The sequence below is a fragment of the Rhinoderma darwinii genome, chromosome 3, assembly GCF_050947455.1.
Source record: "Rhinoderma darwinii isolate aRhiDar2 chromosome 3, aRhiDar2.hap1, whole genome shotgun sequence".
NCBI lineage: Eukaryota > Metazoa > Chordata > Amphibia > Anura > Rhinodermatidae > Rhinoderma > Rhinoderma darwinii.
This window is the reverse complement of record NC_134689.1, coordinates 378,446,768-378,590,946: the sequence shown is the minus strand read 5'-3', so window position 1 is coordinate 378,590,946 and position 144,179 is coordinate 378,446,768. Positions and strand designations below refer to the sequence as shown.

The window sequence follows — 144,179 nt, the reverse complement described above, 5'->3', positions numbered from 1 at the left end:
GCTTTATCTCGGCCCCGGTGCTGGTTCAGCCCAACCAAATTGAGCCATTTATCGTGGAGGTTGGCGCATCCGAGGTGGGAGTGGGGGCTGTCTTGTCCCAGGGTACCAGGTCCCTCACCCATCTCCGTCCCTGTGCCTACTTCTCCAGGAAGTTTTCGCCCACTGAGAGTAAATATGATATTGGCAAACGCTAACTCTTAGCCATTAAATGGCCATTTGAAGAGTGGTGCCACTTCCTGGAGGGGGCTATGCACCAGGTAACGGTCCTTACCGACCACAAGAATCTGGTTTTCCTAGAATCTGCCCGGAGGCTAAATCCGAGACAAGCTCGATGGGCGTTATTTTTTACCAGATTCAACTTTTTGGTTACCTATAGGGCTGGGTCTAAAAATATTAAGGCTGATGCACTGTCGCGTAGCTTCATGGCCAGCCCTCCTTCGGAGGAAGATCCTGCTTGCATTTTGCCTCCAGGTATAATCATTTCCTCTATTGATTCTGATTTAGTCTCTGAAATTGCGGCTGATCAAGGTTCAGCTCCCGGGAACCTTCCTGAGAACAAGCTGTTTGTTCCCCTGCAATTCCGGCTAAGGGTACTTAGGGAAAATCATGACTCCGCACTATCTGGTCATCCAGGCATCCTGGGTACCAAGCACCTCATTGCCAGAAACTATTGGTGGCCTGGGTTGCCTAAAGACGTTAAGGCCTACGTCGCCGCTTGTGAGGTTTGTGCTAGGTCCAAGACTCCCAGGTCCCGACCAGCGGGCTTACTACGTTCTTTGCCCATTCCCCAGAGACCTTGGACCCATATCTCCATAGATTTTATCACCGATTTGCCTCCATCTCAAGGCAAGTCGGTGGTGTGGGTTGTAGTAGACTGCTTCAGTTTGATGTGCCACTTTGTGCCCCTCAAGAAACTACCCAATGCTAAGACGTTAGCTACCTTGTTTGTCAAACACATCCTGCGTCTCCATGGGGTCCCTGTCAATATTGTTTCGGACAGAGGGGTACAATTTGTTTCATTGTTTTGGAGAGCCTTCTGTAAAAAGTTGGAGATTGATCTGTCCTTCTCCTCTGCCTTCCATCCTGAAACTAATGGCCAAACTGAGAGGACTAATCAGTCTCTAGAACAATATTTAAGGTGTTTTATCTCTGACTGTCAATATGATTGGGTCTCATTCATTCCCCTCGCCGAATTTTCCCTTAATAACCGGGTCAGTAACTCGTCAGGGGTCTCCCCCTTTTTCTGTAATTTTGGGTTTAATCCACGGTTCTCCTCCGTTTCACCTGGTAGTTCCAACAATCCCAAGGTAGAGGTCGTTCATCGGGAACTGTGCACAGTCTGGGCCCAGGTTCAGAAGAACCTAGAGGCGTCCCAGAGCATACAAAAAACTCAGGCAGATAGAAGACGTTCTGCTAACCCCTTGTTTATGGTCGGGATCTGGTGTGGCCATCGTCAAAGTTGCGCCTTAAAGTCCCGTCTAAGAAGTTTGCTCCCCGGTTTATAGGGCCATACAAGGTCATTGAAGTCCTCAATCCTGTCTCCTTCCGACTGGAGTTGCCCCCATCTTTTCGAGTACACGACGTGTTTCATGCCTCCCTCCTTAAACGCTGTTCCCCGTTCTTGGCTCCCTCGAGGAAACCTCCTGTCCCCGTTCTCTCCCCTGAGGGGGTGGAATTCGAGGTGGCCAAGATTGTGGACCGCAAGATGGTCCAAGGCTCCCTCCAGTACCTGGTCCATTGGAGAGGATACGGGCCTGAGGAGAGGACTTGGGTACCTGCCCGGGATGTTCACGCTGGGGTATTGGTCAGGAGGTTCCACCTTTGTTTCCCCAATAAACCAGGTCCACCTAGAAAGGGTCCGTTGGCCCCTCATAAAAGGGGGGGGGGGTACTGTAAAGGATCTGCCAGGCAAAGCTTCTGTGTCAACGCCCATAGGTAATCAGTCTGCACCTGCTTCTATGTCTGTGAGACTGACTCCATCTTCCACCACTCAGGATGGCAGGCTTAGGAGTGGGAGAGCCTATCACAGCCTGGCCAGACGGAGCTAGCTCCCGCCCTCTGTCTATTTATACCTGCCTTTCCTGTTCCTCCTTGCTTGTGATTCTTCTCGTTTGGTTTCCTGGCCCTGCTGCAGCTTCTGAACTATTTGACCCTGCTTCATACTAACCCTGGCTTACTGACTACTCTCCTGCTCTGCGTTTGGTACCTCGTACACTCCTGGTTTGACTCGGCTTGTTCACTACTCTCCTGCTCTGCGTTTGGTACCTCGTACACTCCTGGTTACTCGGCTCGTTCACCACTCTTGTTGCTCACGGTGTTGCCGTGGGCAACTGCCCCATTTTCCTTAGCTTTGTGTACCCTTGTCTGTTTGTCTGTCGTGCACTTACTGAGCGTAGGGACCGTCGCCCAGTTGTACCCCGTCTCCTAGGGCGGGTCGTTGCAAGTAGGCAGGGACTGAGTGGCGGGTAGATTAGGGCTCACTTGTCTGTTTCCCTACCCCCATCATTACATAATCACAAGCCCATATACCTAGTCTACCCTGGTCCCTCACACTACTATGGACCCCCTTGAGACCCTGGCTCAGCAAATGCAGGGTCTCTCCCTACAGGTCCAGGTCCTGGCTCAGAGGGTCAACCAGCCTGACGCTACCATGGTAGTGCCCCTCACCTCTTGAACCCCACCTCAAGTTGCCTGACCGGTTCTCAGGGGACCAGAAGACTTTTCTCTCCTTTCGGGAGAGTTGTAGGCTCTATTTTCGCTTAAAGCCTCACTCCTCAGGTTCTGAGAGCCAGCGGGTGGGTATAATTATGTCCCGGCTCCAGGCCTTCTCCTTGGCTCCTGACGCCCCTGAACTTTCCTCCGTTGATCTTTTCTTTTCTGCTCTCGGACTCATTTATGACGAGACTGACAGGACTGCCTTTGCCGAGAGTCAGCTGGTGACCTTACGTCAGGGTAAGAGACCTGTTGAGGAGTATTGTTCTGACTTTAGGAAGTGGTGCGTAGCTTCTCGGTGGAATGACCCTGCCTTAAGGTGCCAGTTTAGGTTGGGTCTGTCGAACGCCCTGAAAGACCTGCTAGTTAGCTATCCCTCTTCTGACTCCCTAGACCAGGTTATGGCTTTAGCGGTACGACTTGACCGACGTCTCAGGGAACGACAACTTGAACGTTTTTGTGTTTTCCCCTCTGACTCCCCCATGATGCCTCCCGAGGTCCCGTTGCTTCGCTCTTCCACGGAAGACTCGGAGGTACCTATGCAACTCGGGGCCTCCGTATCCCCCCGACAACGTAGAGAGTTCCGCAGGAAGAATGGTCTCTGCTTCTATTGTGGGGATGACAAGCATCAAGTGAACACCTGTCCTAGGCGTAAGAATAAGCAGCCAGAAAACTTCCGCGCCTAAGTGATCATCGGGGAGGTCACTTGGGCGCACAGGTATTTCCCGTAAATATGAAACGTAATAAAATCTTGCTTCCCTTTCAGGTCTCTTTTGGTGGTAGGTCTGCTACCAGCAGTGCCTTCGTGTATTCAGGGTCTTCTGCCAATAACATGTCTCTGGAATTTGCTATGTCTCTAGCTATGCCTTTGATTGATTTGCCTAAACCTGTCCCGGTAGTGGGTATTGACTCCACTCCTCTTGCTAATGGTTATTTTACACAGCATACCCCTGTTTTTAAACTCCTTGTTGGCTCCATGCATTTGGAGCAGTGCTCTGTACTGTTGATGCAGGGATTATCGTCCGATTTGGTTTTAGGCCTTCCCTGGTTGCAGTTGCATAATCCCACGTTTGACTGGAATACTGGGGAGGTTACCAAATGGGGTAATGAATGCTTGACGTTATGTTTTTCTGTTAATTCTATTTCTCCCCCTGAGGAAGTGAACACGCTACCTGAGTTTGTTCAGGACTTCGCAGATGTTTTCTCTAAGGAGGCCTCCGAAGTGTTACCTCCTCATAGAGAATACGATTGCGCTATCGATTTGGTAACAGGAGCTAACCTCCCTAAGGGTAGGATATTTAATCTCTCTTGTCCCGAACGTGAAGCCATGAGAGAGTATATCCAGGAATGCCTGGCCAAGGGTTACATTCGCCCCTCTACTTCTCCGGTAGGTGCTGGCTTCTTCTTCGTAGGGAAGAAGGATGGTGGTCTTAGGCCATGCATTGACTACCGTAACTTGAATAAGGTCACTGTAAGGAACCAGTATCCCCTTCCTTTGATTCCTGATCTCTTTAATCAGGTTCAGGGGGCCCAATGGTTCTCTAAGTTTGATCTACGGGGGGCGTATAACCTTATCCGCATCAAAGAGGGGGATGAGTGGAAGACTGCGTTTAACACGCCCAAAGGTCATTTCGAATACCTCGTCATGCCCTTTGGGTTGTGTAATGCTCCCGCGGTCTTCCAGAATTTCATAAATGAGATTTTAAGAGATTGCCTGGGGGTATTTCTTGTAGTGTACCTTGATGACATGCTTGTGTTTTCCAAGGACTGGTCCTCCCACATTGAGCATGTCAGGAAGGTGCTCCAGGTCCTTCGGGAAAACAAACTGTTTGTGAAGACCGAAAAATGTGTGTTTGGGGTGCAGGAGATACCATTTTTGGGTCAAATCCTCACTCCTCATGAATTCCGCATGGACCCCGCCAAGGTCCAGGCTGTGGCGGAATGGGTCCAACCTGCCTCCCTGAAGGCGTTACAGTGTTTCTTGGGGTTCGCTAATTATTACAGGAGATTTATTGCTAACTTCTCGGTCATCGCTAAGCCTCTTATGGAACTCACTCGCAAAGGTGCTGATCTCCTCCACTGGCCTCCTGAGGCTGTCCAGGCTTTTGAGGTCCTTAAGAAGTGCTTTATCTCGGCCCCGGTGCTGGTTCAGCCCAACCAAATTGAGCCATTTATCGTGGAGGTTGGCGCATCCGAGGTGGGAGTGGGGGCTGTCTTGTCCCAGGGTACCAGGTCCCTCACCCATCTCCGTCCCTGTGCCTACTTCTCCAGGAAGTTTTCGCCCACTGAGAGTAAATATGATATTGGCAAACGCTAACTCTTAGCCATTAAATGGCCATTTGAAGAGTGGTGCCACTTCCTGGAGGGGGCTAGGCACCAGGTAACGGTCCTTACCGACCACAAGAATCTGGTTTTCCTAGAATCTGCCCGGAGGCTAAATCCGAGACAAGCTCGATGGGCGTTATTTTTTACCAGATTCAACTTTTTGGTTACCTATAGGGCTGGGTCTAAAAATATTAAGGCTGATGCACTGTCGCGTAGCTTCATGGCCAGCCCTCCTTCGGAGGAAGATCCTGCTTGCATTTTGCCTCCAGGTATAATCATTTCCTCTATTGATTCTGATTTAGTCTCTGAAATTGCGGCTGATCAAGGTTCAGCTCCCGGGAACCTTCCTGAGAACAAGCTGTTTGTTCCCCTGCAATTCCGGCTAAGGGTACTTAGGGAAAATCATGACTCCGCACTATCTGGTCATCCAGGCATCCTGGGTACCAAGCACCTCATTGCCAGAAACTATTGGTGGCCTGGGTTGCCTAAAGACGTTAAGGCCTACGTCGCCGCTTGTGAGGTTTGTGCTAGGTCCAAGACTCCCAGGTCCCGACCAGCGGGCTTACTACGTTCTTTGCCCATTCCCCAGAGACCTTGGACCCATATCTCCATAGATTTTATCACCGATTTGCCTCCATCTCAAGGCAAGTCGGTGGTGTGGGTTGTAGTAGACTGCTTCAGTTTGATGTGCCACTTTGTGCCCCTCAAGAAACTACCCAATGCTAAGACGTTAGCTACCTTGTTTGTCAAACACATCCTGCGTCTCCATGGGGTCCCTGTCAATATTGTTTCGGACAGAGGGGTACAATTTGTTTCATTGTTTTGGAGAGCCTTCTGTAAAAAGTTGGAGATTGATCTGTCCTTCTCCTCTGCCTTCCATCCTGAAACTAATGGCCAAACTGAGAGGACTAATCAGTCTCTAGAACAATATTTAAGGTGTTTTATCTCTGACTGTCAATATGATTGGGTCTCATTCATTCCCCTCGCCGAATTTTCCCTTAATAACCGGGTCAGTAACTCGTCAGGGGTCTCCCCCTTTTTCTGTAATTTTGGGTTTAATCCACGGTTCTCCTCCGTTTCACCTGGTAGTTCCAACAATCCCAAGGTAGAGGTCGTTCATCGGGAACTGTGCACAGTCTGGGCCCAGGTTCAGAAGAACCTAGAGGCGTCCCAGAGCATACAAAAAACTCAGGCAGATAGAAGACGTTCTGCTAACCCCTTGTTTATGGTCGGGATCTGGTGTGGCCATCGTCAAAGTTGCGCCTTAAAGTCCCGTCTAAGAAGTTTGCTCCCCGGTTTATAGGGCCATACAAGGTCATTGAAGTCCTCAATCCTGTCTCCTTCCGACTGGAGTTGCCCCCATCTTTTTGAGTACACGACGTGTTTCATGCCTCCCTCCTTAAACGCTGTTCCCCGTTCTTGGCTCCCTCGAGGAAACCTCCTGTCCCCGTTCTCACCCCTGAGGGGGTGGAATTCGAGGTGGCCAAGATTGTGGACAGCAAGATGGTCCAAGGCTCCCTCCAGTACCTGGTCCATTGGAGAGGATACGGGCCTGAGGAGAGGACTTGGGTACCTGCCCGGGATGTTCACGCTGGGGTATTGGTCAGGAGGTTCCACCTTCGTTTCCCCAATAAACCAGGTCCACCTAGAAAGGGTCCGTTGGCCCCTCATAAAAGGGGGGGGGGGTACTGTAAAGGATCTGCCAGGCAAAGCTTCTGTGTCAACGCCCATAGGTAATCAGTCTGCACCTGCTTCTATGTCTGTGAGACTGACTCCATCTTCCACCACTCAGGATGGCAGGCTTAGGAGTGGGAGAGCCTATCACAGCCTGGCCAGACGGAGCTAGCTCCCGCCCTCTGTCTATTTATACCTGCCTTTCCTGTTCCTCCTTGCTTGTGATTCTTCTCGTTTGGTTTCCTGGCCCTGCTGCAGCTTCTGAACTATTTGACCCTGCTTCATACTAACCCTGGCTTACTGACTACTCTCCTGCTCTGCGTTTGGTACCTCGTACACTCCTGGTTTGACTCGGCTTGTTCACTACTCTCCTGCTCTGCGTTTGGTACCTCGTACACTCCTGGTTACTCGGCTCGTTCACCACTCTTGTTGCTCACGGTGTTGCCGTGGGCAACTGCCCCATTTTCCTTAGCTTTGTGTACCCTTGTCTGTTTGTCTGTCGTGCACTTACTGAGCGTAGGGACCGTCGCCCAGTTGTACCCCGTCTCCTAGGGCGGGTCGTTGCAAGTAGGCAGGGACTGAGTGGCGGGTAGATTAGGGCTCACTTGTCTGTTTCCCTACCCCCATCATTACATAATCACAAGCCCATATACCTAGTCTACCCTGGGTCCCTCACACTACTATGGACCCCCTTGAGACCCTGGCTCAGCAAATGCAGGGTCTCTCCCTACAGGTCCAGGTCCTGGCTCAGAGGGTCAACCAGCCTGACGCTACCATGGTAGTGCCCCTCACCTCTTGAACCCCACCTCAAGTTGCCTGACCGGTTCTCAGGGGACCAGAAGACTTTTCTCTCCTTTCGGGAGAGTTGTAGGCTCTATTTTCGCTTAAAGCCTCACTCCTCAGGTTCTGAGAGCCAGCGGGTGGGTATAATTATGTCCCGGCTCCAGGCCTTCTCCTTGGCTCCTGACGCCCCTGAACTTTCCTCCGTTGATCTTTTCTTTTCTGCTCTCGGACTCATTTATGACGAGACTGACAGGACTGCCTTTGCCGAGAGTCAGCTGGTGACCTTACGTCAGGGTAAGAGACCTGTTGAGGAGTATTGTTCTGACTTTAGGAAGTGGTGCGTAGCTTCTCGGTGGAATGACCCTGCCTTAAGGTGCCAGTTTAGGTTGGGTCTGTCGAACGCCCTGAAAGACCTGCTAGTTAGCTATCCCTCTTCTGACTCCCTAGACCAGGTTATGGCTTTAGCGGTACGACTTGACCGACGTCTCAGGGAACGACAACTTGAACGTTTTTGTGTTTTCCCCTCTGACTCCCCCATGATGCCTCCCGAGGTCCCGTTGCTTCGCTCTTCCACGGAAGACTCGGAGGTACCTATGCAACTCGGGGCCTCCGTATCCCCCCGACAACGTAGAGAGTTCCGCAGGAAGAATGGTCTCTGCTTCTATTGTGGGGATGACAAGCATCAAGTGAACACCTGTCCTAGGCGTAAGAATAAGCAGCCGGAAAACTTCCGCGCCTAAGTGATCATCGGGGAGGTCACTTGGGCGCACAGGTATTTCCCGTAAATATGAAACGTAATAAAATCTTGCTTCCCTTTCAGGTCTCTTTTGGTGGTAGGTCTGCTACCAGCAGTGCCTTCGTGTATTCAGGGTCTTCTGCCAATAACATGTCTCTGGAATTTGCTATGTCTCTAGCTATGCCTTTGATTGATTTGCCTAAACCTGTCCCGGTAGTGGGTATTGACTCCACTCCTCTTGCTAATGGTTATTTTACACAGCATACCCCTGTTTTTAAACTCCTTGTTGGCTCCATGCATTTGGAGCAGTGCTCTGTACTGTTGATGCAGGGATTATCGTCCGATTTGGTTTTAGGCCTTCCCTGGTTGCAGTTGCATAATCCCACGTTTGACTGGAATACTGGGGAGGTTACCAAATGGGGTAATGAATGCTTGACGTTATGTTTTTCTGTTAATTCTATTTCTCCCCCTGAGGAAGTGAACACGCTACCTGAGTTTGTTCAGGACTTCGCAGATGTTTTCTCTAAGGAGGCCTCTGAAGTGTTACCTCCTCATAGAGAATACGATTGCGCTATCGATTTGGTAACAGGAGCTAACCTCCCTAAGGGTAGGATATTTAATCTCTCTTGTCCCGAACGTGAAGCCATGAGAGAGTATATCCAGGAATGCCTGGCCAAGGGTTACATTCGCCCCTCTACTTCTCCGGTAGGTGCTGGCTTCTTCTTCGTAGGGAAGAAGGATGGTGGTCTTAGGCCATGCATTGACTACCGTAACTTGAATAAGGTCACTGTAAGGAACCAGTATCCCCTTCCTTTGATTCCTGATCTCTTTAATCAGGTTCAGGGGGCCCAATGGTTCTCTAAGTTTGATCTACGGGGGGCGTATAACCTTATCCGCATCAAAGAGGGGGATGAGTGGAAGACTGCGTTTAACACGCCCAAAGGTCATTTCGAATACCTCGTCATGCCCTTTGGGTTGTGTAATGCTCCCGCGGTCTTCCAGAATTTCATAAATGAGATTTTAAGAGATTGCCTGGGGGTATTTCTTGTAGTGTACCTTGATGACATGCTTGTGTTTTCCAAGGACTGGTCCTCCCACATTGAGCATGTCAGGAAGGTGCTCCAGGTCCTTCGGGAAAACAAACTGTTTGTGAAGACCGAAAAATGTGTGTTTGGGGTGCAGGAGATACCATTTTTGGGTCAAATCCTCACTCCTCATGAATTCCGCATGGACCCCGCCAAGGTCCAGGCTGTGGCGGAATGGGTCCAACCTGCCTCCCTGAAGGCGTTACAGTGTTTCTTGGGGTTCGCTAATTATTACAGGAGATTTATTGCTAACTTCTCGGTCATCGCTAAGCCTCTTATGGAACTCACTCGCAAAGGTGCTGATCTCCTCCACTGGCCTCCTGAGGCTGTCCAGGCTTTTGAGGTCCTTAAGAAGTGCTTTATCTCGGCCCCGGTGCTGGTTCAGCCCAACCAAATTGAGCCATTTATCGTGGAGGTTGGCGCATCCGAGGTGGGAGTGGGGGCTGTCTTGTCCCAGGGTACCAGGTCCCTCACCCATCTCCGTCCCTGTGCCTACTTCTCCAGGAAGTTTTCGCCCACTGAGAGTAAATATGATATTGGCAAACGCTAACTCTTAGCCATTAAATGGCCATTTGAAGAGTGGTGCCACTTCCTGGAGGGGGCTAGGCACCAGGTAACGGTCCTTACCGACCACAAGAATCTGGTTTTCCTAGAATCTGCCCGGAGGCTAAATCCGAGACAAGCTCGATGGGCGTTATTTTTTACCAGATTCAACTTTTTGGTTACCTATAGGGCTGGGTCTAAAAATATTAAGGCTGATGCACTGTCGCGTAGCTTCATGGCCAGCCCTCCTTCGGAGGAAGATCCTGCTTGCATTTTGCCTCCAGGTATAATCATTTCCTCTATTGATTCTGATTTAGTCTCTGAAATTGCGGCTGATCAAGGTTCAGCTCCCGGGAACCTTCCTGAGAACAAGCTGTTTGTTCCCCTGCAATTCCGGCTAAGGGTACTTAGGGAAAATCATGACTCCGCACTATCTGGTCATCCAGGCATCCTGGGTACCAAGCACCTCATTGCCAGAAACTATTGGTGGCCTGGGTTGCCTAAAGACGTTAAGGCCTACGTCGCCGCTTGTGAGGTTTGTGCTAGGTCCAAGACTCCCAGGTCCCGACCAGCGGGCTTACTACGTTCTTTGCCCATTCCCCAGAGACCTTGGACCCATATCTCCATAGATTTTATCACCGATTTGCCTCCATCTCAAGGCAAGTCGGTGGTGTGGGTTGTAGTAGACTGCTTCAGTTTGATGTGCCACTTTGTGCCCCTCAAGAAACTACCCAATGCTAAGACGTTAGCTACCTTGTTTGTCAAACACATCCTGCGTCTCCATGGGGTCCCTGTCAATATTGTTTCGGACAGAGGGGTACAATTTGTTTCATTGTTTTGGAGAGCCTTCTGTAAAAAGTTGGAGATTGATCTGTCCTTCTCCTCTGCCTTCCATCCTGAAACTAATGGCCAAACTGAGAGGACTAATCAGTCTCTAGAACAATATTTAAGGTGTTTTATCTCTGACTGTCAATATGATTGGGTCTCATTCATTCCCCTCGCCGAATTTTCCCTTAATAACCGGGTCAGTAACTCGTCAGGGGTCTCCCCCTTTTTCTGTAATTTTGGGTTTAATCCACGGTTCTCCTCCATTTCACCTGGTAGTTCCAACAATCCCAAGGTAGAGGTCGTTCATCGGGAACTGTGCACAGTCTGGGCCCAGGTTCAGAAGAACCTAGAGGCGTCCCAGAGCATACAAAAAACTCAGGCAGATAGAAGACGTTCTGCTAACCCCTTGTTTATGGTCGGGATCTGGTGTGGCCATCGTCAAAGTTGCGCCTTAAAGTCCCGTCTAAGAAGTTTGCTCCCCGGTTTATAGGGCCATACAAGGTCATTGAAGTCCTCAATCCTGTCTCCTTCCGACTGGAGTTGCCCCCATCTTTTCGAGTACACGACGTGTTTCATGCCTCCCTCCTTAAACGCTGTTCCCCGTTCTTGGCTCCCTCGAGGAAACCTCCTGTCCCCGTTCTCACCCCTGAGGGGGTGGAATTCGAGGTGGCCAAGATTGTGGACAGCAAGATGGTCCAAGGCTCCCTCCAGTACCTGGTCCATTGGAGAGGATACGGGCCTGAGGAGAGGACTTGGGTACCTGCCCGGGATGTTCACGCTGGGGTATTGGTCAGGAGGTTCCACCTTCGTTTCCCCAATAAACCAGGTCCACCTAGAAAGGGTCCGTTGGCCCCTCATAAAAGGGGGGGGGGTACTGTAAAGGATCTGCCAGGCAAAGCTTCTGTGTCAACGCCCATAGGTAATCAGTCTGCACCTGCTTCTATGTCTGTGAGACTGACTCCATCTTCCACCACTCAGGATGGCAGGCTTAGGAGTGGGAGAGCCTATCACAGCCTGGCCAGACGGAGCTAGCTCCCGCCCTCTGTCTATTTATACCTGCCTTTCCTGTTCCTCCTTGCTTGTGATTCTTCTCGTTTGGTTTCCTGGCCCTGCTGCAGCTTCTGAACTATTTGACCCTGCTTCATACTAACCCTGGCTTACTGACTACTCTCCTGCTCTGCGTTTGGTACCTCGTACACTCCTGGTTTGACTCGGCTTGTTCACTACTCTCCTGCTCTGCGTTTGGTACCTCGTACACTCCTGGTTACTCGGCTCGTTCACCACTCTTGTTGCTCACGGTGTTGCCGTGGGCAACTGCCCCATTTTCCTTAGCTTTGTGTACCCTTGTCTGTTTGTCTGTCGTGCACTTACTGAGCGTAGGGACCGTCGCCCAGTTGTACCCCGTCTCCTAGGGCGGGTCGTTGCAAGTAGGCAGGGACTGAGTGGCGGGTAGATTAGGGCTCACTTGTCTGTTTCCCTACCCCCATCATTACATCCTGGTTTTGTACTCTGCTTGCTGATTTCCCCCTCTGGCTTGTCTGGTTACCCGTTCTGGTATTGCCTGCATTCCACCTCCTGTCCAACACCATATTCTGTAAAAGCATCCTGGGTTCTATGCAGCCAAATACAACCTGCCTTGTGGTAGGCTCTGGTGAAGACCATGGAGTAGCCTTAGACTCTGCTGACCAGCGTGGTGACGGACTTGAGGTAGCTGATTTACTTGCACGGTTGATCCAGACGGTCTCCAGCTGTCTTTGGGGAATTGTTCGTATAGCAATTCCATAAACTTGCACTCTGGGTAATTGCTCAAGTAGTGATTCCTTGACAATAATCTTCACAGATCAACCATGAATGACAAGACCTTCAGAAGACAAACATCTGAAATTTCTAGTATACAGTCAGCTTTAGGCATGAGCCAGATTTACAGAGGTATTGATGGAATCATTGAAACCTACAGTTTACAATCAGAGGTTGGTGGAGAAAGTTAAGAGCGAGCAGAATTGTCAAATATGGTTCTGGACGTAAGGTCCCTATCACTGAGTGGTAACTACAGATGTAGCAGAGCTGAATTTAACTTATGGTGCAACTCATCATGATACTACAGTATATTATTTTTGGTGTCCCATAGAACTGTACCACTTTGTATCACATACAGCTTTGTATGTCTCACATAGTCAGCCATACATCATGTCACCTTGTAGGTGTAATTCATTTCATACAGATATAGTCCCCGTTCCTTGCCGGTTTATATACGAAAAAAATCTGTACCTTGAAGATAGCTGTAACATCCTTACTCCCATGTATTTCTTTCTCAAAATAGACTTTCCTGTAGATAGTAAATTTGGATGAGTGGTTATATTAAGACAACCTCACCTACATTTCATGCAAAATCTCAATCAATTCCCATAGTTTTCATGTATAGAAAAAAAACACTGCCTATGCCTCTTCATTTAAATAATTATCACTGCTTGGCTTGGCACAACTGTGCCCACTAAAAGGCTTCCCAACGTGCTGATGTACGGTAAGAAAATAGTATGTCAGACTGCCACATTTATTTTTTTATTTTTTTTTTTATTTTTTTTAAGCACCATAAGATGTATTATATGATCATATCTAGTAGTTAGACCATGTTGGGAGGTGTAGTGTTCTATGTATAGAGTATAATAGAATTATACTATGATCATATCCAGTGGTCGGATCATGTTGGGAGGTGTAGTGATCTATGTATAGAGTATAATACAATTGTATTATGATCATGTCCAGTGGTTAGGTCATGTTGGGTGGTGTAGTGTTCTATGTATAGAGTATAATAGAATTGTATTATGGTCATGTCCAGTGGTCAGGTCATGTTGGGAGGTGTAGTGTTCTATGTATAGAGTATAATAGAATTGTATTATGATCATGTCCAGTGGTCGGGTCATGTTGGGAGGTGTAGTGTTCTATATAGAGTATAATAGAATTGTATTATAGAAATGTCCAGTGGTCGGGTCATGTTGGGAGTTGTAGTCTTCTATATATAGAGTATAATAGAATTGTATTATGATCATGTCCAGTGGTCGGGTCATGTTGGGAGGTGTAGTGTTCTATATAGAGTATAATATAATTGTATTATAGAAATGTCCAGTGGTCAGGTCATGTTGGGAGGTGTAGTCTTCTATATATAGAGTATAATAGAATTGTATTATGATCATGTCAAGTGGTCGGGTCATTTTGGGAGGTTTAGTGATCTTTGTATAGAGTATAATAAAATTGTATTATAATCATGTGCAGTGGTCGGGTCATGTTGGGAGGTGTAGTGATCTTTGTATAGAGTATAATAGAATTGTATTATAGTCATGTCCAGTGGATGGCTCATGTTGAGAGGTGTAGTTTTCTATGTATAGAGTATAATAGAATTTTATTATAATCATGTCCAGTGGTCGGGCCATGTTGGGAGGTGTAGTGTTATATGTATACAGTATAATATAATTGTATTCTGATCATGTCCAGTGATCGGATCATGTTGGGTGGTGTAGTGTTCTATGTATAGAGTATAATATAATTGTATTATGATCATGTCCAGTGGTCGGGTCATGTTGGGAGTTGTAGTGATCTATGTATACAGTATAATAGAATTGTATTATGGTCATGTCCAGTGGTCAGGTCATGTTGGGAGATGTAGTGTTATATGTATAGAGTATAATAGAATTGTATTATGGTAATGTCCAGTGATCGGGCCATGTTGGAAGGTGTAGTGTTCTATGTATAGAGTATAATAGAATTGTATTATGATCATGTCCAGTGGTCGGGTCATGTTGGGAGGTGTAGTGTTCTATGTATAGAGTATAATAGAATTGTATTATGGTCATGTCCAGTGGTCGGGTCATGTTGGGAGGAGTAGTGTTATATGTATACAGTATAATAGAATTGTATTATGATCATGTCCAGTGGTCGGGTCATGTTGGGAGGTGTAGTGTTCTATGTATAGAGTATAATAGAATTGTATTATGACCATGTCCAGTGGTCGGGTCATGTTGGGAGGTGTAGTGTTATATGTATATAGTATAATAGAATTGTATGTTGGTCAGGTCCAGTGGTCTGGTCATGTTGGGAGGTGTAGTGTTCGATGTATACAGTATAATAGAATTGTATTATGGTCATGTCCAGTGGTCGGGTCATGTTGAGAGGTGTAGTGTTCTATGTATACAGTATAATAGAATTGTATTATGATCATGTCCAGTGGTCGGGTCATGTTGGGTGGTGTAGTGTTCTATGTATAGAGTATAATAGAATTGTATTATAATCATGTCCAGTGGTCGAGTCATGTTGGGAGGTGTAGTGTTCTATATATAGAGTATAATAGAATTGTATTATGACCATGTCCAGTGGTCGGGTCATGTTGGGAGGAGTAGTGTTATATGTATACAGTATAATAGAATTGTATTATGATCATGTCCAGTGGTCGGGTCATGTTGGGAGGTGTAGTGTTCTATGTATAGAGTATAATAGAATTGTATTATGACCATGTCCAGTGGTCGGGTCATGTTGGGAGGTGTAGTGTTATATGTATATAGTATAATAGAATTGTATGTTGGTCAGGTCCAGTGGTCGGGTCATGTTGGGAGGTGTAGTGTTCGATGTATACAGTATAATAGAATTGTATTATGGTCATGTCCAGTGGTCGGGTCATGTTGAGAGGTGTAGAGTTCTATGTATACAGTATAATAGAATTGTATTATGATCATGTCCAGTGGTCGGGTCATGTTGGGTGGTGTAGTGTTCTATGTATAGAGTATAATAGAATTGTATTATAATCATGTCCAGTGGTCGGGTCATGTTGGGAGGTGTAGTGCTCTATGTATAGAGTATAATAGAATTGTATTATGATCATGTCCAGTGGTCGGATCATGTTGGGGGGTGTAGTGTTCTATGTATACAGTATAATAGAATTGTATTATGGTCATATCCAGTGGTCGGGTCATGTTAGGAGGTGTAGTGTTCTATATATACAGTATAATAGAATTGTATTATAATCATGTTCAGTAGTCGGGTCATGTTGGGTGGTGTAGTGTTCTATGTATAGAGTATAATAGAATTGTATGTTGGTCAGGTCCAGTGGTCTGGTCATGTTGGGAGGTGTAGTGTTCGATGTATACAGTATAATAGAATTGTATTATGGTCATGTCCAGTGGTCGGGTCATGTTGAGAGGTGTAGTGTTCTATGTATACAGTATAATAGAATTGTATTATGATCATGTCCAGTGGTCGGGTCATGTTGGGTGGTGTAGTGTTCTATGTATAGAGTATAATAGAATTGTATTATAATCATGTCCAGTGGTCGAGTCATGTTGGGAGGTGTAGTGTTCTATATATAGAGTATAATAGAATTGTATTATGACCATGTCCAGTGGTCGGGTCATGTTGGGAGGAGTAGTGTTATATGTATACAGTATAATAGAATTGTATTATGATCATGTCCAGTGGTCGGGTCATGTTGGGAGGTGTAGTGTTCTATGTATAGAGTATAATAGAATTGTATTATGACCATGTCCAGTGGTCGGGTCATGTTGGGAGGTGTAGTGTTATATGTATATAGTATAATAGAATTGTATGTTGGTCAGGTCCAGTGGTCGGGTCATGTTGGGAGGTGTAGTGTTCGATGTATACAGTATAATAGAATTGTATTATGGTCATGTCCAGTGGTCGGGTCATGTTGAGAGGTGTAGAGTTCTATGTATACAGTATAATAGAATTGTATTATGATCATGTCCAGTGGTCGGGTCATGTTGGGTGGTGTAGTGTTCTATGTATAGAGTATAATAGAATTGTATTATAATCATGTCCAGTGGTCGGGTCATGTTGGGAGGTGTAGTGCTCTATGTATAGAGTATAATAGAATTGTATTATGATCATGTCCGTGGTCGGATCATGTTGGGGGGTGTAGTGTTCTATGTATACAGTATAATAGAATTGTATTATGGTCATATCCAGTGGTCGGGTCATGTTAGGAGGTGTAGTGTTCTATATATACAGTATAATAGAATTGTATTATAATCATGTTCAGTAGTCGGGTCATGTTGGGTGGTGTAGTGTTCTATGTATAGAGTATAATAGAATTGTATTATGGTCATGTCCAGTGGTCGAGTCATGTTGGGAGGTGTAGTGTTCTATATATAGAGTATAATAGAATTGTATTATGACCATGTCGAGTGGTCGAGTCTTGTTGGGAGGTGTAGTGTTCTATATAGAGTATAATAGAATTGTATAATGATCATGTCCAGTTGTCGGGTTATGTTGAGAGGTGTAGTATTCTATGTATAGAGTATAATAGAATTGTATTATAATCATGTGCAGTGGTCGGGTCATGTTGAGAGGTGTAGTGTTCTATGTATAGAGTATAATAGAATTGTATTATGGTCATGTCCAGTGGTCGGGTCATGTTGGGAGGTGTAGTGTTCGATGTATACAGTATAATAGAATTGTATTATGGTCATGTCCAGTGGTCGGGTCATGTTGGGAGGTGTAGTGTTCGATGTATACAGTATAATAGAATTGTATTATAGTCATGTCCAGTGATCAGGTCTAGTGGTCGGGTCATGTTGGGAGGTGTAGTGTTATATATAGAGTATAATAGAATTGTATTATAATCATGTGCAGTGGTCGGGTCATGTTGGGAGGAGTAGTGTTCTATGTATCATATTCTAGTTCACTTGACTAAATAGAATACATTTTTGGGAAACAAAACCCTTACCTTTTAGCTGACGGTCATGTGAATCAGCCAGAAACTGCCTAATTCTGTCAGATGGAATAGCAAAAGATATCCCTGCTGTCACTTTCAAAGTGTTTATGCCTATGACCTCACCGTCCTATAAGAACAGAGAAAGTCAGGAAATATAAGCAGTGTTCTGTAAGCCACAACTACAATCAATATTCTGTAAATATCATCCAAAAATAAAGTTGTGTGGTAGAGAGCAAAACATCTATATTTATCTGTGTTCAGATCAAGACCAAGACTATAGATAAAGAAACTATTCAAACTCTCCCTAAACACCCGTGATAGTCCATTACAGAGATGAAGTCTCCAAACCATGTTGGTTCATGGCCCCACAAAAATAATAAATGCTTGCAATTTAATATTGGATTAAAACTACTTTGGAACCAGGTCTAGATAAAGACTACTTGTTTCAAGAGACTGCACAGTAGTTGAGAACCATGTCCTCAAGGAAGACTAAAGATGATTTTTAAGGCTGTTTGTTTAACGACTCTTATAAAACAGTGAAACCTGGACTACGTATGTGGACAAAATAATACAAGTGTACTACGCTCTATACATAGCTGGCATGCTACACCTCCCTATATACACTATTAATTATTTCCGGGACGACCATTGTATGTTGTAACCATAACCATATGGAAAACTGGTAATTGGTTCCGAAGCCCCCAACATGTCCACCCGAAACAATAAAAAAGGTGGATTGAAGACAAAAATACAAATAAAACATGTACAGATGTCCCTCAAGTTACAATATTAATTGGTTCCGGGTCGACAATTGTAAGTTGGAAATATTGTAACTTGAGACCGTAACTCTATGGAAAACCAGGAATTGGTTCCAAAGCCCGCAAAATGTCAACCACAGATAAGAAAAAATGATGATTTAGCAGATAACTAATACAGATAATGCAAGTTTTCACATATAAAAGTCAGAAATACTTTAGCTGCTGGATTCTGTAAATCGCTCTCTACGATGAGGAGAACCAGAAATATAACATGGAGCCGTCCTCACCTGGTGTCCAAAGGAGCAACTCATCCTGGCGCCGATAAAGAGCAGTACAGGACATGTAGTACTGTACCGTAGAGAGGCGCTACCAGACAGCCAATCAGGACATGCACTGCATTACAACAGGTGTTTTAGCAGTAAAATGCCCATGCTGATTGCTGGATCTTCCAGCCAATCACACGCAGCCATGATCCAGACTTTTTTGTGGCATTGCATGTTGAATGTGTTTTCAAGTTACAATGGCCCAGGAAAGACCATTGTATGGTGAAAATACTGTAATCTCACGCCATTGTAACTTGAGGGACCACTGTATAATTCTATTATACTTTACATAGAACACTTCCTTTCCCATGACCTGACTAGTGGACAAGACCACAACACAATTCTGTTATACTCTATACATAGAACACTACTCCTACTAATAGGACCAGACTGCGCATCTGGCAATTCTGGCAAATGCCAGATGGGCCAGTGTACACTGTGGGCCGCTGCCCTGAGCGGCGTACTGGCCGCTACACTAAGCAAACAGCCTGCTGCCATGGCTAACTGTCATAATATTTTTCTTTTTCATGGCAGGGTCCCGGCCCAGCCTCCTCATTTCCAGCCCCACCTCCTAAGTCCATGATCCCACCTTCTCAATCTCTGGCCCAGTCTTCTCAGTCCCCGGTCCCTTCTCCTCAATCCCCAGCCCTGCCTCCTCATCCCCCAGCCCCCTCCTCAGTCCCTGATCCCACCTTCTCAATCTCTGGCCCAGTCTTCTCAGTCCCCAGTCCCTTCTCCTCAATTACCGGCCCCGTCTGCTCAATCCCCAGCCCCGTCTCCTCAGTCCTCGGCCTTTATCATGTTGCAGCATCTTGCTTCTCTGTGTGAGCACATATTCTCAGCCGCTAGTCCACTCTGTTACAGCGCGGTGAAGTGTTCACTGCTCATATTCAGACTCAGAGAGTCTAGTAGCTGCTCAGAGAAAGAGACTTCATAGAAAAGTGTGTCCCCAGTCTATCCAGTCTCCACAAAGTAAATAAAAAATATATATATGCAAAGAAATTACTGTGTGAAATCCCCTTCCCCTCTATTGGGGAACTATAACTCCTAGCATGCCCTGACACCTGTAGACCTTCACGACCTGCTAGGAGTTTTAGTTTTCCCCCACAGTTCGCATTGTGTTACCTTATCAAAGGGGTGATCTTATTCACAGTATATGCCATAAATACCACCTATAGAATCCTGACTTATCAGGAGAACAGGGGTCCACTGGCCCCCGACCGCCTTTTCTTACCAGCCGCATTTTCCATATACTCCGGTAGAGATGTGGCCGTACACAAGCACAGCCACTTTTTCATTGCAGAGTATGGAGAATGCAGCGGCTAGGAATTGGCAGACGGGGGTCAGTGGACCCCTGTTCTCCTGATAAGTGAGAATCCAATAGGTGAGACCTGCACTTATCAGCCTAACATGGGAATATTAATCACTTCCTGGCCAGAAGCTTTACCCCACTTCCTGACCAGGCAAATTTTCACGTTTTAGACATGTGTCAATCCAAAAGTAAACTGTTGTTCTGTAAGGGTAAGTTCACACATTGCGTAAATACTGCGGATTTTCCGCAACGGAATTCATTGCGGAAAATCCACAGCAAGTACAGTAGCAGCAAAGTGGATGAGGTAAAATAAATCTCATCCACGCTGCGGAAATACTGAGCGTATAAGTTGACCTGCGCTGCGGAAATTCATTCCGCAGCATGTGAATTGTCTTTACGTAAACACTGCTTATATGTTGCAGGATTTCCCCATTGAATTCAATGGAGATGTAAATCTCGCATCAAATTACAGTTGTTCAGCTTTTTCGCAGCGATCCCGCCACAAAAAACGGATCTCAGAAAAAAAAAAATGTAACTTATATAAGGAGTCTGTGTTTCATCCTTCTGGGATGACGCTTCATCTCATGTGAGCCTTTCTTGATTCCATTGTATGTGGAATTAAACAGGATCACTTTTTCATCTATTTGGTTGTGCTGCCTCACTTTCCTTTTTTTTTTTATATTGAAGGGTCATTGGACTGTGACCCAAGAGGCGTGCACCCACCCAATTTGTTTTTCAGTGCTGCTGATCTGTATCTATCCCTATGACCATTAGAGATGTGAAGGACTATAAAACCCTCAAAATGACTCTTTTTAGGACATTAGATCCCCCCAAGGTGTTTATTTAACAGCATATAAAAAATGTGAAAATCTGCAGCGTAAAATATCTGCAGCATGTGGATGAGATATGTAAAATCTCATGTACTTGCCATGTACTGTAATCCGCTGCGGACTTTACCTGTGCACAGGTAAAATCTTCTGGAAATGTGCCACATGTAAAATAGCGCTTAGACCTTATTTAGACGGCCGTGTTCGGTCCATGATATACGGAGTCTATGATGCTATTTGTCCCTGCCTCTGCGCGGGAAGGCTACCAGGTCACTACCTCTTGAGGTGGTCCCCAGCGAAATAGCTGCTGGCCACACAGACTAGAAACAGGCACTGGCAGATGGTATCTTGAAGGATGAAAAAAATGATAGTAGATTACTGGTCACAGGTGTATAGCGGGTAGCTGGACACCGGCGGGTAGTGGGTAGCTGGACACCGGCAGGTAGCGGGGTAGCTGGACACCGGCAGTTAGCGGGTAGCTGGACACCAGCAGGTAGCTAGACACAGGCTGGCCACAGATAGCAACAGCGGACCGGATACAGGCTGGTAACGGAAAACTGGATACAGGCTGATAACTGATAGCAATAGCGCACTGGAATCAGATGCATACAGAAAACTTCGCTGGATAACACTAGGTTATTGTAATATTGCTCAGGCACCTGGCGGATAGTTAATGTGCCTTATATAGTCCTGTGGTCAACAGGGTTTGGTGAGTCACTTTTGAATTTCGCGTGCACTCTGGCGGTCTGGAGGAGGGACAGGCTGCCGGAAAATGTACGATCGAGACCACGGGCAGCCAGACCCGCCGCTGCCTTTACAACGAACTGCTGTATGAAGATGCCTTCATTGTTTACCAGGCACAGCTCTGTAGTTTTAGTAGAGTGGCGGCTGTACCTGGTATTACATCTCAGAGTAGCTCAATCCCAGTGAAGTGAAGGGGACTAAGCTATAATTCCATGCACAGCAGTGACTATATGTTATATAATCATACTGCACTCACCTTTTCATACCCTACAAGCAGACAAACATATTTCACATTCACCACATAACAAGTGGGCCTGTGTTCTATCAAATGCCAGGGCTGCACTTCAGTCCCAGTCCAGCCCTGCCTACTAACATGACCCGACTACTGGACATGACCACAACACAATTCTATTATACTCTATACATACGAGGTGCATCCCAAAAGTAATGAGGATTATTTCCCCAAAAAATTTTTTATTAAAAAAACATACAATTAGGTTCAATTACCTTCATAGTAAGTCCCTTGGGACTGAATACAACGATTCCAGCGACACTGCCGTTCTTCGTAGCAGTGCTGGAAGTCTTCATGTGAGAGGTTGTTCAGAGCCCTCGTCGCGTCTGACTAAATGTTTTCAACGGTACCAAAATGGTGTCCTTTCAGGTGAGTTTTTTACTTTGGGGAACAAAAAAAATTCACACTGTGCCAAGTCAGAGCTATAGGGTGGGTGAGAAAGGGTAGGGATTTTTTTTTGTGCCAAAAACTCCCCCACGGATGTGAGACTCTTCGCATTGTCATGGTGGAGGATCCACGTTTTGGCAATGTCAGAGCGCACTCTCAAAACTTCGGTCCCGATCCAAAGCAACCTCGATAACGGCCACATTTTCATCGGTTCTTGACGTTAAAGGGTGTTCTGAGCGCTGTTCATCCTCAACAGTTTTCCATCCTTGAAGGCCTAGTGTCATCTGAAAACTTGGGCTGACGACAAAGCACCCAAAACTTGATTGTGTAACGTTGCTCAATGCTCCTCTGCATTTTCGTCTGTGACGAGAGAGAAAAACAAAGGTGCACTTTTGTAACGTACCGATGCTTCAAAAGGCTCAAGCTCAGCTGAGGATGGTCCGGCCATATACTTGACGTGGGGAGCATGAAAAATCATTCTCACTACTTTTGGGAGGCACCTTGTAGAACACTACACCTCCCAACATGACCTGACCACTGGACATGATCATTATACAAATCTATTATACTCTATACAAAGAACACTACACCTCCCAACATGACCCAACCACTGGACATGACTATAAAACAATTCTATTATACTGTATACATAGAACACTACACTGGACATAATCATAATATAATTATATTATAATCTAATCTATAAATAGAATACTACACCTCCCAACATGACCTGACCACTGGACATGTTCATAATACAATTGTTTTATACTGTATATATAACACTACACCTCCCATGACCCGACCACTGGACATGACTATAATACAATTCTATTATACACTATATATAGATCACTACACCTCCCAACATGACCCTACCACTGGACATGACTATAATATAATTCTATTATACTCTATACATAAAACACTACACTTCCCAACATGACCTGACCACTTGACTTGATGCCCTCTGTGGATGCTGCCACAGTGCCCTCTGTGGATGCTGCCACAGTGCCCTCTGTAGATGCTGCCACAGTGCCCTCTGTAGATGCTGCCACAGAGTCCTCTGTAGATGCTGCCACAGTGCCATCTGCAGATAATGCCACACACACCCCAAGTAGATAGATCCATTGGGGCTCCCTCTAGGAGTGGAATCCCCAGTCAGAGCGTTGCCGAAGCTCTGGCTGGGGATTCCTCTACTGTTAGAGCCCCTGACGTCACTGTCCATACACAGTGACGTCAGGGGATCCTACTGGACCGGAATGTGATATCAGGGGCAACCCCAGAGCCGGAGTCCAAGAGCAGAGCACTAGTATAGGCTCTGCGCCGGAACTCTGGGGAAGCTATTAACATCAGTGTCCATATATGGACAGTGATGTCAGGGGCTTGCCCAGAGCTAGAGTCCCAGAGCAGAGCCGCTTCTAGCACTCTGACTGGTATTCCAGCTCTGCTCCTGACATCACTGTCCATATATGGACATGGATGTCAGGGGAAACCCCAGAGCTGGAGTCCTGGGCAGAGCGCTAGTAGTCTCTTCCTGGGACTCTAGCTGTGCTCCTGACATCACTGGGACTCCTGCCCTGGGGAAGCCCCTGACATCACTGTCGATGTATGGACAGCGTTGTCAAAGGCTTCCCCAGATTCCTGCAGCAGAGCCTATAATAGCGCTCTGCCCGGGTCTCTGCTCTGGGGAAGACCCTGACAACCCTGTCCATATATGGACAGCGATGTCAGGGAAATCCACAGAGACCCAGAGCAGAGCCTATACTAGCGCTCTGCACGGGACTCCGGCTCTGGGGAAGCCCCAGACATCGCTGTCCATATGTGGACCGCGATGTCAGGGAATTGCAGAGTCCCGGAGCAGAGTCTTTACTAGCGGCTCTTTGTCCCACGGGCCGCAGTTAACAGCCCCAGGGGCCGCATGCGGCCCGCGAGCCGCGTGCTTGAGACCCCTGCTCTATACATAGAACACTACACCTCCCAACATGACCCGACCACTGGACATGATCATAATACATTTCTATTATACTCTATATATAACACTACACCTCCCAACATGACCCAACCACTGGACATCGCCATAATACAATTCTATTATACTCTATAGATAGAACACTATACCTCCCAACATGACCTGACCACTGGACATGATCATAATACAATTCTATTATACTCTATACATAGAACACTACACCTTCCAACATGACCCGACCACCGGACATGATCATAATATAATTCTATTATACACTATACATAGAACACTACACCTCTCAACATGACCCGACCACTGGACATGACTATAATACAATTCTATTATACTGTATACATAGAACACTACACCTCCCAACATGACCTGACCACTGGACATGATCATAATTACAATTCTATTATACTGTATATATAGAACACTACACCTCCCAACATGACCCGACCACTGGACATGATCATAATACATTTCTATTATACTCTATATATAACACTACACCTCCCAACATGACCCAACCACTGGACATGTCTATAATACAATTCTATTATGCTCTATACATAGATCACTACACCTCCCAACATGACCCGACCACTGGACATGACTATAATACAATTTTATTATACTCTATACATAGAACACTACACCACCCAACATGACCCGACCACTAGACATGACCATAATACAATTCTATTATACTGTATACATAGAACACTACACCTCCCAACAGGATCTGCTCTCAAGATAACCATAATATCTTTATGTGCTAGTATATTCTATATAGACAAGTAGAAGTAAAGTTTCCCAGCTTTACCAAGAATAATGTAATATCATTCAGTAGGGTATATGCTATTTGAACATTACTGAAATTGTGGACATCTAAGGTGTCAACAAAACAAATTCTTCCTGCCCTTGTGTGGTTATATGAAGTTTGATGTGGAAAAGCTGGTTTAACAAGTTACTTTAATATCTATCTATCTGACATGGAACAAACACCTGGAATGAAATGTGCAAGAAGAAACATGTGGTCTAGCAGCAATCTATCATGGGAATTGCTTGACAGGATAAGTGCAGTCACTATCGAAGAAATATACTATTAAGGTAGTGGATAATGATAAATAGTGAAACCTCTTTGAGGCGACCACCCAAAATTGCATAGAAAAATGGCTTTTATGGGGATGGTCCTCTTAAAGAAAACAATACACAGAATGCAGGTAAAAGTGTCTTGATGTAGTCAGAAAACTTGTATAGCACCTAAATAAACTCAAATAATGATGAAAGAGACCCAAATCATGTATTTTGTCATGTGTATAATGATAAGTTCTACAACATACAAGTTCTCAGACACCGTAACCTGTTGTGGACAAGTGTAGGTATTGAGGGTATTGATAGCAGCAGCATATCACACCAGGCCCAGACTAGGACTAATAAAACGGTTGTGGTACTATACACAATTTGCTCCAGCCTACATACATAATAATAGATAGCCCCTCTCTTTCTCAGTCTCCATGGTGACCCCTCCCTTTCCAAGTTCAAGATGGCCGCATCATTATTGGTCCTCAGCATGGCACCCCTCTAAATCTTGTAGCCCAGCATGGTTCCCCACTTGGGCTTCAGCATGGCTTTCCTCTTATTCCTGGTCCCCAGCATGGCTCCTCCTCTTATTCCTAGTCGCCAGCATTGCTCCCTTATTCCTAGTTTTCAGCTTAGCTCCCCTCTCATTTCTAGTACCCAACATGGCTACCCTCTTATAGCTAAGCCCCAGCATAGCTCCCCTCTCATTTCAAATCCTCAGCATGGTACCTCTCTAAATCTTACAGCCCAGCATGATTTCCCTCTTGGTCCCCAGCATGGTTCCCCTCTCATTCCTGGTCTACCAACATAGCTCCCCCTCTCATTCCTAGCCCCAAGCATGGCTCCCCCTCTCATCCCAAGGCCCCATCATGGCTCCCCTCTCATTCCTAGTCACCTGCATGGCTCCCCTCTCATTCCTAGTCCCCAGTATGGCTCCCCTGCCTTTTATTCCTGGTCCCCAGCATGGCTCCCCTCTCATTCCTAGTCACCTGCATGGCTCCCCTCTCATTCCTAGTCCCCAGCATGGCTCCCCTGCCTTTCATTCCTGGTCCCCAGCGTGGCTTCCACTCACATTCCTAGTCTCCAGCATGGTTTCTCTCATTCCTAGTTCACAGTATGGCTCTCCATGTCATTCCTATGTAGTACAGCACAGATTGATCAAAGGACCTGAATAGAGCATCTACGATTCTTGTAGCCCGGACGATAATACAAGATGAAATCAAAACATGAAAAGAAGAGCGACCATCACGCTTGATGTGGTTTGAGCCTTTGAGTAGATTATAGATCCTCCAAAAATTTGTGGTCAGTAAAGATAGTGATGGTAAATTTTGCGCCACCCAATAGATGATTACGTTCCTCTAGGGCAAGTTAGTTTCACTGCCAGCAATTCTCATTATCTGAAAAGAAGCCACATTGAACGTATTTTTACTCTCGAACTGCTGGAAGAGAACTGCTCCAACTCAGATTAAAAAAACATTGGCCTCAAAGAAGAACGGCTTATTTGGATCAGGATGATGGAGAACTAGAGAAACTAAAGAGAAACATGTCTTGAGATAGAAGAAGGCTTGAACTGCAGAAACTGGCAAATCTTGGGCATTAAGCCCTCTTTTAGGTTAGGGCAGTGAGTGGAGAAACCACTTGAAAGATATTTTGAATAAATTGATGATAATTATTGGTGAAGCCCAGGAATCTTTGGTAAGCCCAAAACCCACCTGTTTAGGCCAATTTTAAACAGCAGAAATCTTGACTGGATCCATTTGTAGGCCCTCAAATTGGATGATATAGCACTGGAAAGTTCTGATTTTTCAAACAGGCATTTCTCAAACTTGGTGTTGGGAAATTCTGTTAGAGCCAGAGTAATACAGAAGGGTCATGAGAATGAGTTTTCAGATTTTGGCAGTAAATTAAGATATTGTCTAGGTAGACCAGGACATACTGATTGAGAACATTCCTAGAGATGTCCTTTAGTGAATTGTTGGAAAACCGCAGGGCTATTGCAGAGACCAAATGGTATTACCAGGTATCCATAGTGCCCATCCCAGTTGTTGAAGGCATTTTTCCGCTTTTCTCCTGTTTTGATCTGGATCAAATTGTAGGCCACATGCAAGTTCCAACTTGGTAAAATAACGTGCTCCCTTGATGCGATCAATGGTTACTGGTATCTGTTCTTCACAGGGATCTTGTTCAGACCACAATGTACTGGGAGAGATTGCTGCCTTTTTAAAGAACACATCTGCAAAGTTTTGTTATTGAGGTGGCAGCTCAGATGAATAAGCAGCAGACCTGAGCGGTAATTCCAGGTTGCGATTTAGACCACAAAGGCAATGCGGAAAACAAGAAGATTCCCAATGAGCAATTTGGTTGGATGTCCAGTCGATGGTAGAAGAGTGTTATCTGAGCCAAGATAATCCCAGGAGCATAAGACTGAAAGAGAGCATGGAAGAACCAGCAAAGAGATCTCTTTGACATGAAAGACCCCCACTTGAAGCCGCACTGGAACCATTCGAAGGGAGATGAGTCCCTGTGGAATAAAGAATCTATGACTTAAGTTAAATGTAGGGGCTTCTGAAGAGTCGCAAGAGGAATCGGAAGTCTTTGGACAGATGAATATTCAATAAAATTTCAGAAAGGCAATATTGGCTTCTAAAAAAACAAAACCAAGAAACAAACACCAAAGTACAAACACAGAACTGAAGAATGGATATAGTAATACTGCATCTAACAGCTCAAAAACGATTTCTGTATCCTGCTTGTTTGATGATGGTCATTAAAATTCAATATGGAATAAACTTGGAGCTCATATACATTAATAATTCGATACCACACAGCCTTAGAAGGTTGGTTCTCTGAACCTCTCACCACATCACGTGGGCAAAAAGTCATTCAATCCTCCTGTCTTTCCCCTGCTTTTGGCCCAAAGAGAGCCCTTCTTTTCTTTGGTTGCAGCTCTTCGGATACTGCGGCTGTTGCTGTTGATACCTGGAGTGCACAGATCATTTCCTTGCTGTGTGACTTTTCGGCAAGTTTATAAATGTCTACTGGCAGGGATGTAGACATTGCAGCACTTTTGATCTGCAGATACTCTTACGATTCTCACCGGAGAAGTGGATCCTCTAAGCCGCAATTGGTTTGACGCTGGCTAGACTGGTGTGTGGAGTCTAAGGAATCTCCCTGTTCTTCACTGCTATCCCCCACAGGGAGGTGTAGACTTTCCCAGTTAGATTCCCAGGTCACAGTCACCAGAATAGTCACCGATTGGTGACAATCGCGCTATGTACTAAAGCGGATTCAGGAATGTAGCCAGGCGGTGTCACCAAATTAATAGTCATGAATTAGCAGGCCAGGGGATGAGACAGAGAGATTTAAGTTCTCTCCATTTAGGCTTATGGGAGTTTCAGAAGGATCTCAGTAGGCTTGGTTTTAGAAGACACATAATTACATGAAGACAATTTAGGGGCTGTCAAGGTGTTTCAAGTGATTGTAGTACATACACAGTACATCTGTATCTGGTAGGTCTAACTGCTGTTGAGTTAGTTTCCTGGTAAAAACAACACCATCAGGATGAAATAACACTCCAATAAACTTTGTAACAAAGTTTTGAAAAGTTCTAGTCAAGGGCTAGAAACCCAAAAAGTCACTGAATATTCATAAAGCATCCATAATTTTTTTTACATTGAGTTTTATGGTCCAATTTAACTTTCAACAATTTGCCAAACAATTCACATCCACAGAATATAATATGAAAAAAAAATGTACCTATTATTTTCTTAAAATCGGCAAAAGTCTATCTGAAACCTAGCAAATCAATTTGTCTCATGAATCTTAGCGGCTGGCAAATCAGTAAAAAGCATATAGAAGGAAAAACCCAATTTAGGTTAATTTGTAATAGATAAAGATGATCCATTTCGCATTTTGCCAATTCGCTAAATGTTTCATTATACTACATAGTTACATAGATTGAAAAAAGACACAGGTCCATCAAGTTGAACCTTTCTCAATAAATTGCACGTCACTACGACCATTAGAATTAATTGGGCAAATCGATAAGTTTGACATTCCCATTTGGCGAACAGTTGGTGAATAATTTCTTCCATTATATTCTATGACTGTCAAATCGCGAATCACAAAAAAAATTGTTCATCTCTAAGGATGGGTTTGAAAAAACTGATAACCGTCCATACACATTAGATAAATGTTGGCCCATCCCACTGATATTCTTATGTGTATAGGAGCAGCCTGACTGTCACCTGACAAATGCTATCATGGATTTCCAGGAATAGTCTTTCTCTCTCTATTGAAATGAACATGCCCATTTGGCTGATCTGAGGGTGCATGTTTATATGGGAATCGGGTAAGGCTGGGTTCACACCTGCTTTGGTGTGTTCCGTTGTTCTGCTCCGTCAGAGGAGCAGAACAAGGGAATGACGGAACCAACGGTTCCGTTACACAACGGATACCGCCGGTTCTAAAATTCAGAGATGATTACCACAGTGTGGAAGATGGATACCAGGCAGCTACAAGCCAGAGGTGTGACGCCAGTCAGTTATTCACATTTATGGGTAAGACGCCGTGATGCATTATGTTATACATGTATCCCTGTACTTGCTTTATTGGCCATTAGTACTCTGGAGAATTGCGGGATTGTACCGCCACTACCTCTAACTGTGAGTTGTATGGAGATTGGGACTGCACTATTCCCGTGTCTCTCCCTACTCCCAACACTGCTGAATATATCTATATGCTGTGACGAGGCTTGTCCAGCATATATGTCCGTCTAGCTTATTGTTGCCTGGTATCCATCTTCCACACTGTGGTAATCATCTCTGAGTTTTATACATATGCGTTTTATGCTTTTGTATTTAATAAAATTGATACTTTTTATATTGCATTGGTGGTTCATAGACTCTATTCTTTAGGTTTTCATTTCTATGTAGTGAGTTTTCACCACTTACACCATGTGTATATTGGGCATGCATGCCGTCCCCCATATATGATGTATGTTATATCTATCAGATCATCACTATGATGTGGAGGGGGATTTTGGTTGTTCTCCGTATTGGTACAGTATCTCATATGTATGGCCAGCAGACAGACTGGCACATCATGTAATCACGTGAATCTGTGGCTCTTCACTATTCAGCTTACAATGTGGAAAAATCTATATAACTATAACTTCTGTTAGATGAGATCTGACCCACTTTTGTGATGCCTGGGCAAGGCATCATGGGACATGTAGTTAGCAGAGCTACTGGCTGCAGACCGTGATTTCTGCAGTCGAGATGGTTGATAGAAGTTTGATTATTCTCCTCTAAAAAGCAAGTTTGAGGTGGCATGGGAGGAGGGGATAGAAGAACACTGTTATCATGTGGACTAGGTTAGGGCATGGTGGAAATGATTTATTGTGTCTGATGGAATTTCTCTTTAAAGAAGTCTGTTTTGGACAACTCCATTTTGTTAGATGGGTTACACAATGATAATCTGATCATAGGGTGACCCGCTTCTAGGAACCCTAGTGATCAGCTGTAATCAGTGTGAGAATCTGGTAGCAAGTGTTAAGTTCCTCTGCAGCGCCACCACAGGGGAAATTAAGCATTACACAGTTCTCATTAAAATCAATAGGCTGCATGTGTTGTACATGAGTTTGTTGGGCCCTTCAAAGTAAGGGATACTTTTTGTAACTGTTCTCTGAAGACCCTAAATAAGGATTCCCCATCTATTAATTCAAAATTCCCTAACAAAGTATATGAAAATGCGCTTTCGAAAACAGACAATGCCTTTTAGAATCTTTTTATGGTAAAGTCAAGAGACACATTCCCAACTCTTAACAACCGTAAATCACAATATTGAGCAAATCAGTGAATACGCACCAGGTTCACCAAAGGTCCTCCAGAATTTCCGTACTAATAAAGGAAAGAGAGAAATGTTATTGACTATTAATAAGGATCTTTGCATGTGAATTCTATTCTCCTATACATATTGCATAGCTTGTAAATCTTGAGACTCACATTAATAATGGCGTCTGTCTGGATGTAATCCATATCCGAATCTTTCAGACCTAGTTCCTTCCCTCCTCGTTGGGTTGTACTGATAATCCCGGTGGTCACAGTGTTCTGTAGAGAGAATGGGCTGCCCAGAGCAACCACAAATTCTCCAGGTCGAAGGTCAGATGATCTGCCCAGCATGAGAACTGGGAGAGGAGCCTATAGGATAAGATTTTACCGTTGAATGATGCTGATCTAAAAGTATATGACACATTCAATACGCTTCTGTGCCTGGATAAACATTAAAGAGGCCAGTAAGTGGTGTGACTCCTTTGTTCTGCTAGACGGTGTGGTCCCGGGGTTTGGAAACCCACCGATCCCACATTGATGGCCTATCCTAGGCCAACAATAACGAAGACATCTTATGTTAATTAAAAGTAAGAAATCTATAGGAAGGAACATACCAATAAACACCGTGTGTGAGAACAGGGAGGATCATTTACATCACTACAATATTTACATTTATTATAGATCTCGTCCGATAAGCTTGGAACAGTTCCCTACATGGCCAAAATAGTAAAACACCATTTCACAATTAACATATAGAATTAATTAACACAAAACAGTCTTGATAAATACATGACATTACTTATCTTGTACTTATCATTAGTAATAGCCTATATTATTGTACAGAGCTGCGTTCACAATTCTGCAGGTTTCAGAGCTGAAATCTCACAGCATTCCCAATGTCTGCACAGAACTCACTCAATCACACTTTGTCTTTACAGCAGGTGCTCTACAGTAATCCAATATCGGATAAATGAACTGCCCCCTTGCATTACAGGATCTCAGCTAAACTGTTAAGGCACATCTGAGAACAAGCTTGTCGACTGTTTCCAGGGACAACTAGTGGCATTGTGAATGCAGTTCTAGACTATAATATAGGCTGTAACGCAGGATCAGAACAAGATAAGTAATGTAACGTATTTACAAAGTTGTTCACATTTTTATGTAGATTAATTCTATATGTAAATGGTAAAGTGCTGTTCAAAGGTGGACATACCCTTTAAAAGGGTTCTTTTCTGAAAGACAACCCCTATCCATATGCCCTATTACGGTATATGGACGTCATGGAGGGGGGTTCCCCGCTTGGCCTCTATGTTCCAGAATGGAGAGCTGCTTTGAGCAGTTCCCACTCTGGTGGACTTGTGCTCTCCATCTATTACATGTCCATCATGTAAAACAAAATTTTCCCTGCTGTAACCGTTGAAGGGGAAATGCCTGGCTTGGCATGATGTCCCCCCAGTAAAATCAGTTGAAATGGGATATCTTTGATGAGATAACTTTTTTTTATACAAGGAGCCAGTATTTTATGACTATTGACTTTTTGATGCCTTTATGATGTCAATGTTTCCTAAGGCTCCACTTTTTTAAATATTGGTCCGCCCTACAAGTGTGCTAGCCTCATTGTTTGTAGGGTGCACACTGGTCTCTGGTACTTACGTCTGGGTCAATCTTAATAAGTGCTATATCCAACTTCTGGTCAATATCCTTGATCTTAGCATCATAATGAGCCCCATCTTTTACTTCTACTTTAATCCTCTGTTTGTTTGTGAGGACATGGGCATTTGTTACAATAAGTCCATCTTCAGACACAATGAATCCTGAGCCGCTGGACACAGCCATCTCCTGACCAGTGAACGGCGACCTACAACAAGAAAATACCGGCTTATTTTACATTATAATAGTAGTAAAAATCAACTATTAACTAGCAAACACTATTTGGCTGTGTAGAGCTGTCTACCTATTTTGATGCCATCTCTTTGGCAGTTTATTGTGTTTTGTCACATTTCATTAGTTTGTTACTAATATTTTTTAATTGATTTGTATTACATTAAACATGCTCCATTTTTTTCTCGTTTTGTCTATCATTCTTCATTGAGTTACTTATTGTTATTACCTGTTTCTATTACTTATTATACTAATTATAAGAACTGTGGATCTGTCAGGTCTCCTATGCTGCCCTCAGTTATGATGGAGGGGGACACTGAACTGGGGTACAGTATATGTGGTTTTCTACGTGATTTTATTTCTAAGGCCTCAGAATCTGAATCTGTGTGCTGCCACACAGCCTCCACTCTCATCGTCCTGCTGTGTGCATGTAACGTCCGTGGTCGCTGACCATGAACTCCTTCCATCCAGTCGACGCCCTTCTCTTCAGAGATGTCTGCACATAAGGCTGTCCTGTTCCACGGTGACCACCAGGGTCCGCCTGTGAGCTCAGCCCAGACATAAGAAGCCAAAGCGCACGCAGGTGGGAGATTGAGTTGATTGCTCCCAGAGCACCCTGGGCTATAAGAAGGGCAGTGCCCCTCCCTGCAATGCCAGAGCGTTGTTTGTCGTATTCAAAGTTTGTCTGTGCAAATGGTCTCCTAGTGTTTTCCAGTTCCCAGTACCTGTATCCCATGCTATCCTGGTCAAGTGCCATGCTGAGTGGTAGTCGTGCTGTGCTGTATTCCACGTCTTCCTGCTGCCTAGTCCCAGCCGAGCCTGCCTTGCTACTGTCCGAGCTGCTACAGGTACGCTAAACAAACTATAGACTGTTACCTGCGCCCTGTTGGCCAGCTGCCATACCGCCAAGGCGGTACGGCCCAGTGGGTCCACGAACCCAACATGAGAGTACGCTCAGGCCGTACCGCCTTGGCGGTATGGCAGCTGGCCAACAGGGCGCAGGTAACAGTCTATAGTTCGTATAGAATACCCGTGGCAGCTTGGACAGTAGCAAGGCAGGCTCTGCTGGGACCAGGCAGCAGGTAGACATCAGGCGTTGAGTAGCAGGACAGGCGTGGAATACAGCACAGCACGACTACAGCTCAGCACGGCACTTGACCAGGATAGCACGGGATACAGGATACAGGTACGGGGAACACTGGGAACTGGAAAACACTAGGAGACCATTTGCACAGATAAACTTTGGATACGACAAACAACGCTCAGGCATTGCAGGGAGGGCACAGCCCTTCTTATAGCCCAGGGTGGTCTGGGAGCAATCAACTCAATCTCCCACCTGCGTGCGCTTTGGCTTCTTAAGTCCGGACTGAGCTCGCGAGCGCACAGTGGTGGTCACTGTGGAACAGGACGGCCGTATGTGCAGACATCTCTGGAGAGAAGGGCGTCGACTGGATGGAAGGAGTTCGTGGTCAGCGACGACGGACGTTACAGTGCATGAGGCCTAAATTACATTATCAGCTATTGCACCTACTGATTAGCTACCTGAACTCCTATTTTAAAACTGTATGTAAATTAAGGTGCCGCTTTGCCTGATTGGCCTAGAACCACAACGTGGTTGCGACCATGTAGTGCCTCTCGGGCAATTAGCTCAAGCGGCACTGTAATTTGTATACAGCACTTCCTTTAGGAGATATTATTAAGATAATCTAATAGATGCAAAAAAAAGTGATTCTGTCAATTTGTGTATTAGCTTTTTATTTTGGGCTATCTTCTTCGAAGCTGTATACCCTTATATACTTTTCTATGACTGTGCACTGATCCAAAATATTTGATAATCCAGTGATTTTAATGCTGAATTTAAATGATACTCTTTTGTCAAAACTAGTCCAGCTTTGTTAGTTGGAAAGTGAGAATGCTGGGTGCTAGAAATAAGCCGTTTTAGAATTTTTGTGACTGGACGAGCCTTAAAGGTATAAAACACCATGGCTGCTTTCTTTCAGAAACAGCACCACTCATGTCCATAGTCTGGAAGGGGAGCTTCCCCCATTAATTTTGTGTATTTTGAAATAGTAATGTAATGTTAGACGCATGGAACCTGAGCAATCACAACAACAAATATGAAAAAGCAAATGCCCCGTAATAACTGCTTGTCGCACCTTTATTGGTACCAATTACAGCCAAGATATCACTGATAAGGAAATTTATCCCACTCTTCTTTATAAACCCTAAAAAACATGATTACATATTACGCTCGACTCCCCATGGAGATCTTGCCATCCTTGAAATAACTATAAATGCTACATTGTCCCATTGTCTCAAGCTGTAATTGTGTCATCTAGCAAGACAGCAAAGCAGAATACAAAGGCAAGTCTACAGTATAGCTGAATGGTTGAGAAGCAACGGCAGCCGTGGCTTGACCAAGTCTTGACTTGAACCCAATAGAGATTGTGTGATAAGACCAGAAAGCTACCAATGTGTGTGAATGAATAAATGAATGAAGGTGCGGTAACCCGTTATTGCGGAGCATTTGCTTTTTTAAATTTGATGTTGTGATTGCTCTGGTTCCATGCGTCTAATATTACATACTATTCCAAAATACACCAAATTAATGGGGATGAGCTGCAATACCAAACCCCTGGACAAGACTTGCACTGTGTCTGAAATAAAACAGCTATGTTTTTATAAATCTCATACACCCCCTTTGACCTATTGGCGCATTATGTAATTAACACCAGGCACCGTACACTTGGGAGGGCCCAAAAGGGGACATTATTGCTATCCGGGGGTACAAAGGGGGCCATTAATACTGTGTGGGAGCCCAAAGAAGTGCACTGTTACAGTGTAGGGCACACTGAGCAGAACTATTACAGCATGGGGCCTAAAGGGGTACTATTACTGTTTGGGGTCTAAAAGAGGCACTATCACTGTGTGGGACATTAAGAGGAGAACTATTAGTAGTGTGGGGCCTAAAGGGGCACTATTACTGTGTGGGGTGTAAACGAGGCACTATTACAGTGTGGTACATTAAGAGGAGAACTATTACTGTGTGGGGCCTCAACAGGGCATAATTACTTTGTTGAGCACAAAGGGGGCACTGTTACGGTATGGTCACTATCTATCTAGCACTACTGTTTTCAGGGGCACTATCTGTCTTTCACTATCATTTTAGTGTCACTATCTCTGTGGCATTACAATTTATTTTTTTAAGTACAGTATTTGTGGGCACTGTGCAACACAGCAGGTAAAGTAATGGGGCAAAAAGGTCGGAAATCGGTGGGGAGGGTGCTGGAGAATCAAGAAGGCAGAGCCATAAATGTTTGGGCAGCAAGCTCTGCAGAGATGAGTTCATGGCGATCTGAGACAGATAGAGAAGAAAATGGAGAGTGAATTACTTTTCCCACTAATGTGTGTACAAAATTGCACCGCTAAATAGATACACTTATTAAATGATGTTTAATTGACTTTATAAATATCGGAAGACCATGAACACTTATTTCTAAACATTTGCACTGGGTCCAATGTGTTAAAACAGCTTTAACTGTACAGCGCCTGGTGTAAAGGATACACTTTACGGAATATAAATCACCAGTGTAAGCTCAGGAACTGGGTGGTTTCATCTTTGAAGCCTGCAGAATTGTGAATGCAGCTCTGGAGTATAATACAGGCTGTAATTCGGGATCAGTAATATAATGTATAAACTAAATTACTCAACTTGTTCTGCAGATTAATATTGAATGTAAAAGGCTGTCTAAAGAGGGACATGCACTTTAAAGAGGTTTTCAAATTCTGTATTAGGGAATTCTGCCTTAATAAAGTTAGGTCCCCCACACAGGACCTCACTTATCAGCTTCTCTTCCTCTGGAGGACCCTGATATTTCCTCCTGAGGTGGCGCTGATTACAGCTGATCACCATGGGTCTAAGCATCGAGACACTTCATGACGGTTATTTTTTGGGTACTCTTCTAACACAAATAGATTGACGAAAGCAGAGAACACCTTTAGGATTTGATGTTCTGACAATAAAAACACGGTCGACTGTTCAGCCCTGGTTGGTATATCTTTGGATCTACGTCTAGTATTAATGAAAAGAACAGAATTTATTGGGTGGTTTCTCATAAATTGTTAGTATAACAGTTTACTCCAAATTGGGTCTCACCCATGAAACTAGTCTTGATGATTACCTTCTAAAGAGTTCCAGATGGACAACAGCCGGAGCGATCTTCTGCACCACGTCAGCTATGAAATTAAACTTGTATCTCAGGCTGTTAGGGTAATGTGAACCTTAAAAAAATATTTTTAAAGCTGTTAACATGCCAAATAAATCTAAAAGTAGATGATTTTACAGGAAAGACCAATCTGGTTTATAAAATAGGTGGTGACTGATATTTCCATGATATTTGACTTTCTCAACTTTATTATTATTGCCAAATACAAATAAAATAAAAAAAAGTTGAATGTTGGAGACAACTGCTTCCCTGCTGAATGGTTACTCTTCCCTGGGCAGCCATTAATTGCGCATAAGTGAATATGGAGCAGTGAAAATAGAGACTTAAAGGGGTATTCCACTGGTTAGGTGATAAATGTTATCTTGATGTGGATCCAATCGCAAAGAGCCCTACCAATAAATAGAACAGGGGACTCCAGTGCCACATCCCTACCCACCAGCACAACCGTGGTGAGGAGGAGATGTATAGGACAGCGGTTGAGCATGCACACCGCAGGTTCATACAGCTCAATTAATCAATAGCAGGGGGTCCCAGTGACTGGACCTATCGCCTATCCAAATTTATCAAACCTGCTTTAAAAGGCTTGGTTACCATTCTGGTTCAGGATGGCGTATGATGGCTGGCTCACTCACAGGACAGAGTCAAGAGCACTCCTCACTGATGCACTGGTATGTCCTGAACAGATCTCTGCCCTTGTCTGGGCCTACTGGCTTGCTGACCTGCATGCTGCTCCACTACTATCTCACCGACATGGAGAGGCTCCTGCCTGTCACCAACCAACCACACTGAGGCACCGTAGACACATGCGGTCACCCACACAGCAGTTCTTCAACTCAGCTCCCTCAGCTGGTGGCGGATTAAGTGTACCATGGGCCCTGGGCTGATGACAAAACTCCTTCTCCTTTACACGCAATGCAACCCCCTTTCCCCGTACGAGATGCCTAAACAATGCTTTTCTTCTTTCAACTTTTGTTAAAACTTGAAAACAAACAATGCTAGTAATATTTTTTTTCAAATGTAAAACCGTAGTATATAAACTTAGATGCGATTAATAACAGCACCATCCTGCGTGTCAGAGACACACAGTATCCGCTGTCACTGAACCCGTCAGTGCTGCTGACTTGGCGGATGCAGGTTTTAGCGCTAGCTACAGCTATACAAGAATATAAAGCACCTGTATCTCAAAAATTACAAATAATTTTTAATAAAATGTAATTGCAAAGTTGCACCAAACACACTGGTCTTTTTTATTATTATTTAAAAAAAAAATAAAAAATTAAAAAGTGTGTACATAGCCTTTAACACATGAAATGAAATTTGATGTGTTAAACACATCAAAAATGTCAACACCTCTCCTTAAAGTGTAACTGAACTTTGGAAAAACTTTTAACATGTCATAGGGAAATGTCAGAAGTTTTGATCGGTGGGGGTCAAAGCATTGGGACCCCCACCAATTCGCTAAAACGAAGCGACAGAAGCTTTCCTCTGAGCAGTGTACGGTCTCAATAGAAAGTCTATGAGCCCATAGACTGCTCGGTCAGCTTTCTGAGAAAAGCTGATCAGAAACTTACCCGAGCACTTCTGCCACTTAATTTTAGCGATCAGTGGCAGTCTCAGTGCTTGCACCCCCACCAATTAAAACTTCTGACATTTCACTATGAAATGTCAATTTAAAAAAAAATAATTTGTTACACTTTAAGCAGTCAGACACCACTCCCCTTAAAATAAAATAACTTCAGAGGGCTGTATGGGGGGTCTGAGCGTCTGAAAAAGATGGGGGTCTGAACGGGAAAAAGATGCGTCCGACTCCCATTGAAATGAATGGGAGCCAGTATTTTGCATCGGAATCTGCTGCGGATTCTGCTGTAAATTTACTCAGTGTAAAAATACCCTTACTGACTGCAGAGGTCTCTATGAAGGGGGATATAATCCCCCCATAGAGCCCTCAGTTGTTATTATACATAAAGTGGGGGGGGGGGGTTGAGCATCTTGATTGCTGAGGGCTCTATTGGGGGAATTTATTATCCCCACCATAGAGCCCTCTGCAGTCTGTTAGATGGTTAGATCCCCCCACTTGCTGCATAAACTCCCTCCTAGTGTCAGACGATCACTTTAATGTTGGTTGGGGCAGGAGGATGAACGAGCAGTACCACGGCTCACTAGCCTCAATGCCCTGCTCTTCTCTATAGACCTCACTTTCTATAGGGAGAACTCTCCTGTTCTTCTCTGGCGGTGCGTGCAGCGTCAGAGAGTCGTGTTTTACCACTAGCAGAAGTGCCTATCTATGTAGCACTATCCCGGGCGAGCCCGCCCCTGCAATGGCTTTACCTGCCCCCCCTAACTCCTCATCATCAGCGTCCGTCAGCAGCACTAGTGCACTGCATAATTCTTTCAATAGTTTTTAAAATTACATGTGGTTCGGGCGGCCATGGGCCCCCTTGGAGAATTGGGCCCCGCGCGTCTGCCCATATGATCCCCCACTGCTCTCAGAAGCTCTACCACAGCATTCCTCAGATTTTGCCTTAAAATTGATCCCTCCCAACACTACAACAGCACTTGTGCCCCACAGGCACATCAGCAACACTTGCTCAAATATGGTCTGAAGACAGGAGTGGGATCATGCCGGTTCTCCCCAGTTCTCCCAAACCATTTGTTAAAATAACAGATTGTTCGTGGAATCGGTAGAAGTGGCATCAAAATCAGTCCCCTGCACTCAATTGTATTCACACCCTAAGGACGCAGATACAATTTAGCAGTCTAACTAGGGTTTGTGAGGCAAGGGCATTATCAACTTTAACTGCGCTGCAGCTAGCGTGATGACGTCATTGCGCCGCCTGCAACATTCTGCTGGAGCAGAGTTGACTAGAAGAGACAAAGCCTGCATTGCTTGAGGAGAGCGTGGAATAGGTACTGTGTGTTTGGCACTAACTACAGGGGGCACGGTGTGGCACTATCTACAGGAGGCACTGCTTGTGGCACTGTATACAGGGGGTACTTTGTGGCACTACCTACAAGGAGCACTGTGTGTAGAACTATCTACAGGGGGCTCTGTGTGTAGTATTTACAAGGGGCACTGTGTGCGGCATTATCTACTGGGGGCAATGAGTTTGGCAATTTATACAGGGGCACTGTGTGTGTGTCACTATTTACAGAGGGCCCTGAGTGTGGCACTTTCTATCGGGGGCACAGTGTGTGGCACTATCTACAGGGGGCACTGTGTGTGGCACTTTCTACAGATGGCACACTGTGTGGCCCTATCTACAAGGAGCACTGTATGTGTGGCACTATCTACAGGGGCCATTGTATGTGTGTGGAAAAGTCGTCATGGAGGTTTGGAGCGGATGGAGAAGAGATGAAAAAATGTAATAGAATCAGAGTAGACGTTACGTGTCAATGAATGAAAATGTTTATTCTCCTGCTGACTGATCAGTACTGTGGTCATTGTAGGATCTGAAGTGAGATGATAAGTGGTAGCATTCTTTTTGTGAAAAACATATTCACATACTCCCAGGTTATCCTTACTATTGTTTAGACCATACTGGGAGCAGTAGTTTCACATAGTACAAACTTACATGGCAGGGGCTAACCTGAAAGTACAAATGATCTTTGTTCTGAGTAATTATGTACTAAGCTTTATTTATGCTGATATTGTATATATGTACTGAGCTTTGTTCTGGTGCTGTATATATATATATATATATATATATATATATATACTAAGCTTGGTTCTAGTACTGTATATATGTACTAAGTTTAGATCTGGTGATTTGTATATGTACTGAACTTCGTTCTCGAGCTGTATTCATGTACTAAGCTTTGTTCTGGTGCTGTGTATATGTACTGACCTTGGTTGTGGTGCTGTATTTATGTACTTACCTTGGTTCTGGTGCTGTATTTATGTACTGAGCTTAGTTTTTGGACTGTATTTATGTACTGAGCTTAGTTCTGGTACTGTATTTATGTACTGAGCTTGGTTGTGGTTCTGTATTCATATACTAAGCTTGGTTCTGGTGCGGTATTTATGTAATGAGCTTAGTTCTGGCACTGTATATAAGTACTGAGCTTGGTTCTTTGGTTGTATTTATGTACTGAGCATTGTTCTGGTGCTGTATTTATGTACTGAGCTTGGTTATGGTGTTGTATATATGTAATGAGCTTAGTTATGCTGCTGTATTTAAGCACGGAGCCTTGTTTTGGTACTGTATGTATGTACTGATCTTAGTCCTGGTGCTGTATATTTGTGCTAAGCTTGGTTCTGGAGCTGTATTTATGTACTGAGCCTTGTTCTGGTGCTGTGTATATGTACTGAGCTTGGTTCTGTATATATGTACTTAATTTGGTTATTATGCTGTATTTATTTACTGTGCTTAGTTTTGGTGCTGTATATATGTACTCAGCTTTGTTCTGGTGCTGTATTTTGGTATTGAGCTAACTCCTGTTACTGTATATATACAGCTTTGGTTCTGTAAATATGTACTGAGCTTGGTTCTGGTGCTGTATTTATGTACTGAGCTTTGTTCTGGTGCTGTATGAATGTACAGAGCTTAGTTCTGTAGCTGTATTTATTTGCTAAGCTTGGGACTAGTACTGTATATATGTACTGAGCTTAGTTCTGCTGCTGTATTTATGCACGGAGCTTGGTTTTGGTACTGTATGTATGTACTGATCTTGGTCCTGGTGCTGTATATTTGTGCTAAGCTTGGTTCTGGAGCTGTATTTATGTACTGAGCCTCGTTCTGGTGCTGTGTTTATGTACTTAGCTTGATTCTGGTGCTGTATTCATGTACTAAGCTTGTTCTGGTGCTGTATATATTTACTGAGCTTGGTTCTGGTACTGTATTTATGTACTGAGCCTGGTTCTGTATATATGTACTCAACTTGGTTCTTGTGCTCTATTTGTATACTGAGCTTACTTCTGGTGCTGCATTTTGGTATTGAGCTTACTCCTGTTACTGTATATACAGTATGTACTGAGCTTGGCTTTTGTACTGTATATATGTACTGAGCATCGTTCTGGTGCTGTATATATGTACTGAGCTTAGTTCTGATGCTATATTTATGTACTGAGTTTGGTTTCGGTGCTGTGTATATGTACTGACCTTGGTTGTGGTGCTGTATTTATGTACTGACCTTGGTTCTGGTGTTGTATTTATGTACTGACCTTTATTCTGGTGCTGTATTTATGTACTGACCTTGGTTCTGGTGCTGTATTTATGTACTGAGCTTAGTTTTTGGACTGTATTTATGTACTGAGCTTGGTTCTGGTACTGTATTTATGTACTGAGCTTGGTTGTGGTGCTGTATTCATATACTAAGCTTTGTTCTGGTGCGGTATTTATGTACCGAGCTTGGTTTTGGCACTGTATATATGTACTGAGCTTGGTTCTTGGGTTGTATTTATGTACTGAGATTGGTTCTGGTGCTGTATTCATGTACTGATCTTGGTTCTGATGCTGTATTTATGTACTGAGCTTGGTTATGGTGCTGTATTTATGTACTGAGCTTTGTTCTGGTGCTGTATATATGTACTGAGTTTTTTCTGGTGCTGTATTTATGTAATGAGCTTGGTTCGGGTGCTGTATTTATGTAATGAGCTTTGTTATGGTGCTGTATATATGTACTGAGCTTTTTTCTGGTGCTGTATATATGTACTGAGCTTGTTTCTGGTGCTGTGTATATGTACTGAGCTTGATTCTGGTGCTATAGGTATGTTCTTAGCTTGGTTCTGTGCTATTTATGTACGAAGCTTGGTTCTAGTGCTGTATATATGTACTTAGCTTGATTATGTGCTGTATATATGTACTTAGCTTTGTTCTGGTGCTGTAGTTATGTACCAAGCTTGGTTATGGTACTGTATATATGTACTGAGCTTGGTTCTAGTGCTGTATATAGGCACTGAGCTTGGTTTTGTGCTGTATATATGTACTGAGCTTTGTTCTGGAGCAGTATATATGTACTGAGCTTGGTTCTAGTGCTTTATTTATATACTGAGCTTTATTCTGGTGCTGTATATATGTATTGAACTTTGTTCTGGTACTGTATTTATGCACTGAGCTTTGTTCTGGTGCTGTATTTATGTACTGAGCTTAGTTATGGCACCATATCACTGTATTAAGCTTGGTTCTGCCAAACACTGTTCTCCACCCTTCTCACAGTGCGCAGCCTAACTGAAAGGACTGTGCACTATTAGGGTACTGAATGTGCACATATAGGTATATAGGTAATCGGTGAGTTTATAACAAGTGTGTGTATTATAGATGGGTATGTATGCTTATATGATCATATACATAGTGTGGCAGTTAAATATTTTGGACAGCGAGCCACATAAGCTTGAAAAGTTTATTGGATATTACTGATACATAAAAAAATATTTAGAGTTGACATTAATATGTAGTGTATTTAGAATAATGTAATTGTTTTATTTGGTTATTCCAGATAATTTTCTGTGGCGCAACAAAGCGCGTCCCCTCTCCCCCAGCCATGTATATCGTTGTCAGAAAATGAGAGAACCTGTTGTTAAAAATTTGAATTTCACCTTTGGCTATAGTCCACGCGCTGCACCCTAACTGGCAGGAACGCCACTAGTTAGGGTGCAGCGTCAGAGCGTGCCATTTCCATGCTGTGGCTTCCTGGGCGCTATTATAGCGCAGTAAACATCCAACCAAGTTGGCGTCTGGGTCTTTCATCCCAGGGCTAACCAATTTAAATCACCAGTGCGCCAACCATCATTTGCCAGTAACTGACGGATAAAATAAATGTCACATTGGCAAATATAACATAACAGGTGATATTTTCTTCCTGGTTAGTGCCACCCAAAGGTGAAAAACAGTTTAAGTAGCACACAATTAAAGGCACAGTGCACAAAATAAACAAACCATATTCTAAAATATATAAAAATATACTATATGTATATTAAAGTCTCCCCACATTCTTACAGCAGAATATTGTGGCATGTATCCCAATAGTAAGAAACATGTTGATCTGTCTGCTGGGGTATAACATACACTCATGACCATTCTATGTCCTACAAGGGCACATTTCCCTGACACGCACATTCAACAAGAATCTGTATGTAACTGGGCCAGTGTAGCTGCGAGGCCGCTTCCCTTATATCCCCCACATGCGTTCAGGCAGCATGTTCACGCATGACACTGACTCACACACACTCACAGGTATTTACCCTGCAGAAAGCCGCCTGTCGCCTTCAGCTACGACACACAAGATCAACACATTTAGACCCTGCGGGCACGCTGCCTTACCAACACTGATACACTCTTCCAGGAAAAGAGAATCACGTGACCTGGGGTACCCACGTATAGTATACTATAATAACCGGTGGTGCAGACGGAGCAGTTGTACCCGGGTCCAAAGGCTCCTCTGTCCTATAAGCAGACACCAGTATTATAAAAGGCCCTATTAAACATTTTGCATTGGGGCCCAGGACCTTTCAGTTACTCCTCTGGTTATGTAAGTGTCCAATCTTACCAACGAGATCTGGACCTGAATTCAACATGGATCTCCAAATTTAGGATTACATTCGATACTTTAAAGAACCAAATAGGCTGAAATTCCTTTAAGGGGTTTTCCGGGATAAAACTTTTATTCGTCAATGATTTTAATCCCAGAATGTGATTACATTTGTAATGCACTTACTGTATCCAAATTGGCCCCGTTTCCCGATGCTGCCATGGGGCACATGACTGGTGACGTCACTCTTTCCTTTCTGTGTTTACCAGCTGTATACCTATCACGTGGTCAAACCGTTTGACCACGTGATAGGTATACGGCTGGTACATATAGCGGGCAAAGAGAGTCACCAGTCATGTGCCCCATGGCAGCATCGGGAAACGGGGCCAATTTGGATACAGTAAGTGCATTACAAATGTAATCACATTCCGAGATTAAAATCACTGACACATAAAAGTTTTATCCCGGAAAACCCCTTTATTGCAGAATCCGATAATTCAGAGAGTCTGATTATACGGCCGTTCCAAGACAGCACTGCAATGAGATTCACAGGACCTGAAACCGGAGACTGAGCAGAGAGAACTTATTCAAATTGGAAAAAAAATTGACCCACTGATATTTTGTCACCTTTTAGGTCTCATTGATGCCAAGTTAAAGAAATTTTACTTTATTTCCATTTTATCTCCATTTATTTGCATTATCTGCATTTTATCTGGGTGGTCATATTGCCAGCATAGTGATATACAATTACTCTCATAGACACCAATGTAAAAGCTGAACACATGCGCAACCACCTCTCCACTTGGTTTACTCCCAGACTCCTTGGCAGACCCCCCCTTCTCCCTATAGGTGCGACCAGACCCCGTCCTATCAGACATTTGTGGCATATCCTGTGGGTATGCCATATATGCCTAAAGTTGGAAAACCCCAAGCCTGTCTATGTATATGCCCTGCCCCCTGCCCATCAGACGTTTCCTGGCTTAGGTGTAATTATATAAGGGGTCGTCCACACACTCCGGAATTGCCGGGTTTTTCCGGCCGGAATTTCGGACATAATATACGCAGAATACAGTAGCAGCATGGTGGGGGACATTTAACAAATCTCATGCACACGCTGCGTACAATTTCCGAGCCGAAATGGACCTGCGGTGCGTATTTTTCGGACCACAGCATGTCAATTCCTGCTACGGAAAGTATGCAGAATTGCTGCATACTCCTAACATTGAGAAAAACATTGTCTCCATCTCCTAACATTGAGAAAAACGCAGCAATTTACGCTTCATTTTCTATCGCAAAAACCGCAGGAAACGGTGCGTTTTTGCCGCAGCAGAAAGCCTTTGACTTTCAACGGAATCGCTGCAGACATTTTCTGCAGCAATTCCGTTGTGTGTGGACAAGCCCTTAGAGTATATTTTAAAATCCAAGGCATCCTGAACTTAAAACAATATCTTAGTAAACTCTTAAAACTCACAAACTGAGAAAACATAGAAAACCTAACAATCCAGGGATGCAGTTAACCCCATTATCTCACCTGCGAGTGGGGGGTTATCTTTAGTCACACCTGATTTTTAGCTTTTGAGTAAATAAAATAAGAAGGAACATGGTAAGGGTTAGACCCCATGCACACGACTGTGCCCGTAATCATGGTTCGTGATTACGGGCACGGCCGACCACGGACAGTCATCAGCATTTGCGGACCGTGCTCCCATTATAAAGTATGGAAATACGGTCTGTAAAATAAAAAAACAGGACATGTCCTATTTTTTACGGAAACTTTCTATGGCCCGGACAATTTCCAGTAAATATACGGGAAGGTGTCCATCGGCCATAGAAATGAATGGGTCCAAAATTACGATGAAATCTACAGTCGTGTGCGTGGGGTCTTACAATTAGTTAAAGTAAAATACAACTAGTGTGTGCTTCCAGTATTGCCCTAGGCTAGTTTGTTTATATTAAATATATAGATATAGCAGAGCTGAATTTGTTATTTGGCACACCTCATTGAGATATCACAATTTGTTATTTTTCGTTTTCCATAGAACTAAAGCTACATCAGTGTATTTAGGTTTAAAAGTAAAATACGTTCATCTCATGTAGACTATAGATGTAGCAGAGCCAAGTTACTTTTTTAAGTGTGTAAGTCATTGCCCTTACTTGATGCTTGAATCCAAAGACTTAAATAACCAATTTGACTATACTACATCTATAGCTCAGACAAGGTGAATGTTTTTTTTAAACTTTTCTAGTACTGAATTGGTTAGCTATAGGTTTACCCCGTATAACACATTATAATAGCATAGTGCATGCCAAATGCCAAACACAACTCTGCTACATCTATAAATCTCTGTGTCTTTGGCCAGCTTAACAAAAAGTTAACAGCCACCATGGAAGCAGAGAAGGACTGGTGGAGAGACTTACCTTACTTTACCAACAGGTAACCTGGTCGCCCTCCCACAGCAGTGACCCCTAATACAGCTCCTTACCGGTATCACAGGGCCCCTTCTGGATATGAATGGCAGGTGGTGAATTTTGCAGTCTTGCCCGTCTGTTCTCAGCTTTCAGGTGGCAAAGGTTTCTGTAGGTTTTCCCATCACTTCCACACACTGGTTCGCTGGTACTACAGACACATACTCCTATTCTTTTTCTAACTGTACCTCCCATGCCAGGTAATACACACTCCAGACCTTCTCCACATGGGGAACCCCCACGATGATTACAGGACTCCCCCTCACCTGCCCCGCATACGGGACAGCAACCGCATGAGTCTCTCACCTCCCCCGCCTGGCAGGGCGACTGTGGACGTGGGCATCGGGATAACTCACACAACCGTGGGCAGTTAGGTGCCTGTCGACGGGAAATACGAGGGACAGCGGAGGTGCAAAGGGAAAGTAGAAAGATGGAGATGAATGTCCATAGAGGAGACATCTTCTTAGTTAGACCTAACCTGCAGAGCTCACCTTTTATAGCTCATCCACCTAACACCGCACTCTTGGATCCTACGTCTATAGACCCCACTCATGAACTAGGTCCCTTACCTGTATCCCAAAAATAAACTGATAAATATTTAGTAAAACTGAAGCAAATTTTTGGAAACTAATGTTGAAGACGGAGTATTTTTGTCCTCAATAGTAATGACTGGTGTCTGAAGCATAAGAATAAGACTTGATGGGCCTGTGACTATCTTCAACCCCACTATGTATCTATATACCAAGTCTGTAGCATTCATATACCTACAAATCTCCAATATTATCCAGAAGAATAAGGACATAGACAATATTCCTATATCGGATTGTATCCTATGTCCTCCCTAGGTCTCCAGTGCCCCCTTCGCCCTCCCAGCTACAGATGAACCAGCAATATCCAGTCACTCGTGACAAACTCCCCCTGTGTTCTGGCCCCAGGACATGTCATCTAGCAGTAGACCCAGCTATGTGCCTTGTCTCCTCTCCTCATAGCCGTCTATGTGAGTTTAGACTCAGCCCCCTGGTTAGGTGATGTTATTTCCACCAAGTCCCACCTCAGAGTGAAGCCAGCCCCCAAATTCCTGCCTTCATCGTCCCATTTCCATCATACTGCAAGTGTCAGGAGAAACCTATGTGACCGGCTAAAGCGAGAAGGATTCATGTTATTTACCACAATGTCAGAGTATATGGATGATGAATGAGAAAAGTGAATACATGGAATATATCACAGTGTCAACACATGCACATTACTTGTAACTGGTTCTTATTTATAGCTCCAAAATATGTCCTAATACAAATATTCATCTCGTTCTAAATAAAAAAAAATTCCCTGTACTTTAGTTTAAACAGTGTTTTGCTAGGTAGAGCAGAAGTTTGTGCTCCGGAGCTGTTTTTCCTATTGTATCTGTTATCAAGTTGTAATCCTTGTCAGCCATTTTGGAGAGTCTTTCGGTCACCCGGTCACTTGCCTCCATATACACTGAAGGAAATAAGTATTTGATCCCTTGCTGATTTTGTAAGTTTGCCCACTGTCAAAGTCATGAACAGTCTAGAATTTTTAGGCTAGGTTAATTTTACCAGTGAGAGATAGATTATATTTAAAAAAAAAAACGGAAAATCACATAGTCAAAATTATATATATTTATTTGCATTGTGCACAGAGAAATAAGTATTTGATCCCCTACCAACCATTAAGAGTTCAGCCTCCTCCAGACCAGTTACACGCTCCAAATCAACTTGGTGCCTGCATTAAAGACAGCTGTCTTACCTGGTCACCTGTATAAAAGACTCCTGTCCACAGACTCAATTAATCAGTCTGACTCTAACCTCTACAACATGGGCAAGACCAAAGAGCTTTCCAAGGATGTCAGGGACAAGATCATAGACCTGCACAAGGCTGGAATGGGCTACAAAACCATAAGTAAGACGCTGGGTGAGAAGGAGACAACTGTTGGTGCAATAGTAAGAAAATGGAAGACATACAAAATGACTGTCAATCGACATCGATCTGGGGCTCCATGCAAAATCTCACCTCGTGGGGTATCCTTGATCCTGAGGAAGGTGAGAGCTCAGCCGAAAACTACACGGGGGGAACTTGTTAATGATCTCAAGGCAGCTGGGACCACAGTCACCAAGAAAACCATTGGTAACACATTACGCCGTAATGGATTCAAATCCTGCAGTGCCCGCAAGGTCCCCCTGCTCAAAAAGGCACATGTACAGGCCCGTTTGAAGTTTGCAAATTAACATCTGGATGATTCTGAGAGTGATTGGGAGAAGGTGCTGTGGTCAGATGAGACTAAAATTGAGCTCTTTGGCATTAACTCAACTCGCCGTGTTTGGAGGAAGAGAAATGCTGACCCAAAGAACACCGTCCACACTGTCAAGCATGGAGGTGGAAACATTATGTTTTGGGGGTGTTTCTCTGCTAAGTGCACAGGACTACTTCACCGCATCAATGGGAGAATGGATGGAGCCATGTACCGTCAAATCCTGAGTGACAACCTCCTTCCCTCCACCAGGGCATTAAAAATGGCTCGTGGCTGGGTCTTCCAGCACGACAATGACCCGAAACATACAGCCAAGGCAACAAAGGAGTGGCTCAAAAAGAAGCACATTAAGGTCATGGAGTGGCCTAGCCAGTCTCCAGACCTTAATCCCATCGAAAACTTATGGAGGGAGCTGAAGATCAGAGTTGCCAAGCGACAGCCTCGAAATCTTAATGATTTACAGATGATCTGCAAAGAGGAGTGGGACAAAATTACATCTAACATGTGTGCAAACCCCATCATCAACTACAAAAAACGTCTGACTGCTGTGCTTGCCAACAAGGGTTTTGCCACCAAGTATTAAGTCTTGTTTGGCAAAGGGATCAAATACTTATTTCTCTGTGCACAATGCAAATAAATATATATAATTTTGACTATGTGATTTTCTGTTTTTTTTTTAATTTTATATAATCTATCTCTCACTGGTAAAATTAACCTAGCCTAAAAATTCTAGACTGTTCATGTCTTTGACAGTGGGCAAACTTACAAAATCAGAAAGGGATCAAATACTTATTTCCTTCACTGTAGATATCGGTTGCCTATCTCAACAACCCATTGTTTTAATCAGCAGCCAATAAGTTAACATAACATGGCACCACTGGTTATTTCTGCCCATAGAAATTACTATTTTTTTTTTGGACCCTGACAAAACCTTGCCAATATATATGTATCCTCCAGTACAGCTTTGGTCAGGGAAATATAGATTGGACTGGTTGGAGTTTTTATATCTGATCTTGTTGTTTCCATCTACTGAGGATAAGCAGCACCAAATATGTCTGGACGCTGCTTATCTCCCTTACTCTATGGAAATAGCATGCATGTTCAGCTGAGCCTATTTGGTATGTCTATAGCCACCTTGAATTTGAAGAGTTAAGTAGTCTTTAAAATGAAAACATATAGTTTATCTTATTTTTGTCTAACTTGTATGATTGAGTGCTCTATTCATTTGGAGCTATGGTCAGGCTTATGGCCAGGCTATGGCTTAGTAACAGAGTCTTTTTCACTTGATTGGAATATGACATCCACTAAATGTTGTGTTTGAAACAATGTTAGAGGATCCAGGTGCTGCTCTATGCTACTCCTTCCCCCATACTTTACACTGAAGCTCTGCTTTTTCAGTTTGGTTGCTATGTTTAGGCAAAAACCCAACACAAGCACACCGGGAATTAAGGGCATATGATGATTCATAGCATACATCAGAGGGGTTCAACCATTGACATGTATGCAAACAATATTACCAGATTATGGAATAGTAAGTAAGCTTGGAGAAGGTAATCATCTGTATCAGTCTGCACCGTGGATGGCACTGCAAAGAGGACAATTGTGGGTGGTGCCGCTATGAGGACAATTGTGTATGGCACTGATAGAGTAAAGAATTGTAGTTGATAATGTTATGGAAGGCACTATTGTGGCACTACTGACTACATTGCTCAGCAGCTGGCACTGTTATAGAAGGCAATGAGCACTATGGATGGTACAGCTTGGGAGGCATGACTGGCTTAAGTAGAGTCCTGCAATACTTTACCTAATGAACCTGTTCACCCCCTTCTCTTTCCCATCTCCCAATAACGACACGTGACAACCGAGGTTGGATATGAAATGGCCACAGCAGCCGTTTATTTATTTACATTATTTAAATGCAATTTAATCCGAAACATTCGGATAACTCCACCTCTAATTCACATGACCCAACATGGGTCAGAATTAACCATAAACATATTTTAATACTTTAACAGAGCAGGGGAAGTCCTTGAAGCCATTTTAAAACCGGATTTTTCTTTAAATTAGCCATCTGCAAACCACCACCAACTCTTTACCTCCAGCCGTAAACCAGCTCGGAGGCACCGCTCACCTCTGCAGATGGCTCCAACCACCAGAAGACCACTTCAAAGGGATAACACCCTATGAAGTCTTCAAATGATATACCTTTTTGGGGGACGCATACCCCCGATGTGACCCCCCCACCATTTTGTACTGACCAACCTCAAGGACTCCCCCCGCCAGCTGCCATGACATCCGAACCTTCTCCAAAGAAAATGAGAAACACAAGTTATGTAATTATACATCATAAATCAAATAACAAATTCATAGCCACCCCGATCCCCAAGCTAACCCCTAACTTTAGGGCGGGAGGGTGGGAGCTCAATTTGCTACCTGTTGTTCCTCCCGCTGCTTCCGGCTCAATGCCGAAAACAGCGGGAGGAACAGATAACTCCCCCCGTCCCCTCCCCTATACGTCCCCTCCCTTTCCCCCACTACCTCTTCTCCTATTGGCTCTCTTCCCTCCTATGGCAGTCATGGAGGCTTCCCCTTAAGCCCTCCGCGCTGCCGTCCAGCCTCTTCTTGACTGGCTTAAGTAGAGTCATGCAATATTTTACCTAATGAACCTGTTCACCCACTTCTCCTTCCCATCTCCCAATAACGACACGTGACAACCGAGGTTGGATATGAAATGGCCACAGCAGCCGTTTATTTATTTACATTATTTAAATGCAATTGAATCTGAAACATTCGGATAACTCCACATCTAATTCACATGGCCCAACATGGGTCAGAATCAGAATTAACCATCAACATTTTTAATACTTTACCCGAGCAGGGGAAGTCCTTGAAGCCATTTTAAGACCGGATTTTTCTTTAAGTTAGCCATCTGCAAACCACCACCAACTCTTTACCTCCAGCCGTAAACCAGCTCGGAGGCACCGCTCACCTCTGCAGATGGCTCCAACCACCAGAAGACCACTTCAAAGGGATAACACCCTATGAAGTCTTCAAATGATATACCTTTTTGGGGGACGCATACCCCCTATGCGACCCCCCCCACCATTTTGTACTGACCAACCTCAAGGACTCCCCCCGCCACAGCGAAACAGGCCTTGACTACCTTAAGCCTGTGAGTTCCTCCAAACCACCACCGCCCTCTAAATTCCTTCTGCTAAGGCCAAGCTCCACAGATCAATTCCAACCTCGGTCAAATGCACCCCATCACTACGCCAATAGTTCCCAACCCCGGACTCCAGATCCCTGTGACGAACACAAATGCCCCCATTCTTGGCAACGAATAGTGACACCGCCCCATTCACCTTAATGCGGGCCTTGTTGACCCTTTCCTCCGACCTTGCCAGGCGCCAAGCCTTCCTCGGAACTATGTCCGACCAGACAATCATCAAGGACGGATGAGACGCCCACAAACACAGCAAGTCATGCTTTATATCCCACACTAGCTCATGAAAGGGGCGTACCCCTAGATCGTTCCCCCCAACATGTAACACCAAAACCTCCGGGACTCTATCCAGGCGAGCATATGTTTGAAACTCGGCCAATACCCGGCTCCATAACATACCTCGAAATCCCAACCAATGTAACACCGCATCCCGACGCGGAATGCGAAGCTGGCGGCCATCCGGGCGCACATCCGCCCGCAGTGCCCCCCAGTGCACAAAAGAATGTCCTAACAGCCAGACTAAACATGGGCGATGATCTGAAAGAAAGGACAAGAAACTCACAGAAAATCATAAGAAACAACGAACAACTCATAACAAACGATGGCGCACGTAAGACCTAAACCTATTGGACTCCCAGCGGCCAATGCGACGCACGCCCTCGTCATCCAACCCCCAACGCCCAGCTTCCGTAGCCGCGCCAATTCTGAACGAGTGAGACGAGTAGCACCCGTCCACCACACCAACCACAGCCAAGCATTTTTTGAATATTGCATCAAATTGATACTTAGACAAAAACGCGCCATTCTCATGACGGAGCAATGGCGCCTCCGGCACCTCGCCCAGCGGCCTGAATGCACCCATGCAAGCGACCGGACACATCGTCGATCCCGGGAGAGCAAACAACACTATCCGCATACCTCGGCCCAACTGATCGGTCTTGGACCGCCGCACCAACAACTCGAGTCTATCCCGGTAAAGACCAACATCTGCCTGTCGCAACCCCCCAGCCTTAGCCTTACTAGGGGAGACCAACTCCCCAATTCGGAGCGCCCCAAAAAACGCGAGGGAAAAAGCCTAAACAGCTCTACCTCATAAGGTGACTTACAAACAGCCCCCAGCGCTGCGCCCAGTGAACCAAGGAGGGCAAAAGACACAGGTCGCCTCTGATCTGCTTCGGCCCTGCCTCTACGCAATCCTTTCAAAGCTTGCTTTACTAGAAAAAGCTTGGATACATCCTGGAAACCCCGTAATTTGAAACCGAACGCCAAACCAGCAACGAAACGATTCACCTTAGCCAGCGAAAACCCCGCCTCCCACGCATCACCCAACCAATACAACAATGCTACCAACCTGTCTTGCTCCGTGCAGACGTTGCCCAATACTCTTACCCAATCCTCCCATTGCTGCCAACAAGCCGAATAAGCGTTCCAAGTCGCCCTAGCCAGCGACCGTTCAATCAACCCTTCCACGGGACCGAAACCAGCTCCCAGAGATGTTCCGGGCAAGCCAAGCCGGACGCATCCGCTCCCGGTGCCAATTGACGAAAACGATCCCACTGTGAGCGAGAAAGAGCATCAGCAATACAGTTGGACACCCCTGGCACATGCACCGCCACCACCCATGCGTTTAGCGACAAGCACAATAACACTAGGTGACGCAACAACTGAACCACCGGTGGAGATGATGCCGATAAGTTGTTAATTGCTAACACCACTCCCATGTTATCACAGTGGAAACAAACCTTTTTATCCCTGAGCCTGTCCCCCCAAATGGTTACTGCAACCACGATGGGAAACAGCTCGAGCAGGGCCAGATTTCGCGTAAGCCCACTGATCACCCAGCTGTCCGGCCAGCTCCCCACACACCATTGACCCCCCGCATATGCGCCAAAACCCCCGGACCCCGCCGCGTCAGAAAACAACTCCACGTCACTTATTTCTTGCAAAGGGGACATCCACAACGATTTACCATTATACTGCACGAGGAACTCGTCCCATACCTGCAGATCTGCCTTGTGTTCCACACCAAGCCTCACAAAATGATGGGAAGCCCTGATACCCGCCGTCGCTGCCGCCAAACGCCTACTAAAAATTCTACCCATTGGCATAATCCTACAGGCAAAGTTCAACTTCCCCAGCAGCCACTGGAGTTCGCGCAAAGTGATCTTTTTTAGTCGGCAGGCCCGCCTCACCTCCTGCCTCAATGGTCGTAATTTATCCTCCGGCAGCCTGCACTCCATAGCGACCGAATCAATTGCGATCCCTAAAAAACAGATGGTGGAAACTGGGCCCTCAGTTTTACCCGGTGCCAACGGAATTCCGAAATCCCACGCAACCTTCTGCAAGCAATACAATACAAACCGGAGAACCGCTAGGGCCGACACACAAAAAGTCATCAAGATAATGTATCAACGAGTCCACCCCCGCTACACCCTTCGTCACCCATTCCACGAAGCTACTAAAAGCCTCAAAGTATGCGCACGAAAGGGAGCACCCCATTGGAAGACACCTATCGACGTAGAACCCCCCGTTCCAGAAGCAACCCAACTGCCGTTGGCTTTCTGGATGTACAGGCAGCAAACGAAAAGCCGCCTCAATGTCTGTCTTTGCCAACAACGCCCCTTGTCCCGCCCCTCGCACCAACGCCACCGCTTTATCAAATGACGTGTAGACCACCGAGCATAAATCGTGATCTATCCCCTCATTTACCTACGCTCCCCTGGGAAAGGACAAATGGTGAATCAAACGGAATTTATCGGGCTCCCGCTTCGGCACGATTCCCATGGGGGATACAACCAAATTCACAACAGGCGGCTCGACAAAAGGACCGGCCATGCGCCCCAGCGAATCTTCCAAATCCTCTCTTGGTGCCGCCTGGCGCTCACACCGACATCTACGACATGGGGACTCCGACATGCTGACCGAAGGGCCGGCCACCTGCCGCCCGACCGTAGGGATCCAAACCTCCGACCGGACTTGTTGCCTCGACGTCGGCGTTGATCTTGTCGTCCTCCCCACCGCTCTCGAGGAAGCCTGCCCCCTGGCCGGCACATCACCATGCGGAGCGGCCGTGGATTGGACACTGCATACAGCGGCTGAAGGCGGGGGTGTGTTCGGGAGCCCGGCCTGCGACTCCCTGTTAGCCGCCAAGCCCCGTCGCGGCTGGGGATTCCTGCCAGGACGCAGGCCCTGGGAGGAGGCGCCCGTCCCAGCAACCTGGCCTGCAGCGTCCTTGGAAGGGCTCCCCCTGCGACGCCGGGCCCGCGGGCCATGTCTGGGCTCAGACGCTCTGGTGGACGGGACCGCCGGGAGCGGCGGGGTGACCTGGCCTGAGCCACCGCTCCCGACGGTGCCACCTGCTTTATTGTAGCAGGGGCCACAGGGATCATCTCTCCCCCTGCTGCAGTGACACTAACGCCCGTGAAATGGGTGGGGGAAGGGGGCGCCTCTATGCCGGCTGCCCACAAAGAGCGCGATGGGCCTGCCTGAGGGATCCGGGCTAGCACAGCCACTGTTTCCTCCAGCCAGCCCGGATCGTGAAACGCCGCTGCAGCCTGCAGCTGCTCGAACATTGCGGCCAGGGAAGCCATCCTAACACTGCCACGGGAGGTAAGAAAAATCTAACGGTGGGAGCTCAATTTGCTACCTGTTGTTCCTCCCGCTGCTTCCGGCTCAATGCCGAAAACAGCGGGAGGAACAGATAACTCCCCCCTTTCCCCCACTACATCTTCTCCTATTGGCTCTCTTCCCTCCTATGGCAGTCATGGAGGCTTCCCCTTAAGCCCTCCGCGCTGCCGTCCAGCCTCTTCTTTATAGACACAACTACTGGAGAGCGGAAACTTAATGCGGGCATCATAAGAAAATATTTTGGCAGTGCCTCTCCTTTGCAAGCAGCTTTGGTCTAGTATTACATAGCAGTGCCTGTTCTGCTGCAGCTTTGGTCTAGTATTACATAGCAGTGTCTGTTCTGCTGCAGCTTTGGTCTAGTATTACATAGCAGTGTCTATTCTGCAGCAGCCTTGGTCTAGTATTACATAGCAGTGTCTGTTCTGCTGCAGCTTTGGTCTAGTATTACATAGCAGTGTCTGTTCTGCTGCAGCTTTGGTCTAGTATTACATAGCAGTGTCTGTTCTGCAGCAGCTTTGGTCTAGTATTACATAGCAGTGTCTGTTCTGCAGCAGCTTTTGTCTAGTATTACATAGTGATGTATGTTCTGCCGCAGCTTTGGTCTAGTATTACATAGCAGTGTCTGTTCTGCTGCAGCTTTGGTCTAGTATTACATAGCAGTGTCTGTTCTGCTGCAGCTTTGGTCTAGTATTACATAGCAGTGTCTGTTCTGCTGCAGCTTTGGTCTAGTATTACATAGCAGTGCCTGTTCTGCTGCAGCTTTGGTCTAGTATTACATAGCAGTGTCTGTTCTGCTGCAGCTTTGGTCTAGTATTACATAGTGATGCATGTTCTGCAGAGGCTTTGGTCTAGTATTACATAGCAATGTCTGTTCTGCTGCAGCTTTGGTCTAGTATTACATAGCAGTGCCTGTTCTGCCGCAGTTTTGGTCTAGTATTACATAGCAGTGCCTGTTCTGACGCAGCTTTGGTCTAGTATTGCATAGCAGTGTATATTCTGCAGCAGCTTTGGTCTAGTACTACATAGCAGTGCCTGTTCTGCCGCAGCTTTGGTCTAGTATTGCATAGCAGTGCCTGTTCTGACGCAGCTTTGGTCTAGTATTGCATAGCAGTGTATATTCTGCAGCAGCTTTGGTCTAGTACTACATAGCAGTGCCTGTTCTGTCGCAGCTTTGGTCTAGTATTGCATAGCAGTGCCCAGGGGTGGATTAAGTAAGGGTACCATGAACCCCAGGCACCTTTTCAAGTCTGGACCCACCCCCCCCCTCCCCCAGAGCCATACAGAAGAAAGAAAACAGAATACTTTGAAACACTAAAGAGTCAGGAGCTTTAAATTGTTTATAGTTTCCGGGGAAAAATATTGTCTGTGCGTGAATATAACCTTAAAGTTCCAGCCTCTGTTGTTTAACCCCTTAAAGTCCAAGCCATTTTTCACTCGTCGCCTTTCTAGAGCCATAACTTTTTTTATTTTTACGTCAATGGAGTGGTGTGTGAAGGATTATTTTTTGCGGGAGAAGTTGTCGTTTTTATTGGCACCATTTAAGGTACCATATAATGGGTGAATTGGAAAAACTTAGATTCCTTCATGTTTTTTGGGGTTTCTTTTTTTACTGTATATATATTTACCTTCTCTTAAGGTAAAAATAGATTTAACATCTACTTTGACCTTAAGATAATGTAAATATATACAGCCCCAGAAATAAGCTCAGTAAAAAATATGCAGCCCCGGAACAAAGATCCGTACATATATACAGCACCAGAACAAATCTCCCTACATATATTTAGCACCAGAACCAAGCTCAGTACATAAATACAGCACCAGAAACAAGCTCAGTGCATATAAACAGCTCCAGAACAAAGCACAGTACATATATACAGCACCAGAACAAAGCTCAGTACATATATACAGCACCAGAACCAAGCTCAGTACATATATACAGCCCCAGAACAAAGTTTATTACATATATACAGCATCAGAACTAAGCTCAATACATAAATACAGTACCAGAACAAAGCTCAGTACATATATACAGCAGCAGAACAAAGCTCAGTACATATTTACAGCACCAGAACAAAGCTCATTACATATATACAGCATCAGAACTAAGCTCAGTACATATATACAGCACCAGAACAAAGCTCAATACATATATACAGCACCAGCACAAATACAGCTCCATAAAGAAATCATTTTCAAATTCAGTTTAACCCCTGTCATATGTTTGTATGAAATAAAACTACAGCTCCCAGTATAGCCAGAACAATGGTTATGATATGCTAGGAGTTGTTGTTTCACAAAAAAGAATGATACACCCATCATCTCGCTGAAGATCATACAGTGACTACAGTACTGATCAGTCACAGAGAGAATAAACATTTACAATGAGTGACTCACAGGTGACGCCTCAGATTCTTTTTAGTTCTTTATATCTTTTCTTTTCCATCCGGTCCAGACCTCTATGATGACATCTCTCGGCCACAGCCCATTTCTGCAGAGTTTGCCACTCAGACGTCTTCGGCTCCACTTTTCCAACATTTCCGCACCTATAAATGAAGAGAGAATTCTCATGGTGCCACACTCTATGCCCCTGAATATAATAGTATCACACACTGCGCCCCTGAATATAATAGCACCATACTCTGTCCCCATTAATTAAATTGTGTCAAAGACTGTAAAGTAAAACACCACACACACTAACAATGTCCCCTGCAGATAGCGCCAGTCACAATGCCACCTGTAGATAGCGCCAGCCACACTTCCCCCTTTAGATAGCGCTAGTTACACTGCTCCCTGTAGATAGCACGAGTCACACTGCCCCCTGTAGCTAATGCCAGTCACACTGCCCCCTGTAGATAGCGCCAGTCACACTACCCCCTGTAGATAATGCCAGTCACAAGGCACCTGTAGATATTGCCCAGTGTAGTTAGTGCCCCCTGTAGATATTGCCCCCAACGCTTTCCCCAGAAAAAAAACAAAAATACATTCTCACCTGTCCCCGTTCCCGTGCCGTCCTCCAGCGACAATACACTGATTGGTCAGTAGCCAGGCAGCGTCATCTGGACGGTAACAGCGTATTTGGCATGATGACGTCATCACGCCGACTACGTCATTGTTAAAGCGCGGAATGGCGAAGTGGGAACTGATAGTTCCCGTCTCGCCAGCGCAATAGTAATCAATTGTATTCGCATCCTAAGGACACGGATACAATTGGGTGAGAGGTCCCTCTTCACCCCGGTTCTCTGAACCGGCTGTAATTTAAACAACCGGTTTGGAAGAACCGGGGCGAACTCGGCTCCCTTCCAGCCTTCGGGCCTGGGCACTTGCCCAGATTGCCCTCATGGTAGTCCGCCCCTGGCAGTGCCTGTTCTGCAGCAGATTCGGTATAGTACTGCATAGCAGTGCCTATTCTCCTGCAGCTTTGGTATAGCACTGCATAGCAGTGCCTGTTCTGCAGTGGCTTTGGTCTAGTACAGATGCAGCCATCTGTATCTTGACTCTTAACGCATTAAATACACAGTGGAAAAAAACTTTAACTTCACTTTTTCAATGACTTTTCAATGGCTTTTGTCGTGTGCAGCAAATTATCAGAGTCAAGATAAACTTGGCTACATCTGAACATCATAACAGTGTTTGTTCTGCTGCAGCTTTGGTCTAGTACTTCTTAGCAGTGTCTTATCTTCTGCAGCAGCTTTGGTCTAGTATTACATAGCACTGTCTGTTCTGCTGCAGCTTTGGTCTAGTATTACATAGCAGTGCCTGTTCTTCTGCAGCTGTGGTCTAGTACTTCATAGCAGTGTCTTTTCTGCTGCAGCTTTGGTCTAGTATTACATAGCAGTGTCTGTGCTGCTGCAGCTTTGGTCTAGTATTACATAGCAGTGTCTGTTCTGCTGCAGCTTTGGTCTAGTATTACATAGCAGTGCCTGTTCTGCAGCAGCTCTGGTCTAGTACTTCTTAGCAGTGTCTGTTCTGCTGCAGCAGCCTTGGTCTAGTATTACAAAGCAGTGTCTGTTCTGCCGCAGCTTTGGTCTAGTACTTCATAGCAGTGTCTGTTCTGCAGCAGCTTTGGTCTAGTATTACATAGCAGTGTCTCTTCTGCCGCAGCTTTAGTCTAGTACTTCATAGCAGTGTCTGTTCTGCAGCAGCTTTGGTCTAGTATTACATAGCGATGTCTGTTCTTCCGCAGCTTTGGTCTAGTACTTCATAGCATTGTCTGTTCTGCAGCAGTTTTGGTCTAGTATTACATAGCAGTGTCTGTTCTGCTGCAGCTTTGGTCTAGTATTACATAGCAGTGTCTGTTCTGCTGCAGCTTTGGTCTAGTATTACATAGCAGTGTCTGTGCTGCTGCAGCTTTGGTCTAGTATTACATAGCAGTGTCTGTTCTGCTGCAGCTTTGGTCTAGTATTACATAGCAGTGCCTGTTCTGCAGCAGCTTTGGTCTAGTACTTCTTAGCAGTGTCTGTTCTGCTGCAGCAGCCTTGGTCTAGTATTACAAAGCAGTGTCTGTTCTGCCGCAGCTTTGGTCTAGTACTTCATAGCAGTGTCTGTTCTGCAGCAGCTTTGGTCTAGTATTACATAGCAGTGTCTGTTCTGCAGCAGCTTTGGTCTAGTATTACATAGCAGTGTCTATTCTGCCGCAGCTTTAGTCTAGTACTTCATAGCAGTGTCTGTTCTGCAGCAGCTTTGGTCTAGTATTACATAGCGATGTCTGTTCTTCCGCAGCTTTGGTCTAGTACTTCATAGCATTGTCTGTTCTGCAGCAGTTTTGGTCTAGTATTTCATAGCAGTGTCTGTTCTGCTGCAGCTTTGGTCTAGTATTACATAGCAGTGTCTGTTCTGCTGCAGCTTTGTTCTAGTACTTCATAGCAGTGTCTGTTCTGCTGCAGCTTTGGCCTAGTATTTCATAGCAGTGTCTGTTCTGCTGCAGCTTTGGTCTAGTATTACATAGCAGTGTCTGTTCTGCTGCAGCTTTGGTCTAGTACTTCATAGCAGTGTCTGTTCTGCAGCAGCTTTGGTCTAGTATTACATAGCAGTGTCTGTTCTGCTGCAGCTTTGGTCTAGTATTACATAGCAGTGTCTGTTCTGCTGCAGCTTTGGTCTAGTATTACATAGCAGTGTCTGTTCTGCTGCAGCTTTGGTCTAGTATTACATAGCAGTGTCTGTTCTGCTGTGGCTTTGGTCTAGTATTACATAGCAGTGTCTGTTCTGCCGCAGCTTTGGTCTAGTATTACATAGCAGTGTCTGTTCTGCCGCAGCTTTAGTCTAGTACTTCATAGCAGTGTCTGTTCTTCCGCAGCTTTAGTCTAGTACTTCATAGCAGTGTCTGTTCTGCAGCAGCTTTGGTCTAGTATTACATAGCGATGTCTGTTCTTCCGCAGCTTTGGTCTAGTACTTCATAGCATTGTCTGTTCTGCAGCAGTTTTGGTCTAGTATTACATAGCAGTGTCTGTTCTGCAGCAGCTTTGGTCTAGTATTACATAGCAGTGTCTGTTCTGCAGCAGTTTTGGTCTAGTATTACATAGCAGTGTCTGTTCTGCTGCAGCTTTGGTCTAGTATTACATAGCAGTGTCTGTTCTGCTGCAGCTTTGGCCTAGTATTTCATAGCAGTGTCTGTTCTGCTGCAGCTTTGGTCTAGTATTACATAGCAGTGTCTGTTCTGCTGCAGCAGCCTTGGTCTAGTATTACATAGCAGTGTCTGTTCTGCCGCAGCTTTGGTCTAGTATTACATAGCAGTGTCTGTTCTGCTGCAGCAGCCTTGGTCTAGTATTACATAGCAGTGTCTGTTCTGCCGCAGCTTTGGTCTAGTATTACATAGCAGTGTATGTTCTGCCGCAGCTTTGGTCTAGTATTACATAGCAGTGTCTGTTCTGCTGCAGCTTTGGTCTAGTATTACATAGCAGTGTCTGTTCTGCTGCAGCTTTGGTCTAGTATTACATAGCAGTGTATGTTCTGCCGCAGCTTTGGTCTAGTATTTCATAGCAGTGTCTGTTCTGCTGCAGCAGCTTTGGTCTAGTATTTCATAGCAGTGTCTGTTCTGCTGCAGCAGCCTTGGTCTAGTACTTTATAGCAGTGTATTTTCTGCTGCAGCAGCCTTGGTCTAGTACTGCAAAATAGGAAACCTGAGTTGCTACAACGTAGTAAACATTGGAAAGGCAGTGGGGAACACGGAAAACGGCCATGGAGTTGTACAGGGCGATAGTTACTGAGATTCTTTTTAGTTTTGAACTATTGCCCTGATATGTCTAAAATCTCGAAAAACGCCTTTAAGATTATTAGAAGCCCCCTGGAACAGAGCCTGACGAGGGCGCCAAGAAGGCAATCAACTCAACTGAATCTTTGCCCCAGGTGAAGGAAAGCCTAGCTGCAACTCTGCTGACAGTTCATTGTTAAGCTGGCTGAGCGTGCATGATTTTTCATGGGAGAGGGGAATAAGCTACTGCATTTTCCTATGGCAGCAGTTTTCCCTGTGGGAACAAAAAATCAGACATGCTCAAATCCACTGTGCCTGATTCTTCTTTCGGGGGACCCCCATATACATTAGATAGCTGGCCGATCTCACTAAAATTGAGGACGACTTTTATCTAATGTGTATGGCCAGCTTTAGATAAGCAGTAAAATGTTGTGTTCCCATCCAGTGTCCTCCTACACGTTATATGGGGTGTATTTGTTTTCAATGGAATAATCCTACTACAATTCATATTCACAACTTGAGTTCTAACCCTATGATCAGTTCTATATCATCTTCTGCACATCAGTTCTGCTGTAACCCTTGCAATTCTATTGCTTACGGCATCATCTCCTTTAATGGGGTCTCCTGAGGCTAGAAAAAAAAATCCAGATGACATAGTTTAGTACATTCCTTACCGAATAACTGCGTTTATCCACAAATGTCATTTCTTAGAGCAGGTGATATGAAATTCTGCCTTAGGCTCAGTGTAAAATATATATGTGTGTATATTGCTTATTCTTCCAGTAGAGAACCCTTCATTTGCTATTTAATACATTAGATCTGGAAATTTAAGACCCAATAAAAAAGTGGACATTTTTTATTTTGCGTGAAGATTCCTTTTTATGATAAAGAGATCTACTAAGATTTTCAGTAAAAATTAAGAGTGGGAAGTAGCTTATTCCTGTCCATATTCTGTATTACGCCCTTCGGACTTCTTCAAGGATGGTCCTCTTGGGACTCCCCTCTATGAGCTGTAAATCGAGAGCCACTTTGTAAGAGAAGATTTGAGACGGACATGTGGCACCCATATAAAAAGGGTGCAATCCCTTTAAGTGCAGTTATTACCTTCGCCTCAATTTGACAAGGATACTAAGTGATTTAATGAATGTTTGGTGTGTACATGACTGTGACCGGTATTTGTACTGAGTGACTTTATAAACAATAGACAGGGAAAGCAGCTAGGATGTATCAGAGTATAAGCAAAACCACGACTGAACAGACTTTCAAAGATTTTACCATTTTTAAAAATATGATATCTCAAGACAAGATTTATCATGTTGTCCTTCACATTATGAAGCCCAAAAAAGAGCGATAAGAATCACAACCAGGTGGGACATGAGTGATAGTTTTGGCAAAAGTTGAACTGCCAGTTTTGCTTTTAAAGGGGTTGTCCACTTTGGAAGTCTTTTTGTTGGAAGGGTTCCCTGATGATAAACTGATCACAGGGTGCCCCAGTCTTGAAATCTTTAGGGTTCAACTAATGAGGCCGTACCCATTAGCAAGTGTTCAATTCCACTGCAATGCCTCCTCAGGTGAAAGGAAGCATTACACAGTTCTTGTTGAAAACATTCGTCTGTCTATGTAATAAAGGGATTTGCCTGGTCCTCCAGAGGTATTTGAAAAAAAATTATATACCAGAGAACCCCTTTAAATAACAACATCACCCTAAATCAAAATTCAGAATACATTGCTGTAGTATAAATATTTCCTGTAAAACCCCCAACATCCATGAAGTGCTCCAAGTGGTTGTCAGAGATCTCCATCACTATCCCAGGTATCTACCCCTAGCATGTAACTATCAGGGTCATTGTCATGGATTTTTTGCTATCCAGCAAACACTGTGATGTCTTATGAGAATGATTCTCAGTAGTCATGCCCTGGAAGAAGAAGAATGAGAAAATAATGGAGATCTCCTAGTAAGTAGGATTTTTACTGGTTGGAAAATTGCAGGCAGAAGCGGAATTCATAGATTTTGCATCTTAAAGTGTAACTAAACTTTTATAAAAGTTTTGACATTTCATAGTGACATGTCAGAAGTTTTGATCAGTGGGGGTTCGAGCGTTGGGACCCCCACCAATCGCTAAAACGAAGCAGCAGAAGTGCTCGGGTGAGCACTGAGCCACTTTGTTCCTCCGAAAAACGAGCAAGTAGTGTATGTACTAATAGACTTTCTATTGAGCCGGTACACCGCTCGATCTGCTTTCCGAGGAAAGATGAGTAGAAACGAAGCGGCTCAGCGCTCACCCAAGTCTCTGCACTTGAACCCCCACTGAGCAAAAGTTGTGACATGTCACTATGAAATGTCTAAAGTTTTATAAAAGTTTAGTTACACTTTAAGCGTGATGCTAGAACAAATATAACATATTATATTTAGATGCACAGGTATATAATATATTCATTCATTACTGACCTTGGTCTGATATTAAGCACGCTGAGGGAATTATTCCTTCATAGTGGGTTCATATGAATCACGATGCAACTCAAGTCCAATGCCGGTAACATAGTTGAACCAAATTTGGATTAAGAATGTGAATGAATCACCTATCGCCTGGGGAGCAGGTGTGTAAGGAGGGCGCATCTAACATCTGCCTTAGTCTTTCAGTCTTCTTAGAGAATTAGGTAAAATAATATCTCCAAATGGAATTGCTTTTTACTCTTACTGCAAAGATAGCCAACAAAATACACACGGGAATATTTTTTTTTTTCATTTCTCTTGACTCAAAGATCTGAAAGAATTTAAGAACGATAATATTAGGATTGTTCTAATGCAAAGTCCCAGGCAGGACAAATCTTCCTCGTGCAAAGGTTGCAAAATGGACTAATGCGTTCCACTTACCTTGGTGTTTGACCTGTAGTTAGAGCGGTTGTATAGGGTTAAGAAAAAATGTCCTTCTTTCCCTGAAACAGCGCCACTCTTGTCCATTGGTTGTGCCTGGTATTTCAGCTCAGCCCCATTTCAATACTAGACACAGCCCATGGACAAGAATGGAGCTGTTTTTTTTTTATTATTTCTATTCTTGCTCAGCAAAATATCTAGATGTTTAATAACCCCCCTAGATCACTGGGCCATTTTTTTTTCCGGATGCTATCGATTGCATTTATCCAAAATGTATGAATTAGGTCCGGCCTAAATGGAGACGTTTGGTAACGCAACTAAGTCATTTTAACTATAGATCTACAGCTGTTTTGTGAACTGGAGCTGTCACTCAATGCTTAAAATCAATCACTAGTGCTACAAAAAGTGTCCAGGCCTAATTGACGTAACTGATGTTAACATTTCCCTTGTCAGTAGGATGTGTCTCTACACATTCTGATACTGTTAGCAATGATTGGACACTGTCAGAGTGTGTAACACCTTGCTGTCAATTTCTTTATACATTTCTAGGAGGAATAACAGAGGAACGGCACATTTAAGAAAAAATCCTCCAGAATTGCAATTTCATGGGTAATACAAGTATTTGCAAAAACAGACATGTCCAGGAGAGGTGACAGATCTTCTTTAATTTATATGCTTATATCTTGAAATTTGTGGTATGTAAAATATTTGAAGTTATTCTAAGGGGTGAATTGCTAAATAACATAGCAGTAAATAATCTAATAACTAATAACCAGCATGGATTCATGAAAAACAGGTCGAGCCTAACCAACATGCTCGGTTTCTATGAGGAGGTACAGTAAGTGCCAATCTGGATGTTGGCCATGCGGCTGATGGGATTTATTTGGATTTTGCACAAGCATTTGATAGTTTTCCACACAACAGTCTTGTTCTGAAGCTGCAGACACAAGGACTGGGGGAACGTGTATGCAAGTGGGTAAAGAATTGGTTACGGGACAGAAAACAAAGAGTTGTTATAAATGGAACTTACTCAAAATGGGCTAAAGTCAGCAGCGGAGTACCACAAGGATCGGTGTTAGGCCCAATTATTTTTCATCTTTAATTAATTTGCTTGTAATATAAAACTTTGTGTGATACTTAAAAATCAAATCAACACATAGACCTTTTCGATCAACAGATGCACTGGGTGGCTTTCCTATTACAACATACACTATATGGGCAAAAGTATTGGGACACTCCTCTTAAACATTGAATTCGGGTGTTTCATTCAGCCCCATTGCCACCGGTGTATAAAATCTATCACCTAGCCATGCAGTCGCCTTTACCAACAATTGTGAAAAATATGCCATTGTAAAGAGATCACTGTTTTCCAGCGTGGTCCGGTAATAGGGTCCCACCATTGCGTTTGTGAAATTTCTTCCCGCCTAGATATTTTACGATCAACTGTGAGGGATATTATTACAAAGTGGAAACGTTTAGGAACCCCCAGAACTCAGCCACGAAGTATCAGACCACGTACAGTTACAGAGCGGGGTCACCGAGTGTTGAGGCGCATAGTGCATAAAAGTCGCCAACGCTCTGCTGACTCAATAACTGCAGAATCCAAACCTCTTCTGGCATTAACATTCGCACATAAACTGTGCCCCGGAGCTTCATGGTTTTCTATGGCCGAGCAGCTGCATACAAGCCTTACATGACCAAGCACAATGCCAAGTGTCGGATGGAGAGGCACTTTCTTCCAGGCACTCGGACTGTTTCCCGCAGGGCACGCGTGCTCGCGCGTGCACGACCTTAAAGGGCCAGTACGCGTCCAGCTGTCTAACATCAATTATCAGCCCAAATGGCTGCTGGACTATAATAAGGGGCCCTGCCCACTGGTTCCTTGCCTGAGCGTTGTTGTATACCCTAGTTTGTCTTGCAAAAGGTCTCCCAGTGTTTTCCAATTCCCAGTGTTACCCGTTCCTGCTGCCTGTACCCGGTATCCTGTGCAATCGTATCTACAAGTGAAAGTCAAGTCGTGTCTTCCCGCTGTATCCACGTTGTCACCTGCTGTGAAAGTCAAGTCTCAACGCCCCTAAATATAATAGCACCATACACTGCACCTCTAATTATAATAGTGCCATACACTGTGTCCCTGATTATAATAGTACCATACACTGTGACCCACACACACACCTACACTGTGCCCCCTGTAGATAGTGACCCCTTAGCCCCCTTGTAGATAGTGACCCCCATAGAGCCTCTGTAGATAGTGTCACACATACAGCCCCCTGTAGATAGTGCTAATATATAGTCCCCTGTAGATAGTGTCCACATATCGACTTCAGAGCTGCAAGGCAATAGTGCTAACCACTGAGCCACCGTGCTGCTCTACATATAGCTCCCCCTATAGATAGTGCTCCACATATAGCCCACCTCTGTAGATAGTGCCTCACATACAGCCCACCCCTGTAGATAGTGTCCCGCAAATAGCTCCCCTTATAGATAGTGATCCACATATAGCCCACTCCTGTAGATAGTGCCTCACATATAACTCCCCCTGTATATAGTGTCCCACATATAGCCCACCCCTGTAGATAGTGCCCTACATATAGCTCCCCCTGTAGATAGTGCTCCACAATCCCCACATATAAACCCCCCTGTAGATAGGGCCGCCCTGTATATAATGCCACTCAGTTTTCTTATAAAGAAAAAAAAACTTTACAAACTTACATGATCCCGTTCCCGCGCCGTCCAGTGGCAATGCAGACCTGCTCCCTTCTGAGCAGGTCTGCTGGGGCTGAATGACGCAAGCGGCGCGATTACGTCATGGCACCGCTAGCGTAGTTGAAAGGAGCTGATTGGCAGGGCAGAATGATTTGCCCCGTTAATCAGCGACTTCAACAATGGAAGTGGCGCAATGACTTCATCACACTGCTAGCATCGTTGAAAGGCGCTGATTGGCGGGGCAAGCCATTTTGCCCATCATCCCTGTATATACAAGCCATTATCCCTGTATATAACCCGCATCAACCCTGTATATACAAGCTATTATCCCTGTATATAAACCCTAACTATATAACTTTATCCATCAGGGAGGAGTGATTACTCACCCTCTTCTTACTCACAGGCTTCTTCTGCTCCTGACAGGCAGCATCAGAGGCGTGCTCTAGCAGACGTGCCTAGCATGCGGCACGTCTGCTAGATTTAATAATACTGAAGAGTGGCCGACCCGGTCAGTGGGTCCATCTCAGTGGGCTTGGGGCCACCGACCCCCCTGCCCCCCGCTAACTACACTATTGAGTATTACTGAATATACATTAATTGGAATTAAACTGGGGATAACAAAACAAGAGAAGGACCTGAGCATTTTGGTTACACTTGAGCTAAGCAGCAGCACTCAATGTCAAGCAGCAGCAGCTGCAGCAGCAAAAGCAAATAGGATTTTAGGGTGTATAAAAAGAGAAATACAAATCTGTGATTCAAATGTAATATCACCCCTTTATAAATCCCTTGTAAGAACACATCTTGAATATGGGATTCAGTTTTGGGCTCCACATTGTAACAGGATATAGGAGAGCTGGAAAGGATTGAAAGGCATGTGAATAAATTGTTAAATTACATGGGAGGTCTCTCTTACAATGGGAGCCTAAAAATATTGGTCTTGTTCAGTTTGGAAAAAAGACGCCTCAGCTGTGTTCTTATTCACATATATAAATACTGTATATGTGTGGTCAATAGAAAGAACTTTTAAGTTTATGGTGGTTTAGTGGTTTTGAGCGGTTTAAGCCTACCTCCCAACCGTCCCGGATTCAGTGGGATGGTCCTAGACTCTGGGCGGTGTCCTGCTGTCTCGATTTGAACTGTATTTGCGTTGAAACTGGTGAATCCAATGCTGAAGCAGGAAACCGTCAGCTGCTTCAGCATTCACTGTGTGATGCAGCTGTGAGCCACGAGTGGCTTGGCACAGACAGGCGCAATGAAGTGATTGCGCCTGTCTGCGCTGAGCCACTCATAGAACAGAGAGAAGGAGCAGAGGGATCTCCTCCACTCGTCGTGGGAACGAGGTTAGGTAAGTATTTATTTTATTATTTTTTTATTGGGCACTATGGGGCATTATACTATATGGTGGCACCTGCTAAGGGGGCATTATACTGTATGAGAGCACCTGCTAAGTGGGCATTATACTGTCTGGGGGCAGCTATTTGGCATTGTACTGTGTGGGGGGCTCTATGGGGCTTCCCTTTTTCCCTCCTTTCCATTTTCCCATCCCTTGGTTTAACTTGCTGGACATATGTATTTTTTCAACCGTACTAACTATGTAACTATACTGTGAGTAGGCACTATGGGAGCATGAAATTGTGTGGGGGCACTAAGGGGCATCATGCTGTGTGAGGGGCAGCTATGGGGGCATTATACTGTGGGAGGCACTATGGGAGCATGATACTGTGTGGGCTGAACTGTGTGTGTATGGGCGGGTATTGGGCGAAGTTAAAATCGTGGCTTAACTTGGAAAGAAATTGTGAAGTTGGGAGGTATGGTTTAAGTTCCCCAGTTACTCTCTGTCCAGGAATCAGAGAATGTCTAGGATGAGTTCCCGGACATCAGTGATTTGGTACTCTCATAAGCAGTACTTGTTTAGTACACTTTCATCGGTCTCTGATCTTACCCAAACAGTTGTTAGTATAAATCAATTTAATACCTGAGGCAGTCCTAGTGTCCGGTGTGTTTGCTTGATCACAAAATCCCTTGTGAGCAGTAGTTTGGTGTCTTATGTAGGCCTTGTTATACAGTGGTTAATTCACCCGTCTGTCATGTTGCCCAAATACTTGTTGACAATTCTTAATGTCCAGTGGTGTAGACACTATCATGTGTTTAGTGGTTTCATGTTCCTGGAGACCAGTGGTTTGGTATCTTACATAGTCCTGGGCAGCTATAGGGGCTGCAAATGTAACAGTCACACCTGGACCTTGCTGTCTGGGGAGCCCATAGGCTCTCCTGCTACCTAAGAAGACACCAGTATTAAAAATGGCACATGTTTGGTGGGGGCCGCTTAGGCTGGATTCACACGAGCATGTTCGGTCCATAAAGGACGGAACATATTTCGGCCGCAAGTCCCGGACTGAACACACTGCAGTGAGCCGTGCTCCTAGCATCATAGTTATGTACGACGCTAGGAGTCCCTGCCTCGCTGCGGGACAACTGTCCCGTACTGTAATCATGTTTTCAGTACGGGACAGTAGTTCCACGGAGAGGCAGGGACTCCTAGCGTCGTACATAACTATGATGCTAGGAGCCCGGCTTCCTGCAGTGTGTTTGGTCTGGGATTTGTGGCCGAAATACGTTCCGTCCTTTACGGACCGAACATGCTCGTGTGAATCCAGCCTTAGAGATTTTTTGCATTGGAGCCCAGGAGTCTTCATGTTACGCCTCTGCTCCTTGGTGTGCATTGGTTTATAACCAAGTCCTTCATGTTGCCCCAATTCTTGTTGACAATCCGTAATGTCCAGTGTTGTAGACACTACCATGTGTCTAGTGGTTTGGTATTCCAGACAGACCCGGTTGTTCATCGGCTTGGCATCCCAGATAATCCTACTATACAATGGTTTGGTGCCAAAATTAATGAGAACTGGAATGATTTGTGGACATCTTTTTTGGCTCTGTACCAAAAAGGAATGATTGGCTAAGTTAGTTTTATGCTCTGAGAAGTCTACAAGACTTTTCTTTATGTGCAATCAGCTTTTTTTAGGTGTTTCAACACCAGCAACAGAGAAACATGTTTGGTTATATTGGGCCAGCAAATTTTCCTTATTAATTACCATACATAGAGCATAATAATTCATTAGACTCAAGCTTGGCAGAGACTGGGTTAACAGGTGATAAGACGACTCATACCAGTAAAACATCTGCCTATAAAATCTCCTGTAAAGGATTTTGTAAGGATGCGGCCTAGCCGCAGGGGACACTTTTATCAGGACATTGAAATCTAAAAGATTTTTCTTTCTTTTTTTCATGGGCCCTTTATATCTGTGTAAGTAAACAAGATTTTTAACCAGTTCGTAGTCGAATATACGCAGAGTTATCAGATTTAGAAATAAGATGGGTTTTCTAAAATCAAACTACTCCTCGGGACAATAGGTTTATAGGAAAGGATCTGGGAGTTATACATTTTTCTTTTCGGATTTCCCAGAATTCTGTTCTCGGGAAGCTCCGCCATATATGAGAATTGTGTATATAGCAAGTCAGTCCCTTCAGTCATTATTTGTGTCTATGGGGATAAATACAGATCAGACCGTCTAGTGGGGGCTGTAGGCCAGTGAAATGCTGCTGGTTATGTTGAATTACATATTACAGAAGGCCATACTATTAAAGAAATAGCGGAAAAATTCAATGTTTGTAGCTGGAGGTACACTTTATGGAGATATAAGCATGTTATTGGTGTCTGATATCTTCATAGGTCTTCATACTCTCTTCTGCATATGCTGCTGTGTCATTGTCAGTAATGGGGCATGTGCTGAGAGCAATAGATAAGAACACAGGTATAGCCAGGTGTTGCACCCCTTTATTAGGGCATCATTATGGTGCCCTAATTGAGAGAACCCAATGGGCACATCTGCACCTACAGCCAAAAAAGGACTGACATGACTTACATAAGTCCCCTAATTCCAAGCAAATCCAACTTTGAACAAGTCTATGGGATAGGGAAGCTCCAACACACAAGGTCCCTGAGAACGTGTGATTTCCAAGGGGGCTCAGACGGAGCACAATTTTTGTACGTAACCTATGCTACCTTTCATCATTTAATTGGCCCCTGGACATGACATTAAGAGGGAGCATCATCTGGTTAACAAAAGGGTCTGTCCTAGTGATATATCCCCTTTAACATCTGAAATGATAGCTGGAACCTCATTGGATACTATGGATAACAGAAGTTTTTGCATTCATGACCCTCAAGTTTCTTCCTAAAAAAATTGTCAACTGTGAACAATCCCTTTGTGTTGGGAGGATCCCTTGAAAATCAGCTGATTACAGGGTGTCCCACTGCTGGGACAACCAGCAATCATTTGTAAACTTAGAGGTCATCTCAGAAGTGCTCAATTCCGCTGCAGCGCCACCACAGGGAAAATTAAGTATTAAATATGACCAGTGAAATCAATGAGCTGCCCATTTAATAAATTGTCATGTTGGGTCCTCCAAAAAGACTCTCTTTGAAGCTGCTCTCTGCTGGAGGTCCAAAATGTTCTATTAGGGCATTTGAAAGTGGGTTTTCTAAATCAGACAATCGCTTTAATATAAAGTTTATATCTAAATACTTTGATAGCATATCCAATGTTCAGGAGAGTGAAATTAAGTCAAGAGGAAAAATTCCATCAATTCCAAGACATCTTAGTAGACCTCATCCATATTTGGCAACAAGTCCTCCAATACGCCCAGACCGCTCCATCATAAGATACCAATAGACGTGTTCCTCCATAGGTGCCACCACCTTAAAATGGATACGTAGGAATTGATGATTAAGGGCAGACTAACATTTCCCATGTTCCAACATCCAGTGGAATAATTCATTTTTTCTTTAAAGGTCACAGCGTGCAGCCCGACATTTTTGTGATGTCATTCAAAGCTTACAACATCATTAGAACAAATTACAGTTTATTATTCCTTAGTGGACTGTGACCCAGTAAATTAATGGGCATTAGTGTGCAAAGCCATTAATAACCAGCAAAATGCAAAAATCCACTGCTTGTCTGCTGTCCACACATCCGACGTGACAAATATCTTAAAGGACGGCTCAAATTTGTAAGACGGTTCACGTTCTCAGATGTCAGGATAAAGGAGGTGACATAATTTAACTATGTGGTAATTAATCTTTATGTGTCGGGAAGAATAAAATGTTTTTATTATAAGACCACTGCCAAGATGACAGGGCCATGCGTTCTGCTCCTGCCAGGTCCGCAGGCAATTCATGTTTGAATGGGTGCCAAAGCAAGAAGGATTTCTTTGTATGATAATTGGCCAATAGAACTGAAAAGCTCCAGTAATGAAAATGAGGTAAATAGCTTCTAGGGTTAATAAATGCATAAAGCGGGAAAGCTTGAGCATATTCTTTCACACTGTGCATATAATAGACAATGCTACATAAAGCCTTAACTATATGTATTGCTATATAACCCTCCAATGTTAGGCCCTGTTCACATCTGCGTTCGGCATTCTGTTGTTCTGCTCCGATAGAGGAAGCTTAAACTCTGTTGAACAATAGAGACAACCGGCGCCCAAAGGAACCTATTGACTAATAGGTTCCTTCGGCTTTCCGTCGTGGTGTCAGCGGATTTACCAGAAACAATAGCACAGCGTGCTGTGCTATTGTTTCCGGTATCTTCGGCGGAATCTGCGACGGGGGCCTCTAATGGAGCCTCCAACACAAATGTGAACAGGGTCTTAAGAGTGGTCCAATCTACAAGGATTCCAGATTGTTGAGAAGAAATGGCACTTGTGTTATGAAACTCACCGAAATAGTGGAATCTTTAGGCTATGTTCACACGACAGATTTTTTCTTAAGGAAAAAAATCCGTTGTAGAATTGGTGGAGAATCTACAGCAGACATTCGTTAATGAGTTTTGGTTTTCCGCCACGGTTCTGCAGTAAAACCAACTGCGTTTATGCACGCTGATTAGACCTATTCACTGGGGATAATCTGCATGTGGCTACCTGATGCTATTTTCGTGGCTGAATGCACCAAGGAAGCCATGTCAAAAAGTGACGTCAATTATTTATTTTCTGGGGAGAGATTTCCCATTAAAGGCAATGTTTTTCATGCTGATTCCAACGTGGAAAATGTGTCAGAATTAGTGTGAAAATTCTGCCATGTGAATACGGCCTAAGTGCCTAACTGGAGAGGAAGAATCTAAGGAACACCTCCGTAAAGAGATATGAAATTTAGCAATTGACTTCCCCAGGGGCTGCGACTTGGGGAATCTAACGATTGGCAGTGGATGAACTGATGAAAGTTTTAGGAAAGAATGAAGGGACTGATACAGATGCAAAGATGACAGAATAGCCAAGGCAGTCAGAGCCAATGGCGTATAATCAAAGGAGCATTTTGGGCAGCCGCCTGGGCGCCCAAGGCTTCCGGGGGACCCACAGCCGCCTAAAGTACATTGCAGTTTTGTTGCATTTTTGAACCTGGGCCTTGGTGTCTGAATTTTTGTGTTTTTATAGAGGCTGGAAATAGCTGCAGAAGCGAGGAGCAAAGATATCACATCAGGAAACTCTGCAGTCATCAGGAGAAGTTGCCATAACGGTCTGTGTCAGATGGAAAAGAAAAGAAGTGAGAACGACTTCCATCAGAGAAGACATCACTTGTGAGTCACTGATTTTAGTGAGGAGCTGTCCCCTTTCCTGACACGTCTGTTGTAGGAAATCCTTGTATTCCACATAGTCTTTGTGTACCCAGGACTAATAGACAAATGCGTGTGTTACCATTCCCATTGTCAGGAGGATGTGTCCCTTGTTGGAGATTTTCAGTATGTAGGGACACAGCCCTTTGACAAATAGGTGTTATGATTCCCCTTGTCAATGCTCACACAGAAAGGAGGTGTTCACTATAGACACGGCAGAGAGGCGGAGGGGAAGGGGGGCCCAAGTTTGGGGAAAAGCCCAGGGCCTATGGCTACTTAATCTGCTACTGGTCAGAGCTGGGAAAATGTATTAGGGATGATCCAAGACGTAACCAGAAGACAAAGCCAGGATCAATATCAGGAAGGTACCAAGTGTAAATCTAGAGAAGTGTGGCAGAAGCGAAGGTCAGTGAACGTTCATAACCAGGAATTAATACAATATAAATAGTTAGTAATACGGCTAGCAGTGAAGAAAACTAACCTGAGATCAGATAAGGTCTGGATGGCCAAGGGAGGTTCAAATAGGCCGTCTGTAGCGATGCATACGCACTCTGGGCCTGGGTTCCATTAAAAATAACGTCAGATTCCATTTCTATAAATATTCAATACACAGAAAGGAAGATAGAAGACATGCAGCCATGGACACTGAAGGCAAGGTGAGAAATCAACCTTGCCAATCAGAGGTTGGTCCTCAGGCTTCACCTGTAGGCAAAGTGCACCTCAGAGGATGGTCAGCAAAGTGGACTTATGTGAAAGGTCATGCAGACCTGTCTGAAGAACCTCTTGTGACAAGAGGAGATAGCACTCAAGAAACCTGATAGGTGTGCAGGTGGCTGACAGGGTCATGGAACTGAAGAGGAGATTTGTCATTACTTTGTTTTCCACATTGCTGAGGTTGCAATTGTAATCGAGTCCTGGGGCCCATCTAACTCTACCTCCCCAAGTTATGCCGATTCGTAATGTATACCACATGGTATAAGGTTTTTTGTTTTTTTTTAAACATGGGAGCCTATGAGTAAGAGATGCTTCCGTATGGCATCTGATCATAGGTGTACGTTAAACTGAAGCATCAGGGAGCTCCCAACATCACTGTCTATATATGGACAGTGATGTCTCAGGGGCTTCACCAGTGCCGGAATCTCCGACCCGAGCGTTGCCGATGCTCGGGCCGGAGATTTCGGCTTTACAAACTCCCGACATCACTATCCATACATGGACAGTGAGGTCACAGCATTCTCCAGGGCCAAATCCCAGGCCAGAGCATTGCCGACGCTCTGGCTGTGATTTCGGCTTTACAAACTTCCGACGTCACTGTCCATTTATGAAGTGACGTCAGGAGTAGTGCCGGAGTACCCGGTCAGAGTTCTAGCTGACGCTCCGGCCGGGTACTTGGACGCTAGGGGATTTCCTGAAGTCACTCTCCAAATATGGACAGTGATGTCGGAAGCTTCCACAGTGCAGGAGTCCCCAGGCAGAGCGCTATTAGATGTTCTGCCCCAGGACTCCAGTCCTGGGAAATCTCCTGATGTCACTGTGCATATATGGACAGTGACTTCAGGAGTTTGTCCAGGGACAGTCCACCATACAATGGGATAATGTTTGGCCTTTCGTCTGAGGTATACGTCGGGAGTCTCTCCGACATATATCTCCGACCGAAGGCCAAAATGTGATGTGAGTGGGACCTTACACAGATCACTTTTTGTTCCACTGTCAGCTCCTGCAAGTTTCGGTCTCAGTTCCATATCGGACAGGCTTTACACCAGTAGTGATGTCCTTGTTCTAGACAAAAGAGTCTGGCATTGGTACAAACCACTACCAACACTGAAACCAAACATAGTCTCCATTTCCCCACTGGACAACAGGGAATATAATCTTCCCCTAAGGGAATACCAGGGTTTAGTAGGCTTCTCCTGCAGGGCCCTCAGTGGTTACAAACCCCTTCCAACATTTGACCACCAGGGACAGAGCCACTAATAATACCACAAAACACATATCTTATGCCCATATCAGATGTATAATGAAAACACACAAACGTATGACAACATTTCTCCATTTTTATTTGGATTCACATTTATTGTACTGTACATGATGTAACTTTAACGTCAAGGCAGGGTAGGCCTAACTCTAAACAGCATGACATAACATATCATGATATACACACCGGCCTGTTTTACATAAACCAAGGGTATGATATAAAGATGTCACCTCCTGATATGAGCCATTATGTACATGGTTAAAGCAAAGGTTTAATAAAATGACCACTAATTATTTATGATATGGAGTTAAAACAAGAAAATCAGAAAGTTTCACAGTCAAGTGCCAAGACCATGGCAATAACAAAGCAATAAAGCAATTCAGGTAGAATCTCGTCGAACAACAAAAAAAAACTAAAAAATAAAATACTGTATAATGGTTAATCCAGCATGTAATACACATACAGTCTGTAGATGTGGCAGCCATCTTGTCTCTCTTGTAGTCTAGTTGTGTAAGCTCTCGGTTACACATCTGAAGTACGGATGTTTATGTTATCTAGATCAAAAAGAAACGGGTCATCTTTTAACCGTTGGGGTTCAGACATGTGCCTGGCTCTTACCCCAACTTCACCCTCGCTGGAATCCCCCAGTTTAATTTCTCCAGATGGTTCTGTCTCACATTTGGGCACTGGAGTCCAAGGCTGCCATGATGATTTAATTGATGTTGATTTTCCCAGAGGCCGTTTGACATCACATGGTGGTAGAGAGTGGACGGAGGCCTGGGAAGAGGCTGGAACAGAGGTACGGTTTAATGACATAGTGCGGCCACAGGGGTCCTGTGGAGAGACAAGAAGATGGTGATCAGTCATTTGTGATTCACTACAGAACCAGAACATAACATAGATCATTACTTAAAGATCCCCGTTACATTTGTGTACCACTGAGATTTCTCACAATGGATCATCCAGGGGTCCATGTAGGTTTCACACTTGGGTGTATGGATTATAATTTCTATGTAACAAGTCTATATAATGTGATTGGACTTCTGTATATGATAATAATTAAAGGGTCCATCTACAAATTCAACACTAATGACCCTGGGACAGCCCAGGGTGATCAGATTTCCTATTATTGAGATGTCGTCAATCTCCATAGAGCTACTGTGAGTCCAAGCACCAAGCTGGATCTCCACTTGACAGATGTTGATCAGTGGCAGATGCCCATATAGGTGGCCATATATGTATATGGGCTGCAGGTATTCTCTGTAATGCAACAGGTACTACAAATCAAAGACCATGAGAATGTCTAGACCAAGGATGTCTACTTTATTTATAAAATACAATGGGGCAGATGTAGTACTATTTAAAATGCATCAGAAATTTTGCATACATGATGTGCACCACATATATTAACTGTATTAGACACTTATCAACACGTTTGACAATGGGGCGTAGTATATAATAACGTGGGCGTGGCTTAAAATGCCCCAAACATTGTGCAACCCACAGTGCGCTAAAAAACTGGTGTAACTAAGTAACCTAGTAGGTTAGAACCGCATAGAAAGACCGCATAGAAAACCTCATGCGTTTTTACTGCAAATTGGTGAATTTTTCGATGTGGCTGCAGTTTTTAAACCGCATCAAAAAATGTATCAAATCCAGGTAAAAATGCTTGCGATGTTCGGATGCGGTTTTAACTGCAGCTCAACTGCAACGTGTGAATGAACCCTAAGGGTGTATATACATGTGACAGTTTTATCAAATTTTTTTGCTGCGATTTCCACATTCCGTTGCATTACCTGCAACTTTTTTATTAATACTGTATACTGCAATTTATCATTTTAAGTAACTTTAGTGGGAAAAACCTAAAGAAAATCTATAGTATACTATATCTAGACAAGAGATATATTTTTAAGGGATATGTCGAAAGCTTCCTCAGACATCCAAGCTGTGCCACCGCCTTGAAGAACAGATTTATCACCACTTCATATGATGACATGATGTTAATCTGTCTTACATTCCAAGCATGAAATTGCAAAATGTTGTTTTCCTACATGGAGAACAGGCTAAATATAGTCTCTTGTGAAATCTCAGTATTATATGTAAGTGTGAAGGAAGAAAGTGGAAGGCTCTTAACCCCTTGGAGATGCAGCCAAATTTAGTTTTTTCCATAAAACTTTTTAATTTTTCCGCTGGCTTGTTTTGATGGCTTATTTTGTGTTTGATGGCTTTGTGGGACCAGTTGTAGATTTTCACAGCACCATTTAATGTACCATACAAGGTACTAGGAAACCCCAAAAATCTTTGTGGGATGAAATGGGAAAAAACAGCGATTCCACCATTGGTCTTTGGGTTCAATTTTTACAGCATTCACCATTTGGTAAAAACGACATCTTAACTTTATTTTACGGTTCGATAAGATTACGGTGAAACCAAATTGATATAGTTTGTTTTTGTGTTTTACCACTTTTAAAAAGAAAAAATTATTTGTTAAAAAACAATAGTTTTAGGTCGCCATAATCTGAGAGCCGTAACTTTTTTATTTTTCCATGGATTGGAAAGGTGTCAGGACTTGTTTATTTAGGAGGCAAGCTGCAGCTTTTATTGTTTCCATTTTGGGGCAAATGCAACTTTTTTTTTCCCAATTAATTTTTTTTATTGGTTTTAATACAAACAATTACAAAAACAGTCGGAGAAAATGTGTCCACATAATAAAAAGAATATGACAAATAGGGTACAGCCCAAACAGAAGGGTAAGCATCACAACCCATAAAGAGCACACAGTACGACAGCCATCTGAGCAATCATAACGGGAAGGAGAATTGCTTAAAAGTAAAGGGAAAGAAACATACAATAAGTCAACTTCCTACACATCCTAAAATGCAATGACCATCGCATGTGAGCACAATCACTGGAAGAAAATGACCCCTCAAAGTAGACGAAAGAAAAAAAATAATTATTAAACAGTAAAAAGAAAAAAAAAAAAAAAAGAAAGGAAAGAAAGGAAAGTAAAGAAAAAAAAAAGAACGAAAGAAAGAAAGAAAAGTAAAGAAAGAAAAAAAAAAAAAGAAAGGAAAGGAAAGAGATAGAATGGGAGTCAATCAAAGGCAAGGGAGAGAAAAGGAAAGTTCATGGTGAACCTGGACTCCAGTTCCGGAAAGCATGGGTACATAAGAATAAGAAAAAGCAGCTATGCACCTGATAAATACCTAGGTGGAGCAAGAAAACCCCTCCGCACTCGCATACAGTCCCCTCTCAGATGAAGTCTCATGGGGGAGGATGGGTACTGGGCCTCAAGCCACTACAGTACAGTAGGTGGGAGAAGAGAGAAACAGAAGCCATTGAGACCAAGTGTCCGAATATCGTGCAGAGGCAGACGGGGATTGAGCCAGGAGGTGTTCCATACGCTGTATCAAGGCAACTTCCTGAAACCATTCATCCAACAGTGGAGGAACTGCCGTTTTCCACTTGCGGGGGATAACCGATTTGGCAGCCTGAAGGAGGTGCCTAATTAGGGAGCGTTTGTAAATGGGTAGTGGCATAGGGAACATAAATAAAAGGGCCGCCTCGGGAGAACTAGGGACCGAGACCCTAGAGGATGGGCAACTCCACCAATTATGAGACATGGATCCCCCCCCAACGCCCCACATCGCCAACATGTGTCAGGTACAGACGGGTACCATTTATGTAGGGCAGAAGGGACCCGATACCACGTAGAGATAATTTTGTAGCTAGTTTCCTGGGCTCGTATGGCTATCGAGGCTTTCTCGGACAGGTAGAAAGATCGCCTCCATTGTGCGTCAGCAAATGTCATGTTCAATTCAGTCTCCCAAGCCTTGCAGAAGGATGGGAGATGAGGGGATCACTGGGCTAGGAGTAATTTATAGAGTGTGGAGATGGCATGTGCAGGGGACAGGGTGGAAACACATAAGCGTTCAAAGTAAGTAAGCGGTCGGTGAAGGTGAGCCTGACGCTTAGTAGCACTATAGAAATGTTGTAACTGGGAATATTGAAAAATGTGACGCGGTGAAGGCGTTTCAGCTGGGCAGATAGCGGTTAATGGGAGCAAAGAAGAGTCGGATAGGACCTGAATGAAGTACATAGGATTGGTGGAAGATCTACCTAGGAAGAAGAGACGCGCCTCCCCAGTAGGAAATGCTGAGTTGTCAGTAGTAGTGGTCAGTGGTCCCAGCGGGTCCACGAGTGAGCCCCCTCTCCCAGAGGAACGCAACGCCAGGAGGGTATGGAAAACAACAAAGGAGTCAGGTCTCTGTCTGTTTCCAGGTAGGGTCCATGGCAAAGTAGATAGGGTACGGGTACAGAGCTGTTGGGCTAACCGAACCCAGAGTTTAGAGTCATGATTATGAAAGAAGTCGAGGACACGAGCATGAGTCGACGCCATATAATAAAGACGACAATCCGGCAGACCAACCCCACCCGCATCCCTGGAGCGAGTAAAAATTGTCCTACTAAGGCAAGGACGACCCATTGGCCAGATGAAGGATCCAAAACACTGTTGGATACGTAGCCAATAAGAGGATGGGATGGAGATAGGGATCGTCTGCAGGAGGTACAACAATCTGGGGAGGAGTGACATTTTAATAATATTTATACGGCACAAACTGTGCAGAATTTGCCTAGTAAATGGGCAAAGTTATTAGTAAACAGTTGGGAGAGGTAAGAGTTTAGGCGCACCCCTAAATAAGTTATCCCCCTAGAAGGCCAGGAAAAAGGGAAATTACTTTTGAGGAGTGATATTGTCGAGGGCGAGAGGGACACATTCAAAGCCTTAGACTTGGAGAAGTTGATCTTAAAGTTGGACCATGATCCAAAACGGGACAGCTCGGACATCAACGATGGAAGAGAGACATGCGGCTTCGTAAGATAAACCAAAAGGTCATCAGCAAATGCAGAGCACTTATATTCCGACCCACCTATGAGAATACCCTTAATATCCGAGCTGAGCCGGATGGAGGCCATGAGATGCTCCATGACGAGGACGAACAACAATGGGGAGAGAGGGCAACCCTGCCTGGTACCGTTATGAATAGCAAAGGGCGCAGAGAGGGAGCCGTTTATTTTTAATTGGGCAGATGGGGAATGATAGAGGGCCATAATTTTACTTATAAGGGAAGGTCCTAGGCCTATGTGTTGGAGAGTCTGGTGAAGGGCGGGCCAGGATATCCTATCGAACGCCTTTTCAGCATCCAGAGACAGGATCATGAGAGGGATGCGATTGGACTGGGCATGATGAACGATATCTAAGATTCTCAGGGTATTATCGCGTCCCTACCGGCCAGGCACAAAGCCCATCTGATCCGGATGAATTAAATGGGGAAGATGTTTATTTAATCTGTTAGCAAGCAATTTGGCATAGATTTTTAAGTCCACGTTGAGCAAGGAGATGGGGCAATAGCTGGAGCAGAGCTGAGGGTCTTTACCCGGTTTAGGAATGACCGTGACATGTGCCAAGGTGGAGCCCATGGGAAACAGGACTGCAGGGGAGATAGAATTAAAGGCTTGGAGAAGCAGTGGCGCCAAACAGTCGCCCCCCCCCCCCGGAAGATCCTTAATAACTGCAAGGATCTCCGGCATGGTAAAATCAGCATCCATCTCCTCAGCCATCACACTAGATATAGGCGTGAAAGGAGAGGGGAGAGAGGCTCGATCCGGGGAGGAAGAGCCAGCGGAGGGTCGAAGGTTATACAGATCAGAGTAAAAGGTGTGAAAGCAATTCGCAATCTCAGGGGTCACGTGGACTACATGACCAGAAGGGGATTTAATATTTGGTATATGGGATTGGGCCAACTGAGCCTTTAACGCCCTGGCTAACATGCGTCCGCTTTTGTTACCAAATTCATAAAACTTACTCCTATAAACTTGGAGAGAACGCTGTTGGGCCGAGTCCAACAGTCGTTTGGCCTCTTGGCGGGCACTCTGTAACTCCCGTAAGAGTGGAAGGGAAAGCGCACGCTTGTGAGCCAATTCGAGGGAGCTAATTTTTTGGAGAGCAAGTTTCAGGAATGGGCCCTTTCTCTTTTAAGACGTGCTCCATGTTTTATGAGGACACCGCGGAGCACACATTTGAGCGCCTCCCACTGCATCATAGGAGAAGTGGTATCATGGGCGTGATCGGACGTGAAGTGCTCAACCGTTTGCAACAGCTCAGCACCACAGACCCCATCGAGGTGCAGGGACTCGTTAAGTCTCCAGGAGCAGGGACCTTTAGTGAGAAAAGGAAGGTGTAAGGTGCAAAACACCGGGGCATGATCCGACTATAATATATTGCCTATGGATGTGGAAACAGCCCAGGGGAGGGCATGATGTTGGAGGAGTATGTAGTCTAAGCCACTGTAGGTGCCATGCGGATTAGAGTAAAAGATAGTCTTTATCAGAGGGATGTTGAAGGCGCCAAACATCACGTAGTTGAAGCTGTGAAAGTGCGCGCCGCACCCGTCCGATAGCACCATAGGCGACACTGGAGCGACCAGTAGAGTTATCTAGAGTCGGGTCCAAGGAAAGATTATAATCACCGCATAACACCACAGTCCCCCGTACATCCGGGAGGGCAGTATCTATGAGCTGAAGAAGGAAAGGGACCTGACCAGTATAAGGGGTGTAGGCATTGATCACAGTGAACTCACGCCCACCAATGTTTAAAACTAGGATGATATATCTAGCGTCCGTGTCGGTGACAATATTGACGACCTGATGAGTGAGAAAATGCGACTTTTTGATTACTATTAATTATTTAATTTTTTGGGGAGCGAATGCGACCAAACAACAGCAATTCTGTCAGTTTTTAGTTTTAGTTTTTTTTTTTTACAGCGTTCCCAAAGCGAATTTACTAAGGTTATAATAGAATAGTTCTGGCTTTTACGGATGCAGCGATACCAATTACGTTAATTCAAATTTTTCTTTTTACATTACTTTAGAGGAAAAATGGGAAAGGGTTTTTGTTTTTTTTTACTTTTAATAATTATTTTTTTTGTACAGAACTGCAGGTTGCTCAGGCATTGTGGGCCTAATACAGATTCTATAATGCGTCTGAAGTCTAAAACCGGCCTAGGTTGGTGGGATCAGCCGACAATCTAATGTATGGTGGCAGTCTAACTGTCCTCCCACATCACGGAAAACAAGGATAGCGCATGTTGGCTTTTTAGCATGGCTGATCCTTTGTTCTCCCAGAAAGACAAGCTACTGCCAGAGTCGGAGGAGAAGTGATCAAATGGAAGACAAAATTATTCGTTGAATACTGTATTGTAGACTAGACAAAGTTTGAAGAACTCTATTAGTACTAAAACCATATTCTTACACCCCTCCCTATACACTAAATGATACAAGGCCTAGTACCGGTAACATTTGCAGTATGGTAGAAGCAATGTGGGTCAGAGGGGCCACATTATAGCGAAGAACCACAGCTGTGGCCCTGATTGCTCCTCCAAGCTTCTGCTCATCATCATTGCCCTTTCTAGTGTATTTGAAGGTCCACTTCTAATTTGATTTCTGGAGTGGTGGATTCACATACAAAGATGCTCTAGTGACCACCGAGAGAGAAGGTTGCTTCCAAAAAGGACAGGTGCAAGATGTTGGTAGTCTATGACAATGACCATGGTAGACCTATACATACCCAGCAGCGGGTCCTTAATGTTTGTATGGCAGCATTGATTGCCTTTATCCAGCTGTGCATCTCCTGAGGACTGTCAGTCTATGAAGAACAAGAACATCGAGTAGAAAAGAACTAGAAATATCTTCTTCATCCAATAACATAACATACAAAACGTAGAAAAGTCTGAAAATTGCCCCGACAGTGAAAGGGTAACGGGGTATTCCGTATTGAGAAAATAAACAGAATGAAAGGTTATACATTTTTTTAATATACTTTCTGTATCGATATTTCACCGCTTTTCAAGATCTCTGCTTGCTGACATTCAATATGAACCCCGTTTACTTCCAGTGAAAAAAATCTGTCCTGGTCATGTGATGGACACACAGTTGCACGGCTCTTTGGAAGACAACTCTGATAACTGCACTGTAACGACCCGTGCACCTGTGTGTCTATCACATGACCAGGAAAAAATTTTATGTACTGGAAGTAAACAACGAGGGTTCCTATTGAATGGCAGCAAGCAGGGATCTTAAAAAATGTGATCAATTGATACAGAAATTATATTGGAAAATCGTGTAATTTTTCATTATACAAAGAACATTTATTTGCCGAAACCAGAATACCCCTTTAAGGAATGAGGCTATGCTCCTCTGTTATTGCCTGTAGATTAGCAAGAAGAGGAGACAGATGGAAAAGACGGACACATGACCTTAGGCTCAGACTACACAGAGTTTGTCTGTATTCTGTAACCATGGAGAGCACTTGTCATTGCTCAACATGTTGTAGATCTTGGATACAAACATTCCTATTCTTTATAAACAATGGATGGATTGGCACCCTGCCACTTTGATGGCTACCTTGGCACAGTAGGGGTTTGGACCATAGGCAGATGTTTCACCGACATTGGCAAGGAAACATTTGCCTGTGTATAGCCAGATTTACCACATAGATTCACTGTTGAGAAAGGAGGGAGGAGAGAGCAGAGACTATGCATATTTATGAAGCCTGGGTGACCCTCTGACTGACAGCCAGCTGAGCTCAATAGCTTCAAAACAATGGTTGTTAAAGCTTAGCTAGTGCCTGGACCCAGCTATAAGAAGAGGTCAGGAGCAAAACCAACTGGCAGTAATAAATACTGCTCTTAATTCATTTTTAATGTGTGGACATGGACAAAGAGTTATGCTTGTATTTGCGGATTACTATTTATGCCTGGGCGGCTGTCACAATATCCGCAAGTCGTCTAAATATCCAACAGAGATAGAGGAGCAAACCAGGAGAAAGTCCATCATTCATAGAGAAGATATTTGTGAGAGCAGCGAGCCAGGACTGATGTCACTGATCTACAGAAAGGTCTCCTTACAGCCGTCACATTCTGTCATCACAGTCTTCCTGTCGTTCCCAAAAATAATCAAAGTAATGTGTCAAAATCAACCGAAATAATCCAGGTTTCCATTTAACAAGTTTCATTTTTGGAATAGCATTTCGACTAATAAAACCTGAGGTGCGGCCAACATAAATGGCCAATTTTACTTCTGAAAACTTCTCTGCCTTGCGGAGTTAAGCGTGGGAGTTATTGCTGGACATTTTACTGCATTTTATAATTTCATGAAATCTGCCAAGATAGTTTCTATCTATCGATCATATTTGCTTCCAGACATAAAACTAAATGGAGCTCTTGGCCGTTGCATCAGCCTTTATCCAACACACATCGTATATATATATATATCTATCCTACACATTGTATCTGCACTGCCATCATGCATCCACTATATCTGCTGTTCCTACGTCCATGTATATAGCGTCATACACACTAGTCCTTCTCAATGAATTAGAATATCATCAAAAAGTTCATTTATTTCATTTATTCAATTCAAAAAGTGAAACTTATATTCTATAGATTCATTACACACACAGTGATCTATTTCCAGCATTTTTTTCTTCTAATGTTGATTATGGGAACAGTTAATGAAAACCCAAAATTTAGTGTCTCAGAAAATTAGAATATTATATAAGCCCAATTTCAAAAATGATTTTAAATACCGAAATGTTGTCCTACTGAAAAGTATGTACAGTATATGCGCTCAATACTTGGTCGGGGCTCCTTTTGCATGAATTACTGAATCAATGTGGCGTGGCATGGAGGCGATCAGCCTGTGGCACTGCTGAGGTGTTATCAATGCGGTGTGGCATGGAGGTGATCAGCCTGTGGCACTGCTGAGGTGTTATCAATGCGGCGTGGCATGGAGGCGATCAGCCTGTGGCACTGCTGAGGTGTTATCAATGCGGCGTGGCATGGAGGCGATCAGCCTGTGGCACTGCTGAGGTGTTACCAATGCGGCGTGGCATGGAGGCGATCAGCCTGTGGCACTGCTGAGGTGTTATAAATGTGGCGAGGCATGGAGGCGATCAGCCTGTGGCACTGCTGAGGTGTTATTAATGCGGCGTGGCATGGAGACGATCAGCCTGTGGCACTGCTGAGGTATTATTAATGCGGCGTGGCATGGAGGTGATCAGTCTGTGGCACTGCTGAGGTGTTATTAATGCGGCGTGGCATGGAGGTGATCAGCCTGTGGCACTGCTGAGGTGTTATCAATGCGGCGTGGCATGGAGGTGATCTGCCTGTGGCACTGCTGAGGTGTTATGGAAGCCCAGGTTGCTTTGATAGCGTCCTTCAGCTCATCTGCATTGTTGGGTCTGGGGTCTCATCTTCTTCTTGACAATACCCGGTAGATCCTCTATGGGGTTTAGGTCAGGCGAGTTTCCTGGCCAATCAAGCCCAGTGTTACTGTGGTTATTACACCAGGTATTGGTACTTTTGGCAGTGTGGGCAGGTGCCAAGTCCTACTGGAAAATGAAATCAGCCTCTCCATAAAGCTTGTCAGCAGAGGGAAGCATGAAGTGCTCGAAAATTTCCTGGTAGACGACTGCGTTCACTCTGGACTTGATATGGCGTAGGGTACAGAAAAGTGAGTTGCGCCACGCTGATAAATTTGGTTTCAACCTGCCTGGTCTAGTTTTATCCTGTCTCTTCATGACACTAGTATTACAACCATTATGTTACTGTGTATCCACTGACACCACTTGACCTCTGTAGATCGGTAAATAATTCCTTATTGCATATAAAACCCTATGATATTCAATAAATGGAAAAGAAAACATATTTACCTGGATGTAGAATGTTCTCGGGGCGGTAATAACTTCAAACAAATTGTCCCTCATCAGCAAATCCCTGCAATAATACCAGTGTAAGTGATATTAATAAAACAATACCTGAAGGTGCACATGTGATTTATAATCTTTTTTGTTCCTGTTCCTGCACCTTTACCCAGAGCAACATTCTTGGCAGTACAGGTGGAATTGGGAACCAAATAATGGGCCTTATGAGTTGCCTACCACCATATATTTAAATAATGATATTCCTGCTGCCAACAGCCACCACTAGGGGGAGCGTAGGAGCTTATTGAAGACATTTTTTTAGTTCAATTTAAACTATATACATTTGTATGCAGTGAGCTCCCTCTACTTATGGCTACAGACAGACAGAATTTGTTGGAAATGTATCTTTTCGGCTGTGTGAAGGGAAGCTGGGGTTTATAGCTGTTGACCAGCAGAGAATTTGGGATGATATTTGATTAAATAAAATGATAGGTATAATTTTACCCCTCTTCCAGTGAAGATCAGAATATAATTTCCGAGTTACATTCTAAAGCCAATTACTTAGAAAACTGCGAGATATGTGACTGTTTTACAGTGGGATCAGGGCAAGAAATTTCCAATAGCTCCACTGCCTTTATCCTTTCTTGTGATGTCCTCTGTACCATCCTAGTTATTTTAAATAAGCCTGTGTAGTGTGGAGAGACAGTCTTCTGTATAGCAGACACAACTCTCTGACTCACTTCTGTACACATAGTTGCATTTACTTAAATCGTGGTCATCCAGAAATAAGATGGTCACAAAGGAAGGGGTGGTTTAGAGTCAAAACCCCTTCCACTTTGCATATCAATCATTGCAGATCTCTGATACAGCCTGTGTGATGGTAGCAGCCACTAGGGGGATCTTAACGCATATGTATTTATACAGCTCCCATTGAACTCCATGCTAGCTGTATTAATCTTTATGCAGTGAGCTCCCCCTAGTGGATGCTGTAGGCATCCAGAATTTTATGCTGTAACTCTATGCCTGTGTAAAGCCTCTATAAAGACATATGAAGATATTAATCTGGACAAAATTTTGGACCTATGTAAATAAATAAAACAAAATGATAGTGACACTTTAACCATTTTACTTCCCTAGATAACCAGAAATGCATCCCCTTACTGTCATAAACCACTACCTGTAATACCCCTAGACTATGCTGGCACAGTTATTTATGTGGGTACTCTGCTGGTTATCATGGAGGGGCACTGTTAATGGGAGCTGTCATTATATGGACATATATATATGGGCATATGCGTACTATATAGTGGCGTTATTTATATGCACTGTATGGCAGCATTATTTATCTATATTCTATGGCGGCATCGTGCACAATATGGCAGCATGATCACCATACACTGTATAGTGTGATAGAGATATATATATAAAACTCATGACTATACCAGGGAAACCCCCTCCCCTTTTTGACAAAATTGTGCGCAGTTTGTAATACGGATTACATTTTGTATATGCAGTGTCTATAGATACAATACATAACTATACAGTACAACGGGTTTATTATCTGTATACATAAACACATGAATAATCTGCCCCGGTCTTCATCCATGCGCTTCGCTAGACGTGACCTCATTAAGATGGGAAGTAATTATGATGTTCCAGTAATTCTGTTTACCAGCTGATACATGATGGCTGTCCAGATGTTGGGCTGAGTTGAATAAGTCAGCATGGCGGGGGAGGAGGGGGTTAGTGACAAGACAGTGTCCGGTTCTGTATGTGCCATGCACACATTTCCACCACCCACATGTCAGACTGGTAGTGACAGGGCAGCTCTACACAGACACAGCCTTGCTGTCTCCTAGCCGAAATGAATATCTATGCATCAGAATTTTCAGCATTACTTTGTATAGCTCTTAAAGGGGGTTGTCCAAGATTACAAAAACATGGCTGTTTTCTTCCAAGAACAGCACCACACCTGTCCACAGGTGGTGTGTGATTTAGCAGCTCAGTTCCCTTACAGTGCTTGGGGCTGGGCTGCACTACTACAAAACAACCTGGCGCCATTTTTTAGAAGAAAGCCGTCTTGTTTTTCTAATCTTGGACAACCCCTTTAAGAAAGTCATGTACAAAGTGCTCATCAATCATTTTGCATACTTTTTTCCAGCGAGCCCTGCCATAAAGACTCCCTACTAGTTGGATTTCCATCAGATCTTTTCATAGGAAAAATTAAAATGAGGCTTCCTTCCTGATGCTTGCTGGCTCATACCACCGCACCCTGCCAACCTGTGACAGAGACGCTACAGGAACATTCTGGGAAAGACTTCAGTTTTATGTAATCGTTGTATAATGAGAAGACCTGCAACATCCTAATATTCCGTGTGTTCAAATTCCTCACATTTTTAAGATCTCTGCTTGCAGTCAGTGAATGGGAACATTCTTGTTTGCATCTATTTGCCCAAATAACTGTATAGCCTTCATTTATGGTAGACAATGGCGATCACGAATAAAAAGTCTATTTTAGGGTATCTATATTACCAGAAAACGACCCTAAAAGTAAAAAACAATATTTTCTGTACTTATGTTTTAAAAAACGATTAGCCTAAAAATAAAAAAAATAAAAAAAAAAAAGAAGCAAAAATTGAAGGTATAAAAATATGAGAAAAAGATCGCATTGTTCGGAAGAAAAAAAAAAAGATCGCAAAAATCACGTATCTAGTTCAACAAATAAAGAAGTTATAGCCGTTTAACGAATGCGTGCTAAAAATGACTAAATGGCGCCTGGTCCTGAGCCGGCTAGCTGTACTGTACAGTCCTGGCCAAAAGTTGAGACGGACACAAATTTTGGTTTTCACAAAGTTTGCTGCTGCAGTGTTTTTAGATCTTTTAATCAGATGTTTCCATTGTATAGTGAACAGGGGCATAACTAGGAAAGATTGGGCCCCATAGCAAACTTTTGACTGGGTCCCCACCTCCCCCGGGTGCCACACACAGTCCCACTTGTAGATAGTGCCCCCCCTGTAGATTCTGCCATACAGCCCCCCAGTAGACAGTGCTATACAGCCCCCCCCACCTCCCCTGTACATTGTGCCATACAGCCCCCCTGTAGATTGTGCCAACCCCCCTGTAGATAGTGCCATACAGCCCCCTGTAGATTGTGCCATGCAGCCCTCCCTGTAGATTGTGCCGTACGGCCCCCCTGTAGATAGCACCCCTCACTCCCCCTATAGATACTGCCACACAGCCCCCCCTGTAGATAGCGTCCTCACCTCCCCCTCGTAGATAGTGCCATACAGCCCCCTTGTAGAAAGCAACCCCCACCTCCCCCTTGTAGATCGAGCCATACAGCCCCCTGTAGATAGCGCCATACACCCCCTTCTGTAGATAGTGCCATCCACCTCCCCCTTGTAGATAGCACCATACAGGCCCCCTGTAGATAATGCCATGCAGCCCCCTGTAGACAGCACCCCCCAAACAAATAAACCAGAAAAACGTTATATTCAACTAGGCCCCGTTCCGGACGGAGCTTCTACACAGCCTCAATGCCGACTGGACCCTTGCGTAGGTCGACGTGATCGAGTGACGTCATCACGCCGGCCTGCACAGGGATCCCGTCCCTATGCCTGATAGGCTGCAGGCCGAACAGCCTGTATCCAACGGCAGAGCAGGGAGATACCTCCCTGCTCAGCCGTAGTGTTCAGTAGTATCTGTGTCCTTAGGATGCAGATACTATTGAATGTGGGTCGCTACCGCTGTAGTCTGCTAGCGGCACCATCGGGCATGAGGGGGCCCGAGCCGGCGGGCGGCACCGATCCCGTAGCTACAGCGGTAGTTACGCCACTAATACTGTAGTACAATTATAACCATTTCAAAAGTTTTTAAACTTCTATTGACAAATACGTCATTTATGCAAAGACTCAATATTTACACAATTGACCCTTCTTTTTGAAGACTTTTGCAATTCGCCCTGGAATGCTGGGTATCAGCTTCTGGCCAAATCCTGACTGATGGCAACCCATTCTTGCCTATTCAGTGCTTGGAGTTTATCCCAATTTCTCATGTTTTTGTCCGTCCACCCGCTTTTTTGAGGATTGACCACAGGTTCTCAATGGGATTGAGATCTGGGGAGTTTCCTAGCCATGGACCTAAAATGACAATGTTTTGTTCACCGAGCCACTTAGTTATCACTTTTACCTTGTGACATGGTGCTCCTCCATCATGCTGGAAAAAAGCATTGATCACCAAATTGCTTCTGGATCGTTGAGAGAAGCGGAGCTGCTCTTGGAGGATGTTTAGATACCATTCTTTATTCATGGAAGTGTTCTTAGGCAAAGTTGTGGATGAAAAGCAACCCCACACATGAATGGTCTCAGGATGCTTTACTATTGGCATGACACAGGACAATCATTCTTCCGGATGTCCCAAACAGTCTGATGGGGGCATCATCAGAGAAAATACCTTCACCCCAGTCCTCTGTAGTCCAATCCCTGTACTTCCTGCAGAATGTCAGTCTGTCCTTGATGCTTTTCATGGAGAGAAATGGCTTCTTTGCTGCCCTTCTCGACACCAGGCCAGCCTCCAAAAGCCTTTGTCTCACTGTGCGTAGAGACACTGACACCTTCCTGCTTCCATTCCTGAGCAAGCACTGCACTGGTGTTGAACCGATCCTGTAGCTGAATCCTCTTTAGAAGATGGTCCTGGCACTTGCTGGACTTTCTTGGGCGCCCTGAAGCCTTCTTCACAGCAATTGAACCTCTCTCCTTGAAGTTCTTTATGATCCGATAAATGGTTGATTTAGGGGAAATCTTACAAGCAGCAATGTCCTTGCCTGTAAAGCCCTTTTGATGCAAAGCAATGATGACTGCACGTATTTCCATGGAGGTAACCATGGTTAACAGAAGAAGACAATGATTTCAAGCACCATCCCTCTTTTAAAGCAACCAGTCTGCTATCATAATTCAATCAGCACGACAGAACGATATCAGTTGCCTTGTCCTCATTAACCCTTTCTCCTGAGCTGACGGGAAGATCACTGAAATGACCTGAGGAGGTCATTTTGTGATAGGGCTGAAATGGGGTTTTTGTGAATAAGTTAATTTTCATGGCAAGGAATGACTTTGCAATTAATCTGATCATTCTTCATAACAATCTAGAGTTAATGCAAATTGCCACTATAAAAACTGAAGCAGCAAAGCTTGTGAAAACTGAAATTTGTGTCAGTCTCAAAACTTTTGGCCAGGACTGTATGTTCTGACTGTAAAGCTTCACTCGAATCTAACATATTAAAAGATAACTTTGCACATTTAGTCAATGATAAAAAAAATTAAGACATTTTCTTGCAAACAAAACAAATCAAGAAAACCTCCTGTTCCCTGGAGATTAAAAAATAAATAAATCAGTGACTGAAAACATCGAACTGTTGCGAATGAAAAAGATTAGTGATCCCCACATGTAATTTGAAAAATTTACCACCAGGGGGAGCTGTTAAGTAACATACATATCCCACAGCAGCTCCCGTGGCATTGCTTTCGGAGGTTGTTGCATAAGGCTATCAAGGCAATAAGATATATATATATATATATATATATATATATATATATATATATATATATATATATATATAGTGTGTCAGAAGAAGTTGGGGGCTGAGAGCAGTTACCCCTACTGTTGCCCCAAAATGTTATTCCCCAACACTCTTGTTTCTACAAATGTAAAGGCTGATCACCAGGGTGGCGATCTTTAGAGATTAGACAACACATTTGAATTGCGCACTCCCCCCACCTACAATGTTGCCAAAAATCCGGCCTTTAAAGGGAAGGTAATAATACACCCTTTATTGAGTTGCAAGAATTTATCAGTTTTCTAGCTTGTTCTTGCAACACATATTTTTAGCATATTTACAGTTTGGAAAAAAAAATTAAAATAGAAAATGTATAATGTAAAAAAAAAAGAATAAAATAAACTACTTGGTCAGGTCATATTCACATTTCATAATTTAGGTTTATCTTAATCTTAAAGTGACACTCCACCTTTAAAATCGATACAATTGTTGTAATCTATCATTACATGTTTTGCTATTTCTACATATTTTTCCATTCATTTCTACTTAGTGTATAAAATAAAAATCCTTGCTACCTGAAAACCACCAGCTAACTGTTGTTGACGGATCTTTTATTATATTTATTCTTATTATTAGTTGTCCCTAGTACTTTGAGAGCACAAGGTTGTAAGGTTGTGAATGGGCGGTGGGTATGATTGGATCATTAACAGGGGTTGTCTCATGATGACTACCCCTTCCAACATGTCCAATTAGGGCATATAGACATCATAGAGGGGACCTACCTCTAGGGAGTCCATATGTCCTATAACTTCATCTAAAAGGCTGCTGTGTATTACTACATTTTCCTTGCAGTGACCGCAGACGAGACATATATACGGGGAGACCTGACTTACCCTGGAGATAACACAGCAATGGGGTCGGGCCAGCTTCTGCTTAAAAAGCATTTGTAATCATGAGACAACCTGTTTAACACCAAAATGCCCCCTGCAGCCGATCTTATTAATTTGTGAATACAAGATGCAGGTATTAACTGTTCAAGCTTAGTAAAAATGCCAAATTTACTATCAAAATAAAGCCATAATAAGATCCATCAACATGAGTTAGCCTGCTTGTTGATGGTTTCCTCATAGCAACAGATTTTCTGCAAAAATTGACTGAAAAAAAACGATTGCTAGGAGCTGCAAGTAAACTAAAAAGCTATAGAATATATTAAAATACATAGACTTCTGCCTAGTATATAGAAATATCATGCTGTGATAAATACTCGATGACATGGTATAATAAGACTGATAACGGGGTCACAGTTTGGACGCTAGGTGTGGCCAGGCGGTCTAGCACGTTGCCGGTGGTTTGGAGTGTGAGTGGTACAGAAAGGTGAGGAAGCTCAGATAGAGACATCCTGTGAGTTGTGGTTTCCTCTGGCGTCACAGATGTGCACAGCTCTCTGCAGGCGACCATTACACTGTAATCTCAATAAATCTGTCAACAAGTTCATTTCTACAATGTAAGACTAGAGATAAGCAAGCAAAGTGCACACGGAGGGAGGCAGAGGCGTAACTTGAAGCTCCTGGGCCCCAATGCAAAATCTGTAACAAAGCCCGCCCCTGCCATATGCCAATGGGGGCATCATGTCCGGCTACTTCTCTGCACCCCCTATAGCTACACGTCCCTAGAAGTGGCATTCGTAAGGATCAGCTTATGAACCAGGTTAACAATGTTGCACTATGTACAGACTATGGTTGCTCTGGGTATCTGCTCCACTGCTCCCTATCCAATCAGCTTGCAGATTTCATTAAAAAAAGGGCTTCTAAAAAATAAGAGCTGGAAGCGGATTGGTTGTTTGGAAACTCCCGCACTTTTCCTTTGCACCAGTTTTGATAAATTTCCGTCATTATTGCACACTTTGATCTCATCATACCATGAAAGAATTTCCTGTGCCTTCCATATGTATGGAGTATTCTCCCATTGCAGGGTAAGCACAGTCTGGCGGAGGATGTATTAGTAAAATCGGGAACATTTGATTATCTCAGTTCTTCTACCCTTAACCCCTTGAAGGCCAGACCATTTGGGTGTATTTGCCTCTTGGTATTCTGGAAGTCATGACTTTTCTATTTTTAGGTCGACGTAGTTGTATTAGGCTTGTTTTTTTGTGGGATTGGCTGTACTTTCTTTTGGTGCATTTTTAGGGTACATATATGATATAAATTATATTAATTTATATTTTGAGGGAAATACATAAAAATTTTGATTTTTGCCTAAAATAATGTTATACATTTATAGAACAGGCTTATTCTGTGATAGTGATACCAAATATGTGTATATTATTTGGTGTTTATTAACCACTATGTAATAACATTTATTATACAGTAACAATTTTGTGTTAGCATGGTTTTTTTTAATTATTTTTTATCACTGTTATTTTTAATTCGTTTTTATTAGCATTTTTTAAAATCCTATATAAAAATATAAATTTTAATCCCAATATAACATTTTTATATATACATATATGATGTATACAGCTAGTTGTTAGGGTATACCTAAGTACCTAACAGGCATAACAAACAGACAGCCCTAGGGTCCTTCAATGGACCCTGGGCGGTCCACCCATATAAGCTATGGGTATAGATTGCATCACAGGATATCCCTGTGACCTACAGAGGGATCACTTCCTATACTTTCCACCTTGTATGACCAGAGATCTCCGTCGTAGATCATCAGGAGTCCTTAAAGGCTGTGTAAACCTTTGCAGGGCGTTTTTTAATAAACAGGTCAGTCCGTGTGTTCGCTATGACCTGAATCTGTCAATCCCGCAGACCTGACGGGTTCAGTGTCAGCGGGTCCTGCGTGTCTCGGACACGCAGGATCCACCTGTAATCGATCACATCCAAGTTCATAATCCTGACGGGAACAGGATTTAGCGCTAGATACAGCTGCTATTTATAGAGACTACAGAGCAGCTGTATCTAAAAAAGTAAAACAAATTTATAATAAAAATTATTTATAAAGTTACACCAATCACACTGACTGACCTTTTTATTTAAAAAAAAAAATGAATAAAAATGCCTCGCAAAGGTTTACATAGCCTTTATGGGGATAAATGAACTTAAATGGGGGAAAAAATGAAATAACTGCACCACCTACTATGATATCCATCTTTTTCTTGATCCTGCCCTATGTCATACAGTAATAATAGAACCGGTCTATATGTGCCGCAGGAGGAATCTGATTTGACTTCTTCTTCCCCACTCCGGTGCTAGTGCTTTGAGAAAGGGGATGGAGCTCCGCCTGTAGAAAAGACTGGCAAAACTAAACCTGTTCTTTTAGCCAAGCCCTACCTCTCAGGACCTGTTCACATTAGTGTCAGGTTCCGTTTGGTGCTTCCGTTCATCCATTCCGTCAGAGGAACGGATGAACGGAAGCCCCAAATGGAACCCGACGCTGATGTGAACAGGCCCTCAAGCAGAAGTCTGTTGATAATTTGATAATCAGATATTCCTTACTTACCCAGATTTAACAAGACATTCATGCGTCTTCAAAATATCCCTAAGATGTATACAGCGTAGAGGTTCCCGATCCTAATGAGAACAAAGAGCATATATTCAGAAATGGGAGTTGGTATTTTGGTATCTATAAAACCCAGACAGCTAACGCCACACTTCTCTCACGATAGAATTAGAATATTCTAATAGTATTCCAATGTCCACTCTTTCATTTTTTTTTTATCTTAACGGGTCCAAAATTTTGTGCTGATTAACTTCATAATAATATATCTATATAGTGATTGGAGCTATAAATCTCCTGTATAAGCACTGAGTTGAACAATAAAATTCTGCCTGCAGCCACCACTAGGGGGAGCTTTCTGCATACCAACGTGTAGACTGACGTCAGTAATAAACTAGTGAATAGTAATCTTCCAAGCTCCCCCTAGTGGTGGCTTAAGGCAGACAATTTATATATATATATATTTTTTAAACTATGGCTGTGCGAAGGTCAAATTAAACGGTATTAAAAGGTGGACATTTACTTTTCCCACTCCTATTGTCATCTCATACAAAAAGTTTTACTTAGCTGGGGCAACAATAAGCACAGGAGGAAACTACTCCCAGAATAAATGGAATATTGATTCTGTGGTCTAAATCCGAGTCTATTTCACGGTCTATGAATAGTTACACTCTCCTATTTGTTTCAGGTTAGTGTGAACCCTTAGGCTATGTTCACACAGCGGATTTTTCTTGGCGGGTCCCGCCACAAAATCCGCTGCAGAATTTTATTCCTGCTCCCATTCACTTCAATGGGCACAATCCACCCGAAGAAATCAGCTGGCAGGTAAAAGAAATGAACGGGAGGCATAATTTTGCGGATTCCGCTGCAAAAATTCTGCCGTGTGAACAGGGTCTTAGAGGGGATGGGTGTATGGTTCTGTGAACCAGCACCATTAGGGGGACTATACTGATATTTGCTATGGAGCCCCCCTCTTCGTTCCTTCAAACTAAATGTTTTTTTAAACTGCAAGAAAGGAATTACCGTTTCACATTTGTAGTAACTAATATTAAAAATGTTCAAGACAAAGAATCTTCTTTTCCAGTTTTTCCGCTGTAAAAAAAGAAGAAACAAAACACAAATTAGCTATGAAAACTGTAAAATATTTATCTTCATTCCCAAACTTAAATTTAATTTACACTTCATTTCCCATGTTATATCTACATAAAATGTTAAGTAACTTTACAAACACTTTGTCTTACTTATCTTAAGTGGATTTTGAGTTAGACATTTTTTTTCTTCTCTCTTCACATCCAAAGCTAAATGTAGAATTCTAGTTGTTTCCTGATGCCAGAGAGCAGTGCCTTGTGGGAGCGGATATGTGGCACATGTAACACCACTCCCCTTATACCTTATCAGAGGCGTAACTTAAAGATCTTGGACCCCAATGTAAAATCCATGTCAGTCAGGGGCGTACCTATAAGGGGTGCAGAGGTAGCAGCGACGCATGGGCCTTGCTGTCTGAGGTGGTCCATAGTCCCCTCTGCCATATAAGAAGACAGCACCTAGTTTGCATTAAGGTCCAGGAGATCTGGTAACGATCATCCAACTAAACACTAATATTATTTATTAGTCATGTTACTGTGATATATATATATCTATCTATCTATCTATCTATCTCTATATACAGTATCTATCTATCTATCTATATATACAGTATCTATCTATCTATCTATCTATCTATATATACACTATCTATCTATCTATCTATCTATCTATCTATCTATCTATCTATCTATCTATCTATCTATCTCTATATACAGTATCTATCTATCTATCTATCTATCTCTATATACAGTATCTATCTATCTATTTATCTCTATATACAGTATCTATCTATCTCATATCTATCTAGCAATCTATCTATCTATCTCTATATACAGTATCTATCTATCTATCTATCTATCTATCTATCTCTATATACAGTATCTATCTATCTCATATCTATCTATCTCATATCTATCTAGCAATCTATCTATCTATCTCTATATACAGTATCTATCTATCTATCTCTATATACAGTATCTATCTATCTATCTATTTCTATATACAGTATCTATCTATCTCTATATACAGTATCTATCTATCTATCTCTATATACAGTATCTATCTATCTATCTATCTCTATATACAGTATCTATCTATCATATCTCTCATATCTATCTATCTCTCATATCTATCTATCTCTCATATCTATCATATCTCTCATATCTATCATATCTCTCATATAGCTCTCTATCTATCTCATATCTCTCTCCGATCTCTCTCCTATCTCTCTCATATCTCTCTCATATCTCTCTCATATCTCTCTCATATCTCTCTCATATCTCTCATATCTCTCTCATATCTCTCTCATATCTCTCTCATATCTATCTATCTCTCATATCTATCTATCTCTCATATCTATCTCATATCTCTCTCATATCTCTCTCTCATATCTATCTATCTCTCATATCTATCTCATATAGCTCTATCTCTCTCATATCTCTCTCTCATATCTCTCTCATATCTCTCTCATATCTCTCATATCTCTCTCATATCTCTCTCATATCTCTCTCATATCTATCTATCTCTCATATCTATCTATCTCTCATATCTATCTCATATCTCTCTCATATCTCTCTCTCATATCTATCTATCTCTCATATCTATCTCATATAGCTCTATCTCTCTCATATCTCTCTCTCATATCTCTCTCATATCTCTCTCATATCTCTCATATCTCTCTCATATCTCTCTCATATCTCTCTCATATCTCTCTCATATCTATCTATCTCTCATATCTATCTATCTCTCATATCTATCTCATATCTCTCTCATATCTCTCTCTCATATCTATCTATCTCTCATATCTATCTCATATAGCTCTATCTCTCTCATATCTCTCTCTCATATCTCTCTCATATCTATCTCATATCTCTCTCATATCTCTCTCATATCTCTCTCATATCTCTCTCATATCTATCTATCTCTCATATCTATCTATCTCTCATATCTATCTATCTATCTCTCATATCTATCTATCTCTCATATCTATCATATCTCTCATATAGCTCTATCTCTCTCTCATATCTATCTCTCGATATATACAGATGTATCTATATCTTTATATATAATTTTTTTCTGTCACGGTAACAGTCTTTCTATTTTATTCACGAAAACCATAGACAGGAAGGTTTGACATTAGACGCACCCTTCCATAAGCCACAACTAACCCTTTCCCCTATGATCTCTTACCATGAAACATATACAAGTATAGAATATCTGATGATACAGGCACTGCCTACCTTTACAGTGGGTCTGTCTGTTGCAATATATGATGCTGTAAGTACTATGGCACTCCCTGCCATTGTGTGGCTTCTCCTATCTGGGATGTCATCACAACCTGACTGCAGTATTATTTGGGCACTGATACTTGGGCATTACAAGACGCTGTTACGTGTTCAGTGTATGGCACTATGTAAGCACTCTGCGGCAGTATTATGTATGTGAATAGTATGTACAGTAGTACTGTGATTTTTTTTTATCACTGGTGGGATTATTTAGACCCAGTATTGATGCAGTACCCACATATTTCTGCCAGGGACCTCCACAAACATTGACTTGGTCCTTGCAGTACCCTTTTTCCATTAGAATTTGGCTAAAGACCACCCTCTAAGCAGAGGTGCACCTAGTCTTTTTATTGTCAGAAGCAAAAAGTGAAATGGGCACCCTACCAAAGTTAGAGATGGGAAAGAACAGGGATGGAACAGAGATCAGAGTTCTCTCTTCGCCTCATGGATGGAGCACCCCGGCCAGAACAGAGAACTTTTTCTTTAAGCCTTTATCAGTATGGCTGCTTGTACAGTTCCCACAAATCTCGTAGAACCCTCAGGGGCGTAACTTAAAGTTCCAGGGCCCTAATGCAAAACCATGATAGGTCAGTGACAGCACTGGTGTCCTTTTATAGGGCGGAGAGGCAATTGAGCCCCTAGGGCCGAAGTGTGATCGCACCATCTACGGAGATGCCCCTGAGCATTCTGCTGACATTGCTTTATGTTATCACACTCTTCCATGGCAGCCAATATACACCCAGTATGTTGATCCCTTCTGCACAGGTAATAAACATGCTTCAGAACAAAGACTATCATCTCATGATCCAGTCATATCACTACAACACACTGACTGGCTGCCACCCCGATCTGCAGGTAAGCGGCACCCTTGAGCCATCCCGCCGGTACCACATAGCTCTATTATATCTTATCTCATGACCGCACACTCACCTGAACCGCAGGGCGGTGTCACTGAAAATACCTGGCTGCTCGCCCTCAGCACTAGAACTAATGAATGGAATATTTGAGCAGCTGTAATCACCCACAGGGTGTAATTAACATTCCAATGTAAATAAGACTCTTTATTTTTTAATTATAGTGGTCCTTTAATTAGGTCTTCGATTAAGCAGTATATCATGTAGATTTATGTGTAGTGAACTTGCAAAAATTAAAGCATCAGTGCATTGCGATAATGCGGTGATGAATGGAGGCGAAAATTTGCGCAAAGTTTACAAAATAGTGCAAGATTTTTAAACTTATGCTCCTCCCCCTCCGGTTAATTTTCTATGCCCTGATACGGATTCAGACAGAAGTTTATCAATGTTGTTAGCATGAAACATTATTGATATGGTAATCCCACGATATTACTGTGACTCGCACAGGACCAAGTGTCAGCGTGTAGCTGTTGCTCAAGTGTCCGCTGTAAAATCCTCTGTATTCTCTGCATGTATGTTAGTTTGCATGGTATGGACATTAAATTGTAATCTCTATAAGGGTAAAAGTATACAGCAAAAAATCATATGTAACACAATGTAGTGTATAACAATGATATATGAATAAAAGATAACTATAACGCCTCCAACCTAATAACGCACGTGAACCAGTTGGCAAGGGAATGCGGCATTTTAAACCACAACCACTACTTAACATTCATTAATTTATATTAACAACATGTGCTAAATAAATCAACCAGAATAAGTACAGTGTACATAAAAAAATAAAAATAAATTGTGCCTAACATGCTCACTTTTACCTCATATAATCTTGCACTAGAAGAGAATGATCCGCTAGCTAAGACTTACCTGACCATACGCAGCCTAATGCTGGGTTCACACGAGCATGTTCCATCCGTAATGGACGGAACGTATTTCGGCCGCAAGTACCGGACCGAACACACTGCAGGGAGCCGGGCTCCTAGCATCATAGTTATGTACGACGCTGGGAGTCCCTGCCTCTCCGTGGAACTACTGTCCCGTACTGAAAACATGATTACAGTACGAGACAGTTGTCCTGCAGCGAGTCAGGGACTCCTAGCGTCGTACATAACTATGATGCTAGGAGCCCGGCTCCCTGCAGTGTGTTCGGTCCGGGACTTGCGGCCGAAATCCGTTCCGTCCTTTACTGACGTAACATGCTCGTGTGAACCCAGCTTTACAGTGTCCACGTTATACTGCCATACAGTGCTATAGTGACATCATACTGTAACCACATTATACTGTCATACAGTACCCTCATTATACTGTCATATAGTTAGGGATGCACGATGCATCGAAACTTCGATACCGTGCATCCTCAAACGGTTCGATACCGTTATTTCATGTACCTCGATACGAAGCTGTGCGGCCGCACATCTTCGTATAGTAACACATGAATGTATGAGAGTAGGGCTGCGGCTGCGTGATACAGCCATTGCCCCGCTCCTCAGTCCTGACATGTGCGCGCCATCAGCATGAGGTGATGCTACCAGTGCTGCACTAACGAGCAGCGGCACTGAAAGCAGAACATGGCGGCCGCACTGCAAAATACCCCCATGTTCTGTCTTCAGTGCCTGAACTGAATGCGCGCACTTGTTGTCAGGAGCGGGGCAATGGCTGTGTTACACTGTCGCAGCCCCGCTCTGACGGCGGAGATCAGAGAAACCTCTCATTTCCGCCGCTATTCCCATGAACATTGCGATCAAAGTTGACCGCAGCGTTCAAGGGGAAAATGAGAAATGGGGATGCCCCTTGGATCGCGTCACAGGGAATCCCTGTGACGCAATTGAGGGACATACCATATATGGGCAGACAGCCCAGGGTCCACTGAAGGACCCCAGGGCTGTCTTATCATATTTCCTTTTGGGGCATACTTCGATATGTCCTAACAACTGCCTGTGTACCATCTGTACACAGGCTAATGTACTGTCATATAGATATATGCCAGTACATTAAGGTTTAAAAATAAAAAAGTAAAAACAAAGTAATGTTAAATTTAAAAAAATACACATACACCTTTTTTTACAATAAACATTAAAAAAGGTCTCAATACATTTATGATGTGTACACTATAAAAAAAAAAAAAAAAGTTATTTCTTTCACTTATTAATGTAAAGCACGAGATGTGATGAATTTAACCTCCATGTGCCTCACACTAGTAGTAATTAACCCCATTGTGTATCTTACACATTAACCCAATGTTGTCAATTATGGCTGAGAAACATGATGGGGTTAATTACTATTAGTGTGAGACACATTAAAAATTCATCACACCATGTGCCTCACATCAGAAAATGGAAGAACTTATTTATTTTTTAATTACTGTTGGCAAAGTATCGTTTTGGTATTGAAAATTGCAATACTGCACAAAGTATCGGTATCGAAGTCCAAATTCTGGTATTGTGACAACCCTACATATAGTGCCAAAACAATTCCACCATACAGTGCTATAGAGTGACATCATACAGTAACCACATTATACGGTCATATAGTGCTGAAATAATGCTGCCATACAGTGCTATAGAGTGACATCATACAGGAACCACATTACACTGTCATAGTGCTGAAATAATGGTGCCATACAGTGCTATAGAGTGACATCATACAGTAACCACATTATACGGTCATATAGTGCTGAAATAATGCTGCCATACAGTGCTATAGAGTGACATCATACAGGAACCACATTACACTGTCATATAGTGCTGAAATAATGCTGCCATACAGTGCTATAGAGTGACATCATACAGTAACCACATTATACGGTCATATAGTGCTGAAATAATGCTGCCATACAGTGCTATAGAGTGACATCATACAGGAACCACATTACACTGTCATAGTGCTGAAATAATGCTGCCATACAGTGCTATAGAGTGACATCATACAGGAACCACATTACACTGTCATAGTGCTGAAATAATGCTGCCATACAGTGCTATAGAGTGACATCATACAAGAACCACATTACACTGTCATATAGTGCTGAAATAATGGTGCCATACAGTGCTATAGAGTGACATCATACAGTAACCACATTATACTGTCATATAGTGCTGAAATAATGCTGCCATACAGTGCTATAGAGTGACATCATACAGGAACCACATTACACTGTCATAGTGCTGAAATAATGCTGCCATACAGTGCTATAGAGTGACATCATACAGTAACCACATTATACTGTCATATAGTGCTGAAATAATGCTGCCATACAGTGCTATAGAGTGACATCATACAAGAACCACATTACACTGTCATATAGTGCTGAAATAATGCCATACAGTGCTAAATGGCGGTGCCATACAGTGCTTACACAAAGCGGTCATACAGTGGCAACATAATTCCACTGTATAGTGCTAAAAATTGTATTATAAAGTGCCCACATCACTCCACATTAAAGTGTCAAAATAATACCACAATATAGTGGTATACACAGCACCTAAATTATACTACCATACATTACCAATATAATAACACCATAGGAGGTTATAAAACGGTATACACAATATAATACAGCGCACAAGAGATGAACTACTGAAAAATTCTCTATTATATGGCTGTCTTTCCTGCATAAAATGTAATGGAGGCTGAAATGTTGAAATTAGAATCCTTATTATATAGGGGAAATACGGCCCAGATTTCACAGATTCCCCCATCTCTAGTGCCAAAATCATACTGCCCTATGGTGCCTACATAATAGTACTACACAGTGAACACATACCAGTGCCACACAGAAGTCATATAAAGTAATGAAATAACACTGCAAAGAGTACTACAACTGAAGCCATGATCCAAGTGTAAAAACAAGCTGCCACGGAAGTTTAGAGCAGATTACACGTGGTGGTGAAGGGTGGTCAAATGATGTTAAATGGTGGAGAGCGCAGGGAAATCAGCCCTTTTAGGATTCCACAGTGATCGTACGAAGATCACATCTATAAAGGCACTAATGCATTATAGATACGTGAAGTGGCATGAGATTTCATTACCATATTTCCTTGCTTGACACAATATCCACTCTTCAAAACACAAATGGAAGACGAAGGTTTGTGGACAAGTTGGGGCATGAGGCTAAGACTGCGCCGAAGTGTGGTTTGAGAGGCCACTTCATGCTGGACGACCTCTGGGCATTCGCTTCCATTCTGAAAACATAGAATAGAAAAGGGAGTCCATCAGAACAGTGATACTAATAACAGAACAACATGGCATCTCTATCCTGCAATGCCACATTATAAGCAGCCATTGTGAACGGCAAGAGTCATTGAGTTCATTAAGTCTGGACCCCTCTATGAGCAAGAGCGGAGAACTACTGCAAACACCAGTTCCCGCTCTAGTGGATTATAACCATGTATTAGTCGCCTATTCTTTCGAATAGGCGCCACCTTTCCCCTGTAGAGTTTAGTGTAACTCTGGAAAGAATTACCGGGCTAGCATATTCCCAATCAAAGGAATTTTACTGTATGATAAAATCTTATTAATAATAACATTTACCTGGCTCAGCGGAGTCTGTACGACTACTCCACCAATTATCTCTGTCTTGTATGCGGTTTGTGTATTCTTTTCTTGGGATCCAGATCCAGTTGACCCTATTTCAGGAGTTTGAGTTGATCCTGGTCTGGGTACCTGAAGAACAACAGTGTCATAGTTAGATGGGCTGGAGATCACGTGTATGTCAAGATGCCAAAAAGCAACATTTAATAATGTCAATGTCTTATATAAAGGGGAAATAAAGTCAAACGGATCTTCTGATAGATACATGTGAGAAGATCACATTTGTGAAGTCTGATCTCAGTCCACCACTAATTTCCAGAATGAAGGGGTTCCATAACTCAAATCCCTTTGGCACTGCTCAGAGATTGATTGACAAGTGTTTACTTAGAATATAACAAAAACCTCTGAGCAGTGCCGAACAGATTTGATCGCTCTATGGAGCCTTTTCATACTGAACATCAGTGGTGGTCCAAGATCACAGATTTCACCTATGGGATCTTCTCACATGTATCTATGCCAAATCAGAAGATCATTTAGACTAGATGTTACCATTTAAGAGCAATTTCTTGAATATTCTACTGAAACAATTGCGACAACCAAAAATGTTTGAGCCCGATTTTCCTCAGGCCGATTGTCACTACCCTTCAAGACATTTTGGCTTTGGCTACACAAGCATGTTGTAAGAAACATGGATATGATCTGGACATTGGACCCAAGAGACAAGACCACATGGTTTTGTCCAATTTGACCTCATCAAGTTGAGAACCAAGATCGGCTTGTACGTGGAATGTTTTTGCTTTTTCTGATTGACAAGACCACACATACCACAATTCCATCTAGTAGTAGCATTGTATAGAAAACAATAGGTAGACAAAATGCCACTAAACAAAGCAGTGATTGAATTGTTGGAAATTGAGTGAATGATTTTGCCTTGGCACATTTGCATGCTTCTTCATCAAGATGTGTTAATCACGCATGACAGGCCTCCTATTCTAGACAAAAGTTACACAATCCTGGACCGCGGCCCATTTCTCACAGTATAATTAGCTTTATCAAGTGTAGTGTGGAGAGGACTATATGCCCTGCAGCTTGTCTGATTTCAATGTACTCATATTAATTCATCTCTATTTATTTGGATCAAAGCCCCCATTTTATCCCATGACTGTTCTTTTCCCTCACACTTTTTACCAGGTGTATATGATGATAAAAGAAGACTTTATACCGGAGAACACAGTTACTATTGACACTCCTTATAACGCCAAACCAAAGCAAATTTATTTGCTGATTTGCCAAAAACGCTTTTTATTGAAGAGGAAAGTAGACAAATTTGGTTAAATGCCGTCTACTCACTAGATATTGTGCCACAATTCAAAAACATTCTTTCAGTAAGTAAGAAGAGATAAACAGCTAAGCACAAGAGTATAGGTACACATGTCCCTTGACTTGTCGATGGGTGTCAGGGAGTTAAGAGGTGGCAAAGCTGTAACTGAGGCCATCAACCTGGCGTAAAGTAGTGTCTATTTACACTACATAGATTGCTCAATAACTCTAAATTCGGGCAAGTTTATGCCATAACAATACATTATCCCAGTATAGGTGAGCCTGGCACTTATAGCCCACCCTTCTCTCATATATTGTAGAGGTATTGGCAGCTGGACCCTTTGGCCATTTCTCAAATTTCTCAGTAAGGAAGTTAGAACTATACCGAGTTGCCCTCCTACTTATGGGTCCATAGCAGCTATATGGTCTGCCTCTAATGGTATGTATACACTTGGTTCCATCCAGCATGATAATATTACATTAAGCAAGGAGCATGATACATCATCGATGCTCCGCTCCTGCTTTGATGCTCCTGACACTAAGTACAAATGCTATAACTAAGCACTTCCCTTTACCACTATAACGACTTCACATTGTTTGCCCATACAGACTACCTAAAGGGAGCTCCATCCATCAACATTACATGACTTAATAAGCATGGCGTATCACCAGTCCTCAGCAGCTATGCTCTCTTATGCAGAAGGAGTTCCAGTATGACCAGAATCTTCCACACATCCACTTTTTCAGATAATAGAAGGTCCCACGGGACCAGAGATGAAGCTTAAAACTCTATGTCCAGCTACAAAAGCTATAACTGAGCCCACCACCTCATCATTATATTCCGTTTACATGGCATATGATATTATGTTGTATACATGCAACATAATATAATATCAGCATTGTGAGAAAATAGACATGGACCGCACAATCCACAATATGTACGTTGAGCTGAGCCGCTAGGAATAATATATAAACATGAACATGAGGTTCTTTGTTAACATTTTGATCAAACTGTACAAGCCCACTTGCTACTTCACGGCGACCTCTTTAAAGTGAGTCCCTACTCTATCGGCTGCAGCACCGCATGGCGGCCCCCGCCACCGCAGCACCTCTCCTGCAGAGGGAGCAACCCAGGGGTCCAAAAGCACCCATGCCATCAGACTGTGCCAAGCCTCCTTGGCTCTGGGCCACATCCCCCCACAGGTGCAGCACTACAGCAACAGACGCCAGCCCACAGCACCACAACATGTGAACAGATGGAATGAGCTTCACCTTACCATGCGCCCCCAGTGGCCAACTGAGAGCACAAGCAAGAGCTGAAACACTTATGAGGTCATTCCTGAATGTGGCAAATGGGCTTATACAGTTTGATTAAAATGTTAACAAAGAACCTCATGTTCATGTATATAAATTATGCCTAGCGGCTCAGATCAACGTATATATTGTGGATTGTGCGGTCCATGTCTAGTTTCTCCCAATGCAGATAACATTTTCCTTTGAATGTTAGCTCTGCCCAATGTGATAACATCTTGTCACAGGCATGAAATATTGATTCAGGAACTTATATTTACTGATTATTTTTTTTAGGTGAAAAATTTCTTATTGGTTATCCAATGCTAATATATTCCCATCCTACAAAGATATAATAATTCTAAAAATTAAAAGGAGCTCAGGGGGTAGTAAAAAAAACAAACATCTAGTTCCAAGTGTATTTCACCATTTATTTTTGTCATTCATTGAAGCAGAGCGTTAACATGATGAAAACAGCAGCTGGTGTGGGTAAAGAAGACACGATAGTACATTTATGGGTGTTGCTAGAGGAAATGGTGCTCAATGGAGCATTATAATCTCCGTCTTCATCTTCAAAACTGTTATCCTTGTAAAGCCAGGTGGCTGAAATCAGTCAAAATTTGCTGGATCAAAAGGAAATCAAAATGTTACATTTTTTTTTTTTTTATAGTCCTAATTTGGTCATTGTGATTGAATTAGGGCATATAAATTATTTCCTGTAATGATTAATTTATGACTATTATAGCAATTTAAATAGTTGTTTCAAATAATGGATAGATATTTGAAATTGTGCATAGCTCTAGAACTTTGGCCAACTTTAAGCATGGGCGTAACTACCAGGGTGGCAGGCGACCTAGCAGCTGAACTTTCATACAGCTTTGTTGAGGGGCAAAACAAAAAAAATAAAAAATTACAGCTCTTGGAATGCATTAATGAAAACGTGAAAGAAAAAAAATCGCTAGGTCTTGAAAGTCCAAAATATGCCGGTCCTTAAGGGATTAAAGAAGCCCAAGATGTGAGGGATCATTTGTGATACTGTAGATGTAGAGGATGGAGACAGAGACACATTTGAGCGCGTAGGAGAATGTGGTTAAAGTCAGCCATACTCATAAGACGAAAGTGGGCCGAAATGGACAATTTTGACCATTTCGGCCGACTATTGATTTTATTATTATACCAAAAGGTTAGTGATGACCGACACCAGACTACTGTCTGCCAAAAAAGTGATCTGTGATATAGGCCGTTATTGGCTCAAACTAGGCATATATGGGATTATCTGACAGTTTCTGTCTAACGTATGATATTAAATGCATGGTCAACTTAAGCACTGAGAGACCAAGGAATGGGACATTGGGGACCATAGCCAGTTTCCTAAAGTAATTTGTTACTGACGATCTCTTTGGCTAAGTTTTGTTACAGGGCCCTTTGTTAAAGGGGTTGTCTAATTTAGAGAACCTATTTCCATATACCCTATTAGGGAATTCTGAGTTAAAGGGAACGTGTACACAATTTTGAGGTATCAAAGCTACTAACAGAGTGATATAGGGGAGGGGGGAGATTTTAACTTGACTTTTTTTCGTGGTCATGGCCATTTGTTTCACGGCAGCGGTCATAAGTGCCCCCCTCTGCTCTAAGAGACAGTTCTAATGGCCAATCAGGAGAGCCATCACTTAGAGCGGAGGGGCGGGGCTTGTAGCATGCAGTGCTGGAGCACTTGCACATCAAGTCCAGCCCAGTGGCACTTACAATCGGCGGGGCAAGGGGAATCAAAATAAATTTTCTTATTAAAAAAAACGTATGTTTATAAAGCCCTCCCCTATATCCCCTTGTCAGCAGTTTTGAGATCTGAAAACTGATGTCAGGTTCCCTTTAACCCCTTCCCTCCGCAGCCATTTTTCGAATTTTCACTTGTTTTTTCCTCCCCACCTTCCAAAAGCCATAACTTTTTTTTAATTTTTCCATCAATATTGCCGTATGAGGGCTTGTTTTTTTGCAGGACGAGTTGTAGATTTTCACAGCACCATTTTTGTACCATATAATGTAGTGGGAAGCGAGAAAAAAAATTATATGTGAGATGGAATAGGAAAACAACAACGATTCCTCAATTTTTGGGTGGTTTTGTTTTTACGGCGTTCACCGTACGGTAAAAACGGCATGTTACGTTTATTCTGCGGGTCAATACGATTACAGCAATACCAAATTTATATAGTTTTCTTTATGTTTTACAAGGAAAAAACGGATTGTTAAAAATAAAATTTTCGTTTTGTCGCCATTTTCTGAGAGCCATAAGTTTTTTACTTTTCTGTCGATTTAGCGGTAGGAGGGCTTATCTTTTGCAGGGCGAGCTGTAGTTTATAATGGTAGAATTTTGGCGTAAGTGAGACTTTTTGATCACTTTTTATTTAATTTTTTGTGGGAGATGAAGGGACCAAAAAACAGCAATTCTAATGGTTTTCATTTTTTACGGTGTTCACCGTGCGGACTAAATGAAATATTGTAATAGTTCAGACTTTTACGGAATGCGTCGATACCAGTTATGTTAGCTTTTTAATTTTTTTACATTGTGCTTGAGGGTAAATGGGAAAAGGGGGGCTTTTTGAACTTTAAATTAAAAAAAAAAAAAATGTATTTGTTAAAAAAACTTTATTTTACAGTTTTTAACTTTTTTCACTTGTCCCCCTAGGGGACTGCTTGCACGATATACTGCAATACTAAATGTATTGCAGTAGATCGTGATTTTGACAGTCTCCTATGAAGCCCTGCTGGAGGTAGGGCTTCATAGGAGTACAAAGATGGCGGACCTGGTGAACTTCATCAGGCCCCCAGGCTGTCGTGCCAACCAACGGCACCGCGGATCTCGCTGAGGGGGGGGGGGGGGAGAGTGGGACATTACAGGGGGTCGCCCCCCTGTTTTTAGTAATTTAAATGCTGAGATTGCTATTGACCGCGGCATTTAGCGGATTAAACAAGCGGGATCGTGCTCGAACAGGATCCCGCTCGTTACCCGGAAGTGTCGGCTGTAACACACAGCCAACCCACTCGCTCTATGGAGCGGGCTCAGCCCATGAGCCCTCTCCATATTCCCCCACCTGGCGTGCACCGTATATATACGGCGGATGTCGGGAAGGGGTTAATAGAAGGAGGTTCTCTGTTTAGGATCCTCATCTCTTGGCCAGAGAGGAGACCGGTTATTAAGAGCGTCTCTCTCCCTGGAGGACCTGTCCTGTATTACCCAGACAACACATTGATATTAATAGGCACTATGTAATGCCTAATTTCCCCTGTGGTGGTGCTGCAGGGAAACTGAATACTTACTCAGAGGTTTCCCCCCCGATTACAGCTGATCACTGAGGGTTCTAGAAGGGGGACACTTTGTGATCAACTTATTGTTAAGGTACCTTTCTACAATTCCTTCTTTGCCACCCCTACACCAGCCACACATAGCCTTCATCCCCTTCCTATGTGCGATCTTGGCCAGTCCCTAAATGTACCTGCCCCCCTGATCGGCAGTTTTAATGAGGCTGCAAGGGTCAGGGGGCCTGTATAGCTATTGGAATAGAGGAAGGTGGGTCCAACAACATCCATCAAACAAGCTTCAATTTCAGCAAATCCGTGCTTGGAGATAGAGGGTTTGACTTGGGCCACCCATATTTCAGAACGCCCTTAGCAGTGGCATGGCCAGGGGCAATTCTAGATTTTATTCAGTTAAAGGTGAAATTGCCTCCTCCTCAAATAGATGGAAAAGAAGAACACGTGGGGAATATCTTGTGCCGTATACTTATGACAATACCTTCAAGGGAACACTAACAATACTCATAATGCTGCCCCTAGTTCCAGCCTCATAGTATTGCCAGTAATTTCACAGTAGTCCCCATAGTGCTAAGCACATAGTAGTCCTCAGTGCCAGACTAATTGTAGCGCCTACCTGTTCCCATCTCCTGTTCCTGTGCCCATCTCTGTCGTGAGAGACGGGCACAGTAGAAAGAGGTCTGGCTGGGACAGTGCAGGATAGAGCAGGAACATATAACATATCTGCCAAAATACCACCCAGGTAATTTACCTGTGGTAAAGCGCTCACCTCTATGGTTGGTACACTAACTAAGCTACCGGTAGCGTCTGTAAATGCCTGCTATATAGCTACAGGTTAAGCTGGGCCCCAGTGCAGAATCTATACCAGGGCCCCTCAACCGTCATATGCCATTTCTAGTACTGCTGTCCTCTAAGGTGAGCCCTCTGTAGCTACATCACTAGGGGTAATAAACTGTAAGCCCCTCTGGGTCAGGGCTTCGTATTGTAAGCCAATATTGCTGTAATATTAGATATTAAGAATAATAATGATTTTTCATCATCTTTATAATGGAATCCATGCCACCACAGATTTCTTAGAAGACAGTCAGTATGATAGTCCTATTTTCTTGCGTTAAGCAGAGTCGTATCTAGGTTTTCCTTCTCCTGGGGCAAATATTCATCCTAGCCCTTTATCTTAACACCTAGGCTAAGGCAGAGTGGCTTGTTAGGCTGCCCTGGCACTCAGCACCCGGGGCAAATGCCCCATCCTTGTCATTAGGGGTAATACTGATGTGATGGCTGATCCCCTTATTAGGATACCGGTAGTATTTATAAGATTTAGGGATTGTAAGAGATATACAGCGCTCAAGTACGTACATGTCATAGACAGGACAATCCACCTCCTAAAGAAGCTTAGGAAGTCAGTGCCGCTCCCAAACACCTTACCCCAGGACGCAATGCAGATGAGGATTTATTTCTATCAGGATAATGGTGGCTCATTAGGATTCTGATAATCCATATAAATTAATGTATAGTAATCCATGCCGAGGGAAGAACATTCATCTGTCAGGATGCAACCTCTTATAAAACGTACCCCTAGTTTTCACACTGCTGTTCAGAATCTGCCCTGCTTGTAGGCCGATAATCCTCCTGTAGAACTGAACGTTAGCAGTGCACGCTACAGTGTGTGTCTAGAACAATGCCAGCCACAGTGTCCCCACAACACAGAAAGCCACAGTGCCTCCATTGCAGCAGGAGCCACAGTGCCCCATAGAAGTGCGTGCCTCAGGGCTTCCAAAACTATGTCAGCCACAGTGCCCCATAACTGCAGCAGGCACAAAGCCTCCATAACAACAACAGATACATACCCCCAAAAAATTGAGTGGTAACCACAGTGTCCTGTAACAATAGCATTAGACCTTTTTTCTCTATAGTATCGAGTACAGCTATGAGCTAGGAAAGACTGGGCCCCATAGCAAACTTTTGACAGCCCCCCCTCCTGTCCCCTGGGTGCCACACACAGCCCCCCTTGTAAATAGTGCCCCCCTGTAGATTCTGCCAAACAGCCCCCCTGTAGATAGTGCCATACAGCCCCCCTGTAGATTATGCCATAAAGCCCCCCTGTAGATTATGCCATACAGCCTCCCTGTAGATTCTGCCATACAGCCCCCCTTGTAGACCGTGTTTTACAGCCCCCCCCCCTGTAGATAGTGTCACACCCCCCCTTGTAAATAGTACCACATAGCCCTTCCCCTGTAGATAGTGCCCCCCTTGTAGATAGTGCCCCGCACCTCCCCCTTGAAGGCAGTGCCATACAGCCCGCACCTCCCCCTTGTAGACAGTGCCCCCCAAACACTTATAAAAATAAAAAAACAATGTACTCAGCTAGGCCTCGTTTCCACAACAAAACGGAGCTGCTCCACAACGCCGACGAGATCCTTGTGTAGGCCGGCGTGATCTAGTGACGTCATCACGCCGGCCTGCGCAGGTATCCTGTCCCTGCGCTTGATAGGCAGAAGGCCGAACGGCCTGTAGCTTAGTAAATGGCAGAGCAGGGAGATACCTCCCTCCTCCGCCATAGTATTCAACAGTATCTGCGTCCTGAGGATACAGATACAATTGAATGTGGCGTAGTTTCGCTACCGCTGTCTTTTGGAGACATATATATATATATATTATAGTAAAGCCAACTGTATGGTCTTTATAGTTTGCGTTAGAGAACCAACCTCCCCAGCTTCCACTTTCCTCATCACATAATGACAGTGTTCCCGTCACATGCAGCCCAACTAACAATCATATGAATGGACAGGTCATCATCTCCCACGTGATCAGCACGAGCCTTTTCTGAAATTCTCTGTGCTGCAGAAAACCCTAATCATTTTATTATAAGAGTCAGTATTCATCCTCCTCATTGTCTCCGTTCCCCTCCTTGTATGACATTGTGCCTGTCCTGTCACATGCAGGACTGTCCCCACCCAACATTCTCCTACTGCTGTGAAAACTCACGTGTAAACAGTATGTATACAAAGAACCAACGGGGCTCAGAAGCGTGGAAACAACGCAGAATCAATAAGGTAAGGTTTGTTTTCACACTTTAAAAGCTAAGTAAGCCTTTTTTTTTTTTTTACTAAAACAGTGTATTTAATGTTTTGGCCAACTTTGTAATTTATTTTTATTAAAAAATGATTTGAACTTTTTGAGATAGAGCTGCTTTGTATCCTGTATACCAAGCAGTTGTATCTAGTGTGGAGAACTGAGTCAGCGGGACTGACGGGTTCGGTGACAGCGGGTCCTGCATGTCGATTACATCCAAGTGAAGAAAGCAGCAATGTTTTTCGAATCCTTGACAACACTTCCTGCTCGAGGAACCTTGCTAAGAAAACTAGAGGTTTGGTCATTTGGAATAGGGCGATTAGAAAATAAAAACTTGATAAATTCCCCTTTATCATAGTAATAAGCAGAGGATGGTTGTAGCAGACAGAGACAAATCAAAAGCTTTGATCAGTGGGGGTCCAAGTGAGGAGACCCTCTCCCATCTCTTTAAAAAAGTGGTTTCAGGGCTCTGCTGAGTGTTTGCTCAGTGGAGCTCGTTGGGCCATAGAACATACACTATATTGACAAAAGTATTGGGACACACCGCCTAGGGCTAGTCCACATGTAGCGTAAATACTGTGGATTTTCTGCAACGTTATTCGCTGTGGAAAATCCTTAGCATAATACAGTAGCAGAGGAGTGGATTCGATTTCAAGAAATCTCATCCACACGCTGCGTACGTGATATGCGGATATTCCGCACACAAATTGTTCTGCGGTGCGTTTCTTTAAGCTGCAGCATGTCAATTGTGGTTGCAGGATTGCCGGTAATTTTTTGCAGGTTTTCCCCATTGAATTCAATGGGGATCTAAAACCCGCGAACAAATACTCAACAAATACTCAAATCGCAACTTAGAAAAAAAAAGGGCATTATACTTATCTGGCGTTCTGCAGGCCGGACTATTGGGATGACGTTTCTTCCCATGTGACCGCTGCAGTCAATCACGGGCTATAGCGGCAGTCACATAGGATGAAAAGTCATCCCAGGAGGCCGGCCCGGATTACATCAGGGGGCCGTTCACCTGGAATGTCGTTTCTTCCCATGTGACCACTACTGCAGCCAATCACAAGCTGCAGCGATCTCATGGGATGAAACATCATCCCAGGAGGCCGGCTAATTCTGTAGTTTTCCAGAGCAGACATTCCGGGCAAAAAACTGCACCACAATTTGGTGTGGTTTTTCAGCTGGAATTCCCTGCGGCTGCCGGGGCGGATACGCGGTCTACCTTTACACAGCGTATCCGCCCTGTGTGAACTTACCCTTAATCGTTTAAAGGGAATGTGTCGCTAGAAATTATATATTTATTTTTTTAGTTAATCAGTTAGTGTATAAATGATTTTTTTACGAGTCAGGAAATATTATAAATTAGATTCCAATTTATAACATTTCCCAGTGCTGGTCACTAGATGGAGCAATTCCCAAAATTGCAGCATTGGCATGTGGTAAAGCAACCTCATTGCTTTATGCTGCAAAATTTGAGAATACACACTCGCTCTAGTGTCCTCACAGAATCCCCCCTCCTTTATCCTGGCTAGTGCCGGGAGAAACGAGGGGATTGAACGGTCAAACCTCCTACACTGTGTGCCGCCATTTTTTGAGCTAACACACAGTGTAGTAGGCTTACATACAGTGCTAATCACACAGTAAAACACGTACATACACAGAAATAACTTACCTGCTCCTGCCGCCGCCGCTCCCTCCGGTCCGTCTCCTCCGTCTGCTCCCTCCGCTCCAAGTGCTTGCATTAGAACACCAGTCCGGAAGCCGCGACTGGAAGTAGTCATCTTACTGTCCAACCGCGGCTTCCAGTCCACAAGAAAATGGCGCCGGACGTCACTCGGCCGAACACCTTCAATTTTGACTGTGTGGGAGCGGCGCATGCGCCGTTCCCACACAGACGGCGTCCAGCATAGTGAATGGAACGGCTCCCGTTCGCATTCACTATGGGGCTGTATGCCGTATTCCATGTCTGTATGTGTCATTAATCGACACATACAGAGATGGAAAAAATAATGGCAGCCCCCATAGACAAGAAAAAGTGCAAAAATAAAAAAAAGTAAAACACAAACACACAAATAAATCAAACATTTTTTGATAAAACACTAAAAGCAAATTGATAAACAAAAATTTTCGCGACACCCGTCCTTTAATTCAGGAGTTTCATTCAGTCCCATTGCCACAGGTGTATCAAATCCGGCAATAGCCATGTAGTGGCCTTTACAAACATTTGTGAAAGAATGGGCCGTTCTAAACAGATCCCTGAATACCAGCGTGCTCCTGTAATAGGACGCCACCATTGTAACAAGTCACTTCCTGAAATTTCCTCCTCATGTAAAGTTACAGAGCTACAGAGGCGCATAGTGCAAAAAAGTCACCAACGCTCTGCTGACTCAATAACTACAGAGCTCCAAACCTATACTGGTATTAAGATCTGAAAAAAAAAACTGTGCCCGGAGCTGCATGGTGTAAAGGATCTGCCAGGCACTGCTTCAGGGTTAACTCCCAGAATTAATCAGTCAACACCTGAGTGTACATACCTGAGACTGACTCCTGCTTCCACCATTCAGGCTGGCAGGCTTAGGAGTGGGAGAACCTATCGTAACCTGGCCAGACTCAGCTAGCTCCCGCCCTCGGTCTATTTAAGCCTGCTCTTCCTGTCCCTCGGTGCTTGTGAATTCTTTCCTTGAGGTTTCCTGGCCCAGCTACAGCTCCTGCTACTTTTTGATCCTGCTCCATACAGACCCTGGCTTACCGACTACTCTTCTGCTTTTCGCTTTGTACCTCGCACTCTCCTGGCTTGACTCGGCTCGTTCACTACTCTGTTGCTCACGGTGTTTCCGCGAGCAACTGCCCATTTCCCTTGCTTGTGTTCCCTTGTTTGTTTGTCGTGTTTGTCATGCACTTACTGAGCGCAGGGACCGCCGCCCAGTTGTACCCCGTCGTCTAGGGCGGGTCGTTGCAAGTAGGCAGGGACAGAGTGGCGGGTAGATTAGGGCTCACTTGTCCGTTTCCCTACCCCCCCCCCACCATTACACATGGCTTGGGTTTCCATGGCCGAGCAGCTGCATACCACCCTTACATCACCAAGCACAATACCAAGAGTCAGAAGGGGTGGTGTAAAACACACCACCACTGGAGCAATGGAAACATCTTTGATGTGGAAGAACATGACTGGCCTCACAGAGCCCTGACCTCAACCGCATCCAACACCTTTGGAATGAACTAGAACAGAGATTGTGAGCCAGGACCCCTCCTCCAACATCAGTGTCTGACCTCACAAATGCTCTTCCGGATGAATGGGCAAACATTCCCATAGACACACTCCAAAATCTTGTAGAAAGCCCCAGAAGAGGGAAGCTGTTTTAGCTGCAAAGTGGGAACCAACTCCATATCAATGTCTAGGGATTTAGAATGGGATCTCATAAAAAACCTTCTGTAGGTGCAATGTGTAGGTGTCCCAATACTTTTGGCCATATAGTGTATCTCTACAACATGTCAGCAAATTTTTTTTTAAATGACAATGACCCTTTAACAACTGATCGGACATTATAAAAAGTATTTATTTCTTTTTTACGCTCGCAACTGAATCTGACAACTTTTTTATGTATGTGCGTGGCTCTAAATGCTTGTAAAATTATCAGGATTTCCATGTAGCTCAATGGTGATGTAGGTTTAGATCAGGATTGCATAGGATAGATTATTGATCAAATGCTTGTTATGACTTATTATCTATAGGTCTATATTTATATAGTTTTTTATTTTGAGCAAGAACCGCATAGAACAATCATCCCATGAAATAGAATACAGATATATAAAGGAGTAAGCCAAAGCAAATGACTGGGAGATCTTGAAATGAATAGCAGTACACATAGAATAAAAAATGCTGACACACTAAAATAATAAGAGCTGCAGATGTAGAAATTGTTATCCCAGAAGAAATTCGGCTTTTCTTGAGACATCTTGCTATAATTATATCTTGGAATGCAGTTTAGCAATTGTTTCAGAGATATGTGTCCTAGATAATCGGAGATACAACTAATAAACTAATCCTCAGATATACCATGGTATGAAGGCTTAACAACCACATTCTCCTATTTTTACACCATAGTCAATCGATTTAGATCATTCACAATAGAATTACTTTTTCATGAGTTGACATGTACATTTTTGTTGGGGCTTTAACGCTACAGACTGGCACCAGGTGGACACAGCATGAATCTCCCATTCTGAAGAAATGTTGATATAGATGTAATAATCTACATCCTTATCTTGAAAATAAGAACCAGTTTAATATCCATATCATGTAAATATATGAGAAACCAAGCAACGTTCTTTTATAGGACATTAACTTCATGAAGAGAAGGGCTTTCAAGATCTCAGATGAGAAAAAAATGTTGTCCAAACTTATATCACTTAGTACTTTGAAAGATGTAGGAATGTACTAGCCATAAGTGGTAGAAAATATGAGACGTACCAAAGATAATTTTGCTGTGAAGAGTTTAAGTGAGGAAGAAGACAACTAACGACTATGGATGAAGTCGTAAAAAGAACAAAAAATAAATAAAAAAATAAAAAAAAATATTGAGGATCCCTGAAGTGACGATAGGACATTCTGGAGAAACCCTCCTGATATGCTACAGTCAGGGGTCAGCAACCTTCGACACTCTAGTTGTGAAACTACAACTCCCAGAATGCCATAACAGCCAAAGGCTTTGTTTTTCAAGCAATAGGCGGTCAGGGCATTCTGGATATTGTAGTATCACAACAGCTGGAGTGCCATAGGATGCTGATCCCTGTACTATAATGGCTGCCATAAATGGATGGAGTGGATAATGTTCTGTAGATCCCACTACTCGAAGAACACATAAATATGTAGTGAAAATAAAACAGAGCTATTACTTACTGTAATTTTACTTGCTGCGTTTAAGGCATCAACCCATCCCTGAAGATCCTTTTGGTCACTGGCTTGAAATAAATATCTTTGAGATAAGGCATTGATAACTGATGGAGATAAAAAAAGATAGTAGTAAAAATTATGCAAATATGACGATAGATAGATAGAAGCACTGTGACTGGGCACCCTTGCGGAAGCACTGCCACTGGGCACCCTCGCGGAAGCACTGCGACTGGGCACCCTCGCGGAAGCACTGCGACTGGGCACCCTCGCGGAAGCACTGCGACTGGGCACCCTCGCGGAAGCACTGTGACTGGGCACCCTCGCGGAAGCACTGCGACTGGGCACCCTCGCGGAAGCACTGTGACTAGGCACCCTCGCGGAAGCACTGCGACTGGGCACTCTGGCGGAAGCGCTGTGACTGGGCACCCTTGCGGAAGCACTGTGACTGGGCACCCTCACGGAAGCACTGTGACTGGGCACCCTTGCGGAAGCACTGTGACTGGGCACCCTCACGGAAGCACTGTGACTGGGCACCCTTGCGGAAGCACTGTGACTGGGCACTCTGGCGGAAGCGCTGTGACTGGGCACCCTTGCGGAAGCGCTGTGACTGGGCACTCTGGCAGAAGCGCTGTGACTGGGCACCCTTGTGGAAGCACTGTGACTGGGCACTCTGGCAGAAGCACTGTGACTGGGCACCCCCGCGGAAGCACTGTGACTGGGCACTCTGGCAGAAGCACTGTGACTGGGCACTCTGGCGGAAGCGCTGTGACTGGGCACCCTCGCGGAAGCACTGTGACTGGGCACCCTTGTGGGATAATTATGGCTGTCCCTATCTTGGGGGCTCTGCGGCTGGCACTCTTATATTGGTACCGTGGCTGTCTCTTTTCTGTGGCGCTCTTATCAGTCGTCATGCGCACTAGTGTGGCAGGACATATATCTGAAAATGTTGTGGTATCTCCCGGAAGTCTTTACTCAAAAGTGGGCAAATATAAATAGGAAGCACTATAATAATAATAATAATAATAATAATGAGGAGCGGCCACCTTAGAGCGGCTTTACTTCCGATATAAACACAATAAATGGATGCAATTGTTTAATATTAGATATCATTGAAATGTTTTCTTACCAAAGCAATGCGTCAGCTTTGATTTCTGTTTCGCAGCAGCTACGCTGACCTGACAAAAGCAAAAACCATGTTATTTATGTCATGTACCAAATAGGCATTATGTAATCAAATGTAAATATATGGATACGTGAGAGCCAAATTTAAAGAGACAGGGTAATTCTGCAGCTTTCTTCACCATTTTCAATACTCAAGGTTGATACAGTTTACCTGCACTGATACATTGCAGCAAACCTTCAGGGCAGCAGAGAGATTTGTGCTGTTGGTATGTTGTAATTGTAATCAGTCGAGTCCCTCACAGAGCATTGTCTAGGACTGGTTACAACTATAGCAGGTTGGATTTAAAAAAAAAAAAAAAAAAGTTCCCAATCTCTAACAGCAAACAGAGATCTTGAAAATGGTGACGTATTAAAATACAAGGTATATAGGATATTATAGTTCATGTATGTAAGGACTTTACTTACTAGATAAAACATCTATTTGGTACATGTGCCAGGTAAATAACCTTGTATGTAAAGTCCTAGTGGCATTCCTTTAATCTGGCATTTAATAATTCAGAAAATCCCATAATCCAGGATTTGTTTCCGGCACAAAACCACCGCAAATGTCCACCAATGGGGAAATATAGTATTGAATGTAGGCATTCAAGTGAATATACGACCGAGAAATATATAGAGGAGCCGGGTCCACCGGAGCGAGATTTGCTCTTTGAGCAAGAGTGGAGAGCCATCCACAAAGAGGGGGTCCGGAGCAGGGGACCACCCTTTATGATGTCCATGTACCCTAATAGATCATATGGAAAAGGGTTGTTGTGGTGAGAAAACCTCTTAAATTCGGGTATGCAAAGATTGCACATCCTAAAATATCATGATCTCAATACTAAGGTAATACAAGTAGAGGCATGTCCCGGCCTTATTGCCCAACACAGACGTGCTTGCTCAAACTCTCGCTTCCTCATTTCCGCTTCCCCTTTTTCCTCCAAGCTCAGATGATTTTCTTTTGCTGATGCAGAAGGCTCAGACGCTGTATGTCCAGCTCATGGACGTGACTCGCTGGTTTTTCACCCTCACGTTATGTAGTCAGCACTCAAGGACTCAGTGAAAACCCTTCATTTATAAATGTAATAAACAACAAACTTAAAGAAATATCAGATGGTTACAAAATTGGAGAGAAGTAATCAAAGCAGCTTTTATATAAAAGGAGAACCTGAATACTGCCATACAACTCCGAGTAAAACTTCCATACAACGCCCACACAATGCTGCCATTCAGTGCCCAAATAATATACTGTACCCTTACAATGCCTCCATACAGTATCCAAATACTACTACCATATACAACCCACATAACACTACCATTCAATACACATATATATATATATAAACTAGTGTACAAATATTACCGCCATACATTGCCAAATAATACTTCCGTACAACGTCCACATAATGCTGCCATTCAGTGCTTAAATATACCCATCCAATTCCTCCCTACAGTATCCAAATAATACTACCACATACAACCCACATAACACTACCATTCAATACATACATATAACGAATTAGTGTACAAATATTGCCGCCATGCAATGCCATATACTTCCATACAATGTCCACATAATGCTGCCATTCAGTGCCCAAATATACCCATACAATGCCTCCATACAGTATCCAAATAACACTACCATGTAACACTATCATTTAATACCTATAAAACAGCCAAATCGTTTACAAATATTACCGCCATGAAATGCCAAATATTACTTCTATACTATGTCCACATAGTGCTGCCATTCAGTGCCCAAATAGCCATATAATTAAAAAAAAATGGTAACACCATACAGTACCAAAAAAATACTATCATATAATACTTACACAACACTGCCAATCTGTATAGAAATATTACTGCCATACAATGCCTAAATAAAGTCCCATGTGGTCTTGATCATTGAAGGTCTATATGCTCCACCCTCGGGCTTCTCCAGTTTGCCACCCCCTAAAAACAGTCCTGGCAGGTGTGTGTATGTGTGTGTGTGTGTGTGTGTGTGTGTGTGTGTGTGTGTGTGTGTGTGTGTGTGTGTGTAAATCGAAAAAGCAAGAGTTTACATGGGCTTTGGTTACATAATTACCACCTATAATATGGAAATTTACATAATCTGCCACTTCGAAGGACCCACATTTGCTGCAAAAATGTGGCAAAGCTGAATTTGCCATTATACAGTATGTGCATTATTCTAACTCTTAGTTGAGATAATTCAGTAGGTTGACCTGCAGTCGTACGCAAAACCACAGAAAACTCTTTGTGATATCACCAAATGACAAACTCATCTCAGCTACATCTGTTTTTATATATGAAAATGATAAAAGATGAGTTCAGAATGAAACCTGATTAGGGAGCCTGGTTTTATATGGCACGCTCATACATCAAAAGTCAAAGGTAAATAAAACCACATGAGATATTTGTGCTCAATACATCAGTTCTGTCAGTTTTCCTATTAAATCGGATGCTAGTGGTTGCTGTGATGATCTGTTCTGTAGTTATTGGTGTTGTATCATCACAGAACGGAATATGACTAAAGTCAACCGCTTTAAAAATTATATTAGGGGGTTACATAAATAGCAATTCCTTAATTGAAAATTTTCTTGCGTTTTGGAGCATCTGTAACAATAACTTACAGGAGTTACAGACATAAAAAATGGGTACTCAGCGCTCCAAGGTATTATGCAATAAGTGATATTTTATTTCACATATAGCGAAAAGTAGTAATCCAAAAATAGGTTTAATGTTTCAGTCTATACATTCGACCTTCTTCAGACACGGATATGTGGCACTTGCGACCTCGGTCGCTGTTAGGTAGGGCCATTACCTAACAGAGAACGAGGCCGCAAGCGCAAGGCCATTACCGAACAGCAACCGAGGTCGCAAGCGCAGGCCATTACCCAACAGCAACCGAGGTCGCAAGCGCAGGCCATTACCTAACAGGAACCGAGGTCGCAAGCGCAGGCCATTACCTAACAGCAACCGAGGTCGCAATCGCAAGGCCATTACCGAACAGCAACCGAGGTCGCAAGCGCAAGGCCATTACCGAACAGCAAACGAGGTCGCAATCGCAAGGCCATTACCGAACAGCAACCGAGGTCGCAAGCGCAAGGCCATTACCTAACAGCAACCGAGGTTGCAAGGGCAAGGCCATTACATAACAGGAACCGAGGTCGCAAGCGCAGGCCATTACCCAACAGCAACCGAGGTCGCAAGCGCAAGGCCATTACCCAACAGCAACCGAGGTCGCAAGCGCAAGGCCATTACCTAACAGCAACCGAGGTCGCAAGCGCAAGGCCATTACCCAACAGCAACCGAGGTCGCAAGCGCAGGCCATTACCTAACAGGAACCGAGGTCGCAAGCGCAAGGCCATTACCTAACAGCAACCGAGGTTGCAAGCGCAAGGCCATTACCTAACAGCAACCGAGGTTGCAAGCGCAAGGCCATTACCTAACAGCAACCGAGGTCGCAAGCGCAAGGCCATTACCTAACAGCAACCGAGGTCGCAAGCGCAAGGCCATTACCCAACAGCAACCGAGGTCGCAAGCGCAGGCCATTACCTAACAGGAACCGAGGTCGCAAGCGCAAGGCCATTACCTAACAGCAACCGAGGTTGCAAGCGCAAGGCCATTACCTAACAGCAACCGAGGTTGCAAGCGCAAGGCCATTACCTAACAGCGACCGAGGTTGCAAGCGCAGGCCATTACCCAACAGCGACCGAGGTCACAAGCGCAAGGCCATTACCTAACAGCAACCGAGGTCGCAAGCGCAGGCCATTACCTAACAGCAACCGAGGTCGCAAGCGCAAGGCCATTACCTAACAGCAACCGAGGTCGCAAGCGCAAGGCCATTACCTAACAGCAACCGAGGTCGCAAGCGCAAGGCCATTACCCAACAGCAACCGAGGTCGCAAGCGCAGGCCATTACCTAACAGGAACCGAGGTCGCAAGCGCAAGGCCATTACCTAACAGCAACCGAGGTTGCAAGCGCAAGGCCATTACCTAACAGCAACCGAGGTTGCAAGCGCAAGGCCATTACCTAACAGCAACCGAGGTTGCAAGCGCAAGGCCATTACCTAACAGCGACCGAGGTTGCAAGCGCAAGGCCATTACCTAACAGCGACCGAGGTTGCAAGCGCAGGCCATTACCCAACAGCGACCGAGGTCACAAGCGCAAGGCCATTACCTAACAGCAACCGAGGTCGCAAGCGCAGGCCATTACCTAACAGCAACCGAGGTCGCAAGCGCAGGCCATTACCTAACAGCAACCGAGGTCGCATGCGCAAGGCCATTACCTAACAGCAAGCGCCGCATATCCATATCCACGGACGTAATCCGTGTCTGAAGAAGGTCGAATGTATAGACCGAAACGTTAAACCTATTTTTGGATTACTACTTTTCGCTATATGTGAAATAAAATATCACTTATTGCATAATACCTTGGAGCGCTGAGTTCCCATTTTTTTATACGTTGGCGTGGAAGCCTACTCAGGCACCCTTGAAACACGGAGCGCTGCGGGATAAAGAAAGTAGGAGTCACAAACATGTTATGGCAATGTAGCCTGCATACAGAGGTAAAACAGCCAGGCAGGGTCCAGAATGGGCATTTGTGAAAGCCTCCCCTCTTTATATCTTCCTTTACTTTCCTAAAGTTAGTAGCATATTCACAATATTAGCCCTTTTAAAACTACCTGCACACAAAAAACCAGTAGTATGTAGTATCCAAATAAATCCTTAAATTGCCCCAAAATATAGCAAAGGAGTGCTCAAATAATACTTCCATACAGTGCCCAAATATTAGTCATACAGTGTCCAAATAACAAAGCCAGAGAGTCCCTAACTAATCCAACCATACAGACCCCAAATAACAGCGCTATAAGGTGCTCAAAAATAATAGTGCCCTACATGACTCAAATAACTGCCTTACAGTGCAAACTTAATGCAGCTATAAAGTACAGTGCCCAAATACCATTATAACGTGGATAAAAAAATACACCCATGTACAAATAATAGTTCCATACAGTGCCCAAATAATCTAGCCATACAGTGCCCAAATAACATAGCCAGAGAGTCCCTAATGACATAGACCTCAAATAACAGCGCTATACAGTGCTTAGACAATACCACTTCACAGTGCCAAAATAATAGTGCCATACATGACTCAAATAACTGTCTCACTGTGCAAACTTAATGGAGCTATACAGTACAGTGCCCAAAATATAATACAGTACCCAAGTAATACCATTATAAAGTGGATAAAAAAAATACAGCGATGACCAAATAATAGTTCCATACAGTGCCAAAATAGTGTAGCCATAAAGTACCCATATAATTCTGCCATACAATGCCCCATTAACAGTACTAAACAGTGCCTGGATAAAACCACCATACAGTGCCCAAATTACAGTGCCATGTACTGCTCAAGCAACAGAACGCTCAAGTCTGTCAGTACTAGTTGGGTCTCCTGGGCCATATATAAAAACTAGTGCAACAAAAAAAGAGCCATTACCGATCGCTACAGACCGCTGTTTTTACTTTCTAGAATATGTCTGTTTTGGGTAAATCCAAAGAAACCTGAGGGACTTTGAAATCGTATCCAGCCCTTCAAGTAACATCTGACAAACATATGATGCATTGGCTCCAAGGGATAGCCTAAAATGATCTGGACTATGTATGTAGAACGGCTCTTTCTAAAAATAAAAATGTTTTGTAAGTTCTGTCGTTTTCATGCATTTTTTAACTGGACTCCATTAGGCTTCCGTCACACACACTTGTTTTGTGGCTTGTAAAAAATGGCAAAAATCGTATTCGTTTCTTTGTGTGGCATTTTTTGTAATGACACATTTTTTCCATGTGTTTTTTGTTTTATAGAGAAGCCTATGAGAACATGCCTAAAAAACAAGCAAACCGCCAAACCAACCCCTTGCTGCGATTTAAAAATAAATAAATTAAAAAAAACTGACCCAATAAACACAAGACAAAAAAGACACGAAAAACGCAGTTAGCAGTGCGTTTCATTATTCCCTACTGACATCTGCCAAAAAAACTGCCTTAAAAATAACGTGTGTGAAGGCATCCTTAAAGGGAGTTTCTTATATGGGAGACCCCTTTAAGAAAGAGCGTCTGCTGCATGCTCTTGGGTAATCACATCAGCGGGTGCGATTGCTTTCCATTTGGGTGGCGGATGCTCTATGCCAATTAGATTTAGGCTGAGAAGACACCTTCTTGACCAATCAGGCTGAGAGACACCTTCATTTGCTTAGGACGCATGCTTTGAATCAGCTCACCGAGTGCAGCACCACCCATTGAAGTAATTTGGAAAAAAACATTAAATACTACACAAGCAGCTGCAGTTTTTGATGTTCAGGGCTGGAAAACGTTAAATATAGAGCATGCTGCGCAGGAGTGAATATACCATATGTGGAACATATGCAACTGCAGAGGGGCACAGTAAGTGGGGGCCCACTGCCACCTTTAATACAGCTTCGTACTGTCTATTAGACTGCACGTAAGGGACTAAGCAATACATTTCATGGGTCACAATTACTGGTGGATTGTTCTACCTGGGGTGACACTCAGGGAATGCTGTACAAAAATCTTTTGTAAAATAAGGGGCCCATGTACTGTTTTTGCCCAAAGGCCCACTGCTGCCTGTGTCCACCTATGCGGCTATATAAAACCACCGGGGCCAAAAACACCTTACTAGGAGACATCTGGCCGCTGGGTTTTTAGCAACCAAAGAAAACCCCAAAGACTATTTAAAAAAAATATCCCTTAATCCTACCCTACCAGCATCAGGATGGAGCCCCTTTCTATTTTTGCTACAGAAGGCAACTCAAATTGATAGTGTAAAAAACAAAACGTGAACCCAACCCTATAGGGGCAAAGGTTAGATGTGTGTAGTATCGCCACCACATCCACAGTCTCATCTATCATATGTTCAGACTTTTAGACACATATATACAGTGAAACCTCTGAGCGGACCACCCAAACTTGCACAGAAATATTTTATTTTATGGGGGTGGTACTGTGAAAGAAAAAGTATTACAGAATGAAGTTTAAAACGTGTAATGCAGTCAGCAAACATGCACAGAAAACAAACTAGAAGCCCTCTCATTCTTTTCTTCCGAGCATGGCTTCCTCGCTCATTCCTAGTCCCCATCATGGTTCCCCTCTCATTCCTAGTCCCCAGCATGGCTCCGCACTCATTCCTAGTCCCCAGCATGGCTCCCCACTCATTCTTAGTCCCCAGCATGGCTCCCCACTCATTCCTAGTCCCCAGCATGGCTCCCCACTCATTCCTAGTCCCCAGCATGGCTCCCCACTCATTCCTAGTCCCCAGCATGGCTCCCCACTCATCCCTAGTCCCCAGCATGGCTCCCCACTCATCCCTAGTCCCCAGCATGGCTCCCCACTCATTCCTAGTCACCAGCATGGCTCCCCACTCATTCCTAGTCCCCAGCATGGCTCCCCACTCATGCCTAGCTACAAGCATGGCTCCCCACTCATTCCTAGCTACAAGCATGGCTCCCCTCTCATTCCTAGCTACAAGCATGGCTCCCCTCTCATTCCTAGCTACAAGCATGGCTCCCCTCACATTCCTAGCTACAAGCATGGCTCCCCTCTCATTCCTAGCTACAAGCATGGCTCCCCTCTCATTCCTAGCTACAAGCATGGCTCCCCTCTCATTCCTAGCTACAAGCATGGCTCCCCTCTCATTCCTAGCTACAAGCATGGCTCCCCTCTCATTCCTAGCTACAAGCATGGCTCCCCTCTCATTCCTAGCTACAAGCATGGCTCCCCTCTCATTCCTAGCTACAAGCATGGCTCCCCTCTCATTCCTAGTTACAAGCATGGCTCCCCTCTCATTCCTAGTTACAAGCATGGCTCCCCTCTCATTCCTAGTTACAAGCATGGCTGCCCTCTCATTTCCAGTCCCCAGCATGGCTCCTCTCTCATTCTTCGTTTCCAGCAGGACACCCCTCTCTTTCCTAGTCCCTAGTAAGGCCCCCTCTATTCTTGGTCCTCAGCATGGCACCCCTTTCATTACTAGTCCCCAGCATGGCTCTTTTCTCAGTCCTAGTCCCCAGCATGGCTCCCCTCTCATTCCTGGTGTCCAACATGACTCACTTCTCATTTATGGTCCCCAGCATGGCTCCTCTCTCATTCCTTTCCCCAGCATGGCTCCCCTCTAAATCTTATTCTCCAGCATGGATCCCCCTCTTGGTCACCAGAATGGCTTACCTATCACTCCCGATCCCCATTAGGGCTCCGCCTCTCATTCCTAGTCCCCAGCATGGCTGTCCCTTTCATTCTTATACAGTTCAGGACACAAGCATGGCTCTCCTGATTCTTAGACCTAAGTCAAGCTCCACTCTATATCCCCCTCACTGCTAAACTTGATACCTCAGTGGCAGTCTGCAGGCCTCATTATTTAGCAACCCCACAGGCTGTACAGTACAGCATGCTGCACCCACCCACAGCTTGCTGCACTCCCCTTCTCTGACAGTTTCCCTCTCCTCCTACCTCTTTTCCTATGATGCTCTGTGGTGCTGGAAAGTTTTCTCCTCCTGCTCTCTCTGCCCCAATGCTGGCAGCTTCTCTCCCCTGATGTGCCAAACAAGTCTCCAACTCCTGCCCTTTCTAGTCCGGTGGTGTGGTGTGCACCCCATCCAGATGTGTGTGTTACAGCGCATGTAGGTCTAATTTGTGGTCTTTTCAAAGGGGTGCCCACTGAAAAAAAATTGCTCAAAAAAGTGGTCTTTGGTCGAATTAGGGGGTGGTCTGCTTATAGAGGGGCAGCTTCCATAGACTATAATAGTAAGGAAAAATCGGTCACAGAAAAATTTGATCTGGATAAGCTTCTCAAAGGGGTGGTCTTCTCGGGAGATTTTACTATATAGTATATACACACTTTTATACATGAGAAACAAAAAGGTTTCTTGAGGTTTTTAGCTGTTTTCTCAGACAATGGTCACTGGTGTCAGAATTGGTCATAACCTTTTACATTCTTGTCTTTTAGACTGTGGTTAAAAAAAAAGCACTAAAGAAAAAAAAAAAAAGAACTAAGGACCTAAAAATATCCTGAGACAAGGACAGGAAATCAGGCTGCATCGCTCAAGAAAAAGACAAATGTTATTAAAGGCTCACAGCCCCTTATCCATACTCCATGGTCAGAGCCACCTCTCTGCATCACTTCCAGCAATCCATTACAGAGAGGTGACACATGCTTCTTCCAGAAATAGCGCCACTCCTGCCTTTGGATTGTATCTGGTATTTTAGTATTCAAGTTAATGGGGCTGAGCTGCAATACCAAACACAGCCACTGGACAAGAGTGGCGCTATTTCTGGAAAAAATACATGTTTTTCTAATCTGATATAACTTCTTTAAACAGAACCTGTCATCTGACTCTGCTAAAGGAGAATCATTCGGTACCCCAGCACCGACTAAACAGCTCCCTTCGGTGGATGGAAGATTCACCCCATTGTACCCACATTAACCCTCTCAGCACTTCTCAGTGGCCAAGGGAGCTCATGTGAGCACTCCTTCCGATTGCTAGGATCCTTTATAACAATGAATGAGCCTGAGCAGGAGGAAGGTGCATTCATGTGAGCCCCCTTGTCCATTAAAAAGCTTAGAAAGGTCCTACAATACACATTACATGCAACGTGCCTCCCGTTTAGATTGGCCTCCTTTCATGGAGCTTCAGCCGTTTCTAAGTTATATCTGTTTCTGGGAAAGCTGTGTGACAACCAACATGGCTGCCGTTACTATAACTCACACAAGGGTTGTCCTCCAACTACCCTAGGCCAATTCTGCATTGTCATGTAGTGATTTGGGGGATATGTCAATGCCTAAGTAAGCAGAATTGTCATTCAGGAGTCTGAGAAAGCTGGGTAATATAACATAGGAGTCAATTAAATAGAAGAGGAGAATTCAAGGACTTGATTTTAGTTGGTCGTGGTCATAGGTGTAGAGTCATTAGCGTAATTTCTCCTTTCTTTATTATTCCAGTGTTACATTATAAACTCTCAGCTGTGGATTTTGCTTTTAGGTGGATTTTGAATACTTACTTTTGATATATATGTCAGTTTTAAAGATCCCTCTGCTCCTGTACCTCTCAGCATGTTCTGAAAAGTAAAAACACAAGAATATGATTATATATACACACACACACACACACACACACACACGTATATACATGTATATATAGTCAGAGCTATTAGAAATCCTTAAAGGATTCCAGTATTAGAAAACAGGATCTGCTATTTTTCCCAAAACAGCGCCACACCTGTCCGTGGGTTGTGTCTGGTATTGCAGCTCAGCCCCATTCATTTAAATGAAGACAAGCTGCCATACCACCCACAAATAAGAGAGACAAGGCAGCACATCCAAAGACAAGTGGAATTTATTCACCCACAAATACGTCGTTTCAGTCCAACAGGACCTTTCTCAAGCTGCCATACCAGACACAACCCAAAAACAAGAGTCGCGCTGCTTCTGGACAAAAACAGACCCTGTTTTCTGGAAAAACCCTTTATTTTTACATAAAAAAAACTTGCAATAGTAGACATGACAAGTAAGCCTCCTCATTGTGACCAGTCTATGAAGCAATCTAAATACAGAAAATTCTGATAATCCAGACCAGATTATCCAATATGCCGGACTCTTATGTTGATCCCCTACTCTTTATTATTAGGACCGGTCTGATCGACAGCATAACTGCTCAACCGCCCACCGAACTGATCACCCTGAAGTGCCGGACTACTAGGTTATTTTTATGATGCTGTGGCATAGGACTATTTTTATCATATACCGGATTTTCAAGATTCCTGTACCGCTGAGTGCCGGATTAATGGAATTTGACTGTATAAGAAGGTTTCAATAAATGAACACCCACACCAAATTAAAAAAATGGTATTTATGCAAGTTATGTTGGCAGGAGCTGTCGAGTGAGTGTATGCAGCTTTTTCCACAATCAGTCCCCCCAATTGGATAGTTGATGCAGACTAAGGCCTCATGCACACGGATATGCCCGTAATCATGGCCCGCGACTGCGGGCCGCCGCAGCCCGCATTTTTGGGCCGTAAAAAGCAAAAGATAGGACATGTTCTATCTTTTGCGGTACACTTCTACGGCACGGACACCTATCCGTAGGTTGAAAAGGAGACTATAACAAAAATGCTGAAGCCCCAAGTCATATCAAGGGTCCTCCCTCTTTCAACTCTCCCTGGCAGTCAGTCACAGTCAGTGAGGAGTATTTAAATTAGAGGCAAAAATGTACATGCTTTTCTTCATCCATGGGAAAAGTTGCAGTTAGCTGCCCTAGCCCTGTATCTAAATATAAAGGCAGAGTGGCTTTTGGGAACCCCCTACCAACACCCAGCTCAATTCCCCCCTTGCTAGAGTCCTGACTAGGAGATATAAGAATTGTGGGGGTGGAAGACTCCGGTACATTTTCTGGTAGAAATGGTTACATTTGTGATATTCACTGGACAGTAGGAACAGCTGCCAAGTGTGAACATAGAACAAGTTCAGTAATACAAACAAATACTAGTGCTGCCCTATAAAAAGTTTAATAAAAAGACCAAAAGATCTAATAATCAGCATATTTCGTTCTGCACCCCTTCAATAAAACCCACTATATAAAGTGCAGAATACAATTTAAGCCGATCCAGCGATGATCTGTTATTGCCAGGGAAAGCTGCAGTTAACTAGATGTTTCCCCTGCAGCGGCCTCTGCAGGGGAAAGAAAGTATTACAAGTGGCTATTTAAATGAATGACGGACCATGTAATACATGGATGCACTGAGTCCTCCAGAGCGAGTGACACTCCTTGTGAGTAGCTCTCTGCTTTGGCTTATTGAAAGTGGGGTCTCTCCTTCATGATTCCAGATGCGCTAATAGTTTATATGGAAAGGGTTTGTTTTAATAAGACACTCCTTTTAACTTTGGGAGAGTTTATACTAATATATTAGGGAAATAGATTGATAGTAATTCCTTAATGTATTCTTACTAGACATAGTGGTCCTATAATATATTCTTCCTGCAGTATAGGGATGGCTCCTTTACATTAGACAAGGACTTCTCCATAGACACAAGGTATTCCTGCACTATGGTGAATCATTGCGATCACTCAAGTGTAAACGGAGCAATTGAAATAAGAAGAATATATTAGGGAGTTGTTATTTATGCCCAATATATTAGTGTAGGTTCACCAATGGCAAGCTTTAGCTTATGCTTTTATAATAAAGCTGACTTGCCATTCAGGAATCTGGGAAATCTGAGCAACAACCTCTGCGGATCATATTGGTTATTACCCAGCTTTCCTAGATGTAATAAAGGAACAGCTAAATAGTATTTGTTTTGATTTTAGAGCGGTATTATAGACTTCCTCCAATTTGTCGATATGCGGAGGGCAATGCTCACCTGGGGGTTATCCATGTACCAGATCAGGTGATTGGCCTGGGTATCCAGGATAAAATATCTTCGGAGAAATCTTCCAGTCTTTGCATCCTCGATGTCCAGAAACCCACAGGTTCGGTTCTTTCGATCCACATAAGGCATTCCTAATGCATCCACACATCACCCTGCAGCAAACAACAAGACGTTTCATGAGTGAGGGCGAGGACATATTGATCGCAATGTCAGTCTGATCAGATCTAAAAAAAAAAAGTGGATTTTAATAAGATCACTGGTAATCGAGGCTTGTTGCAATGGTTGATGAGGGGTTAACAACTGTTACTGGTCACGACCACAGTCCAAGTGCCAGTGTGACGGACTTCAATATAGATCCAACCTGTAACTCTACTTTTAAAACACTACATCCCTCATCATGCCCTGACAGCTTCAGACTACTTTTCAGCAGCTGTAGAGCCACATGTTGGAAGCCCCTGGCTTATAACAATGAGATGTAGAGTAGGCATGTAAAGCGGAGTTGCAATACCAGACACAGCCCATTGAAAAGAGTGGCGCAATTTCTGTAAAAAAAAACAAAAAAAAAAACACCCTTTTTTCTAATCTTAACCCCTTTAAATAAAGGTACAACAGCATCCAATCCTGTAGAATTGACCCTCTTAAAAGTAAATCTAAGAAAAGAAAATATAATGATCTTTCAATAACTGTGCTTAGTACCTTTAATACACATGGATGAATGGCGCCTGGGCCAGGGCTTTATTGATATTTAATCTGCTCAGAAGCAACTGTACTGTTAATAAAGTTATATTGAATGGACAGCTCAGTACAGTCCTCCTGAATGTTATTTATTAACTAGCTATGAGTGAGAATTGCTTTGCCAACACTTCGCTATTGGGTAAATATCCTAATATGAAGCCGTATTTGCCCCATATAAGACCATGTAGACTCCTTATTTCAGCTTTCAGTCTTATACAATAAAATAAGGCTCTGTAGTAGAAAATGTACTCGAACCCAAAATGGCGGAAAGCTAAATTTCAGACTTGCTCATCTGCAATAGTAACTCCTATACAAGGAGAAAGAAGAAAAATAAATGTATTATGGGAACAGAGGCGGAAATTAAAGCTCCTGGACTCCACTGCAAAATCTTTTACAGGGCCCCCAATCTACTATGTGCCATTTATAATACTGGAATCTTCTTTTTTGGGCCCCTTCAGACACGAAGGCCTGGGTGGCGGCTTTTTTCGCAGCGAAATACACTTTCTCTGCCTCCCATTGATGTCAATGGGAGGTCAGAGGCGTAAACGCGCGAAGATAGGGCATGTCCCTTTTTCCTGCCAGACAGTTTTTTTGCTTGCGGGAAAAAAACGCCTCCGCCTCCCATTGATATCAATGGAAGGCATTTTCGGCCGTTTTATGACGAGTTTTCCGCGTCAAAAAACTCAGTGTGAACTCCCCCTTGAAGTTTTTGACATTATATTTAGTCAAAGCTAGGAGTAGATCCTACAGAGACAAGTATAAAGAAGAGACATAATTCTTCTCCTCGTTGGATCCAATCCTTATTTTGGTCAAGAGAAGAAAAATGAACTAGGTCTAATAGTATGTGATGTTGTCCTGGTTCCATGTAGAAACCAAGTTCTGTGTTATAGACCGGGCATCGATTCACTATAATCCAAACACTGTGATCGGAAACGATCAGGAAACAATCAGGAAACCACTAGTCATTCTGGCCCGCGAACAGATCCTCCTCCACCAGGTTAATGCTGCGGAGCAATGGGTCCAGCCATGGAACCCCCTATCTAATGCAGATCACTTACTGTTGGACCTTATTACTTTTGTGATTATTCTACAAATAAATGATTAGTCCCTATTGATTATATGACCTGTGCATGAAATTTACTGTGCAAAGAATGGCTGTATGGTGGGAACCAGGATCATTTATTTTGATGCACCCACATCTTCATTAGATATAAACCCCAAATTATACGGCCAACTGATAATATGCAGCCATGTGACCACAGGTGACCCCATGACACGTTCATTTTTAATACTGTCCTGTTAATATAGTCATGTGACCACAGGTGACCACATGACACAAGTTCATTTTTAATACTGTCCTGTTAATATAGTCATGTGACCACAGGTGACTACATGACACAAGTTAAGGAAAAGTAGCAGCACATCACATTCCCAAAAAATGCAGATATATATCCGGTGCACGCAGTTTGAAGTTGTTGCCAAGTGACTCCAGATATAGACACAAAAAGAGAGAGACCGCAGCACACGCTCCTTGTGGTATCAAAAGAGTGTAAACATTTCTTTATTCCACCAGAATATACAGCGACGTTTCGACCCTAAGGATATGTTCACACGCAGTGTTTACAGACGGAATTCGGGCGTTTTACGCCTCGAATTACGCCTGAAAAACGCTGCTAATACACCTACAAACATCTGCCCATTGCTTGCAATGGGTTTTATGATGTTCTGTTCCCACGAGGTGTCATTTTACGCATCGCTGTCAATACGGCGCGTAAAAAGACGCCCGCGAAAAAGTGCATGTCACTTCTTGGGATGTTTTTGGAGCCGTTTTTCATTGACTCCATTGAAAAACAGCTCCAAAAACGGCTGTAAAATACGCCACGAAAAACGCGAGTTGCTACAAAAACGTCTGAAAATGAGGAGCTGTTTTCGCCTGAAACCAGCTCCGTATTTTGAGACGTTTTCGGTCACTGCGTGTGAACATACCCTCAGTGTGGGTCTTCCAGCCTGAACGTGCGCTGTGGTCTCTCTATTGTTCATGACACAAGTTCATTTTTATTGCAGTCCTGATAATGTGCAGTCACATGACCACTTAGCACTAGATAGAAGCCTAACAATTTCATATTTTAATCGTATGTGATATGTAATAACGTACCGTCAGGTAACCGCTAGACACTAAATAGAACGCAGCACCGGGTTATCCTCTCCTAATACCATATAGTCATGTGACCACTGGACAGAAGATATAATACGTGCACTGGAGGATCCGGACTTCCTATACTCAAGGCCGATTTTATAGAAAATGGGACTTATGGGAACAAGAAAGCCATTTTTAGACAGTTTTTCATATATATATATATATATATATATATATATATATACACACACACACACACACTTCAATCCACACATTCTCCATACAATACAGCCATTTAGTGTCCAAATAATGCCTACATAATGACTCCTTATAGTATTATTTGGATACTCTATAGTGCCACATAACACTGCACATATTTCCAGGGTAGTCCATGGGGCCCTAGGCAATTGCCCAGTTTGCCACCCCCTAAAATCATCACCGTCTATACTACAAATCAATAGACGTTGGATATATATTTTGCTGTGGGATATTGTAACCTGATCTACAGTCATTGGATATAATCTGTTCTCTCCGTGACCCTGATGTAATAATCTACTGTCAGGTGACCACTGGTCATTAGCCATCAACTCTGCATTTTATAATCACTGCTTTATAATCTATAATCTGGTGATCAGAAGTGATTAGATATTACACAAAGATTCTGGAGAGAGAGAGAAAGAGAAAGAGAGAGAGAGAGAGAAAGAGAGAGAGAAAGAGAGAGAGAAAGAGAGAGAAAGAGAGAAAGAGAGAGAGAGAAAGAGAGAGAGAAAGAGAGAGAGAAAGAGAGAGAGAAAGAGAGAGAGAAAGAGAGAGAGATGATAGAGAGATGATAGAGAGATAGATAGATAGATAGATAGATGATAGATAGATAGATAGATAGATAGATAGATAGATAGATAGATAGATAGATAGATAGATAGATAGATAGATCACTGGACTATCTATCTATGAATCTGTGAGTGGGGGGCTGATGGTCATTTTACTATGAGTGGAGGGGCTGATGATCTTAAAGTGGTTTCCACCTCTGAGCTCCAATTGAAATTAATAGGAGGCAGAAAATACCTGCGTCGCCCGTTTGGATCTTTTTTGCCTGGGTCTTTTGCATTCGCTTCAACAACTTACAAAAAACACAAAAAAAAAAAAAAAGAAGAAACAAAAAGGTCAAACAACGCTGTCAATTCAAAATCTGCTTCAAAATTCCAGATGGAATTTTGAGACAGATTTTTTTTGCCTTACAAAAAACACTGTGTGAACATACCCTAAGAATGTAGTGCTTGTTTTTAGCCGTCTTCTGTCTTTCTCAAAACAACTTTTGGTAGGGGTGCCGTGAGGAAATTTTATTTTTCCAGGGCTGCCTCGAGTCCGAAAAGTTTGGGAAACTCTGTACTAGGCTACAGGATCACGCCGACCTCTGACCTACACCAGGATCCCGTCATGGAGCAGCGCAGTTCATCGTGGGAACGGGGCCTAGGTGAGTACAATTTGTTTTGTTTGGGGGCACTGTCTGAAAGGAGGAGGTGGAGGATGTATGGCACGAGCTACAAGGAGGAGGTGGGTATTATGGCACTGTCTACGGGGAGGCTGTATGGCACAATCTACAAGGGGGGGACTGTGTGTGGCAGCCAGGGGAGAGGGCATTATACTGTATAGGGGTACTACAGGGGGAAATATACTGTGTGTGGCACTTAGGGGGCATAATACAGTGTGGGCACAATTAGGAGGGCAAAATACTGTGTCCCTGAAGGGGTTACAATATATTAATTATTATTATTAGTATTAGTATTATTGTTATACTGTATGGGGCCACTAAAGGGGCATTATACTGTGTGGGCACACTATATATGGCATTATACTGTGGGGATATTATACTTTTTTTATGGGACATTTTTTTTTATGATGCGGGTGAGGTGCCGAAAGATAATCTCGCACAGAGCGCCATCTATCCTAAGGCTGGCCCTGTATCTATCATATATATATATCCAGGATCTATAGACAAATGATGTGTTATTTTATGATCTTATATTTTATCGTCAGGTGGTCACTAGAAATTATACATAACCCATAACACTATGTGATCCTGTCCTAATATACATTAGATCTAGATCCCAAAGACAGTGATCCTTTCTAACCTACAGTCAGGTGATCACATAAATATAAACCCGGTCTGATAATATATACTCAGGTGGTCATCGAACACTAGACCTGACCCCCATATTAAGAGATCCTGTCATACTCATATATATATATTATTTTATGTATCACCGAAAAGCTGTGATTCTGCCCAGATCTCTCTTCTGCCGCCTCCTGACCATTGCTCACCAGATATTATTGTAGACAGATCCCACAGTCACCTACCTTAACACTCGTCTTGGTTCTGCTTATATTTTTTCATTTTGCAGTCTGTTGCTCCCATTTGGCTGCAGCCGCTGCTGTACTTCTTACAATGTATGACTGGAGTCCTCCAAGTCTAATATAAAGTAGAATCTCTTGAGGTAGAGAACCCTTCACGTGAAACGTCGCGTCTATGGGACAGCTTGGGACGTTCTCGTGTCTTCTTCCAGTGTATTCCTAGAGTCAAGTGGAAGTGTGAAGTGTCATCAGCCTCATCCCTGCGCCGCTTCCCTCCTTGTGTGTTTGTTTGTCTCCTTCCTAATGACTGACAATGTACCGTCAGTGACAGGCGCGCCTCACGCTACACAAAAGACACACTCACAAGTGTGGGCCGGGTCATGATGAAGTGACTGGAAAGCAGGAAGCCGGAGAAGCAGACCGTAAAGTGCCCACACCGCATCATGACTAAAGATTTGCACAAAGTTCCCCTTTAAACCGTCCCTTGCACACCTGTTTATTGTCGTGCACGTGCAAGACGTGTCGCTGGTCCGTATTGTCACTTAGCTGCGTCTAGTCTCGCGCCTCCACTTCTAGCAATCATTTTGTGAATGCCCCATCATGGCTCTATAGAAAAAAGGAAGAAACTGTAACGACACAGCGGCTCAGCGGTGAGCCATATGTTAGAACCAGACCCAAACAACATCTGCAAAGAGTTTGTCGATTTTCCATGTGTTTGCACGGGCTGATACATTTTACCTACACTGATACATTGTAACAAACTATCAGGGCAGGGGGTAAGGCTATATTCACACGACAGTGACAAAAAGTGTCCATTAAAAACGGATTTTCACATCACCGTTCGCTTTTCCGTTCCGGGGTTCCGTCGGGTGAACCCCGCAACGGAAAGTGAAAGTGAAACCACAGCTTGCATTTCAGTCACCATTGATCTCAATGGTGACGGAAACATCGCTAATGGTTTCCGTTCGTCACCATTCCGGCAGGTTTCCGGTTTTCCGACGGAATCAATAGCGGAGTCGACTGCGCTATTGATTCCGTCGGAAACCTGCCGGAATAGTGACGAACGGAAACCATTAGCGATGTTTCCGTCACCATTGATATCAATGGTGACTGAAATGCAAGCTGTGGTTTCACTTTCCGTTGCGGGGTTCACCCGACGGAAACCTCAGACGGAACCCCGGAACAGAAAGCGACCGGTGATGTGAACAGGCCCTGTCAGTTTTTCATGGACGTTTTGCATCAGTGTCTCTAAATTTTCATCCATTTCCAGTCCGTTTTTAATGGCCGTTTGACATCCGTTTTGCATCAGTTTTTCATGATCGGTTAAAAAAACCAATGCATTTCATTGGTCAGGCTTTTTGTCCCAACCCCCTAAAAACACCCAAAAGAAGGTCACATGTTCACCTAGACACTATTTACAGCCTCCTTGTATATGATGCCACACACATCCCTGTATATGATGCCACACAGCCTCCCTGTATATGATGCCACACAGCCTCCCTGTATATGATGCCACACACCTCCCTGTATATGATGCCACACAGCCTCCCTGTATATGATGCCACACAGCCTCCCTCTATATGATGCCACACGCCTCCCTGTATATGATGCCACACACCTCCCTGTATATGATGCCACACACCTCGGCCGTGTGAATACACCCATAGACCATCATTGTTCTGAAAACGGCCGTGTGAATACACCCATAGACCATCATTGTTCTGAAAACGGCCGTGTGAATAAGGCCTTAGATTTACACTGCTGTATTGAGCTCGACAAGGATTGTAAAGACTGGATATAAATGTATCAAACCCTCAGCTCTGAAAAGTGTTAAGGTTGTATAGGGTTTTAGCAAGAATGTTTGCATTTATTTACAGCAAGCAGAGATCTTGAAAGGGGTATTGAAAACAAAGTATATTAGAAAGTTTCAGAACCTTTCAATTTATATATATATATATATATATATATATATATATATATATAGCACACAAGAAAATAGCAACAGCACACTGCGAACACTAATGCCACCTAAGAAATAAGAAATAAATATGCATTACTTCTGACATATGCATCTCTCTCTCTCTCTCTCTCTCTCTCTCCCCCCAACCCCTTTTTTTTTTTCTTAATAAGTGTGATTGGTGCAACTTTGTCATTACATACAGTCTATTAAAAAATATTTTTACGTTTTGAGATACAGCTGCTTTGTATCCTGTATATAGAGCAGCTGTATCTAGCGCTGAAACCTGAATCTGTCAGGTTAGCGGCACTAATGGCTTCAGTGACAGCGGGTCCTGCATGTATCTGACACGCAGGATCGAGCTGTTATCTATCACATTTAAATTCATTACTTAGGCCTCATGCACACGAACTTATTTTTGTCCCCCCGTAAATACGGGTCCTTGGTCACACGTATTCGACCCGTATTGCACCAGTATTTACGGGCACGTTTTCGCTGCAAAATTACACTGCACTAATCGGCAGCCCCTTCTCTCTATCAGTGCAGGATAGAGAGAAGGGACAGCCCTTTCCGTAATAAAAGTAAAAGAAATTCATACTTACCCGGCCGTTGCCTTGGTGACGCGTCCCTCTCTTCACATCCAGCCCGACCTCCCTGGATGACGCGGCAGTCCATGTGACCACTGCAGCCTGTGATTGGCCTGTGATTGGCTGCAGCGGTCACATGGGCTGTAACGTCATCCCAGGAGTGGAGGAAGAAGCAGGGAGTTCTGTGTAAGTATAAACGTCTTTTTTTTTTTTACCGCTTTATCTATATTGTGATCGGTAGCCACTGTCCAGGGTGCTGAAACAGTTACTGCCGATCGTTTAACTCTTTCAGCACCCTGGACAGTTACTATACACTGACGTCACCTAGCAACACTCCCGTAATTACGTGAGCCCCATAGACTTCTATGGGCCTGCCCGTGCCGTAATTACGGCCTGAAATAGGACATGTTCTATATTTTTCAACGGCAAGGGCACCTTCCCGTATGCATACGGGGAGGTACACGTGGCCAATAGAAGTCTATGGGCCCGTAATTACGGGCGTTTTTAGGTTCGTGTGCATGGGGCCTTAGATGTGATCGATAACAGGTGGATACTGCGTGTCAGAGACACGCAGCATCCGCTGACACTGAACCCTTCAGTGCCTCTGTTAGGGATCTGCCAGGTACTTCATCTAGGTATACTCCTGGGATTAATCAATCCACACCTGAGGCCAGACCTGTTCGACTGACACCATCTCCCACCAACCAGGGTGGCAGGCTCAGGAGTGGGAGAGCCTATCGCGGCCTGGTCTGTCGGAGTTAGCTCCGCCCCCTGTCCTTTATTACCTGCCCTGTTCTCTCCCTCAGTGCTTGTAATTCTTTTGGATTCCTGGCCCCACTGCTGCTTGCTCCAGCCTGCTTCTGCCGTGCTTCTGCCTTGCTGCAGTTCTGCTTGACCTGCTTTGCCCCTGGCTTGCTTCTGTCTCCTTGCCCGCTTGGGTGTACTCACTTCGTCCTGGTCCTGACTGTCCGTTCGCCGCTCCGTTTCCTCGTGGCGTTCCGTGGCTACTGCCCCTTCCCTTGCATGTTCCCTGTTTGTTTCCCTGTGCACTTAGACAGCGTAGGGACCGCCGCCCAGTTGTACCTCGTCGCCTAGGGCGGGTCGTTGCAAGTAGGCAGGGACAGGGCGGTGGGTAGATTAGGGCTCACTTTCCCTTCACCTCCTTCCGGCCATTACATAATTACTAGCCCTTACCTAGTCTACCATTTCTCCTACGCTGACGCTATCATGGACCCCCTTGAGACCCTGGCCCAGCAGATGCAGGGCCTCTCCCTACAGGTCCAGGCCCTGGCCCAAAGGGTCAATCAGGGTGACGCTGCTTTAGTAGTACCCCTCACCTCACCTCTAGAACCCGACCTCAAGTTACCTGACCGGTTCTCAGGGGACCGTAAGACGTTTCTCTCCTTCCGGGAGAGTTGCAGACGGTATTTCCGCCTAAAGCCCCACTCCTCAGGTTCCGAGAACCAGCGGGTGGGTATCATCATATCCCGACTCCAGGAAGGGCCCCAAGAGTGGGCCTTCTCCTTGGCTCCTGACGCCCCTGAACTTTCCTCTGTTGATCGCTTTTTCTCTGCCCTCGGCCTCATTTACGACGAGACTGACAGGACTGCCTTAGCCGAGAGTCAGCTGGTGACCTTACGTCAGGGTAGGAGACCGGTTGAGGAATACTGTTCTGATTTTAGGAAGTGGTGCGTAGCTTCTCAGTGGAACGATCCGGCCCTAAGGTGCCAGTTTAGGTTAGGATTATCTGACGCCCTGAAGGATCTGCTGGTTAACTACCCCTCGTCTGACTCCCTTGACCAGGTTATGGCCCTAGCAGTACGACTTGACCGACGTCTCAGGGAACGTCAGCTAGAACGCTTCAGTGTGCTCCCCTCTGACTTTTCTGCGATCCCCCCCGAGGTCCCGTCTCCTCGCCCCTCCACGGAGGACTCGGAGGTACCTATGCAACTCGGGGCCTCCATGTCCCCTCGACAACGTAGGGAGTTTCGCAGAATGAATGGTCTCTGCTTCTACTGTGGGGACGACAAGCATCTACTGAACACCTGTCCCAGGCGCAAGAATAAGAAGCCGGAAAACTTCCGCGCCTAAGTGATCATCGGGGAGGTCACTTGGGCGCACAGGTATTTCCCGTTAATGTGAAACGCAATAAAATTTTGCTTCCCTTTCAGGTCTCGTTTGGTGGTCGGTCTGCCACGGGCAGTGCTTTCGTGGATTCAGGGTCATCTGCTAATATCATGTCTGCGGAATTTGCTATGTCTCTAAAGATGCCTTGTATTGATTTACCTTATCCTATCCCTGTAGTAGGAATCGACTCAACTCCTCTTGCTAATGGTTATTTTACTCAGCATACTCCTGTTTTTGAACTCCTTGTTGGCTCCATGCATTTGGAGCAGTGCTCTGTACTGGTGATGCAGGGATTATCGTCTGATCTGGTATTAGGTCTTCCCTGGTTGCAGTTGCATAATCCCACGTTTGATTGGAATACTGGGGATCTCACCAAATGGGGTAATGAATGTCTTATGTCATGTCTTTCTGTTAACTCTATTTCTCCCCGGGAGGAGGTAAACACGCTTCCTGAGTTTGTTCAGGACTTCGCCGATGTGTTTTCTAAGGAGGCCTCCGAGGTGTTGCCCCCCCATAGAGATTACGATTGCGCTATCGATTTGGTGCCCGGTGCCAAGCTTCCTAAGGGTAGGATATTTAATCTTTCATGTCCTGAACGTGAAGCCATGAGGGTGTATATCCAAGAATGCCTGGCCAAGGGTTTCATTCGCCCCTCGACTTCTCCTGTAGGTGCTGGCTTCTTCTTCGTGGGGAAGAAGGATGGTGGTCTTAGGCCGTGCATTGATTATCGTAACCTGAATAAGGTCACCGTAAGGAACCAGTACCCACTTCCTTTGATTCCGGATCTTTTTAATCAGGTTCAGGGAGCCCAATGGTTTTCTAAGTTCGATCTACGGGGGGCATATAACCTTATCCGCATCAAAGAGGGGGATGAGTGGAAAACTGCGTTCAACACACCCGAGGGTCATTTCGAATACCTGGTCATGCCCTTTGGGTTGTGTAATGCCCCTGCTGTCTTCCAGAATTTTATTAATGAAATCCTGAGAGAGTACCTGGGTAATTTTCTTGTTGTGTACCTTGATGACATACTGGTGTTTTCCAAGGACTGGTCCTCCCACGTGGAGCATGTCAGGAAGGTGCTCCAGGTCCTTCGGGAGAATAATCTGTTTGCTAAGACTGAAAAATGTGTCTTTGGGGTACAGGAGATACCATTTTTAGGGCAAATCCTCACTCCTCATGAATTCCGCATGGACCCTGCCAAGGTTCAGGCTGTGGCGGAATGGGTCCAACCTGCCTCCCTTAAGGCGTTACAGTGTTTTTTAGGGTTCGCCAACTATTACAGGAGATTTATTGCCAACTTCTCGGTCGTCGCTAAGCCTCTTACGGACCTTACCCGCAAGGGTGCTGATGTCCTCCATTGGCCCCCTGAGGCCGTCCTGGCCTTTGAGACCCTCAAGAAGTGCTTTATCTCGGCCCCCGTGCTGATTCAGCCCAACCAAGAGGAGCCATTTATTGTGGAGGTTGACGCATCCGAGGTGGGAGTGGGGGCCGTCTTGTCCCAGGGTACCAGCTCCCTCACCCATCTCCGCCCCTGTGCTTACTTCTCTAGGAAGTTTTCGCCCACGGAGAGTAACTATGATATTGGCAACCGCGAACTTCTAGCCATTAAATGGGCTTTTGAGGAGTGGCGGCACTTCCTGGAGGGGGCCAGACACCAGGTAACGGTC

General features: G+C 43.8%; 2 protein-coding genes across 4 annotated transcripts in view; both read right to left on the bottom strand.

Annotated features, from left to right (window-relative positions):
* Positions 1–47,484, bottom strand: part of LOC142748306 (serine protease HTRA1-like) — a 60,777-nt gene extending 13,293 nt beyond the window's left edge. The window contains exons 1-7 of the mRNA XM_075855401.1: positions 46,994–47,484; positions 36,999–37,098; positions 32,590–32,794; positions 31,111–31,305; positions 30,973–31,005; positions 17,417–17,531; positions 12,955–13,012 (exon numbers count right to left, since the gene is read on the bottom strand). Of these exons, the coding sequence (XP_075711516.1) occupies positions 12,955–13,012; positions 17,417–17,531; positions 30,973–31,005; positions 31,111–31,305; positions 32,590–32,794; positions 36,999–37,098; positions 46,994–47,435 (1,148 nt within the window). The 5' untranslated portion in view covers positions 47,436–47,484. The remainder of the gene's footprint in view (positions 1–12,954; positions 13,013–17,416; positions 17,532–30,972; positions 31,006–31,110; positions 31,306–32,589; positions 32,795–36,998; positions 37,099–46,993) is intronic.
* Positions 47,485–76,562: 29,078 nt separating this feature from the next.
* On the bottom strand, positions 76,563–138,428 carry PLEKHA2 (pleckstrin homology domain containing A2). 3 transcript variants are annotated; one of them, XM_075858816.1, is made up of 12 exons: positions 137,848–138,427; positions 132,612–132,772; positions 130,256–130,312; positions 120,150–120,198; positions 119,030–119,127; positions 105,136–105,267; positions 104,634–104,786; positions 97,344–97,412; positions 96,324–96,394; positions 87,275–87,338; positions 84,131–84,208; positions 76,563–77,337 (listed from the first exon to the last, which is right to left on the bottom strand). In XM_075858816.1, exons 2-12 carry the CDS (start codon positions 132,747–132,749, stop codon positions 77,026–77,028), a joined length of 1,221 nt encoding a protein of 406 aa, XP_075714931.1. In that variant the 5' UTR covers positions 132,750–132,772; positions 137,848–138,427; the 3' UTR covers positions 76,563–77,025. The 3 variants fall into 3 exon arrangements, with proteins under 3 accessions (XP_075714931.1, XP_075714933.1, XP_075714934.1); XM_075858818.1 differs by lacking the exon at positions 84,131–84,208 and having other exon boundaries at positions 137,848–138,428; XM_075858819.1 differs by lacking the exons at positions 132,612–132,772; positions 137,848–138,427 and adding an exon at positions 124,621–124,694 and having other exon boundaries at positions 130,256–130,311.
* Positions 138,429–144,179: the final 5,751 nt, after the last annotated feature.

Bases quoted from the DNA above. Each gene is read 5' to 3' on its own strand.
- PLEKHA2 (XM_075858816.1), bottom strand. From the start codon at position 132,749: ATGCCTTATGTGGATCGAAAGAACCGAACCTGTGGGTTTCTGGACATC. The intron at 130,313-132,611 runs GTGAGCATTGCC...TTTACTTTTCAG, and splicing joins GGTACATGGATAACCCCCAG to AACATGCTGAGAGGTACAGG. The intron at 96,395-97,343 runs GTAATTCCTTTC...TGTTCTCATTAG, and splicing joins GTTACTACAAATGTGAAACG to GATCGGGAACCTCTACGCTG.